General features: G+C 45.6%; 2 protein-coding genes across 3 annotated transcripts; one reads left to right on the top strand and one right to left on the bottom strand.

Moving 5' to 3' along the window:
* Positions 1-10,598: 10,598 nt before the first annotated feature.
* Positions 10,599-29,174, top strand: LOC144125700 (uncharacterized). 2 transcript variants are annotated; one of them, XM_077659324.1, is made up of 7 exons: positions 10,599-10,821; positions 23,207-23,335; positions 24,325-24,495; positions 25,642-25,750; positions 27,977-28,056; positions 28,140-28,168; positions 28,955-29,174. In XM_077659324.1, exons 1-7 carry the CDS (start codon positions 10,734-10,736, stop codon positions 29,060-29,062), a joined length of 714 nt encoding a protein of 237 aa, XP_077515450.1. In that variant the 5' UTR covers positions 10,599-10,733; the 3' UTR covers positions 29,063-29,174. The 2 variants fall into 2 exon arrangements, with proteins under 2 accessions (XP_077515450.1, XP_077515449.1); XM_077659323.1 differs by having other exon boundaries at positions 24,325-24,534.
* A 2,947-nt stretch (positions 29,175-32,121) lies between these two features.
* On the bottom strand, positions 32,122-113,500 carry MED14 (mediator complex subunit 14). The gene is made up of 36 exons (XM_077659322.1): positions 113,282-113,500; positions 110,727-110,868; positions 108,155-108,287; positions 105,212-105,306; positions 101,617-101,695; positions 97,428-97,557; positions 94,183-94,223; positions 93,058-93,145; positions 92,505-92,612; positions 91,979-92,022; positions 88,479-88,567; positions 87,044-87,182; positions 85,426-85,540; positions 83,563-83,688; positions 79,109-79,187; positions 77,969-78,128; positions 77,093-77,465; positions 75,116-75,147; positions 73,583-73,708; positions 70,822-70,898; positions 65,203-65,314; positions 64,570-64,768; positions 62,364-62,455; positions 62,086-62,238; positions 60,182-60,259; positions 55,887-55,963; positions 53,693-53,810; positions 51,631-51,915; positions 49,094-49,244; positions 47,852-48,079; positions 47,221-47,471; positions 46,261-46,443; positions 41,328-41,435; positions 39,972-40,094; positions 34,734-34,920; positions 32,122-32,298 (listed from the first exon to the last, which is right to left on the bottom strand). Exons 2-36 carry the CDS (start codon positions 110,837-110,839, stop codon positions 32,237-32,239), a joined length of 4,554 nt encoding a protein of 1,517 aa, XP_077515448.1. The 5' UTR covers positions 110,840-110,868; positions 113,282-113,500; the 3' UTR covers positions 32,122-32,236.
* Positions 113,501-115,826: the final 2,326 nt, after the last annotated feature.

Genomic DNA, 115,826 nt, shown 5'->3' with positions numbered 1-115,826 from the left:
TTCTGCCACCTCTTCAGCAGCACCAGTGGTGCTGTAACAAATTCTGGTGTTAGCGCCAGAATTTGTTCACTAGCTGCACGTCTGAGACCAATGCTATACCCCGCTGCGAAAAGCCAGTTTTTTTTCCTCATTTCACGGTCTTTGCGTTGTGAAATGTGAAGATTACAGCCAAACTGCTTCCACAAATTATTTATTCGCACCCGTCCCTGATCGAAAAGTCAATGTCGACCAAGTAATAAATACGAGTATACTCTTTCGGCCGTTTAAGCTTATTAACTGCTAGCTCCGACAGGAATACGAATTAGTACCCGGCCCACAAGTGTGCACTGCTCTGTGTGTTGCTGGTGTTTCTGCGAAGCGAGACACTGCTCCCAGGAATTCAAGGTATATGGGAGAATTGATGGAATAGTTGCATGTCGTACGTGTGGAGTAGTGCTGGGAGCAGAGCAGGGTGGAATCACCGACCAATTCAGCTATAGACTACCCTTTATAGATGCAAACGACGATTCACTTTGTGGGCTCAACGTATAGCGTTATCAAGTGCTTCCCAGGGAATGCTGTTATATTAGGCGGATGCTCTATCTTTCACAAAACTCAGCGCGGGGAAGTTGGTGAGCAGGCGTTTCTATTCACACAGAGTACAAAGAAAAATGTACGATTAGCGTAGCGTGCACCCAATAAAGGACGAATGCATGGTCTATGTGCAAAATTAGGCGATATCAGTGCGGTGCGTTGCAACTCCTAGAGAATGCGTATAGTTAGGCAATTCCCCGATAGGGTATCGGCACTTAAACCATTATATTAACGTTGGCAACTGGCGGCGAACAACGCCAGCCTGTTATCGCCGGTCAGAATTTTTATCATCTCGCACCGTCGTTGCGCATATACGTTCATTATAACGTATAGTGGTAACGGGATTTCGAGCCTTGGGTGCGTTTTTTACTTCTTGGTTTTGGGTTTGCGTGTGAAGCCTTCTTTTCATTTTGCATGAGCGACTGAAAGCGGTTCACGTGACTTCGCTCTCTCTCTCTCTCTCTTTCTTGTTGTGCATAACCGTGTCTGTTCACTTACCTAAAATAGATTAAGGCACCATTGTGTCGTTAACTGCTGCTATCTGGCCCGCCACAGGAAGTACTGCATGAAAAAAACGACGAAACCATCAGATACGACACAATACACTGTTTAAAGACTCTTCACGGTTGGTGCAACTGATTCACCTGCAGACACGGCGAATGCTCGAGGATGTGCACAGAATGAGCATCCTCCCTCGCTGAAAAATAAGAAGAGTCGCCACACGTTCATGTGCAAAGACAACGGAAAGAATTAGCCAAGTGAAAAAACGTAAGGAACTTTAAAGAAAAAAGGTACGAAGATTCTTCGCCCTTGCTACGTACGGAACAATGCGAGACTGACCCGTGATCACCGATCATCTTGTGTTTGGCGCTCTTTGGCCAAAGATGCCCTTGCCTCATAAAAATCCACTATCATCATCATCATCCCGGAGCAGTGTGACAGACGTGGATGAAAGGGAGAGAAACACAGAACAAGCGCTGACTCACAACTGAAGTTAATCCACACAGAACATGCCCAATACATGGCAAGTGCGGGCAAACAAGCAGACAAAAAAACAAGCGCACGTGTTGCTACGCCGAATCTATAGGTGCACAACTTCACTATCTCTTAGCTTGCTGACGCACAATCTTATTTTTCTCTTTATGTGGTGCACTCAGAAATATCTCTTGTTAGCCGGTCCGTGTGCTTGAACAATATATCATTATGATCTCCCGACGGTAAACATGTTCGAAACTCTTACAGCGCTGTGACAGGGGGCAGGAAGAAGAAACGGAAGATAAATTGAATAGAGAATTGAGTAAAGCATGTTGTATTCACAAAAACAGCGACACGTGCGTAAGCACACCGTAAGTAATCATCCATGATTGTGAATTGTCATATTTGGATTGATAGCAGTATATTTTGTTTTTCGCCGGAAGGGTGGCGCATGCGCTTCTGGTTGTCATGAGAAAGTATATATTATCCATGACGGTAAACATGAATTGCACTTTCGACAATCGTCAGCTTGATTCGTGGACCGAGTTTAATACAAGGAAGTTGCAAGGTCTTTCACGCGTGTGTTCATACACCGCCCGTCTCTCCTATGATACTCATCGGCAGGAAAGAATAATTTTGTAAACAACACACTCAGACCATGGTGAAAACTTTTTTCGTGCTTGATCCCTCAGGTCACTCAAGAGTACTCGCCCTTCTTGCGAAAAATTGTACCGGCGTCCGCACGGTCAATACGTGTAAATGTGTTTTTCAATGACGCGTTTTTCAATGTGTGTTTGCTATATGTTTGTATACGTTGGATAGTAGCACTTAGTGAGAAATCATTACGCAAGATCAACAAAACTGTTCCAGTGCCATGTACAATGCGTACCATGGGGTGTGGCTTTATCAAGAGCTTCACTGATGATCGGTTAAGTGCAATGCAAAGTCAACCCAGCGTACGTCACTGTGCATGTCTTTTTCGAGGGCCATCTCTACAGAAGACCGTCTCCCAGTCATGTCCATTCTGAATGCCCAAGCTGCTGTCCTGGCCATTCGGAGAGTTTTCCTTTCTTCGGGAAATTTGGGAAGTAAAATTTGGCGAAAAGAGAATGTTTACGGAAATTCAGGGAAAAATTTAGCGCCAAAAATTTTTCATTTTTTTCAAATTCAAAGAGTTTTCGAGCACTGCTGTAAAAAAAAAGGGCCTAAAATAGGGATTTTTGGTCGGTTCACACTGTTCTCACTTCGAGTTATTCGAGTTATTACTTCAGATCCAATCCACCTTGGGGGATTCTCCTAAACTTCTAACTAGGGAATATTTCTTTACGACGTGGAACGTCACTTCTGGTTCGTTGTCGTCGCTCGAGTACAGTCAGCAGGCGAAGTTCAAGCTCTCCGGGCACAAATTCTATGAACCAAGATTAAAGTCACCGGTAATGGCAAGATTTTGGACGATGCAAGCAAGTTGTCCCGTTACACCGAGTGGTACGGGCAGGGATACTTTATATATTCTTCATTCTTTTTTGAGTCCCACAATAATTTTTGTCCATATGTCCGATCCGCATTGCGCTGCGGCTAGGCCTCGGAACATTTGTGCGCTGGGGAGCACGTAACTTACACAAACTGGACGATTCAAACTTCACGCGCGAGCTTATCTCTGCAGGCTCGTTGCAAAACTTCAGGTACAGGCTCCCGACAACACTCGATAACGGAACTGCACTGTCGCCGGTGCGTCACTGTCTAATGCTAGACAGGCTTTCTGCGTGGTCATTGTCTTCTTTTCTGCTGCTTATCGCGCAAAAGAGCTACAGCTTTGCACAACATTGGTGTTCAGGTGCGGCGACCTATCTTTGCACACGGACAACAGTATGAGAACCTCTCCCATCCCTTTGCCCCTCTTTCTTCCTCGAACATGCAGTTCAGTGATACGCATGCGACGATCACAGCCTGATCATTTGTTCACTTATAGCAAACGCCTCTGCGGCTATTTTGGTCAACCTAATGACGTATTTAACTGGATTAATGTCAGTACCGGTTTTGGTGGAAGACGCTGTGTGTGCTGGGTAGATGTCAAGGTATCGTACATCATCTTCACAGCACGAAATGTTGGGTAAGTTGATTATGCATAACGTTAAAACAACGCAACGGCACACACAGAAGAGAATAAATAACGCAGCACAGCTGTGTTGCGTCCTTTATTCTCGCGCGCGCGCGCGTGTGCGTGTGTGTGTGTGTGTGTGTGTGTGTGTGTGTGTGTGTGTGTGTGTGTGTGTGTGTGTGTGTGTGTGTGTGTGTGTGTGTGTGTGTGTGTGTGTGTGTGTGTGTGTGTGTGTGTGTGTGTGTGTGTGTGTGCGTGTGTGTGTGTGTGTGTGTGCGTGTGTGTGTGTGTGTGTGTGTGTGTAAATCGTTCACCATCACCGCACGCATAGATGGCGTCGACGAGCCATACGCAAGCACCTGGCGCCACCTGTGCGTGCGCATTGGCAGCTACGATAGCGGTGACGGCAAACGGTATGCGCTTGCTAAAACTCTCTACGGCACGAACGCAAACCTTCGCCTGCAGCCACTAAGAGCAGACGTCATCAACATCCACGTTAGGTCCTCTCCCCACACGCTCCCCCCCCCCTCCCCACAAAGCCACCGTATCCCAGAAAAATTTCATTGAAGGGGTCATGACACTATTTTTTCAGACTCAAGTTGTTTATTGCATATTGTTCGCTATGCATCTCGGGAACGACTGGGCAAAATATGAGCGCAGGGAGTAATTTGTAACTGAATTTTTAAATGTTCTCCTGAACCGTACAGAAAGTCAGGCTACACTAGCGCGCTCGCGACTCTTGACGGCATAGTCCGAAGGTCGCGTGGTTGCTCGCAACTGAACGACTGAACTGCGCACTGCGCGTAGGTGAGTGAGTGGCTTGCTCGTTTTTCGGGCTAGAGGTGCGGAGGGGTGAAGTCACGGCAGGGGGACAAAGGCAACAAGGCGGTCATTCATTCCATGCCAAACGTACCAGAGTTTGTGCTCGGCCCCCTCCGATCTTGTCCATAAAATTTGTGGCTCTTTACTGAAAGGTCTAAAGTAATTACCCTTAATAACTTTGGGGAAAAAAATTTCCTGGTCATGAGACAGCCCTTTGAATTTCTCAGGAGCACAAATGTTAGTCTCACTAAGGAATTTAAAAATCAAATATTTCACTTTAAAACACGAAAAGTATTTAGAGATTATGCATGCGCATTCTGGTTTTCACCGCGCAGCAAAGAAATTTGTAGCATGAAATTTATGCACAAAATGTTAGCACAAAGTCTGTTTTTAATTCGTTATTTTTCGCCAAGAAATGTCGTTTTTGCTTTTTTTATGCTCTTTCGCGACACTGGTGAGCAAAATCATATATTTCGGCGCTTCTCAATAATATGCACTATCTCGTTAGATGGTTTAAACTATATTACAACACAATATATTCGAGAAAAAAAATGCCGAACATAGAAAAAGTGTGCTGTGCCGCGTTTTCGGCTATAAATTTCGTAAAGAGGCGTTTCTAGTAAAAATATGAAATGTAGCCCAATTGATAGCTGGTTTACTTGGAACTTCTCTCAGCAAGTTTCGTCGAAGCTTCTTTTTTGTTGTTTTAAGCGAGAGAAAAAATTCTTCTCGAGCCATGGTTGCCCCGCAGTGCCACTGCACTGCAGAACACGCACGTGGCGACACGCCGCACTGTGTCCACGCGGTGGGCTGGTAGCCGCCTAAGCACTGTGGTTAATCGCTTCGCTGTTCCTTTAATTTAATTTCGCCCATTGTTAATTTGGCCCATTGCTCGGAAGCAGCTTGCGAGACCAGCGAATAGCGGAAAGCTTGGCGGCCGCCTAATTTCCTATCTAGTTATTTTGCGAACTAAGTGTGTTATTTCTATCGCAATTTTAGCTAAGGAGCTGCCGACCAGGTCCATGTTGTCAACGCTCGCTTCGTCTGCGAAAGACTACATTAGAAGTGCTGTCATGAGCCATGCACAGAAACAGTGGAGTAAATGCCTGGTAGGAGTACTAGAAAAGGATATTGCTTGGTTTGGTTTATGGGGTTTACCGTCTCAAAGCAACTCGGGCTATGATAGACGCCATAGTCTAGGGCTCCGGATTAATTTCGACGACCTGGGTTTCTTTACCGTGCACTGACATCGCACCGTACACGGGCCTCTAGAAGTTTGCCTCCATCGAAATGCGTCTGTCGCGGCTAGGATCTAACCCGCCTCTGCAGCTGAGCACCATAGCCACTGAGCCACCGCGGCGGCTGGTAGAAAAGGAAAGAATGTTGTGGCCTAGTTCTTACTAGTATCAGCACTAAAAAAATATAGTTCAGCGCCACTGCGCTTGAGTATTATCAGAGAGGAATTTTCATCACCGTTTTTACCAATCCTTATTACGTTGTTTAGTCTTAAAACTGGGGCACTAGCGGAGTCATACATTGTTTATAACGTGAGGAGACAGTGTCGAAGCGACAGCAGACGATGCTATCATGAAAATGTGCTGTTCTGAAGCCACAACTTCTCGCTTGGTGCGGGTGTGCGCATTGTACGACGCGTCGCGAGGAGCATAGCCTCATGTGGTTACCGTTTCATCTATGGCCTAAATCAATCTTCTAGCCGCGGATAAGTGAAATATGGAGGCTCACCTCCATGACAATTCTCAAGGGCCGCAGATTGACTTGCCTGCATAGGTTCTTGCGCTGTCTCCATGACCACCGCCGATACACGAAGTAGCTGTCTTACGTACAGTGCGTAGCCTACTAAAGAAACCTTGCTGCCGCTATCAGAACACCGCTTTTGAGTTGCCTAGCGATCGGCGCATGTAGCTGTGGTGACGTCATAGTACCGTTTCCCTACGTAATGCGTACTCAGCCACTGCGATTAAGCTGTCGCGACGGTAGTCATGGCACTGTGGACCGACTTTTATTTTTCAGCCGGCCCATACACAGAGCCCCGTGGAGCACTCTTATCTCTTTAATGTTTGCTGCAGCGCTCTTCCCAGGCAGCGTGCGAAAACATGCCGTGCAGTGCAATGGCGGTACGGAGCAACCACATCTGGAGGTGCACGCAGAACTTCAATTTTTTTTCTCGCTTAAGACAAAACAGGCTCCGGCAAAATTTGCTGACAGAAGTTTCGATTAAACTAGCTATCAATTGGGCTACATTTCGTATATTTACTAGGAACGCCTCTGCACGAAATTTATGGCCGAAAACGCGGCACATGCAACGCACTTATTCTCAAAACCTGTTACTGGGCGAGTTCGTATTTCATGCTTACATTCACACAGCACGACGACGAACACGGACAAGGGGAGGACAACACAAAGCACTGATTTCAGCGAAGGTGTATTGCAGCGCGCAGTATGCATATTCAGTACAGCGCGCATGCGCAGCAACGAAAGGCAATGCGCACAGACATGCAAAGTCTGGCAAAGGGCATCGAACTGCAAGAGGACACACCCTTCATCGGTAAAAGGAAGAAAACAGAAAGCTAAAAACTAAAAATCAAGATATCAGGAGGCAGAGAACAACAAAGCCGCCCCCGTATGTCAAAAAATCTGCCAGAGAGATAGCTGAGGCTGGGAAAGGCAGACGATTTTGAAGTGTAGAAGATGTTTCTTTCACAAGAGCTGCATGCAAACTGTTTTATCTATGATGATGATGATGATTGCGCACTCAGTCACAGCGATTAAGCGCGGCGCTAACGCGCAAACGAAAAGCAGTCAGTGCTTTGTGGTGTCTCCCCCTTGTTCGTTTTCGTCGTCACGGTGTGTGAATGTAAACACTTTTTCTAAGTTCAACATTTTTTCTCTGAAATATATTGTGCTCAGCATAGTTTAAACCATTTATTGAGACAGTACATAATATATACAAGCGCCGAAACATATTACGTTGCTCACCAGTGTCGCGAAAGAGTATAAAAAATAGCAAAAACGATGTTTCCTGGAGATAAACCATGCATTAAAACAATACAAAAACAAGGTAAAAGCTTTCTCACAGCTTTTGTGAGAAACCTCTGTTCTCTTGGTAACTTTTGTGTTGCGGAATAAACTTGACTTTTTATTTTATTTTTTTGTGAGACCAACTTTTGGACTCCTCTAAGAAATTCAAAGGGCTGTCACATCACCATGAATTTTTTCCCCAAAAGTTATTAAGGGTAATTTCTCTAGACCGTTCAATAAAGAGCCACAAATTTTATGCTCATCGGAGGGGGTCGAGCGCAAATTCTGGTACGTCTGCATGGAGTGACCCAAAGGCCAGTTTCCTTCCCTTTTCTGCCTATCTTCTGCCCGATCTCGGCGGCTTCGCCACAATGTGTCACGGGCGCGCGCTCTGCTCCGTACCCACCATGCGCGCGGACGTTTTGCAGCAGACGACGGCGCTGTCGGTTTTATGACATCACTCAGGCTGCTTAATTTGGCCGTCGTTGCCAAAGGGAATGGCTTAGAGCCTATAACTTCTAACTGCAATTTCTAGCTCTAATGCGCGCGTAGAGCCCTACTTCTTTTTTAAGCATGCATAACAACGTCGCGGCTGGTATCTGCAACGTAAAACCTCGATTTGTTGGTAGACTATGTCATAACCACTTTAACTCATCTCTTCACACCTCTTCGGCTGCGTTTTCCTCTCCACGTATTACACCCATTGCCAAAGACCGGTTCTTCGTCATTACTGATTCAATTTAGCTAGGACATCGTAAACTAAATTAGAATTTGTTCATAAAGGAAGCTTACAGTGGACTAAATTAGGCCCGTGATATATTCAAGGTCTTCAGAGGCAAATCTGTGCGATACCGTGAAAAAAAAAAGCAATATGTGGCGCTGTCATCACGGCGCTTGAGTGCAAGAAAACAAACCACACGGGCTGTCCACTGATCTTCATCCCCCTCCCGACCCCCACCACTCCAGAATCAGCAGAGGAGGCTGCAATAGCTGCTGCCATTGCTCAGCTCGGTACGTTATTTCCTATATACTCAAAAACTGTAATACTGAATTTATCTAGAGGCAGGATCCATGAGAGCGCCTACCGCATGTTACAGCCAATTTCTTATCAGCCATCCCGTCAAGCAGAGCTGACTTGGGTGCCGGCGAACTCAGGGAATCATGGAACAAGGCCGCCACTGTCATAAACCGGGCAGAGGCGGACTCGGGCCAGGGCGACTCTAGAGAGCGCAAGCATACATTCAGCGAACTAACGCAGGCCTATCGTGCCGAGCAGCAGCTCTACCCTCCACCCCACTCATCCCTTATACCATCCACCAGAAAAATCATGTGGCGCCGTCTGCAGACCAGAACCCTCCCCACCCCCTACCTACTACCCCGCATGCGCGCAGGCGCCTTCACGCCATCTTGTTCCTTGTACTTCCAACCCCTGCTACCGTAATTTTCAAAAATAGGTTTTTTTTAGGTAAAAATATGGCTTCTGCGGCATGGTATTGCCAGCTTTGGCGGGCACCAGGAAACCAGTGAATCATTTTAACCAGTAAGGTGGTTAACTAATTTTCAATAATTACCTTTTTGAACTATTAGAGTTAGGCGCCTGGTTGCAATTAGAGATTTGTAGCTGGTCGTTAGTAAAAGCCATATCAATTTTTAGAATTTCGAAAACGTGATTACCCTCGGCGCTGTGGCCCAACTAATTTTGGCTACATCGTACCAAAATACACGCCCATTTGAAGAGCATGCAGGCAAGGCGACCCCTCCGGTGCACGTAACTAGTCGAAATAGCCAAATTTTGTCGAGCCACAGTGGCAAGGGTATTGAATTGAATTTAACTGAATTGACTGTTGGGGAAAGGAAATAGCGCAGTATGTGTATCACATATCGGCGGCGGACACCTGAACAGGGACTGAGAGAAGAAAGGAAGAAAGGTGCCGTAGTGGAGGGCTCCGGAATAATTTCGAGCACCGATCTTTAACGTGCACTGACATCGCACATCACACGGGCGCCTTTGCGTTTCGCCTCCACCGAAAGAGATCCGCCGCGGTCGGGTTCGAACCAGAGTACTCCGGATCAGTAGCCAAGCGCCTAACCACTGAGGCACCGCGGCGGGTAGCAATGGTAATCGCGTTTTCGAAATTATAGAAACTGGTATGGCGGTTACTAACGATCGGTTACAGATTTCTAGTTGCAACCAGGCGCCTAACTCAAACAGCTAAAAGATTAATTATTAGAAATTAGTTAACCAGCTTACTAGTTTAAATGATTCACCGGTTTTCTGGTGTCCGCCAAAGCTGGCAGTACCATGCCGCGAAAACCATATTTTTGCCGATTACTTAGCCCCGCCGCGGTGGCTCAGTGGTTAGGGCGCTCGACTACTGATCCGGAGTTCCCGGGTTCGAACCCGACCGCGGCGGCTGCGTTTTTATGGAGGAAAAACGCTAAGGCGCCCGTGTGCTGTGCGATGTCAGTGCACGTTAAAGATACCCAGGTGGTCGAAATTATTCCGGAGCCCTCCACTACGGCACCTATTCTTCCTTTCTTCTTTCACTCCCTCCTTTACCCTTCCCTTACGGCGCGGTTCAGGTGTCCAACGATATATGAGACAGATACTGCGCCATTTCCTTCCACCCCCCCCCCCCCAAAATAAAAAAAAATTATTATTGCCGATTACTTAAAATCTTCCATGTAACACCCGGTGTATGTGCATTTCAAAAGGAGTCAGACCCCCCCCCCCCCCCCCCCCCCCCTTCAGATCTTCCGATCGGTATTTCAGCATTACTCGAAAGACGCCCACTTTTAACCGCGTCCTTCGGCGGCCGAGAGGCCAGCGGTCGACTTTTCCTCGTTCTTTTTAGAGGGTGAATGTTACTACCGCTTAGCACACGGACTACGTGGTGTGGTTCGCCGTACCGCGCTAACAGCGGACAATAGACAGATCAGAGAGAGTGCGAGAGAGGCAAGTCCCTGATGTTGCATTCGGCTCGCCGATATGGACCCATGTCGCGATAATCGCGGACACACAGGAGTGAGAGAAAGGAGAAAGGAAAAAGTGCGGCCGATAGCGACCGAGGCCCGGCACTGACGATAGCCCGCGGCCAGTCAGCGGCGGCATCACAAAGGACGGGACTTGGGAGTGCGTCTAGTCGAGCGGTATTCGCGGCGGGCTCCGTGCCTGACGCGAGGAGCTCACGGCCGTACCACACAGCGAGGAACCACGCTTCCTGCCATGGCGACCGGAAGGCTGGTCGGGAGACTGCTCATCTTCATCATCGTGTCGCTGTTCGACGCCGTAGATGACGTGGATGCCGATGACGGTGAGGCCTGTCCGCGCGCGTAGGGCGCTGTTTCCGGTCGTTTAGCTGACGCGCATTAGCTGCAACCGAGGCTAGCGCGAACGACGCTCAGGCCCCTGAGGGAGTCGCCGTGTGATAGGAAGGAACACCTGTTGAGCCCGGAAGCATGGACGACTGCAAGCAGCCTGGAGGTTACAGCTACTAAACAACAGCTAGCTGATTAAGCATTGCCACAGAAGTAAACAACAGCAAATCTCGAGCACTCGTTCGCTGCGATGGAAACGTCTTATGACTTTTGTCCATGCATTTTGGTATAGTGTTACACCTTTTGTTCGTCCTAAAAGAAATTTCCTCCTCTTGGTTTCCGTGTATCGTTTAGTGATCTTTGATATTTCTGGTGTGTGATTAATTTGTAACACCCTCTTGCGAGGCCCTTACTAAGTAAATTAAATAAATGATTAAATAAATAGTAAGTTTACCGCGGCGGCAACCACACTTTGCTGGCGTAAAGTACGCCTATAGGCTCAGGTCAAGAAACTCGAGTCAGATTGATATCACGTATTTGATTTTTTTTTTAAAGTAAGGAAAGCCTACCGGCAAAGTGATTCACATATACTTGGTCGACATGCACCGAAATACCGTTGTACTTTACGACCAAGCATAACTGCTAGTCAGCTCGTGCCAGTCATCCCTGCGAACTTGCAGACAGTACGTGAGTAAAAAGAGCGAATCATTGGATGGTTCGACTGTGAAGAATACTAAGCTCTTGAAGAGATCCGAATGGCCCAATCAAGAATGAAGTGCTTTAACACACTGATGTCATTGATGTGACGCAATTAGGTTCTGCATGGCTGTGGCGCGACACGAAATGTTTAGAAACCGACCAGCTGCAAGAAGCCGACTAACCTACAAATCCGACTACTAAACTAACTTCATGCAGAACAAAAATTATTTCTAAATTCGTTTATAAAGAAGCAAAGAACGGATACACTGCTATAAGTAGTGAATAGTAACAGGGGGTGTCGGCACAGAAACGTTCAAAGTACCAATAAATTTAAAACAATATTAATTTCTAATCATTTAATAGGCGTTATTAGATGAAATAAGCTGGCTTAGATGATTACAGAGGAGTGCACGAGCTAAGAAATATGATGTAGCTCGGGAGTCCGTGCAATTCGTGTTTCCACATGTGAAAGTCCGACTTTCCATATGAAATATAGGGTTGTCAAGGTGCACGCTACCAGAGCACCAGCGAAGTTGTAAAGTCACCCGACCGTACCGACCGGGCACCGCAAAGCACTCATTGTACAATATCACTTTCCACTGAATATAGACATCCTGCTTCAGAGGGCAATATTGCATTTGAAATAGTTCGCGTATAATTCATTTACTGAAGCATTAACGCCTGCGGAAAAGAAATAATAATAATTAATAATTGGTTTATTGGGGGAAAGCAAATGGCGCAGTATCTGTCTCATATATCGTTGGACACCTGAACCACGCCGTAAGGGAAGGGATAAAGGAGGGAGTGAAAGGAAAAGAAATGGAAATTACTTTTGAGGAAAGGAGCACAACGGCGCCGTAAGAGAAGAGAGGAAGAGGGGAGGGAAGGAGAGAAAGAGGCGCCATAGCGGAGGGCTCCGGAATTATTTGCGGCACCCTGGAAACCTTTAAAGGGCAATGCTAAACTATTCAAGACGTATAGAAAACCCCTCGGGAACACCACCGACGTTTTTTTTCTGCGTGGAAAGGTGGCTGCGTTGCTGAGAAAACCGCAAATGAAAGTCCCGAAAGCCTTCCACAATCAAACCACCAGCGAAAAATGAGCACAGTAACGTGATTCCTACGATGCATTTTCAATAAAGCTCTGCGACCAATCAGGCGTGCCGCTTCCAAAGAGCAGAAACGCGGCCGGAAAACTGGAAAAGTGCAGGCCGCCTCAGTCTCCGTTTCAAATTATTCAATACAGATTTTTCTTTAAAAAGCCGTGAAAGATGCTTGCGTGCGGTGTCTATAGTTTGATTTTACGCGAAGGCGGACATTGTTTACGTAGTAGGGTGCAATGAAAAAACTAATAAACTAAAATGAACTGATTAAGTTTTTTTTATTTCTTGTTTTAGGGCATAAGGTTATATTGCGAAATTGAAGGAAGTCAAAATCCCGGGTTCGAACCCGACCGCGGCGGCTGCGTTTTTATGGAGGAAAAACGCTAAGGCGCCTGTGTGCTGTGCGATGTCAGTGCACGTTAAAGATCCCCAGGTGGTCGAAATTATTCCGGAGCCCTCCACTACGGCATCTATTTCTTCCTTTCTTCTTTCACTCCCTCTCTTATCCTTTCCCTTAGGGCGCGGTTCAGGTGTCCAACGATATATGAGACAGATACTTCACCATTTCCTTTCCCCAAAAACCAATTATTACTATTATCATCATCACTCCACACCCCTCCCCCTCCCCCCCCCGCCCCCACTCGGTTTCGCCGCCGCGCCGCGGCGCCGGCAGCTGCTCCGCAACACGTGACCAACCACGTGACCCGCCAGGCGCCGCCACGGAACGCAAGGGCGGCCACGCCGCTCAAGGGGTGCCACGCTGAAGGCTCGAAATGCTGGCGTAATGTAGCTATCGCTACAAAAGGCGCCCGTGTGCTGTGCATAACTTTGCATAACTTCCGCAGCCTGCACAAACCGCTTCACCGGCCGCCTAGCAAGCACATCAGAGCGTGAATGCTGCGGCTGTGAACTTGCTGCGTACAATGTACACACGCAGCCTGGGCGCAGCGAGGCGGAAGGTCCTGCGCTCGCTTCTGTTTTAAGCAGACGCTTCGCATACTTGGCTACGCTACTCTAGTGCACTATCGCTACGCTCGACGCGCTGCTTTCCACATATCTCGACGATAAATACCCATTGAGGGCGAAATAGCGTTCCGCAACCAATGACGCTTCAATGCAGGTGGGAATGGCTTTATTTTCTGCTTCTCTCTGCGGGAGAGAGCGCGTGAATACGTCACCAGTCGCAGTGGTACAGATGCGTGCGTGGCGGCGCCACGTGTACTTCGCTTTTAAGCAGTTTTCAGGCTTATAAGAGCTTTGTCTGCGGTAAATATGACGCATTTGCTATCACGTGCAGCTAGCCTATCAGTCTAGCTTTATTCAATATATTTCCTATAAGTGTTCCTTTGATTAACATACACTGACATCGCACAGCAGACGGGCGCCTTTTATCCATTGAAACGCGACCACGTACTCGACGGGTTTATCTGAGGGGAGGGTGAGCGAATTAGCACGAGTTTAGACCAAGCAGCGAGGTCAAAGGAGGGTATTTGGCGCCTCGGAGAGGCGGTGACGCGAGATTGGACGCAATGCGTGCAATGGTATACAAGAGTATAGCGGCCCATTCGCTCCCTTTATGCTTCTGACAGGGGAAAAGCCACAGGAAAGCCCATTTTGTTCGCTTTTTGATGAACTTTCTACATCTCGTGATTAGTCCCCGATGCGTTCGGTCTCTCTCCGATGTTTCCACAACTTCTGTAGTAGTAGTAAGTGGTTTAATTAAAATAATAATAAAAAGGAAGGAAAAGATTTTTGCTAGCCCCGGCATCTGCCATCGATTCTGAAGCACCTGAGCTGGGGCAGCGGAAATAAAGGATAGCAGGCACAATGGAGAAATGAAATGAAAGAGGTGAGGGGACAGGAAAGGAGGATAGGAGTAGAGGCCACAACTTCTGACGCAGATGGAGTTTCAGACTAAAACAGTACCATAGAGATTAACAATGGTACACAAGGACAAAGATAAGAGATGCGTCACGGACATTCCAAAACAAATTACGCTAATCTTAGAACGAGAACAGAACATAGCACGGTAAGAAAGCAGTAATTACTAATTGACACATTTTCGTTTGTATGTAGCGTCGATAAAGTGAACTTTGTCTCTTCGTTGCATTCAAGGCGCGATTACCTCGCCTTTCCCGCCGCGGCGCCAGGGAACTCGCGTCAAAATTGCGGCCATCGCCTGCCTCTTTTCGGAAGCTACGACCAAGCCACAAAACAAAATTCAAGTCTCCTAACGCAATGCCCGTCAGAAGTGCCCAATAGATTCTTTCACGTCGCGTTTCGTTCCGTATTGGGATCCACGAGCAGTAAAACGAAGCGTAAGCTTCCGAAAAAGGCTTGCCTGCTTATCGCCAGAAAACCGAACCGTGCAATCTGGGAGCTCAATTCAACACCGAGGACAACGTGACGGACGCACACAAAACGACACACGAAAGCACAACACTCAAGGCGCGTGCACCACCAGTTGCGGATTCGGGCACCCGAAAGGGGGATACGTGTCATCATATTTCGCAACCGCATAACACGTGCCCTCAAGGAAGTTCAAAATTAGAAGCCGAACTGGCAGGAAAACGACAACCGTCAAGCTGTGCTCACCCAAGAAAAATGCGGAGGTTGGATCACGCAGACATAGCTGCAAAGCAGCTGGGCGTGCGTACTTCTCCCTTGGAAAATGTGGAAGGCGACTGCGGAATTCGCGGCGCGGACCGGAGTGTGACGTCAGCAGCGCGCACCGATTCTATGTATGCGTGCGGTCATTATTGTACAGCAAACGACATTGCACAGAAGCGTCGAGCCGAGCAAGAGAACCTTTGCGTTTTTCAACAACTAAAAACTATTGAAACATATTAACAGTGCCTCACTGCATGAGCCGACATATTGCAAAGTAAGAGCGCACATAGTGTTCCTGTATGTGCTCCCGCGGGGAGCTTATAACTGCGGAAGCATATAAAGGAACACTATAGGTGCACAGGCCGCGCCCTGCGGGAGCATATACAGGAACACTTTATGCGCCTAGGGTGCCTGGATGCATCAAGGCACCCTATGTGCTCCATACATAGTGCCGACCCGTTTCAGAAGGGTCTCAAGCGTCCTCATCATCCCCAACGACGAAAGGCGGAAGAACGAATAACATTGAAACAGAACTATCACACACTATCAGGGCCTTGGTCTGTTCTAAATGTGCACCCTTCTTGTCGTCTGAAACAATATGGCCAGGCACAGTATCATGTAGCGCTCCTGCTCATTCTTTCCTTCATTTATCGTTCGTATAGCTACCGCGTTTGACGTCAGCGACGACTGCCGCTAGATACAGCATTAAAGTGTGATGTATGGCGCACGGATAGAATAAAAAAAAATGAATCGCTGAAAAATCGTTTAAAAATACTTCCCAATTCACGCTGACATGCACTCAAATGAATTGTATTCGCGACGGGCCCACACCCACTCACTGGCCAAGTCCAAAGAGACAAAGGTCCACCAAGAGCCAGTCTCACGTGCGAAGTATTTTGCGTCTATGTGGGTCGCAATTTTGAGCACCAGGCTGCTGCCAAGAGTCAGTGATGCCATCTTTGAGCATAGCTTACAGCAACCTCAACCTCACACGTGCACAACGGAAGGTAGCGCAGGGGGCGTGGCGCTCGCAAGGCGGCGTTTCACTGATAAAGTGATCCCGAGAGTGAGCCGATTAACCTTTTTGACCTCACGCCTTCGCCAGCCAGCCAACGGTAGGTGTACATCGGCCACACGCCACTAATGACGCACAGTGGGCAGAAAACACGGCCGCGCTATCAGCAGCGTGATGATATAGCTCGCTCGCGGCGAACCTCGGGCAAAGGTCGGCGCCAGCGACCCGATAGCGCAAGGGAATAACCCGGCCCGTGCGTTCCCTATTGTGCGCAACCTTTCGGCGTAAAAGTGCGTTGCATGAAATGCGGACGCAAGAGCAATCGGTTCGCAGTAGCAGTGCCCGCCCGCAGACTCCAGAAACGCAGCTGGGCATCGGCACCGCGCGTCGTACCTATAAATACGTGCGAGCGCATGCACTCCTATCGATGCAAAGGCAGATATCTTATCGCGTGAGTGTCCGATTCCGTCACCCTGAGCATTGTTTGAAAATTGCCAGTGGAGGGTAACGTCGAGCCTCGCGCACATATTTGCAGTTCCTGTTTGAACACACTGTTTTAAACATATTCTGCTGTACCTGAGTGCGAACCTGGCCGCGACGGCCGCATTTCTATGGAGGCGAAACGCAAAATGCGCCTATGTGCTGTGCGATATATCAGTGCACGTTAAAGATCTTTATTCCGGAGTCCACCAATACGGCACCACTTTCTCACGGCGCGGTTGAGTTGTCCACCGTAAAGTGGGACAATTACTGCGCTTCCATTTCCTCAAAACCAATTTCAGTCGTAGCTAGTATAGTTAAGCTTGCGCTTGCGGGCTGACGCGTCAGACGTATCTCTCCTTCAGGCGCAGTCCGGCTGTGCGGGCACGCAGGAATCCCGCGGTGAGCGGCGAACAACGCAGCGCACATCCAAAGCACATTCACCACGAAGCTTGCTGTCCGTTCGTTCATGCTGGCGTTCGTGGCATCGGGTTTGTCGAGAACGATGTGCCGACGAACAACGACTGCAACTCTTGAGTCCCGCGCGTTTCGGCAAGGCGCCTGGCAGCGTTTCTACGTGGTTTGCCACTTTGAGCGTCCATTTCACCGTACGTAGCAGAGCGATTTGTCTAACGGGCAAGGCGTCGCGCCGAACGGGCGATGGCGTTCCGTGGACTCCCTGGCAGTGCTGCAACGCGCTGTCGCGTTCCACTCAAAGGCGAATCTTAAGTGTCCTCTTTATGCATATTCTCAGATGTCTACTTCCTTGCACCGATGCACGACTGTGTAATCATCGTTAACAGAGTCCCTGTTGCACACGTATACATTGTTTAACTAATCTTCCAGAAAAGCCCGCAAGCGCAAGCTTAATTACTAGCTACGACTGAAATTGGCTTTGAGGAAATAGAAGCGCAATAATTGCCCACTTTTCGGTGGACAACTCAACCGCACCGTGAGGGAAAGTGGTGCCGTAGTGGTGGACTCCGGAATTTCGACCACATGAGGATTTTTAATGTGCACTGACATCGCACAGCACACGGCGCCTTTTGTGTTTCGCTTCCTTCGAAACGCGGCCGCCGCTGTCGGGTTCAATAAACGATTGGAAACCCCTTCCTCGAAACGCCCATCCCCAATATCATATATTCCGTCGCCGCGTAGCTCGCGCCAATGCCCTCCATAAGTATTATGGGCAATCCCGCGATGCCGTTTAGGTAGACGCCGCATGTACAGCGCATGAAGCGGTAGCAGTTGCCTACAATCAAACCCACCCCCTAACTCACCGTCTTCCCTCGGGCTCTAAGCTCGAGAAGGCAGAGGAGACCGCCATCACCCTTACACATTCGGACGCCCGGCCAATACATCTTCAGCGACTCCAAAACGGCTCTGTCCTACTTTGCCAGGGGCAAGATTCACACCCCTGCCTGGCAATTGTTAAACACCCCTACCCAAAATTTACCGCGCAGGGTAGAGCTCCAGTGGGTGCCGGCTCACTCTGGGAACCCTGGTGCCCGATAAAGCCACCCCAGCGGTTTTGTGATACTGAGCGTTTCCACGCACCGAGGTCAATATACTGTCCACCTCTGCGAATGTCGTCTCTGTTCGCTCTCCGCAGCGGAAGAAAAACCGAGGAGCATGAACTCAATAAAGGACCTGAACCTTCGACGCTAATCCTCACATGAGAGATCAAGAAAAGCGAAGCATGTCCAGGAAAAAACTGGGACACTTAAGCTCCCCCTTAAGGGTGTGACGCGATAGCATTAATGGCCGGGTTAGATTCTGATTTGATTTAGGGTGTTTAACGTCCCAAAGCGATTCAGGCTATGAAGGACGCCATAGTGAAGGGCTCCGGAAATTTCGACCATCTGAGGTTTTTTAACGTGCACTGACGGGCCTCTAGAATTTCGCCTCCGAAATTCAACCGCTGCGGCCGGGATGGAACTCAAGTCTTTCGAGTTAGCAGCCGAGTGCCATAACCACTGAGCCACCGCGGCGGATTTAATGACCGGGTTAATGCCCCTGTACGCGGAACTGGTAATTCTCGACTCTACATTCATAGATCGCTGGGAGTTCTCTAACCACTCCTAGCGCAGTGGTGCAACGGTTAAATGATGCGCCACTGCCCTACACGAAGGCTGGCGCTGCCACCGGTGGGGCTTGAGACCCACGTTGCTGTTCCTGAACAAACTCTCACGACCAATCATTAACTGCCACCTGCCACAGTGTTCACTTTTCTCACAATCCAGTGGACAAGTTGTGATGACGTCACAAGGTCACATGACCCAGGTGGCCCACCTAGGTTGCCGGAGCGGCCAGTTGCTCCGGATGCGAGGCTTCAAACGGCTGTCAACGCCAACGCTGGAATTTTTTTTTTCCCCAACATGGGGGCTCTAACGCTCTCGCGTTGAAGAGTATTAACATACTGTGGTATGTGAACGGCTTTATTTGTACTGCACCGCAGATCATGTTTGCTGCATATCAATAAAACATATCAAATGGCATCGATTTAGATCCGTCAAGCCACTGCACAGAGTTTAGAACAAACGCAAACCGTTTATATTCTGTGCTTGAGATCAGAAAAAAAGAAAGGGTATACCCTGGCAGAATATCTCACAAGCAGAACACAGAACACATAAACGCTGGCATGTTGAAACCAGTGTTGTAGGCGTTACCAAAAAAAGTAACTAAATACGTTACTCGTTACGCTAAAAAAAAGGAAATCGTTAGCGCCCCACATTACCTACTAAAAAAAGGTAACAAATTACCATTACCGAAAAAAAAGTACCACACGTTACTTTGTCGTTGCTTCATGGCAATAATTAAAAATTTAATTACTGCATCTTCACCTCCAGAATTCACGATAATTTTATCATATTTCACATAAAACCCGAACGATTTTATGTGAAATCCTGATGTAACGAGAATACTTTGCATAAATGTGCAGGAGCTTAGCATTCTTATAGTGGCCTACAGTTACCTGTAGAGTTACATGTGATGGCTTCTAACTCTGTGGCACATGGTGAAGCCATTTTCTGAATGTTACATTAAACACGAAATGACACTTCAACATCAATTCTAACTTCAAAAAGAAAACATCACTGAACTCTCAACAAATTACAGCAATTCCGAAAAATGTGATGTTCCAAAATGCTCGCAATGCTTCCACTCTTCAGAGAGTTGTGCATGTGAGTGGTTTAGGAAGGAGGGGTAGGTGAAGGCAAGTGTGTGAATTCGTGTTCGTGCACGTGTTTTATAGCTATTCTGTCTCTTCTTTTTTAGTTGGGTGCATCGTCAAGGGCATGTGTCTTGTGGCATGCATGCGAGCCTCAACAAGGGTCGTCGATAGCACCTGTACATTTTGTTTATTTGTAACATCAATTTAGGTGCTCTGTGCTTTTTTTTACTAAAAAAGGGGCAGCGTGGGCGACAACTGGAACAAAAAGTAACTAGTAATGCGGCACCTCACGTTACCGAAAAATGTTAACGTATGTATGTTACCCGTTACAGTTCCGAAATGGTAATGAGTACATTACTAAGTTACCGAAAAAAGTAATGCGTTACTGGTAAAGTGTTACCGCCAACACTGGTTGAAACAAAACTGTGGATACTAAAGGAACGAAAACATGCCCGGGGCGACAAAGGTTCAGATGGAACTTACAATTCAGGAGGGAGAGGAAGGGTGGAGGCAGGGGATTAACCAGAAGGGTGCTACAGTTGGCTACCCTGCACTGGGGAGAGGGATGAGGGGATGTAAAAGGAAAAGAGGGAGGTGCATGGAGATCGAGGAGTCCAACCACAATGTAACGAAACAGTGCTTTGTATAGGCCTTGGGGGCCGTCAAATAAGTCATTATAGACAGCCCAATGGGACAGGCTTAAGTCCATTGTTGGACTTAATTCAGCTGATGATGGTATGCAGGGAGCTGCAACTGATGACCGTAAGATGCTACATGCTGCCTAACCGAAAAGGAATGAGGAGCCATCACATGTCACTCTGACCTTATATCGCCAAGATTGCAGCCCACATCTTATCTCCAGTTTGGCCCAGAGTTTACCATTTTCAGGATGTCTCCATCAGCGAGAGCAAGCTGGCTTATCTCAGCGTTGCACTTTATCTCCGCGCCAATGACGTCATCACACATATCGAGGACAAGGTGCCTTGTCCAAGTGTCCATGGTTTTGCTGCCTAAAGCAACATGCAATGCCGACACACAGACCTGTGTGTGAGTCATAGACATGTCATATATATCTGAAAAATGCTACCTGTGCACTTTATATTATCACGCCATGCTCCACGACTTTATTTGCGTTGTCTTGTAGCATCCCTCATCCCTGCCAGCACATTAATTCCAAAATGAGATAGTTAAAACTTTATTCGAAGAGCTGGAATGAATGCGCCACATCCATGCCCAAACGCTTGAATAATGGTAGTGAACATTTACCGCAGAACGTAAAAACTGAGCTTCGCACCAGCAACAAACTCCACAGTTCTAGTTAACTGCTGATATGGCTGTCGGGCCGTACTCACGCTGTCCAGACGTGTCTACACCGCCATAAAACTAATGCTTCACAACGACAAATGCGCTTTTATTTCGAAATAGCTTCAGAGCTTTTTAGTGTGCATCAACGTGAAGATGTCATTAAATATTAAATCCTGCCATTGCAGTCCGGTCCCATTGGGTTTGCAGCATGCGGAAGAAAGAACAGCGACCAGAAAGCCAAATCGCTCACAGCGATACTGTCTTCTTTGTGTGCATTGAAGGCCATCGTCGAGGGTACATTGCGTGAATAGTACAGACTGGAAATCTTCACACATCGTATCAGCAGCTGGAAATTTGAGGACGTCTGTGAAAAGATAACAGCCTACAAGCTCACACGTGTCTGCAAGTTCAGCGCTACCAAAATTAACAATGGTAAATTACCCTGAATACAGTGAGAAAACATCTCCCCCCCATTTTCGAGATTATCGATTCAGCACGGCCTGCCCTCTGCTTGCCGTTCCGGTTAGTTTTGTTAAAGCGGCTTCCTCGGAGACAAGGCAAGGCCGGGTTCACGTTGAAGACAATGCCGGTTTTTTTCTAAGCTGAGAAAATCTTGGTAAAAGCTGCTTTAATTTCCTTCCTTTGTAGCCAGCCGCACGGCTGAGTTAGGCCGAGTGCTAATGAGCGTTACTCGTTTGAATAAAATGTACTCCTCTTTGGAGAACATTGTGCGAATGTATTGGGCATGTAGCAACCGAACAACAGCGTAACTCACCAAGCATCACTCTAAGTCATTATGAAGGTAAATTGCTCCATTGCTTCTTCATCTTAAAGAAACGAGAGCGAGCAGCACTAGCTATCTGTCTATGCTGCAGAACTGGATATCTTCTTTAATGAAACACGATTCGTACCCAATTTTTTACTGTCTGACACTTTCCTAAGAAAAGGCTTTCCTACAGTTCGACTGGCAGAACTAAAGCTGCCACGGTGGCTCAGTGGTTATTGTGCTCGGCTGCTGACTCAAAGGACGCGGGTTCGATCCTGGACCGGGCGGTCACATTTAGGTGAAGGTGAAATACTGGAGGTACGAGAAAGAGAGAGATAGAGAAAACTCTTTATCAGTAGCTTCTCTGCCAGCCGCTAAGTTGGTAGCGGGTTTGCCGCACCAGGTCTGGCTGATCTTGTAGTTGGCCCGAAGCGAGCCAGCCACTCCATGAACAAGGGGTGGGTAGGAGTAATGTGGTGATTTGTAAGGCCTGAGTGCTGCCCAATGTCAGTGCACGTTGAAGAACCCCAGGTGAACGAAATTACCCGGAGCTCCGCACTACGGCGTCCCCCATAGACTGAGCCGCTTTGGAACATTAAACCCCATAAACCAAACAAAACCTAACCGATTGGTCGAACTCCTCCTATTGATCACACATTAATATTCAATTATCCAATCAAGGCGACTCAGAATGAATCACCCTTTATAATACTCATCGTCATCACCATCATTCCAGTTGAGGCCACTGCAGGACAAAAGCGATCAACTCGAATTCCAATGAGATTACTACAAAACATTGCTTTCCCAAAACCCCTCCCCATTGCACAGCATGTAGTATGTCAGCGCTGTTTCTACGCTGGCTAAATGCCATGCCTTTCATTAAACAAAACATACTGCATATAATAGCATCAACAAACCTTCAGATCGAGATCAACGCAGACGCCCGTTTGTCTCATATCTAATCGGCACGCTTCCCTTATGCCGAACACCAAACTGCACACCCAAAAAGCTTTTACAGTCCACTTTCCAGACATAGCAGCGCGAATTTTAACAGCACCTACAAGGGACGTATACACGCAAGTGATGACAAACGGGAAAAGACGACGCGACAAAATACCAGCGCAGCGCTCATGGCTTATTGCTTCTGCCTGCACGAAAGGATTGCGCATTTAGCGATCGGCTCTCTGTGAAAGTGCTGTTGGACACTGGCGGCCGTATCTTTGTACACGCAGGCATCCAGTGGCTAGGTGACGCGTGCAACGATGACGACGACTGCCACGACGCATTCAACCTGCTCTGTGCACAGGGGCAGTGCGCCTGCAAGCCCGGCTTCGTGTCAGCCCAGTTCAACTGCCAACCAGGTAAGCGCGGGGCTACGGTCGATGTGGGGCTCTTCAACCATCACGTGGCACACTCCAGGGGGTCGACAAATGGAAATAATAATCAGACCGGATGACTCCTTGCCATTAAACACACAAACTTCTGCAACCATTTACGACGGCCGTATATGCATATTGGAGGCCTCACTACATTAATTGTATGCATTTTTTTGTTGACCCAGAATGACCACGAGGCAAAGAAAGTAAAGTCTAGTCGCACATGACCATGGGTTCCACAATGTTCAAAAGTGCGACCACTTCGATGTAAAAGCTGAGGAAAGAGACTATAGACTACAGAGGCACAAGCACTGTGCCTTATGACCCAGCAATTGCTGTAAAGTTGCGCTCAATTTGTACACAGCGCATATGAACATGTTAGCTGGAAGCACCACAGGCCACACTTTTCAAGCTTTCTTTTTTCCCCCCGAGTCATGCTTAAGCCTCTTCACTACTGGTCAGTCTTCATATCTGAAACACATCAGCTAGCTATCATCCATGACGTCCAAGCCGACCACTACTGGCAGGCATAATAATGAGGAGTCGTGAAAAGACTTGCTGCACGATAGGGCCCCAGGTTGTAAATGAGTGTGAACAGTGTTGTATGCATATTTACAGTCATGCACAACAGTTTGCGCGATACAATTCGAGAGAAACAAAATACTTCTGCGTTGCCTCACTAGCCAGTAAGCTGGTTCCAGCAGGTGGAACACACGTCTCCTCATACATGTATGCTTTTAGTTGACCTATTTTGCCTGGCCAAGCAGAAGTAAATTTTTTTCCGCAAATCCGCATGCCGCAAATTTTTATACATGACTGTATGTGCATAGACAGACTGATCTGTTTCTGAGCAAGTATACAAACGTATAAGCTTGGTGATTTAAGGATGAAAGAAACACGCATGTGGTACAGGATAAGCTACATCCATGTGATCGAGACAGTATTAGAATGACTTCCCATTTCGTTCTATGCAGCCGCATCCCTGGGCGACTCGTGTACCTACCATGCCCAGTGCCAGTACAAGGACCCACACAGCGCCTGCGACCTGTCGGGCCACTGCAGCTGCGTGGACGGCTTCACGCCCCGCCAGGACAGCGTTGCCACCAAGAAGTGCGCCGCCACCGGGGCGGACGACGACAACGGCCGTCAGTATACGGACGCTGCCTTGAGACCGCACGCGCAAGGCACGACCACCATGAGCTTACTTCTGTGGTGACACAGAGCACAAACTCCAAAAACTGTGCTTGTCTGGTGTCCGGCCATTCAGGGGTAGAGAGGGCGGATAGCGTAGAATATGCATATTATATGTAGCAAGTCCCAAGTAACATAAGCCAAGAGTCTGACAAAATGTTTTTGTTTTTGGACCTTGTGGGAACGCAACTGAAAAATCAATTTTGGTGGTAGTCTTGAGCAAACCGGGGTATTTTTTTATTCTGTATTTATTGAATTCATCAACTATAATCAACTTTTAAACCACGATAGTTAGTCGAAGGGCTTTGTTTAAAAGAGTTGCAGCATGCTAAAAAGAAAAAAGGGAAGAGAGACCTGAATGGCGCAGTGTCTTAAAAAGATGGCTTTATTTTGAACGCTTTCGCCTCAGGAAAAGAACCCCACATTCCATACCATACCAAACCACAGTATGACACGGTATGTGGAATTTAACGTCCAGATGCTGCATCCGAGCTGCAAGCCGGCGGTGAGGAGAACAAGAGATCTAAATTTGGGCACCCTACACGTATCGACCGGGAGTGTATAATGAGAGTGTATAGATCGGTGCAGGATGTGCAAAAGCATGCGCACCTGCAGCGGATATTTTAGGTTCGTACACTTTGTTCAGTGAATACACTTTCGTGATAAAGGTACTGGAAAAAAAAAAACAGGATTAAATATAGTGAATTTTAACTGAATTACTACGAATTCAATAAATACCTCTGCTTGCCCAGGGACAACCGCCAATAATGCTGCTGTGGTTTCATTCCTGCAACTTGTGCCAGCCTATTTTTAAATCCACATCCGAGGTTCACATTACATCGACACCTTACGGTGTTTTAGCAGCTAATAGCAGTCTGTTTATGCCTATATGCTGCGTGTGTAATCTCCCCGTCAATGCTTCTCGAGCGAATATTTATCAAATATGTTTTCGGTAAACATCCAAAAGGTTGTACTTGTTCGGAGCTACTTCAAAGCCGAGGCAGTCACCATATATCGACGCTTTACTTTCATTCCATCAACCGAAAGACATAATGGGAAATCTCAATTTACTCCTTTCTCACTTCGTATGTACCTTACAGATGTGGTCACTTCTTACGGAACCGGCTTCGTGACCTTCGGCATCGTCGTGCTTGCGCTGTCACTCATGCTCGCTGTTGCCTGCATCCTCAAGTTTGTCATCTGCAACTGGTGAGTAATAAGCAGCATCCATGGTGCGTCCCACCCACTAAAATTAGGGAGTGTTTAAATTTCTATGGGGGGGAGGGGGTCAAAGGTCGAAAAGTGGTAAAATTGTTAATTTTAATGAGAAAGCATTAAATGTCCCATTAGCACAAACGCCGACGTCTGTCGCCGTCCATGGCACGAAATTCAGATGATTCAGTACACCAGTGTACAATGTCACAACACATGTAAGCGAACATGTATAGTCATGGACAATGAAACATAAGCTATAACCTATGAAATTCATGACTCATATTCATAGTCGTTCTGCAACATATCATGACTCAGCACTTTACAAATAATGTAATGTAAGGTGTACAGAGTTTGTACAAACATTATGCAGTCATGACTCAGTCATTCTGCAATGTAGCATGACTCACCACTTTAATGCTTTCGCATTCTCACACGCAAGCAGCCATCTCAGCCGACGTTTTTGTGTAGTTATGTGTCATGTAAGACTAGCAACGTTTATGACTCAACCCTTATGACAAACCAAAAATATTTTGTGTGTAAAAAAAATTTGTTACGAATTAAGGGGACGCCTTTATAAAGCCGCAGGGGTGCGTACAACCCTTCCCCTCCCCCCCTAGGAGGTGTGTAGGGGAATCACTGGTCCCGGCTACGGACGTTTGATCGAAATTCACAGTCATGATCCATAACTAGGAGTCATAGACAACGAGGTGGCGGACAGCCTCGCCCATAAAGCACTGTCAGGTAATCCATCAAGAAAAGTCCCTCAAGATGCCAAGAGCCTCTTCAGAGCAACAGTGCTCAGCCATTTCAGTACCCTGTGGCGTTCACCCAACAAGCCATGCGTGACTGAGGGACTGAAAACATTCCAAACCACTTTACTACATCACATCAGCATGGGTTCTGTTCATACCCCTGCGTGGATGTATAAGGTGGGCCTGGCATCATATCCACCATACATGTGGTGTGTGCAGGGATACAGAACATTATCTTATGTACTGCCCAGTGTACAACGCGGAAAGGTGTGTGTTGTTCGCTTCCTTCAAGAAGACAGGAGCCCCTCACAGTTTACTTCAGGACATTGTCTACCCATGCGGAAAGGAGTTTTCTCGCCTTTTATAGTTCCTTTAGTACTCGGACTTGGGCTCCAAATGGCGACAGCAGGAGTTGACTATCGACTATTATGGGTGATTTTGTGTTTAGTGATGTAACTCAGCTGGGTCTCAGCTATGTGCCTGATTTAATGGAGCGTATTTAACATTTAAGTGCCGCTACGGTGCAGCATTATTAACATAGAAGTGACGCTACGGTGGAGCAATTGCCAGCAGAATAAGCAAGGCTAATCCCACCTGTAGCATTCAACACCTCAACTCAACTCAACTGCTGGCAGAATCCACAAGGCTAACAACACCTGTAGCTTGCATCAATCTCAATCTTAGGTGCTTTTTGCAAACCCCACTTTGCTCTTTACAAAATTAACATAAGAGGATGCAACCACAGCGTGACAATATGCGGCAAGGGCTGCTATTTCTACCACAGGAAATATCGATCTCGCGCTAAAAAGTTCACCTCTTCAGCAATGCAAGCACAAACTGCATGCTCTAATGTTACTCCTTTGTTTGACCATTTTCCATTTTGATCTTGTGAGCAAATTTAGAACAATCTAGAACAAGCAGGAGAAAAACGCATTGAATAATTTTCGCACCACTTGATCGAGACGGGTGACTTCTACAGCGAAAATGACTCTGTGACCACTGCTTTAAAGTGAACGGCAGTGTAGCCTAGCTTCCGAGATCCACCACAATGCCAGCGTACATGTGAGACACGATGTTGATTTTTAATCGTGCTACACTGAGCACCCGAGTGCCCCGATTTTTTTTTAAGTATGGAACTCTGGTGCGGGCTCGGCACAGATTACTCCAATTTCATCGTAATGAAGCAGCATCCAGCAGAGCTGGGGAGCAGCAATCACATCCTTTCCCCTTCCCCTCTTCATTATTTCTGCCACAGCGTGCTTCAGATGCCTACCGAGATCAAAACAGTCACTGTCCTCAGCACAGCAACGCTGGCTGTGCAGAGACCCAGCGGCCCACTAAGGACTTTTGACAGTGCTTTTCGATACACAGCCAAAAGGAAATTGTAATCACAGACACTTCCGCCCCTGCAATATGCCCGACGCATACCAGACGAGGTCATGGAGGCAATTTTCTTCTTTCTTTGCAGGAACCAGCAGTCGCCACCACCACCACCTCCTAGAAAAATTTCCAGGAAGTACAGCTACCTCACAGTTGGCTACACGAAAGGTATACGCAATGCCCTCGACCAGGAATTTACAGCTTGTGTTGCGTTCTGATGACTAACGAATGCAATAACTGATTTTTTTCAGACGGTGAAGCGCAAACCCTGCTTCCAAAGGTAAGCCACCGAAACAACTAGCCTATGATATTTCCACTAAGTTTTAATCTATCAGAAAACGCTTCATGTAAGTGTAGCTACATACAAAGCAAAATGCGGGGAATGCAAGCACAAGAACAGGACTGAAGTACCTTAAGTACGCACCTATGAAGCGAAGACCCGGTACCCATTGCCCTCATTTTGAGCCGCACTTTCTCTATGCGACAACACTGTTTGCACAACTGGTCAAAGTCTTCTAGAAAGTGAATCCCTATGTAATGCCACTATAAGCTATGAGGAATCAAACCTGGTTAGTTACACATTAATGCAGTTCAGAAATGAAGGGTAGACTTTTCAAGCAAAAGAAGGCGGCTCCACTATCGAACAGTGCTGGCACCCGGGTTACTGGAAATTGGACTTAGTGTATGTTGGTGCATAATCATGGCGCTGAAACCGTGACACACTGGCACTGGGCACACTGACGTGATTCAGGGGTCTCTTGATGCAGTATTTCTGATCTCGAGCAAGGTTGTGCATCAGCTTTTCACCATATCCCGTTCACAGATATGCTGCTGCTGATTTCAGCACCATGCAGTATGCGACTTGTCCATGATCAAGGACACGCGCAAGGAAGCTTTCTCGGTCAATAAATGATACAAACGTTTATACTCACAAAGTTGGATCGGCAAATAAAAACTGTCCGCTTGGGGCGCTTTCTTCACAAGGCCCAAGTGTGCATGAGTTAGTTATGAAAACAATGCCGAGCAGCGAAGCAGGTGTCAGCGCGATATTGTGGCTCTCTTGCAGGCAAGGCGACCACCCAGTTACTCGGAAGCCACCAACGTGCCGCAGATTACCATCTCAGATTACTCGTCCATCTCGCATCCCAAGACGGTCGTCTATACCAGTATGTGAGCTGTCAACACACATCTACGGCGAGGTGTGCCACCAACAATGCATGCGTCATTGTATGACGCCCCTTGTACACACATTGTAGATAAACTTGTTTCTCATTCTTTTCAACACGAACAGCATTTGCCCAACTCATTTCGTTGTAAAAATTTAATCCCTAGAGCAGCCATGCGAGCTTTTTTTAGTGCTCCGGTCAGCCACTTTTCTTTTAAACTCAGACATTTGATAATGCTGAATTCAGTTGTTTGTGGAGCTTTCTAGGCAATGGAACACCCAGTCACATTTTTGACATTATTACGTGCTACAAAGTGCAGTCACTAAAGCAGCCCAGGAAGGTGGGAAATGTCACTATGATGCAATGTACCATGTTGTTTTTCGTTTGCCCACTGAAAAGCTCTTCTCTCGGCCTCTGATCAATGTGTTAGTGTGTGGTGGGTTAGGTAGCTAAGCATCACTCCGCCTCTGCTGCTCTACTATAAACATAGATTTAAAGTTAAACATTACAGAATTAATAAACCAAAACTGAAAGCCACTAAGTCATGCCTGGTACACTTCGTAATTTCGGGCACTAGCCTGCGTGAAAAACCTCTCCGTCACTTTGTCAGACTGTTCATGACAAATGTGCCAACTTCTGTAAGTTACTGTAGTACTCCAGCACATACCATATTTACTTGCGTAATTTGCGGCTTCAAAAAACTCTACAAAGGTCATAAGGCGGAATGGTATATCGCTGCGTATAAGTCGATCCCGCAACTCGCATCCCTCACTGTCCCCCCCAAAAAATTGACTTTAAATAGAAGTCGACGCAGACCGACACCTGCGCCCGCCCCAGATCAATGTTATGCAGTTCTCCACGTGATGGCATAACGGCGCGTACGCAGCTCAAAGCAATAAATGCAGAACGGTACAATCGAAAAGCCAGCAGTCAAAGGCAAATGGAGACACAAGGCGATATAACGGTGCCCTCACATGCGGCCCGGCTGAGTAGCAGCAAACAGCATAACCAATGGTTTGGTAGTTTCGGATTCTGGCACGATGCACGCTTTGGAGATTACTGGAAGTTTGCTCTTGCAGCCATTTGTAAGGGAAAGCGACCGGCGGCACGAGCAAGCAGGGTAAATGGTGCGCAATTGATTTTTAGCACGAAAGCACTACTTCACTACTAATCTTGAAAAAGGTCAGTCTGTCTGGTCTCTGAGATGCCTGCAGAAATTAAATAAATAGTGCCGCGACAAGGTTTCGAACCCGTCGCGGCGTGAACAATCAGCTTCGCTGGCCACTGCACAAGAGCACTATGCTATCGCTACAACCGATCACCCCTCACGTTAAACACTCTCACGCTGTGCATTGTACATCGTCGTCTTCATCAACCTCCATCTGTGCACAAAAGTCACGAAAGGAAAGGAAACGCACCTAACTGGCTCAGTGGACACCTCAATCGTGCTTTGACCTACGTGGCGGTAATGACAGAGAGATGTGCGCTGCTTGCGTTTGCATTGACAACATTTTGGCAGAAACACAACACTGGAGCAATATAGGCCGCAGGTGTTCTATGGATTCATTGGCGATGGCGTTGACAACGTAAACTCCGTTAATTCTGAGGAAAGAAAAGGTCCACAACTGGCTCCCTAGGTCAATGAAAAGCTCAATCGCACTTTCAGGTATGTGGCAGAGGTGTCCACTTGCAAAAAACTGCTTTCGCACAAAATTTCGCCCTTAGCAATGCTAAACCAGCAACAACTTTTTTACCGGAAGCAATTTAAGAATGAATTACCGACTTTTTTTGACACCACTCACTAATCACCTTTCGCAGCCGCACGCGGCAGCATGGCCTCGCTGATCTTCACAAGCCTGCCCTGCGTGCACCCACGTGCACGCTGGTATACTTGCGCAGCAGGGAGCACAAAATATGCTAATAAAATTTTTTTTTTTTCATAAATCCGGGTAGAGAGTTTGGGGTGCGCAAATTACGAGGGTAAATATGGTACGTCGACAGATCACCGCCAATATTATTCCCACTTCTCCTTTGATGCCCTCACCTATCATTCATTTCAATTGGTGACAAGGCTACTCAAAAGTCACAAGATGTGACAGGCTTGGGGTAGGTGGGAGATTGCAGAGCTGACTCTCTATAATTTGAACTTAAACAGCACAATATTTTTATTAATTATGTGGAATTCAAATTAAGGGGAGAATTTTGATATACTTGATGCTGACAGGACCAAAGTGTTAGCCAGATGTTTGAATTAGGCAGTTTATAATTAACGAGGATCCCCTGTACCTCCTTACTCTCACTGATATCACTCAAGGTGGATTCACACAATGAATGAAGCTGCGGATGAATCCGTGACGTCATGTTAAGTCAGAGCACCCTTTACGCTCTACAAGTGTTCACACAACGAATGAAAATAGCAGAACCCAAAACGAGAAAGCGTCGTCCTTTATCCGGCCACGTCGTCCACGAACACTAATGACGTCAAGACACGTGATGCACTACTCGTCCTCGAAATATGCGATTCAGTTTGTCATATGAATCCGCCTCCACCAACATGCTTTTCGTTTTCACTGCCTTCCCATTCTGTTAGTCAGACATTTCCAAATAAATGTATGATCCATTCCTGTCTCATAAGGTGCTTAGTAACTTCCAGGAATATGAGCACCGGAGCTAACACAGGCAATGCCAAGTGGCAGTAGAATCTTGATGATACAATCCCGGTTGATACGAATTCTTAAATGGTTTATGGCTTATGGGGATTTAACGTCCCAAAGCGACTCAGGCTATGACGAACGCCGTAGTGAAGGGCTCCGGAAATTTCGACCAACACAGCGTCGATGTCATGAGTCGGCAGTCACATGTGGTAGTAGGTAAACCTAGTCAGCCAGAAACGGATCAGCTCAAATTCTGCATACAAATTGTGTTTGTTTCGGATGATATGAATATTTTTCGTGAATTCGCATGATCGAGACTCTACTGTAGCAACAAATAAAAAGAACTCCCTGCAATTCTCCAGCAAATGCACAAAAGAAGACCCATATGGTACATTCTTTTTTTGTTAAAAGTGTGAACTCAAAACATGAGATTTAATATGATGTTAGATTTCCCCCCACCCCGACTTGCATGTGCATTACACTTGCATCTCCTTTCTTCATGCGACTGAGCCCTGCAGGATGAATGCTTCACTGTGGTGGAATGGTGAGACTGGTGAGAATTTCTCGTATTGATGGGAAGATGCAGCATTCTGAAAAGAGAGAGTGGAGACACTGAATAAGGAAAGAGAAACCAAACAGAATTACGGAACACATAATAAGAATACAATGCCTAATATGTAAAACATAAAAAACATCAGAATTTTATTTTAGACATGGGTAGATTTATACTAAGATCTAGTCATAGACTGGCCCCCAATAACTGCAAAACCACTAGCATCATAATGAATTTAATTGGAGAAAACCTGGGCAATGGTCATCTGATTCTGGCATGAAACAAGGCACCGGCCATTTTTCACAGCTGCACCAAATGATCTACTGCGTGCAGACTGTCAGAAATGTCAAAGCAGAGCAAAGCACGGCCTCTTTCATGGTGCGATGCAGTAGCACTGGAGCCTCCTCACAACGTTAGTGCATTAAGGAAGCCCCACCACACAAACTGTAAACAGCACGTGACAAGCGTGCAATTACAACGTATTGCTGCACATCGTTGCTGCGGAGTGCTGCCCATTACAGTAGCTGGGTTCATTGCCCCTGCATCCTTCGCCGCCCTTTTTTCAGATATAATGACTGATTGTTACACCACAAAAAAAAAAGATTGTTTCTGGTCGGCTAGCACACGAAAGTGATCACCTTCACAAATGACTGTGCATTGTGAAGGCTCGAAGGTGGCCAGACAACATGGCTTTCTGCAGCGGTATTGTTGGCATGGCTCTATACCTTTTTTTTCTGTGTTTATAGCCGGGTTTGCACATTGACCTGATCGTGATTCAAGTATTTGTCAACCCCAGAATAAGGAGAGCACGATTCTGGAAAAACATGTCGACCAATATGCGCGAGTAATTATGGCAAGCTCTTGTATGAGCCCTAAAGATCCCTGAAATATTTCTTGCTTCAAGCCCGGAACTGAGAATTTTTTTCTTGCATGAAAAGCTTTGAAAAAGCTGCACAGCTTTTCATTACAGATTTTGCTTGCTGCATTCAGGTGGTCACCTAAGGCACAATCGTATAATGCGCCATTGATGACCATGATGCAGATCGCACTTTTGTAGGTCAGAATCAGCTCAACTGTACATTCGGCTGAGGCACACCAGGTCAGTTCTTGGATCTTGCACTGCAATGCTGCCATTCATTTAGTGCATTTTTGCCACCTGTGCAATTAATTATTCAATCTTTTGAATCATGCACCACACTGAATAACACTAAGATTTGCCCGAAAATTACTAGACTAATACCCTGTAGCTTCCTCTTCTGGATGACAAAGTAAGAAGACAGTAGGCGCACCATGTTCAAACTCAGATAAACCATACTTTCGATTAATTCAAACAAATTTAAAACTTTTGGTTGCTCAGTTATATTTTCAAATATTTTCAATGCACTTTAAAGTTGTTCAACTCGTGCCATGACTTCACTTAATTTAGACCGGTCTTGCTCTAGCGCACCTGGCGCGCGAAAAAGTGGCGGCTGGTGTTGGCTATGTCAGATTAGCGGCACCACATCATTTGAAAAGGCGCCTGTTGTACCTCGACACGGCAGGCGATCCTCCAAATATTCTTCCTCTAGCATGAACTGCATGGAGTACTGTTGCCTGCCTGCAAAAGCTCTGATGTGTGTGCAAAGGCAAGTGCGACATCAATGGGAGGGCCCCTGTCGCTGTGCAGTTTCCTTCTCTGAGCTTCGCTACTGGAACATGATGATAGCGGCTACTGGACACGAGTCTCGCCATTCTGGCCCCAATGTGCGTTCCCCTCATTTGCATCCACTCGATTCTTCCAGTTCTTCCTGTGCGCTGAAACTGCGCACATATCACCCACTGTTAACTGTTTGTGCAGCGAAGCCTCCGCACATAGACATTGCCACCTGTTAGCGGCTACAATTCTGCCGCATCACACCGCCAAAGAGGCTATGCAAGCCTTTAGTATTTTATGGTAGGCCTGTTTCGACACTCCCAAGAATGCGCAAGCAGTAAAGAATGACTGAAGTGCGAAAAAAATCATTGTTGCCACACGGTTTTCACCCAGAAGACAACCATAGCACATTTCTTGACAAATCTACTATGGTGTGAGAGGACTTTTGGCACTGTTTTGAGGGGCCATTTGAATTTAGGTGCTTTTTCCAGTGCCTTCAAGTCCCAATTAAAGTTGTTTTACACCAATGGGGCAGAGCTGTTTAATCGCACTTAATTTAGAAACTAGCCACGGTGTTTATGTTTGAAACCGTAGAAAACTGACTGATTTCGAGGTGTGCAAAATGTAGCGTGACACAAGAAACAACATTAATTAACTCAGAATTGTACAAAAGTTGCCACTGCCCATAGCTGGCGCTAAACCTTCCCTGCTGGCACCTCCGCCTGTATCCTGCGTCAGGAAATCAGTTACAGCAGACGCTCGGATTTTCAAAACTGGCATGATAAGAGAACTCTCCAAAAGAAGTGGGAGAGGGAAGCAGCATAGGTTGGTCAACTTACCATTGGGCGGTGCAAACTCGGCAAAGCGGCGCAGCATAGCATTGATGATGGTGACAGGTGCATTGGGCTGTGCCCCAGGGGCCTCCAGCCGCTTGTCGGCCACTTGCATCACATTGGCGCTCAAGTCGTACACCACGGGAACCGCTATGTGTGATGGTTCACCCGGCACCAACCGGCTCAGCTGCAACTGCAAAAGCACAGGCACCGCATAAGTGAATTAAATGTGTCACTGGGCCAGCTGGAATTCTACTACTGTGAGGAAAAGCAGCACAAACACACATCTCACAATGATCCCATGTTGCTGTTCTTCATTCTGAAATTTAAATACACTCACTGCTAAGAATATCAAATCTTTGTTCAGATTTCAAACTGGGTAAAAATATCAGTGATTGAGAAAGACAGTCCACATAATTAAAATGTTTCTTAATTTCCTTTAACTCTTTCGTCACCATGGGAAAAATGACTGTTCGTGACAGGTCTCAGACATGATATTTTCCTGCAAAATATGTGAAGTGTAAAAAAACGCTTTATGCATGAAAATGATAGCAATGGAATGTACTTTCTTAAGAGATTTATTTCAACACAGATACTTGGTGTGAATATTGCAAAAAAATCAGCAAGCACACAAAAAAAGTTGAAAGTTAAGAAAAAAAATGCAGTTACAAGATATCTTTTAAAGAAAAAATATTATAAACGTTCTGGAACATACAAAATGTTTCAAACTTTTTTTACAGACTAGCCAAATTATAACTGAAACCTTTTAGCTAGAAATTTTTTTCCGACACATCATGAAAAAAGGCTGTTTTCAGTGTCCTTGACAAATTTTTCACTCCAAGCAAAAAATTTTCAAATTAAAATGTAAATCATCAAACTATAGCCTGACAAATGTACTTTTCGATACAGTAGCTGACCGATTTTTTGGACTCAAATAATTCGGACTTGCACGATATTTCGGACTTCGCTGAGGAACCGTCATGCCCCTCGCTCGGGAACCTGTACAGGCGCGGCCAGAATAATACGGAGCACAGGAACGGTCGCAGAACTGCGGAGAACTGCTTATGCGCGCTACCTAGCATGAGCGTCGTGAACTATGCGAGTCGGCACGTGCAGAGCAGCGCCGGGGCACGGACCCACTTTTTTGCCGCAGGCCGATTGGCATCACTGCTTAATGTATAGTCTGCATGCCTGCAGCAAAGGAAAGGTAAGGCTGTGTGCTTCGTAGCGCAGCACAGCTTGGCGATCGGCACTCGGCATCGACTATAAACTCAGCCCGCTTGGAGGAAGGCATCACCTGGTGGAATTGCTCGGAACAGCTCAGCATCTTTCGAGTAAAGATAACACCAGGGTTGAAGCAAAGATTGGGGCTCGGTAGCGGGTACCCTCGCTGCGCGCGGAGAGCCAAGTGTTTCTGTCGTTGATAGGTGGCGCTTAGATGCAGTTTCTCCTAGATGCGTCGCCTGTCGTGTACTCCGTATTATTCTGGCCAGGCCTGTACATTTTCACGGCCGATATTTCGGACTCTCTGGAGTCCAAAAGTTAGATTTCACGGACTAAAGCAGACGTCAACAATATCATGGATATCAGTTTTCAACCGAATGTTCGTATTTTTGGCCTAATATAAACGTGAGTGGGTATCGCTGCCACAACCTACCCGTTCCTCACCACCGTGAAAAGTGCCATCTTGGGTTTAAACGGAGTCAACAGGCGCCATTGGCGGGTTCTGATGGGAGTGAATCACAAGGACTGACCTGGATAGGCTTAGCTATTGGTTCTTGATCGCTTCCATTTGAGATGACCTACAAATAGCGCGCGATTGCAAAAACAGGACAGCTGCAGTGTCTGCCACAGCTTGGATGACGCCACCTGCAGACTGGCGGGGCGGGGCAGCAGATGAGGGAGGAAGGATTAGGGGGGGAGGGGGGTACGCTCGGAGGAGCTCGCGTCTGCTCACTTCTTCCCGTGGGTTGCCTCTCGGTCTTCGCGAGCATCGTTGCCCATGCAAACTGACTGTTCTTGCTTCGCGTGGTGTGTGCATTCGTTCGCGGCAGACCTGCGGCCGCATCGCACTGTCTGGTATCATGACGTGAGGCGGTGCGGACATGACCGAAGCATGACTGTGGCTCAGATACAGTCTAATATATCGCTTGCAAGCAGAACAAGGGCCCAGAGAATTTTGCAAATTTTAAAGATGGTTTCTGGCAGCAAATAATAATAATAATTGGTTTTTTGGGGAAAGGAAATGGCACAGTATCTGTCTCATATATCATTGAACACCTGAACCACGCCATAAGGGAAGGGAAAAGGAGGGAGTGAAAGAAGAAAGGAAGAAGAGGTGCCGTAGTGGAGGGCTCCGGAATAATTTCGACCACCTGGGGATCTTTAATGTGCACTGACATCGCACAGCACACGGGCGCCTTAGCGTTTTTCCTCCATAAAAACGCAGCCGCCGCGGTCGGGTTCGAACCCGGGAACTCCGGATCAGTAGTCGAGCGCCCTAGCCACTGCACCACCGCAGCAAGCTTTCTGGCAGCAAAGCTTTTTTTTTTTTTATGTTCACGAATTTTTAAGGCTGTTCGATTATTCGGACCATTTTCTGGGTCCCGCCGAGCCCTAAAAATCGGTCGGCGGCAGAAAAAAATTGTAGAAACACAAAAAGTGTATTCGCTATACGAATGATGACCTACTGACATGAAAATTAAAAAAAGGCGTTACAGGGAAGCCTCATTATAGCGAATAGGTAAAAAATCGTAAAATAGTTCGATACAGCCGACATTCGTAATCTAAAACTCCATCAAGAACTCAAGCTGGAGAAGCAAAATTTGATCAACGAAAGAACAGCAACCAGGAGAGACCTTTTGCATAGCTTTAGTACTGTTTCCAAGCAGCTCGCAGTGATTACGGATGCCACACAAAACCAAGCAACAAATGTCATTCAGTTTGGCTTGCACTGCAGCACACGAAGGTGGAAGGTCAAACACCAACTTGGATGGCTTCCTCGCATCACAACGGTGACATGCAAAACATCAGATGCCAGGATGAAAGCTATTGCCGTTTTCACCACCTATGGTACATGACGTTCGACTTGAGTAAAGGACGGCTGCTGGAAACCTACAATAATCGACCATGTCGCTGGTTCCAGGGCACTCTCTATGGGCAAGAGATGCGCAAACGGGTGCCGACTGCCTGGCTACCAATTTTTCTCGCCGCTATATCTTCTGCGGCGCTGTTGGCAAATGCGAGATAAAGCGCGGACCGTGGCTGTAATGCTTGCCTTACCACCACTAATCACCCATGTAGCGAGGCAAAGCCTGGCGCCTCCCATCCAAGTGGGCATAGCTTGGCACTCAACAGTTCGATATATCCGTTTTATGACAAGCTGCGTTCGATATATAAAGTAAGAAATGCATGTGTTTGCTGAATTAGGAACAGTTCAATACAGCCAATAATTCCTAATATCCATGTTATTTACCATGAAGTTTGACTGTAAATTGCTAGAAAATGATCTACAATGGTTTGGTTTTACACGAAACTATTTCGGAAGTCTTTTTGGGCAATCTAGGACCAGTCAGACAAGATCCACAGCTTTCACAAATGGCTTTAAGCTATTACGGGCCATCAGACCGAGCCATCAGACTGGGCCTGAAGTCGATTCTTTTTTTTGGTAGATGGAAGTAAATCTTGCCGGTATGATGTAGAGACACTTCAGAAACCAGGAATATCATTCATGACATCAGCGAGATGCGCAAACCAGTTACAGGAACGAACAACAGGCAAGGAGCAGGAAATGAAATCTATAAGCAAAAAGGTGCACAATTTTCGTGCTGAGGTTGCGTGGTTTCTTCGTCGGAATCAAAATCCGACATATCATTGTCAGAATCACAGCTACTTGACGCATCAAAAAAATCTGCTGCAGCTGTAGCAGAATTGCAAAGTGGGATTTTTCCCGACAGTGCGCCATCCCTGCAGTTGACACTGTGCTGCGAGTGCACTATGCCGGAAGCTCAACTACAAGGGCTTTTCAAAAATTGCAGCCTTGTGAGAAAAACACAAATTACACATGAAACATAAGTAGAGAGTTTAAACAAGCTGAATTCCAATGGCAGATAGCGAGCACTCCACCGGATCACAAAAAGAGCAAGTAGCTCCAGCAGAGATCGCTCCCTCCCATTTTGCGAATGGAATGCATGTGCTCCTGCAGGGGCAATTTAGTGCAAGAGAAGCTCCACGTTCAGGCAACATGGCAGCACCCATCGCTTCACCACAGATTCGTCCTCTCCGCCACTCTTTGTCTCTCACATTCACGGCAAACGAAAGGCGCGCGATGCTTTCGCTTCGTCTGGAGTTGCCCGCACCGCGAAATTTTAACGGTAAAATGCTCAACATTTTCAGACTGCTTCCATATTTACAGAGCTGGTAGGCTTAACGAGTACGCGTTGTGTGACGTCAGAAAGCGCGGAAGGTTCAAACAGGTCAATGATTTTGGTCTAGAAAGTGGTCACAAAGAATTGACATTCTTTTAAGACAGTTTTTTTTATATTTATGCGGACGCAAACAAAAGGAGAAGTAATTCTATTTGGGAAATTTATCATGGTGCATTTAGGCTGAGACGGCACTGCGCGTGGCTAACAATCCAAAAAAAAAAAGGTCAATAACATTCCTTGTATGTTGCCTGGATCACCACGTACCAGTGGAGCGATGACTGCAAGGAAGTAGCCGTAGACGGTCACGACGAGAAGCAGACACAGGGGAAAGGAAAATGTCACGTGGGGTTCCGGTCAAATCTCAGCGAAGCAAATATCGCTGCTCCACGGAGCGATCCGGCATTGACATCTGATCCTGACCTGCCATTGTAACAGACAATTCGCACTCCCATTTTGCCATTGGAATACGACTGCTCCAAACAGAGCAGAAAAACTTGACCTGGATCTGCCATTGGAATTCAACATGAACAACCCACTTGATGGCACAACAAGTCCTTAGTGGCCCACGCAGCACTGAAATCGCGCTTCCAATCCGTTGATCACTGGTGATCGATGTCCGGCTGATTGACACAGCCTAGAAGACTTTCTCTACTCCTAGCAGACAGCAACACAGCTAGATGCATACAGGCCACTGTGAAAGCACTTGTAGCTCCCACCATTAACATCAATGCTTGGCCAATTAATGCACACCACATGCTTCCAGGATAAATAGCTGGAGCTACATGACACAGATGTCGAGGAGCAGCAGCACACTTACGAAGAACAACATCTTGTTCTTGATCATGACGATTGAGCTCATTCCAGAGGGCGCAATGGGTGGCGCGGCAGGCGGAATGGTCAGGCACAGCTGCATACTCCACTTCATGTTCCGGTCTGGGGCCTGCAAGGACATTAAAGACAGCATCTTTTACATTTACAAACAACTTACTACGGTTGTTCTGAGGAATACTTTTACAAGGAGCAGTAGGAACATGCAATTTCATGACAAGAAGTACAGCAGACCCTCGCTGTTACATTCCCAGGTGCTACATTGGCGTGAGCCAGTCCCGTCCAAGCTCCCATAGAAACCCTTGCAACACAGACTCAGCTGTTATGTCACCATTGTGGCAGTGCTCCCACATTCTATGTTGCAGTGTAGACCACTTATAACGTATGTTGCGGGGGCTGCGAAAATCCGCACTATAAGTGGTACCACACTACAACAAAAACATTGTTTTTTTCAGGTCAAAATACAAGTCAGATGAGTAGCTTCCTTTTGAAAAATGCTTTAATTATCGCTGTACAAAACGCAACCCATCGAGTCCAGTGCATGCTTAAATTAGTTTTAGCATGCCGCACGCAGCGCGGCTGCAGAAGAGTGCGATAGAAGCAATCTCATCTCAAAGTGGGGTGAGGGGTAGATGGACACGTGGTGCAGACACGACGATGACTGCCATTCCTTAAAGAATCAGCAGCATAACCAGCTGAGCGATTACGGAAGACAACATGCTTGAAGCAGTGCCTTTTACTGGTGAAAGAAATCCGTGTATAAAGCGCAAAATGTGAATTGAAAAAGCATAACCTAAGCAGCAGAGTGTCAGCGATCATGGAAACTAGTCATGCTGTAGCATTTCCGTTGGATCGACCATCGATTGCCGCATAACTTTTTGTTGTGTCTGCTTTGCGTAGTAAGTGGCAGTAAGCCTAAGAAACCCCCGGTGACATGCAAGGAAGCACAACTTGCTGTTCCACACGGTCACTGAGCAGACTTCAAAACCGTACTATAACCGATATTTCGCTTCAAGGAACAGCATATTAAATGATATAACTTTACATTGAGCCCTATGAGAAGCAAATCGGTGGTCAGCAAAAGCCGCATTACATCAGGTCCCGCACCATAAGCGGTTACGTTATAAGTGGTCTCCACTTATTGCTTCACGATCTTTATGTACATTTTTTCCACGTGCGCTTCTTGGCTGGTATAATTTTTGCTCAGTCACGTAAAATACTTGACAGTGGGATTCTCCATATGTACTACACTGACAGCGATGTTCTGCACAAATTTACTCATGCACAATCCGTTTCAACGGTGTGTGTAACTATGCGGAAGCTCTCCAGGGAGACGGCTACTCACCAGCTCCAACCTCATCAGCTGAACAAAGTCCTTGAGAATGTTCAGTGGTGCATTAAGCAGTCTTGTAAATGACATGAAGGCATTGGGCTTGTATGGGAAGCTCGCCACCTTTGACAAAGAAAGGAAGTACAAGACAGCATTTAGGTCTTCTGTGCACAAGTAACATGAAAAAGCTCTTTCCTTCATTAATGCAATTCAAAAAATATTCCAGTGCCCCACAAGAAGGTGCAGTGGAATGACATGTCTGAGAAGAGTAAGTCCAGAAGTGAAGAATAAGCAAATACAGTAAAACCCATCTAAGTAAAGTAACTCAGACCAGCAAAAATTTTTAAAATCAATTGCTGGTAATGACATGGCTCTGAGGCTGCTCTCTGGTTATTAATTGGCTACTACTAAGCACAAAGTGTTGTCTATACAAAAAACACTCAGAAATATTTTCCACCCTGCTCTTATCATCCCTTTATATGAAAATTATTCTTTTCACTTATCACATTTAGTGTTACAGTCAAACCTCGCCACAACGAACGAACTTTCCACCACGCCAAAGTATTTTCAATTCCCTATCAGCATACCATACAGGGCAATGCAATTATTTTCCCCCACAACGAACCAATTTGGGAGCAAGGTTCCAATTCAACGAAATTTTTCCGAGTAAGCGGCCAAAAAATTTTTTTTTTTTGCGTCCACACGAGCCACGTCTCGTTAAGTTTCACCAAAAACGGCTGCCGAAGACAGTTTGCACTTTCAATAGCCCAGCTGACATTCCCTGGAGAATTGCAATTAATGTGCAGTGCAGTCATGTGCGCATAAACGAGCACTGCGGCACGCGACTGCCTGCGATGGTCTTGCCGACAGCCCGGACTCCGTGCTTGCAAACCGCGGTCATTGGTGCCCAGTGGCTTTCGGCTTTTTCGCTCGCTTCGCTGACGAAGGCATAATGGAAATTAGTTTACAGCGGCCATTTCAATGTGAAGAAATCGTTTATGGTTTATGGTGTAAGGGGGTTTAACGCCCCAAAGCAACTCAGGCTATGAGAGACGCCGTAGTGAAGGGCTCCCCACGTGGGGTTCTTTAACGTGCACTGACATCGCACAGTACACGGCCCTCTAGAATTTCACCTCCATCAAAATTCGACCACCACGGCCGGGATCGAACCCGCATCTTTCGGGCCAGCAGCCGAGCGCCGTAACCACTCAGTCACCGCGGCAGCCTGTGAAGCAATCGTGTCAGAGGAAATCGGCGAAAATGTTGAACGTTATATGATAACCGGTGGCTACTTTCAGAGCACTTCTTTGCGGAGCACAGGCGTTAGGCCTAGCAATACCGAGCAAGCAATACGCAACGATCTGCTGTCGCCTGGCGCGCCGGAGGGAGGCACGTCGTTGCAAGAAGCCTGATGCCGGCTAGGGTGCACTCTAGCCTCGCCTTTGCGCCACAGACGAGCATCGCGATAATGTTCCCCCCCCCCCCCTCCCTGTCTGGTGCACTCTGGCACTGACTGAATACAGCCACTGCGAGTGTTGGTGGTTCTTGGCGGATGTCTCAACAGAACAACACTCCGGCGGTATGTGCATACCGCGCATCGCAAACCGTAAAACGTCTTCAAAGAATCAGAGAAACTACATTTCTAGTACGTCGTCTAAAGGACTAATTCCGAGGTGCAAGTGACCGCTACTAAACGCGCAGTGACGCGGGTGCACGCACGCGTAGTCTGCACCAAAATGCCTCCAGGCAGCACCGTTTAAGTATGGGTTCACGCACACGATGAAAGTAAGAGCACATCTGAAACGTGTTCAGGAAAAAAATATTAGTTTTGACAGCAAATATAGCGGGTGCGTTTATTACATGATTCTGAGATTTTCAGAGTGCCAAGAAAATCACGACCAAAACTGACAAATTTTTGTAAAATAAAAGTTGTTCATGAACTATCCGGTCCAAATTGTCAATGTTTTGGCCCAATCTCACGCCAACAAAGCTTCTGCTTCAAAGAAATTTTTTGCGGGTCCCATGAATTTCGCTGAAGCGGGATTTGACTGTATCACGTTTTCATTTACATCCTGTGGAAGCATAACTACAACGCTGCCACGAATATGTGGAAGTACTGTATTTGCACAAATATAACACTGCCACGAATATAATACAAGTTTGATTCCATGTGAAAACCAAAGCTTTGCATGAACACGGCGTCATCTTCCACAGCCTCAGCATCATTTAAGAGGCAATAGTCAAGAAACACGCATGACAATGTCAAGCACAACAAAACCAGCCACACAATGCCGCCACACCTCCACTGCTTGCCACCTTTTCCCCATGCTGCATGCCGTTATGATGTGAACATTCGACCTCTTCTTCCCTTCCCTGCTTCTCATAGCATTTTTACTGGCTTGCCTTTCTCAGCAACCCCCGCCGCCCATTTCCAGGTTCATAGCCAGCTTTAATTTTTTTTTTTTTCCGAGCACGTCACAAGCTTTGCCTTTAAACCCCAAGACCTTCAAAAAGTTGGCTTCTCTTTGCAGCTCTCAACCTTGGTGGTGAAGCCATTCAAAGAGCGACATTTTATCATCTTCAATACAGTAGAACCCCGCTGTTACGTTCCTCACCGCTGCGTTTTCCCGACTGTTACATCATTTTCGTCCGGTCCCGGCATAGCTCCCATAGGATCCAATGTATTGGGTACCCCGCTGTTACGTTGTAGCTGTGAAAACATTCCCGCATGATACGTCGCAACCTGGCACCCCGAACCCGGCCGGGCAACGCACGCCAACCGCCATTTTGACGAGTCTTGGCCAGGCTTGGCTACGGAATTGGCTACAAGACCATGGCCTCCGAGATCATTCCCTTGCACGCGCGTGGGTAATCTCGGAGGCCATAAAAAGCCGCACGCGAGTTGGAGAGATTGCCACTAGATGGCCACTGCCTCGTCAGCCGAAGCGAGTAAAACCCGCGGGCCCGCAGCAATCCAGTCTTTCTTGTTCGTGCGGTTCAACCCATCCAAGTCGTCCGTGTCCTTCCGTCAACAGCTACGCTGCCTACGCCTCGTCAGGCCTCACTAATCCAGTCTTTCTCGTTTGTGCGGTTCAACCCATCCGAGTCGTCCGTGTCCTCCCGTCAACACCTACGCTGCCTACGCCTCGTCGGGCCTCACTAACACCGCGAGCGACTTGTCGTCCTTTGATGGCATCGCGCAAGCGCAAGGCGCTTTCCCTCGAGGAAAAGCTGGATGTTCTCAACGCAGTCGACAGGCAGCCAGCGTGGACTGCAGTGAGCGCGTCAACTGCACAGCACTGCTTCGCGCGGTGTGGCCTTCGCATGGACGGCGGAGAGGAAACTGCCATGGAAGCTGAAGAGACGGAAGTAGCCTCTCATGATCAAGAGCTGAGTGAAGCTTTGAATGCGCTGGGTGCCACGGGAGTCACGTATGACGACTACGTCGCCGTGGATGCTGCTGTCGTGACGTCCGAGTGTCAGAGTATCGCCGAGATCGTTGCAGACTCAATCGCGAGTGAAGCCTCAGACTGTGATGACGACGAGGAGCACGAGCCGCATGATTCCGGGCAGTTGGCGGACCCGAGCTTTGGAGAAGCCGTCGCGGCTCTGGACCTCCTCCGCAGGTACGTCGCACCTCAAAGCGACGCTGAGAGCAATGCGGCTTTCCAGGCCATCGAGAAACGCGTGGTGTTTTCCAGCGAGTGGAAAAAACGGCAATCGACCATTCTCGATTTTTTTAAGACCTAAGCTCACTTGATGTCGAAATAAATTGTTTCAAGGCAAAGCTGCACTGTTTTCATTCATTTTCGGACCTTTCCTCACTGTTGCGTTTTCCCCAGCTGTTACGTTTTTTTTTCACGGTCCGGTGAAAAACGTATGAACGGGGTTCCACTGTAATCATTTGCCTCAAAATGTTGGCATCGCAATCCTAGCCTTCATGCAAGCAGCGATATCATCATTCTGCGGGAAGTATGTCGCCATGGCCAAGTGCTTTTTACTATAGCCGTTTGTTTGAAAAAAGTAAAAAAAAATGGTGGTGGTTTAGCTCTGGTTAAACCTGGAGTTACGCGATAGCTACAGCTGGCCGTGTGGAACTTGGTCACGTGACACCAACCACGTGATCAGCCACGGCGCCGCGCTGCCGGCAGCTGCTCCGCACCACGTAACCACCCACGTAGCTGAAGGCTCGAAATGCTATTGTAATGTAGCTATCGTTACAAAAAACCTTTACTATAAACGAAAAAGTGGACAGTCGTCTATGGAAGGTGAAATGGGACTGCAAGTTTCACTTTGCTATATCAGAGTTTCTACTGTATCCGAGTTTGCTATAGTGAGGTTCTACAGTTTCACCACAAACTCCAAGAAGCAATTCACAAACTCGACTGTTGCTCTGTCCTCCTACTAAACCAAAGTAGCCTAACAGCTGAGCTTCAGCTCTTTCACATATTTCTAACAACTAGCTATGGTCAGTGGCGAATGACAGAGTTGTTGACAGTATTACACACAGCATAAAACAAAGATGGTATTCCACAAGACAGCTCTGAGTAGTTAGCCTCTGCACAAGATACATCAGGTAAAGCTTGAGAAACAGCAGACAGTTTTTGTGAAAGCTGCTAAAAGTCTCCCAAATGGCCCCCCGACCCCCTCTGTTTGGAATGCAGTGGTGTAAATTCACTGAATGACTGCAGGTCCTTTATCAATAAGTAATGGGGTAGGTACAAGGCCCCTGTGGAGGTAGAGAGGGCAATGGTAGATGGCGCTTAGTTCACTTAAATACAGACGGCACCTCAGAGAAGGCCTAAGTCAGTCCATGAGTAACTTTAAAAAACCAGTCCCAACAACCCAGTGACGTCACCGGCACATAATAGGTAGATATGAAGCCAAAGGGAAAAAGAAGAAAGAAAAGAGAAACAGTTCCCATAAATGTAAAACATAGGAAGTGCACCTTGGTGTCAAAGTATCGTTCCAGCAGCTGGAGTTCCTCAGGGGCCCACTGATCGGGTGGCCCAGTCTGGGAGAGCTTGAGGTGAAGCGACTGCAACGTGGTGGGGTTCAGGCTCACACGGCACTGCAGTGTTTCTGCCCTGAACTGGATCACTCCTGGCTCTGCCGGAGCCAGCATCGTCATCTGCAACAATGTTTCAAGCGTTCCCTCAGCTGATTCCATGGCTACGAGACAAAATTCGTGCAAGTATATGATAAGAATGTGCATAAGAGGCAAGGTGCCAGATGCAAGGGGAGCACAGGAACATGCAAAGCAAGCAATCCAGACACATTTCATGAAACGCAGAGCACGCTAACACTGTACTAAGTTGTTTATCCATGCCAGAAGTTCTTGCAGCTAAAACAAAACCTGTCTCAACATTTGGCATGCCAGTGTGTTCCATGTCTGCAAGCCTGCAGAGTGCCGCGAACAGCTCACAGCTGCTCAAAAGCTGTTGAGTTGCCATGAGTACTAATGCTAGAGCTCATAAGTGACACCTTTATACACGAGTTACTGCAAACTAGCTGCAAATGCCCGGATTTTCAAGTGGAATTCCATAACTGTTGCTAGAGGCCCTTCTTTGCTCATTTTCCTCCCAATATTTATTCATTTTTTTCCCATTAGTTGACCTTTGTTTTTGTTTGTTTTTCCTCCCTTTCCCTTCATCTGACTGCCTCATTTCGAGCTGACTACTCCTGAATGACCCCCCGCTCTCTGAACGTGATCGCAGAAAACACAGATCACTGAAAGCACGATGCAACTGCTTCAACACAGCAACAACAATTGCACCATCCACACTTTCCATACCACTGCAACTCCACCCTCTTTCCACTCCCCTCCCCCAATCCTCCACCTGATCCATTCACTTGCCTAGCATGCCTAGCCACCAAGCTGGGAGTTCCGAACTACTACTACACTCACGCTGTCATCTCCCTGGACCACACGATGCAGGCTCTTGCGCATGAAGACACAGCCGAGGAAGCGTTCCAGCGGAGAGCAGTGTGGGGCCAGGGCCCCTCCTCCCATCAGTGCACCACCTCCCATGGGCCCACCATGGCCTGCCCCGCTCTGACAGGCCAGGTCGAGTGCCTTGTGCGACAGCAGGGTGGGTATGGCAGCTGCCCACGACCGCTGTGGAAGCACTCGTGCCGCGCCACCAGGAGCTCCTAGCCCTGCAAGGGCAAAGTGAACGAAAAGTATATCTGTCTTATCTTCACATACAGCACGATGCTTGCAAACTACAGTACAAACAACATCCCAGCATGTCAAATCATGCAACATTGCAGTGGCTCGATATACCGATCAAAAGCAACAGCAAATACAAAGGTACTATTTTTTTGTTGCTGGCAATACTGATGCACTTAAAGTATTGTGCACGTACAGGCAACCACATCCATGTTTGCAGTTAACGAGTGCAAAAGGAATACAGCAAACAATGAAAGACAGATGAAATCTTAAGAAAATAATTAATTAAAAGTATTTCCAAGGTGTACACATGTCCTTCTATGAGAAGAACGAGCATGGATGAGACCGTACATAGTGTCTGGCTCACCTTGAGGTGGCAAAGGTGGCTTGTGGTCGAGAGGTGCACCCGTCTGAGGGCTGTGCAAGGGAGCGCCACCGACCGATGGGGGTGCATGTGGCGATGGTGCCAAGCGTGGAGATGGGCGTGGAACTGATGGGCTTCCTGGCCACGTGCCAGGGACTGGTGACGATAATGACATGCTGCCAGTTGAGCCCCCTGGCGTTGGAAACGGAGACCCACCTTCTGGGTGGCTTCCTGCAAAACGAAGCATAGGAACAACCTTGCAGCACGGCAAGTGCTTAAAAAGCCACAAAAGGCCCAATCGGTAAATTTCATTACAGCGTGGATAATTTTAATTAAAAGGAATACCAAGTGAATGTCCTTATCTAACAGTGTGTTTATGTTTCATGTGTTTTTACAAAGGTCCCTCTGCTTTGCAAACACTCTCTTCCCTTCTGTTTTTCCCTGATGAAATGTACAGAAGGCCTCCTGCAGTTAGCGGCTTTCATTCCAGCTTCCCCATAAAGTGACAGAGCATGAGCAAGTTTAAACCTCTCAAAACTTCCAAATTTTAGCCTTCCTCATGTGCCTTTGGATAGAGTGGGCATAACATTTCATTATGTGCAAGTTTGAGCACTATTACTCATATGTCATTATGCAAATATTTGTTTGCAAGTAGTTTCCAAAAGAATGAATGCGCTCCTACGTGGGGCCAAGGCCAAATTTTAATTTCAGATTTATTTCACCTTAAGATTTCTAACTGTCATATTTTCATGTTCTCTCTAGCAATTTTCCTCTGCATCATTGCAACATCTTCCAGCAGTCAGGTCATATGGCACAGCATAGCAACTGGATACCGCATTACGTTGCATCATGTGTCAAGCTCAGTGGTACCTACAGCCCAAGTTGAAATCAAAAGAGCAAAACCTGCAGTGAAATTTCTTATAGCACTGCAAGAAGACACCGCTAGAAATACATGGGAACCATGAAAAACCTAGAAGTTTTCCCAGCAATACGATAGTGAATTCCTTTAAGCTCCTTCCTATCTGACAACATGGTTGATCAACAAGCCGGCAGAAGGTGCAGTAATGCCGACAGGCCGCGTTCACAAAATCAAATTATTTTCTGTTTTAACTATGCAATTTTGCGACAAAGGCAACACGGTATTGATCTGTGATATAAGTGATAAGACAAGCTGCTTATCAACATATCCACGCCACACTTCTTGCAATGTCTGCGAGTGCTCTATGGCAAAGAAACAGCACCCACCAGCCTGCGATTGAGAGGAGGTCATGTAGCCCTGCGTAGCAGGGCTGGGCATGGGCACTTGTGATGGTGACGGGGCCAGGAAAGAAGGCGACGGTGCATGGAGGGGGTTCACAGGGGAGCCAGCGCCAAAAAGATGCCCAGGGCTTTGTGCCTGCACAGAGATCACCAGAGGTTACCTAATTTGTCACAGCCCTCCCTCCTATAAAAAGCCTCATTAAGATCGCCAAAAAAAGATATCTGCTACTGCTGCTGCGGAGGTCATGGGTAAGCATGAATGAGATTATAAAAGGTGCGACCTACTGCAAGAACCCGCGCATAACATGGACCCATGTATATATGGGGTGTATAATCTGCAGATAGCAAAAACGACAAAGAAGTTTTCATCCTCGTATAATGCAAGTAGGAAAACTCACTGAAAGCATTTATATGCACTGCATTTCACGCTTTAAAGCGGTGACTCCATGCAGACCAACTAAGCGTACGTGCCGCAAGTCTGCATGCTCAGCGGAACCCTGCGCCAGGCGTCAATACGGGGCACGCATCTTTATTTGCCTGGTATTGGGTCACTAGCCCTCTCGTGCTAATGAGCTTGATTAGAGAATTTTGTGCCACAAAAAGAGCAAAAGAGCAAGCCGTCAGCTCGACTTGTTCACGAACACACTGAAGCCAAGCAACCTCCGACTGGTGTATGCTGGGGCGCTGCATACAACGCATGTGTGGCGCGGGTAGTGCAGGCGCTGAATATCTGGAAGGTACAGATCTGGGCACTGCATGCATGCGCAGACCAATTTCGGAATGAATGCAAACGTGCAGGCACATGGTTCGGAAGTGTCCGTAGAGTCAGGGCGTTAGCTATCAACATCATCGGGTGTACTGTCTACCGAGAGTCCTGTGTCAGGGATATTTATTCACAGGACTAGTCTTTGGTGCCGCAGAGCTCGTTTTATTTCCCACATTTCTTGAAAGCGTAACTGACGGGCTCCTCAGGAGTGCTGTAGGCAGGAATATAGGCAGGAAAGTGAAATAGTCAGGTTTGATACAGTAAATAAGTTTAAACCTTGGGTGGTCATTTTCTGTGTTGGATGGCGCACAGCTTTTCATCACCAAAAAGAAAGGCCTGTTTGAAACAGACGGGCACAGCAGCCTTCCAAGCGCCTGTTAAAGCTCAGAGTGACCGGATTTGAAGGCCCAGGCTCCTTCCCCAAGCCATCTACACCGAAAAGCCGAGCACTAGGTCGTGCAATAACCTTGTGCCCATTTGAAAAAAGACCAGTGGGTACCCAGCTGGCAATGGTAGTTGAACAAAAAAAAAGTGAGAATGAGCATATTAGTCAGTCCTACTCAAAACAATCCCCAGTGACAGACCAAAAGTGAAAAAATGTGGCTGCACAAAATGTTTTGAAATTGTCTCATTGAGATACTGGAGACAGAAAGAGTGTTAGGAAAAAAAATTCATGGTCGATTTGCATAGTTCGGCCAAATGCGAATCAGGCGCACTATAGCACTTTGGTTCTGGTGTTCAGATCCAGTGTTCACGGGTGCAGTTGTTCGGATTGCGCTATAATAGGTTAGCACCCATATATGTGGAATTGGTCATTCTCTACTTTATTCATAGATCCCTGGCAGCCGAGCACACCGCACCTGGCGTAGTGGTGCAGTTGTTAAGCAATGCGCCATGGCCGGCCTATCGCAGGTGCTGCCATCAATGGGACTTGGGTTGCTTGGGTTGGGTTCAGATCCAGGTTGCTCTTCTTGAGCAATCTCTAGCAATTAATCGAGCTGCTACCTGCCTGTTGGAGGTTGCCCAGCGTCACGCCTCATGGGCATCGATACGGGGCATGCATCTCCATGCTCATGATGCTGGCTCGCTCCACCTCTCAAGCCGACTAAAAAAATATCAAGCCGTGAACAAGAAAAGTTGGGGGAACCTGAAAGAGCTTCAAGCCATGAAAAAAAAAAGAGTCACTGAAAGCTGCGAGCTGCGCGGTCCATCGATTGTTGCGAACCAGCGCTCACTTCCGACACGCCACGGCGCGTGTAGTGCAAGCGCGAAATATCGAGCGGACAGTCAGCGCTCCGGACAGTCAGAGCTCGCGCTGCGGGCATGCACAAACTGGCTCCGACTAATACATGCAGAGTTGGCACTTATACATATATATGTGCACGCACGAGCCCTCACACACACCTGGGCAGGTTGCACACCACACAGTGGACAGGTCAGAAGCCTGCCAAAAAGTAGGTTTCAGGCTTCAGACAAACATGCACAACAGCTACATGCAGGGAATGCCCACTATAAGTGCTAACACACTAAAAATAAAGGCAGAGTATTGCATTCTTCCGGAATATAGAGGGGGTCGTGTAGCACATATTAGGAGCATAAATGCTCTGGCCAACGTCTCTGCCATAGCACATTTGATAGTGGAAATATTGTCAGAGACTGACTTGCACATCAGTCTGCTTTGAGCTGCCAAGTGAGGAGCGCTAGCCTACTGGCACACCAAACCGATCCTCCAAGACTGTTGTGACACGCATCCCACCTGAGACAGCACTGATGGATGGGGTGAAGCTGGCGTGTGAGGGTTAGAAGGAGGCGTCATGGGATGGTGGAAACGCAGTCCACCAGTGGCAGCGGCCACTGCTGCAGCCGCGGCTGAGGCGCCATCTTGCCCACGCTGAGCTGGGGAGTTGGGACGCAGACCAGGCCCCAGGAAGGAGTCCATGCCTTCTAGTGTAGGGATGGGTGACGGAGGGTTGTCATCCTCTGACTGGGAACGCCTCCGCAGCTGGCATGCGCTCTCATCTACAAACTTGCTCAGGAAGGCCTGCAAGAGATAGAGAGAAGACACAAACATCCTTCTCCCTTTATTCATTACAACACACACAAGGCCAGTCTGTTCAAGGCTGTCCCTGAGAAAGCCAAGCAAGTACCGACACATCAAAGCACACATTTGTTTCACAGTATGCCCGAACTGATCACTACTGCTTAGGGGCACCCTGGTCTGAAAAAAAATTTGATTAATGAAGTCACAATTCTGAAATCTTCGGGAAGCATGTTTTTGTGTGCCTTTTCTAAATCTGTCATTTAATTTCATGTAAAACATGTACTTGTGCACTTATGCAATATGTTATGTAAGTTTATGAAGAGAGATTTTAACAAATTTTGCTGCAAGGAACTTACTTAAATGCATGGCATTATTTTTTCGTGAAATCAAGGAAAGCGATGAAGGTAAAATGATCATCCTGCCTATCATAGAACTTGAGTTATAGGGTTTTTAAATTGCCACTTCAGAAACAGGGATATAAACTTTTCCTCACGTTTTTGAAGTGGGAACTTCAGAACTTCACAACGCCACTTCTATGATAGGCAGGATGATAATTTTACCCTTATTGCATTCCTTGATGCCAACAGAAACCAATGGCATGCATTTTCAGCAAGTTTCCTGCAGCAAACGAATCCAAACAATGCTTTCCTGCTGCGTCTCAGCTCTCCATGTATATTAAATGCATACCAGAGAGGTTTTGGGAAAAAATGCGCGATTCAGATAACTGCCAGTGGTTTGACAAAAGTGTCACTAGCATTTATGTTAAACACACACTTGAATAAAGTGTAATTTAGGTTTCAATCTAAATAAAGAAAATTGACAGGACAGTTACCACTCATTAACGAGATATTCAGTAGCAGCTGTTAAGGTATTTATACTTTACGAAATGTTATGGCAGAGCATATGACACCGACCTCACATCTGCATATAGCTCTAGGGCACTCTTTTTAGTTTTCAGCACATAGCCGCTTTTCGTCTAGGTCTCCTCTAGAAGCACAGTGCCACCGATCCTCTCCTTAGGCGGCGGGTTTTGCAGCAGCTGTTGCAGATGGACTGCGCTATATTCCTCCAGTCTCACCATACCCTTCCTCCTCCTTACAGGATAACCACGTTCTGGATGGTTACCGCGGTAAGCCTTTCTGCACTCTTGCCGTACTCTCCTTCTCCTTCTAGGGTACCTACCCTCCGGTTGGTTCCTATGGCAACCAGGTACCAGTTGCATGTTCTCACACTCTCGCCATACCCTCCTCCTTCTATGGTAATCATCCTCCGATTAGGAATTTCTCCACTTTCGCAAGACCCTCCTCCTTCCACAGTAACGATCACCTGGACGGTTACTGCTGTAGCAATTCCCTGGTTGCGCCTTCCTATGCTCTTGCCATAAAGACTCCTTCCATGGAAACCCACCTCGTCCTTCCAAGGGAACTACCTACCTTACGGGTGGCTTCCATGGCAACCACCGATCGCTTGCACCTTCTTACACTCTTGCCATACCCTCCTCCTTCCAGAGTGCCCATCCTCCGGATGGAGATTCCTCCGCTCTCCTAAAACCCTCCTCCTTCCTCGGTAACCACCCACCAACCAGTTACACATTTCTCCGCTCACGTCATATCTTCCTCCTCGCACAGTACCCACCCTCCGAGTGGTTCCCATGGCAACGCACCGGCTATTCTAATGACTACAAAATACTACACTATGCAAAACCCAGGAACAGGCACTTAACAGCTGTCACTGTAAAATAAGTCCACTCTAGAAAAATAAAGCATGATGCACTCACCCTCAGTCCCTGGATTGGGGTGAAGTCCTCGACAGCCTTGGTCTTGTCAAATTTGCTGTACGCCCCATCCCTGACTGCCACAAAGCCCTCTGGCCGACATTGGATGTCGAGGACGTAGCTGAAGGACAGAAGCTCAGGAATATACACATTTCTCAGAAAAAGGCCACTGAACTTCCATGTCACCCTGGTATTAATAAGGCTTGATCTTCATCATGCTACAGCGTACCAAATACCCTTCAATACCGCACACGGACTAACAAGATTAAACTCTAAGACATGCCTCTCAACATCAACTAATCATCTGATCATCAGTATCCTTTGCACACAACATGCGCTGCTTTTTGTTGCTAAAATATGCAGGACTCCTTGGAAGATTGCACACAGTATGGAAATGTGACAAAAATCAGCACACAGTTAATGTTATAGTAGTGAAGAGCGTCGCTGGCTATACGACCGAGCCAACTTATAATGGCCGCAGTTATAATGAACGCTCACTGATCACGAACTAGGGTGGAACGATCGTCAAAATATGTATTAGGGTTATATGGCACTGCCTGTCAGACAACGAACAACGATGGTCACACCACTCAGTCATAACGAACGAGGAGGATCCGCAAACTCGCTCCAGCAGTCGTAGAATGAGTGCTTACCCCCTAGCGCAGAGACCACAGAGCATTGCCCAGGCCTGTCATTTGCCCAAAGAAAAGTTCACCTCCCTCCCCCAAAAGAAAGCAAAAAATAAAGGAGGCACATTGAAACTGCAGTAAAAGCCAAAAGACTACACGGTCAGTCGGTGTGTGCATGTGTGCCGTCTAGGTGAACAAAGCATCTAAAATGGAAGGAGAAAAAGCAGCTCGGCTGCAGAGAAGGACTCGGCCAGGAGACACGACCATGCTGGTGAGCTTGGAAAGCAGCTTGATAGGGTATGCTCTAAGGAAACAGATGTGCATAACGGTCTTTTTCAGGAAATAAGTGCCACTTTTGTCTGACTGTATTTTTTGGCTGTAATATAGCCAGTCCACTTACTACAAACTTCGGATACAACAAACGCAATCCGCATGACCATCAGATTCGTTACAAGTGGTTTCGACTGTACGCACTACACTAACTAACCCTTTAGGACAATTTGGCAGGACAGTGAACTCGCGGTTTTTCGTAAGTGTGTGTTGTACCTGGCAGTGATTTCATAATTTCAGGTGAATTTAGGGTTCTTGTTGTCGCAAATAAGATTTTACTCCACATAGCAAACGCAATAATAACATTTTGCGAAACAGTGAGTGAGGTAGCATGTCATCCGCCATTTTTGTGTAGACAAATTTTGATACTAGTAATAACATGAGGCCTCAATTTATTATTTAAATGGACAAATATTTGTTTTGGACAGAAAGAAAAAAAATGGAGCCTGAAAGGGCTAAGCAGTATATTTACAATAGAGTTCAAACTGAATGTAACCAACCACCATATAGCGAATTCCTCGATATTGCAAAGTTTCTCGATTCCCCAATACTGCCCCCATTGAAGCGTGTGTATCTGAGACCTCCATGTAACGAATGTGCACAGCACCGGCGACGCAAGGTGAGGAGTCCGTTTCATGGGGCAACAGCGAGGGAAGATTGAGAGAGGGAAATGTGGGTAGAAGCCCATGACTCCACGGTCAGTCTACGGGTGGCGGTGCGGCCGCATGCATTCTCTAGTTCAACCACGGTGCCCCCGTCTCCCCAAACTCCCACTTGTAGTGCCGTTTCGTGAGCTGTGGCATAGGTGGTGATGGCTGCTGCCGCAGTAACGATATCAGCACAATCGCAAACCATTTGTCCGCATTTATGACATAGAGTAACACTGTTTTCTGTACACATTTTCAAGGTGATTTCTCCTATATTTATTTCTTACTTTGGTTTCTGTTCTGCAGTGTCCTTTCTACTCTTCTCGTGAAAACTGCATGCAACAAAAACCTGGCTGTAACAGAAAATCTCAGACTTTTTCAATTTAGTTATAAGGTTTAAATGTAATGAGGAATTCCCTCTTACGCCTTTACTTTGAGACCTTTTTCTGCAACAACTTCACAATGCAGAATATATGAAGTATCAGTTAACTGTGAAAAATAGAAAGGAGAAATGTACAAATATAGAAAGCTGGAACTGAACTCTGGAACTGAATTCCGGCTCTGACTACAGAAATGTACCATGAAGGATACGTATTTCTATATGCAAGGCGGAGGTGAGTTGATGACTGCGGAATGATGACAAACGTCTGGACTGGAACCTGGGGCCTCTGCACAAAACAAGGAAGGAATATGATGTCAGCATAGTCAACAAGTGATATACTAATTCACAGTGGAATCATGTTACAGTGCTAATACTTGGAACATGAGTGTTTTTTTCACATTCAAAAGGAGTTTTTCCAAAGCAGTACTAACACAATTTAAACACAGTCAACTCTAGATAGTACATATACTTCAAATTGGCGAGAGGGAAGGGGGGGTGCAGAGTTCAAACTCGGCTAGGTTTTTAATGTACTTGAAGTTGACTAAGCAAAACATCAGTTGGAATAAGCTGCAAGTTCAGAAGTGAGTTTGAATTAATGAGAGTCCAATTTTATTTCATGTCGCATTCTATGTCGCAAGTGTCACTTAGCAACAGTGTTTTACCCTGTGTGGCATTTTGACAGCCTACACTAGGCTCACGCGAAACGGCGACCGGAAACCTACCAAAGCAGGATGTGCTTGGCCGCCACCGTATTCGGCAGCTTACAACATGTCGCACAAACACTGAAGCCCACATTACACATGCTTACGGGTAGTGTGAATCTTGTTGCAGCTGTTGGTGCTGTTCCATCACTGCTGCGGCACGAATGCAAACAACCAAAGGCATGAAAACGAAACTATTCCACAGCAAACGCCGTGTGGGCAGGTACGAGATGCGACAGTGTAGGTTGGCTCTGTGGCATGTTTCTGTAATCCGGGTTTGCCTTGTCGCCTGCAGCTTGAAAATGCAATTTCTAGGTTTCAAAAGATGAGGATTGTGAAGGACTAAAGCGGCTGCCACGAAAACAGTGCAGAAGCGCGCACGCGTGCCTTAACTTTGCCCGATCCACACGCCCTCCCTCTTCGCTGCTCCCTCTCTTTCACAAACAGCTGCTCAAGCAAATGGGTAAGACATTCTGTGCATGGCAGATAAAGATGCACATTTTATTTTTACACGCTTCCTGGCTACTAAGTTTCCTGGATGGGTATCCGTGGTCTTGTGAAAAGCATTAAAGTGGGTTTTACTGTACAGTGCAGTCCACTTAAAAATGATATTCAAAAAACCACAAAAACCGGTCGTTATAACTGATTATCGTTCTATCTGAACCAGCAAAAAAAAACAAACTAATAGAGCACACCTCTGTGTTTTTCCATGTATGTAGGTATTACCCCAAGAATCTAGCCACCACCACTGGCACATGTCAAAGGCGCACAGCGTCATGGCGCTCTGCCAAGTTCGCCGAGCAAGCCATTACCACCGGAGCTGCCACAAAAGGATAAATACGGTGTGATTTTATTGGCACACAGCATCTTGGCACGCTGCCAAGGTATACACTGCGGTTAGCGTGAAATGGAGGGACGCACAAAGAAAAGCCAATGCTGCGCTTTGTCTCCACCATTTTTACCCAGTTTACGAATGCACAAATGCAGTGATTGTGACCATGATAGCACTTGGTTCCCTAGACCTTACATAACGCCCCCTCACGGATTTCGCCATGCCGGTCCGTTTGCGGAGTTTTTACAACATTAGCTTCAAAGCATTTTATTTTTTATCAAACATTCGGACAAATTTTGGCGGTAAGTACCTTCCGGGCGGCTAGAATCCAAATGTTTTATCCATTATTTCACCAATTATTTTATCAATGTATACAGTTTATTTTTGCATAGAGGCAATGAGAGAATTGAGAAATCTAACGAATTTGACTGTTATAAGCGATATACTGTTATGCCTGGTATCGTTATAAGTGGTTTACACCATATTATAGTTACTTGGGCTGGCTGGTGCACATTCGAAAAGTAACACAAAACAGAACGAAGGACAGGACAGGCCCTAGTCCCACTGCTTTTCCTCTCCACTGCACTGTCTTGTATTACTTTTTGAGTCTTGCAATACCTTAATTGTTGCACTTCCTGGACATACACTGATGCAGATACACCTGTTATGAAGACTTATAATAAACTGCACATCTCCAAACAAAAACTTTAATTTTAACCCAACGTTTCGAAGCCGACTCGGCTCCTTCATCAGGGGTGACCGAGGGCGGTAGCTAGCGTCTTTAAGTATGGAGGGGAGGAGGAGCTCAAGGAACGAAAGCTGTGATGCGAAAGGCGTGGGGGAGTGTGAGGAAGAGGGGGAAGGGGGGGGGGGGGGGGAGGTTAAGGCTGTCAGTCATGTTGTCGCACTGCAGGGAGGCAGTCAAAGGCGAAAGAGCGAAGTCCCTGGGCATATACTGAAGGCAGGTTTCTTTTGTGCAGTTAATGTTGTTCGGGGTGGTTTGGATGTGCCAGGATTCCAAGAGCCTTTTTTGGTAATTTGTTTCGATAGCGAGAATGCTGGTTTCTTCGAAGCTGATTCTATGGTCTGAGTCCTCTGAATGTTCGGCTACAGGATTGCGCTCTCTTGCAAGTTGCGGACGTCATTTTTATGTTGGCGAATGCTTTCTTTGAGATTTTTGGTTTCACCGATGTAGCTTGCGTCGCAGTCGGCACAAGGAATTTTGTAGACAATGCCTTGGGCTCTTTCTCTCCGCGGCTAGTCTTTGGGAACAGGTAGGCAAAGCGCAAGTGTTTGTGGGCTTGTGCGCAACCTGGAGACCCCCTTTTTTCAGGATTCGAGCGATGGTTTCGCTAACACCTCCATCATAAGGCAGAGACGTATTTTGGTGGTGGCATTGGTCTTTGTGCATTGATTTCTTGGCACATGTTGTCGTATTTTTGAAGTTGAATGGTTTTTTGAATAGTTTTTGGGTAGCCGTTCATGATGAGTTCTTTGAATATTGTGCGCTGTTCTTTTTTTCTGTCAAGTTCTGTGCTGCAGTGTGTCTCAACTCTTCTGAACGTCTTCACCACTGATGCTTTATGGACTGTCGGGTGGTTCGAAGAGAAGTGGAGATACAGGTATGAGTGAATTGGTTTGCGGTATACGGAGAATTGAAGGGTACTGTGGTTTAGGGATGCGAGGAAGTCCGAAAACAGCAGGGAGTTTTCTTGTTCCACCTCTAGCGCGAACTGACTACCAGGTTCTACGGAGTTGAAATGAGAAAGGAAATTTTGAATCTCAGATCTTTTGATGATGCCAAAGCAGTCGTCGACATACCTGAGGAAAATCTTTGGTTTCGGGTGGAATGAGTTGAGGGCTCGTTGTTTGATGTGTTCCATGGTAAAATTGGCCATGACGACAGAGATGGAGGCTCCCATTGGCGTTCCTTTCACTTGTCGGTAAAATTCCTCATTTGACGAGAAGTATGTGTTTGATAGGCACAGCTCCACGAGGCGGCACATATCATTTACACTCAGCGGGGTTCGTGTGCCGAGTGTGTCGTCGCGTTGTAGGGAGTCTTGAGTAGCGGCCACCACAAGCTTCACGGGGATTTTTGTGAAAAGAGACACCACGTCGAAGGAGACAAGGCATTCGTCGGCCTCAGGGTGGCTTGGGACACTAGTTCGATGAAGTGACTGGAATGACGGATATGGGTCGCTGTTTTTCCTGCGATTGGGGATATGAGCGTGTGAAGGTATTCGGACAACGAGCGAAGGGGGGAACACCGGAAGTCCACAATCGGGCACAAAGGGATTTGTGGACTTTGGGCAGGCCGTAGAATGGTGGAGCCAATCCGTTGATGCTCAATAACTGAAGGTAGAGGTTTGTGGGCTTGTGCGCAACCTGTGCGGTTTATTATAAGTCTTCAAACCCAACCAGACAGGCAAATCTGTCAAAATGTTTAGTTTTCAACCTGTTATGAAGACTACTAATATCTGACAAACCTTGGAAAATCCATTATTCTCACTAAATACGTATAAAAACTGTTCTACCATGTCAGCAATGTAATCAGAGTAATGAAAAGAGGTTCACTCTCTTCTGTGAGGTTTCACAGCATTCAACAAGCAGTGCTAATGTCAGAGATCTGGCTAGTCCTGATAAATAGATCAGTGCACTAGCGGCAAGTCAGAGGTTTGTTAGCCCAGGCAATTTCAAGCTGTGTTCATGTGAGCACTGACAGATGTCCAAATGCATTCAGTGCTGCTCATAAATGACAATGAAACTTGTCGTATCGTATGAGGATGCGTGCCTTTCATTAATCATTGCATACTGGAGCAAATGACATCCGATTCCAAGACTGCAGGGTTGTAAGAGCTACTAATTAAAGTAAAAAACTTGCACTTCAGAAACGTTCGGTCAGCGCGCATTCAGTGTGTGCACACTACAAAACAGGTGTAGAGTCCGAGCAACTTGATGTAACACTTACACTGTTGATGACTCCGAGCTGGGGCGCACATGGAAGCTTGGTGAGAGACAGGAGTGGTGCATAGGTGTCTCTCAGCACCTACATCGTGAAAAACAGCTTTAGGTGTTAAAGGCATTAAACTATGTTTAAGGCAGGAACAAGGAAGAGGATATGACAAGGCAAGCAAAAATCCAGCAAACTAGGCCATCAACTACAGAAACACAGACCAAAAAACGAGCCATAACATTTTCACATTTTCTATAAACATCACACATCTTTCTAAGTAATTACAAACTGTTGTAGGAACATGATGGAATAGTGTCTTAGATTTTTTTCTCGATAAGGCAGGTGCTACAGATTAGATTCCAGCTTAAAGCAATTCAAAGCTGTAAAATGTGAAAGTGACTAAGCAGACATACAACCACAAAAACTTTTATGACACCACAGCTATGCTTTGAAATGTTAAGGTGGAATGGAACTATTTTGTCAAAAAATTTGATTTCTTAAATTTTGCAATCATCTGGTAGAGAATTTCTTTAGCTTCCAGAAAATATATTATATTTGGGTATTTGCGAATTCAAATATGTTTTTTTTTTGGTCCCTTTTCATCGCCCTGTCAATCGGAAAAGTGGGTTTTTTCAGCCACTAGGATCCTCCTGTATTCTGTCACGGGAAGTTTTGATGAATAAAAAGTTTTCAGAGGCTTTATTAGTGTTTTTCTCAAAACAACATATTTAGAGGGTTTTCTACTATTTTGGATATTAATCAATGCCATTTACATAGCTGGTACCAGAATAAATAGCCCAAGTTCATTTGTATTTTTCTGACTGAAAAAAAAAAAAAGAAACGCTCACAGGTGGAAATTTTACTGCATCGACAAAGAAAAAAAAGCATAATAAATCTAGTTTTTGTTCAAAGCGCATAATTTTGGTACCAGCTGTGTAAAAAATTGGTTGCTACTCTCAAACAAAGTTTAAACCCTCTGCAAATGGTAGAATGGTCTTGTCAATTTATGGATTTCGTTTTGCATGACCTCATTACAACTTGGACACTGTTATGCTGTCAATTAATAGTATACATTTCTGTGCACATGTTTTTTTATACGGTACTAAGCCAGTCTAGTGTTGTTTATTTTAGTTGCAAAGACCATACACTACTCTAAAAAAAAATAAGGGTGACAACATTTGCTTGTTTATCATCTTCTGAAATTTTTTTTGCAGTGAACAGGTATTCGATATTCGAAGCCATTTTTTCTTCATACGTATTCGTATTCGATTCGTATTCGAAAATTTCAATATTCGCACACCCCTAAAAATTACTGCTACTAACATTAACTGCTATTAACATAAATATTGCGGTGACATCTAAACTGTGGCGGATTTTCAGTGCGATCACGCAATCTTTGTAGGCCACCTTGACGGCAGCGAAGAGCGTGCCATGAACTCAAGTGGCAACTATGAGGTAAAAATAGCTATGCCTGTCCAAGCCAGTCCAGCCTACTGGCTCCGTTTAAATCCAAAACAGCACCTTTCATTGAGGGGAAAAGCAGGTTGGCTATGACAGTTGTGCCCACTCGTGCCTATATTAGGTCAAAGAAATGAACTTTCGGTCAAAAAAAAAAAAAACAATATCCACAGTATTGATGCCACTTATTTTCGTATAAAAAATGTAATGTTACAACTCCTAAAGGTCACAAATATCAGTCATGAATATGTACACGTTTCTTATGAGCTTTGTGACGGTCCCTCAACAAAGTCCGAAATGTTGTGATTGGCTACTGTACAGTACAGTCTGCCTCTGCTTAATGTATTCAATTATAACATGAAACATAACTTTTCGCTTGAATTTTTCAAAACAAACTTTCAATGCATTAGCACAAACACTAATGTGATGCACTGCCAGACGCAGCACATATACATACACACCTCAACCAGGGTGGCCACAGAACGGTGCTGGTTGAACTCGTGCTGCAGCTGGGGTGCCACTACAGTGTGCGGGTTGCTTGCCGAAGCAGTGTGGCCCACCACACCAAAGGCCAGGTGGAAGCGTTTTTCTGAGGGACGCCAGTAAATGGTCACCTGCATAGAAATGCCGCCACGGGAAAGCACTTTTAAAACAGAAAAACAGAAAGAAAGAGAGCAAAGGAACTGTCAAAAAGGAAGAGAGAAATTATCTCATCCAAATCCCACATATGGTCACTTACAGTGCTAGCCTTGTTCATGCCATAACCGAGGACCAACTTCTTGTACGTGAAGGACTTGATGTCCACGATGGACATTAGGGTGTTGTGCTGGTCTGAAAAAAACAGAAGAAAATACATCTCGCTGTCACAGCTGGCCTAATGAAAGGGTAAGATCAAGAGTAAGGCAAAAGGTGCAAAACCGAAGAAAAATGTTCAATAAAAGCAACCATATTACAGAGGAATGCTTGGCTAAACAACAAACCAATTTCGGAATGTAGCATCGCAGTAGTTTTTTGCAGGGAACAGGGAAATTTGAGGTGTGTGGATACTGAAATTTTCGAATACGAATATGAAGGAAAAATTGCTTTAAATATCGATTAGAATATCAAATCAGTATCAAAAAATTATATTTCAGAAAATGATAAACAGGCAAATGCTGTTGCTCTTATTTTTTTTTTTTTTTCAAAATAGTGTATGGCCTTTGCAACTGAAATTAACAGAACTAGACACAGCACCATATAAAAAAAAAGTAAGATGGGCACAGAAATGTATGCTACTTGATAAGACAGCATAACAGTATCCAACTTGTAATGTAGTCCCACAAAATGAAGTCTACAATATGACACATGAAGCAAATGAAAACAACACGATGGCTAGTAAAGCTTCATTAATTTAGAATTCAAGGGACAGAAAGAAATGCTCGGATTATCCAAACGTCTGTTTATAAATTTCCCGTGCCGCCCCCCCCCCCCCCCCCCAAAAAAAAATATTGCCAAAGAAACTGCCAAAAATGCAAAAATGCAATGAAGCCTGACAAGGAGGCTCCATCACACAAACACTGAAAAGCGCGCAGTTTCGGTGTGTTGGAAAAACAATGCGGACATAAGCGAGGGGAACGCACAATGGCGTCGGAAGAGTGAGATTGCTTCTAAAAAGAAAAAGAAACAACCAGCGACACGGCAGTCTGTGTCCAAAGGTGGCTTGGAGCTGAGTTCAGACAACAGGCAAACGCGCGAGCCAAAACCTGCCATGTCTGCGGGTGAGTGGCGAAGCTCAGGAACCGAAAATATGCGGCCCCTAGCGACAGAGACCCTCAGATCATTGTCACGCCTGCCGTTACGCCCATTTAAGAGGTGCGCGGGTTACATAAAATGCACCATGCAACAGGCGGGATTTTTACACGATCACTTGCACTGTTGTGACATCTCGACTCATTCCCTCAAAAGCCTCATAAAAATCCGCAAGTGGGCTTTCCCACATATCACAGTTGAGCAAAACGAGACGTGCTAGAAGAGTTATGAAGGCGCCAGGACGAATGCCACAGGTGTAGCCATTAAGTATGTAATGCATTATGGAAGGATAAAAATATATTTAAAAAAAAAAAACAAGATTTCTCGTCACTGATTGAAGCGAATGGCTGGCCATCTAAGTTTCCCCAGGCTTCCTATGTGGGAAAGCCCCCTTGTGGAATTTTGCATGATGTCAAGCTTAGCAGCATCCATGCAATAAAAAATGGAGAAAACAAACAAAAGCTTTTTGTTTTCGTGGCACTTTAAACACAATTATCGGATAATCTGCCCAGATACTGTGTTTTTGCGTCGGTTGAATGTGTGAATGTCGGCTCGGTATACGATCACTGGCAAGTATTCAGAAATTCCTCAATATCAATTTCTTGAATACAAACATGAAACGAGTATCAAACATATTCAATTCGTATTCAAAATTTCAAATATCTGCACACCCCTGGCGGAAATGATATGGGTCAGCTCTTTTCATGTATAGGTGTCTGCATAGGTGTCTACAGAAACTTTAGGATTATGTGTCTACACAAGCACTTGGAACATGGAACACACAAAAAAGCTGGTTTATTTCTGCCAGGCAGCGCAGACAACATTGGTAAATGCACTGTGCAAGCGACCGAAGGAAGAGTAAGACACGCTGCAAATTTCCTGCCTGTGTGCTTGGACTGCCAAGAAATTAAACTTTCTTGCAGCTCCCATGCTCAAAAACCTCTGCAGGCACCTGTACATATTACACGATGCAATGGGCAAAACAGAAATGTTCAGCTTTCGCCTCTCTGCAGCAAATGCTGCAAAGTGCAGACATCAATGCATGCAAGCGTGTTTTTAAGGTTAATGAAGTGGACAGAGGAAGTACTCACTGCAGCCAGCTTAGAAAGCACACAAAAAAGCATCAAACAGTGTTGGCAGCCAACCCATGCACTTGCCTAGGCGAAGGGCCTGAGCAAACCGCAGCACCACGCCATAGAGGTGGCCAATGGTGTTCCAGTCCTGCAGCATCTCCTCAACCATGGAGGCTACCTGGGCAGGTGTGCCAGCTCCAAAGTCATACATGAAACACACAGGCCGCCGGGGGCCCCGCTCCTTGGCCGACTGGCTCGACAATGGGCAGCTGCAGAACACGAACTGCACAGAAAAGGAGGAGAGCACAGGTCAACTGACCATAACCACTAACCACCACCATATGACCCAAGCACTGCCTTATTCACTATACACACCCCAGCAACCAGTGGCCCTACAAGTGACACATAGAACTCCAGAGCTGTCCTTGTCACAGAATGTCACATGACACAGTATATAATTGCGTACGTGCTGAAGAGACATGTAATGACATGACAATTACATCTGTTTAAAATTGAAAGTAAAATCTGACTGCAATCTGTTTAAATTTATCCAAAACCTATTAATTTAAAACCTAGCCATATGAGCAGTTTAAAACTGACCATGCAGCTGCAGCGGCACTATCTATTATTAATTGATTAGGAAACATTTTGCAGATGACATGCAAGATGCTCTGCACAAAAAAAACTAAATAAAAGTAAGGGATCAACTGCATTCACCTCAGCTAACCAAGCCTTTATGCCCTTGACTTGAAGCCTCAGTGTACAGCTCAAAGTGGCTGCCTGCAGAGCTGCCGCCGTCTCTTTCTCCCAGTCTTCACCCACGGGCATCCTGCAATACCAGCCAAGAAATTACACAGCGTGCTGCAGTAATAATGAACCATCCATAAGTTGTAAGGCATAATACAGCATGCAACTCTACAGCAAACAGGAACATGAGCTAAAATGAGCAGCAAAATAAGCCAAGCAAATACATACTGTATATACTCATGTATAACTCGCACTTTTTTTCATCAAATTGTCTCAGGTGCGGGTTATATACGAATCAGGCCTATAGCTACACATTAACACACTGTGGCGCCACTGCGAATACTGTGTCAGATAATTAAAAGCCTGGTGATAGATACGAACATTTTATTTCACCATTCATCGCTGCTTTCAGCTAATCGCCGTCGGACGAGCACGGCTCATCGGCACTCTCACTGCTGTTGGACGAGTTCGCCTCATTGGCATGCTCCCAAAGCTGGTCGTCCTCTGTGCCGTCCATGGCGTTTGACAGCCTCGAGACTCTAAAACTCTTTGAGATAGTGTCCACCTACAATGAACGCCACGCGTGCAGGGTACAAGCGCACATTGGCTGGAGGAACTCGCTTCAGCCGCCCTTGTTTCGTGGTTGCCCACAGCCATCCATTCAGTGTAGAACCGTCGAAATTCTGTCTTGAATGGCCAGTTAATGCAAACATCGAGCGGCTGCAGCATGCTTGTCAGGCCACCAGGAATTACAGCCAAGTCCGCTCAGCAGTCTGCCAGAAAAGTCTTCACTTGGCCTGTTAGCTGCCCTCTATGGCTGTCGAGCACAAGAAGGGCTTTGCGGCGTAGCAGGCCTCCTAGTCGGTTTTGCCACACTGCTTTAGCCCAGTCTATAACCAATTCAGCGGATATCCAATATATTTCTTGCACTCTGACTACGATACCCTGGGGTAACTTATCTCTTGGCAAAGTCTTTCTCTTAAAGACAATGTAGGGTGGAAGCTTCCACTGTGCAATTTTTCAGGGGCATCGAACCAGACCTATCTGCGAGAAGTTGTACTCATGTTCCCTCCGAAGCGCGTTGACAAAGTGATGAAACTTCATTATTTGGTTCTCGTATTCGGCTGGCGGCTTCTGGCACAATGTCGTATGACGACGGATGGAGAGTTGGTGCCGTTTCATAAAACGATGAAACCGCCCTCGACTGGCTCTGAAGTCCGCAGGACGAATGTTCATGTGCCGAGTGATAGCAATTGCTTTCATGCAGATCATTTCCGTAGGCACCGCGGGGCCGTTGCTCCTAGTAGTGTAAACATACTCGACGAGGTCCTCTTCAAGTTTTGGAAACTTGCACCGCTTCCCACAGAAAGCCTTTCGGGTTTGGGTAGCCTCGGCAAGGTCTTGCATTTGCACGCACCAGCAGCGAACAAACCTTTCTTCGACGTAAAACTTGCGCCTGGCCTCCCATTTACCGTGTTCCTCAGCATATTTTGCCACTTGAAGTTTGAAGCCTGCAGTGTAGGACCATCTGAACTTGCCCACCGCTTTTTGTTCACGTTCAAAAGCATGCAGCCTGCCACATGATGGCACACACAACACAACAGATTCCACAAGCAGTCCACACACTTCCGAACGAAGCACCGAATAACAAAGACCAAATGGCACTCAGCAAGGCGCCGTGAAAACAGAAAAGAGAAAGTCGCGGAAACGTCGTTTTGCACAGCAATGATGATAATGAATACAGTGTGGGAAAAACTAACTGGCACCATCTTGTAGCACTTTGTGGGACTAGGCGCACTTTTGGCGCCTTTTAGTTAGTTTTCTTTATCAATTTTTTTGCGACCGAAACTGGGGGGTGCGGGCTATACACGATGGCGGCTTATACACGAGTATATACGGTATACAGTAAAATTTGTTACTTTGACCCCCGTTAATTTGGAAATCCAGACAGGTAATTCAGACTGCCGGAGTGGTCCTGGTCAATGCCTATGTAAGTCTGTGGCATTGGACACTTGTTAATTCAGAGGCTCGTTAAAGAGGCAATGATATGATTTTGATGGGCCTACAGTCAAGCCCACATATAACGGCACCACTTAAGACGAACTTTCGCTTATAACGAACAAGACCTCCGCGACTGTCAAAATATATATTGTTTCAGTGGCACAAAATCACACATGTAGAGAACGTCATTAAGCCCTGCCTCCAACCCCTTTGTGTGCCCGGCACGCGGCATGTTTTCTCGAGACTCATCGCAGGCCAACTGCCCGCCCCGTTTCGCGCCGCTCTTGAGCAACCCCGCCGACGCGCCTTCCAACATCGCCCTCCTGCCCCTCCTCGCAGCTCCGCTCCCCTCTCCTCACTCTCTTGCAAATCCGCGCGTGGCCTCCGCGATCAACTGCACCGATCGCGGAGGCCATGCTCCATGAAGCAGGCCTTCCGTGAGAGCCAAGAGGTGGCTGCACTGACGCTCACGGACACCCCTCATTGGTCTCTCCACTGGCGCTGTGTGTCTGTACCTTTAGCTTGATTGGCTCGACTGCCGCCTGTGCACGTTGCACGTCTACCTCATTGCGCGCTTTTGTCACTCTTGTTGCGGTGTGGACGTTTCGATGGCTTCGTTCAAATCTCGGGCCCTGGTTGTAATTCGGGATGGCGGACGGGAACACCGTGGCCATTTTCATTGTATTCAGCGGTAGAGATGATGAAAGCGGCCTAGGCGGAGGTGACGGCCACTGGCGAGCGGAACTGCTTCCGCAAGGCCGGCTTCGTCGACACAGTGTCTAATGCCTACCCTGATGCTTCGGAAGACGACCAGGCCAGCGGCGATTTGTGGCAGCGCGTCGTCGACTCCGACATGGGGGTCATGACATTGGTTGGAATGATTTTATTTCTGTCGATGACGACGCCGACACTGTGGAACCGTGCATGGACGAGGGCATCGTTTCTGGAGTGCGGGACCAGAGTGATGCAGAGGAATCAGATGAGGATGAAACTTTGGAGCCAGCACCCATAAGCGCGCCTGTAGCAATGAGCTACATAGAGAGCCTCAGACAGCTTGTCTATGCCAAGGGCCTTGGCGATGGCACGCTTCTGCTAACTGGAAACCTCCCTCATCGGATCTGTGCTGTAGAAACAGACGTCCATCACGGACTTTTTCGCAAAGAAAAAAGTTTGTGTTTTTACAAGCAACTGTGTTTAAAGCTGTGGTCCACTTACTACGAACTTCGGGATATAACGAACGGACACTGCGTGACGCTCATATTCGTTATAAGCGGGCTCGACTGTATTATAGTGCAACAGATCAGTAGAGGTGGTCTTCGCGGTTATTCGAGTCAAATTTGAATGCTCTGCTTGGACCCTAAATTTAGATTGAATTTTTAAAAATCGCTGCTCGCAGTAGCTCGCTACCGATCACAGCGATGCACCTCACCGTGTGTCCCCTTCCCTGATGACGTAAGTGGGCAGATGGGGCGAGCTTGATGGCTGGCTCTTCTGCCCACTGACGCCATCGGGGTAGGGAACGAGCAGTGAGGCGCGTCGCCCTAGTCGGTTGCAAGCTACTGTGAGCAGCGGTCTTTAAAATGATTTTTAAATTACAGCGTCCACGCAGAGCTTCAAATTTAACTTGAATACTCACAAAGACCGCCTCTACAGACCTGTTGCACTAGAATATACCTATCAAAATCATTTCAGGGTCCCTTTAATTCGGATGCAGCTGGCCTCATACTGGATAATTCGGACGGGCTCCCAAGAGAGAGCCGTATTGAGGCTTGACTGGCACGGCATGAAAGCACGATTTGCACAGTGCAGCATTGCCTGCAATCCTCTGCCGTGCGTGTAATGGCCAGCATGATGATCACACGCTGCCGTTGCTGAAAAATAGTGCAGTCACACAGTTTCAGTTTAGTGTTTCTGAGATTTGTGCCAGCCCCTGGTGACGGCGGCTTTCAGCCACGCACCACCTATCCATCTATTCAGGCACAGCTACATTCCTTTTCTGTTTAGGACATCAATTGGCACATCGCTGGTCTCTTCTGTTTCTTTGTGCTTGTAACGTGCTGTTCATATTTTGTGCAGCGGAGCCTCCTCACTTGCGACAACTTTTTTGAGATGGCTTCACTGGCCACACTGCTACCACACCACACCACGAAAGAGGCCACAAAGGCCTTTACCATTTTGGAGCAGCTCCATTTCAATAATTCCAGCAGTGTGCGCGCAGTAAAGCAATTGACAGAACTCTGGAAAACTGTCGTACCGATGCAGGTTTCATAACTTTACACTTTACTATGATGCAAGGGTTTATGGCAGCATTTTGAGGGTCATTCAATTATTCAAATGGTTTTTCCAATCTCTTGAAGTTCAAATTACCGAGTCCTCACTAAAATCGGTTATACACGTCAGCTTAGCTATTTCTCTCAAGCAGATAAAAAACAATCATCTTAAAACACTAAAGAAGCTTACCAAGTCTAAGACCACTATGAAAATGAAGCTGTCATAAAACTGTTGATTTTTGTTCGCTTTTTGCAATCTTGTAAAAAGTTTTAGCGCAAACAGATGCCAACCACAAGAAAGACGACACACACACACAAGTGCTTCTTCATGCATGTAGTCTATTTTGAGGTCTGTGTCTGTTTGCACTAAACCTTTCTACCCAAAAAGAAGCATTAACAAAGCTCTTTGCAATGGCTTATTGAAACAGTCACCTTCTTCTCATATAAAGTGTAATTTCTAGAGTTGTGCTAATATTCAAAAGTTCCGAAAATTGAAGTGAATAATGCGGTATTCGATTCGGGCCTAGAAGTAAATAGCAATATTCGAAAACCTCTAATGTTTCCTTTCGAAGTTCGAGAATTCAGGAAAATAAGCTGCTGGAAGGAGCAGTCAATGTTCTTATGCACGCTCCGACACTCTGGCGCGATCGCACCACTCCGGATGTCGGCACAAGTTGTGCATACGGCATAATGGACACTTTACACACTCGTCCTTAGATGGATATGTGGTTCGGAATGCTGCCGAGGAGGCCGCGAGATGGGACAAACTGCAGATGCGAAAGCTTCGATTTCCGGCAAATGCTTCTGAGGGCTCTCTCCTCCACATTCCACGCTGTCAGGCCACTTTCCAAATAAGGCTTCCTATAAAATAAACCAAAAAATTCCGGTGACAGAGATATGCTCCTGTTTACAGTCCATGCTAAAAGCAATTAAACTCTGAACATTTGTGCACTTGTTTTTTTCAGCACAATCTTGCTGTACCAAACCCAATCGCAAACATCTGCATTCTCCAGGACCACTCCACCACCATTAGTAGCTTGTATGGGTGTGAATAAGTCTGCACAGTGAAGAGAAGGCAGAAAAGTCATGCTGCCTATACTTGGTGCTTTGGTTTTGATTTTCACTACATTTTGCGCACTCCAGCAGCTGCAACAAATTTTTTTTTTGCAAGTTAAAAGCAAGAACATCATACTGTTTGGAATGAAGTCCTTTCCAAAGCATATGCAAAAAATTTGGCAAGAATTAATTCGCAGCCCAAAGTAATGCAGTTAGCTTTTAGCCTGGCAGAACATGGTACAGTCATCTTTGCAGCACTCACTGTACAATCTTGACCAAGAAGTTTGTCCCATTGGCTTCAATCTGCATGCCCTGGTGACAGATATTTCTCTTGTTCAGCTGCAAACAGAAACCAACAAGCAAGACCAGGTATCAGGCACAATGTGGATACTATTGCTTCATCACTAAGGACCACCTGTCATTAAAGCTAGAATTGTACATAGGGGAGCTTAAAGGAACACTGAGACAACGCTATCAAGTTTTTTTTTTTGTTAGTAACATCCGATAGATCAGCATTTTGTGGCTTTGTTGCCACTTGTCCAGCAGCAAAAGGTGCCTTTATTGCTAAGAGATTTGGATTCAAAGTTGAAAAACTTTTTACCGCTGCTACGAATCAAGCTCGGGACTCTCTGATGATGAAATAGGACAACAGTGACATAAAGCGGCGGAAACAAAAATGAGGACTCCGTGATTGCTAGCACCGAGCGCTGCGCTCCCGCCTAGAAGCAGCCAAAATGAAAACTACTGCCGGACAGGCGTTGAAGGCCTTTATCAGCCGTCGTCGCTTCATTTACGTTTGCACCACAGTTACGATGGATCCTGTTCCCGATTCCGACAACAAAGTATTCGCAAAGAACTGCGGCCTGCATTCAGCGACCTCAACCCCATACAGCGTGTGATGCTTTTGAGGGCTGAGGTGGCTGGTCTGGCAAGAAAGTCCTAATGCCGAGGAGTCGGCAGGGTCGCTGTTACCGCCGAGCCACTGTCATGACTGATGTGTAGCGACTGGTACATGCAGGCATATTTAAATTTGGTAATAATAGTCCTCAAAGAGCTGGTTATGCAGCCCAGCATCTTGGTACGTTGACAATGCGAACATGCCGAGCAGTGCATTCGCTAACGTGCAGGTGCATTGAACGTTGGCTATACATAGCTCTTTTTAGTTGTTGCAGTTGCGTGTCGTTGTACGAACAACATCCAAGGAGCACTTAGAGGCACTTGGAGGTCGTCTGCTGCTTTTGCCCTTGTAAATCGAGGCGCATAACGAAACCATGCAGACATGCATAGCCACGAAGCACACCAAAACATGCCAAAAATCAGCTGGCCGCCTGTAGCACCACCAATTGCAGGTTTTCTTTGACTTCCAACATTCAGGTTGTCTTTTTTCCATCTTCCTCGTGTGATAAAAATGCACTAGTGGTTTCAAAACCAAACTTATATCCTTCAATATCGATCAAACACTTAACCTTCATGCACGTTTGTCAGCCTCAGAGATCTTTGGGGTGTTTTCTCCTATTTCATCATCACGCTTGTACGTGAGAGATTCACCTGTTGCAGAGATGCCTGTATTTTAGTTCTTGCTCTTTTCTACCTAACGAGAGCTCTGTTTTCTGAAAGAGTGGTGTTTCTATATCTATACTCCTCAGAGTCCCCTCTCGAAGCGACACATGGGCCGTAATGAAAGGCTCCAAGCTATTTCCCCCTTGGGATTCTTAACATGCAGTGACATCACACAGCACACAGGTGTTTTTGCTTTTCACCTCCATCAAAATGTGGCCGCCACAGCCAGAACTTTATCTCGTGACCATGGGATCAGCAGCCAAACACGAAGGCCACTGAGCCACTGCGCTAATTTGTTAAGCTGCCTCCCAAAATGCTTTTTAGTTTTACCCTGAATGGACTGCAGCAATGCAAACACAGCCAGTGACTGTATATAGAGTGCACCGTCTGGCAGTTGGGCTGCATATAAGTTAAAATGGGCCTAAGCAGTGATTAATAATACACAGCAAACAGACAAGTAACCATATAAACAGGGGCTGCCTCAGTGCCAGGCGAATCCAGTAGTATGCCAGTGCTTCTTTTGTCCTTCACCACCACCCTGTTTTAGTCATGAAACACCAGCATAACTGCAAAGCATAAAAATACCTTCATGCAAAGCATCAGCATCAATAAGAGTGACCCTCAGTGCAGGCATGGTAAAGGGCAAAACCAAACAAAGATGACATTTATACAGAGTGTTTCAATGAAGCCTGCCAGTAGTAGTACTTAAAGAGAAAGGCCTGCTGACATACAGAGGACTTTACTTAGTTCAAACTCTCTAATTTAGAACTGATGGCTTATTCAATCAAACTGAAGGTTCAAGCTGACACTCAGGTCCTGTTCACATCAAGTACATTGAAAAGGCTCCTGCTAATTCAAGCTCCGCATAATTCAAACAAATTTTTCAATCCCCTTCACGCTTTAATCATCGGGAATAAACTGTATAAATTTGGTAGTGGAGATCAGAAATCACATAAATCATGTTATATCAAGTAAGCTGGTTAACTAAGTTCTAGGAGTTAACCTGTTAGGTGCTTGGTTGTAATTGGAAACTTGTAGCAGACTGTAGTATAGTACAAAAGCCATATCAGTTTTTAAAATTTGAAAAAATGCAATTTTGCTTGTTGCTGAGGCACAATCAATTTTGGTTCGCCTGGCACACCAAATCAAACTGCACCCCTACTATGCATGTGCGGCCACATCTACAAGCAAATGTCACTTGGAGCATGCATCATTTGGCCCGGGCTGTTGGGGACTGGCGCAAAAAGCAGCAGTCTGGGTGAGACAGCAAAGGTGACGTGATCATGCAGCATCGAGTGCGGTTCGAGTGCACCACTGTGACAGCTTCTACACACTGTGCTCATGGCTTCGCTATGCTCAGCCTAGGCCCCAAGCATAGCAGTAGCAGAAAAACAAGAAGCATAATTTAGATTCATTGCACCACTGTGGCAAAATAGACTAAAGACAGCGGCCGACCCACTCACCTCCACAGCAAGGGTACCAAAGGGAATGCGGTCATCACAGAAGGCCACCACGTGAGCCAGCTCACTGATGAAGTAGCCAGAGTAGCGAGGCTGCTTGGCCAGCGTCTCACTGGAAGCCGAGACAAGCTGTGCCCAAGATAAAAACAGGAAACAGCAATAACATGATTCCGGAAATCAACTACAGCTACGCTAAGGAAGAAAACAAAGGTGCTATGAACTGTTTTAATAAGAGTTCAAAGCACTTTTAAGATGCCTCGCATGCAGAAATTCTCCACTCTGTTTCCTATCAATACCGGTGTGCAACGACTACCATTCGTCATCTAGAGAGTGTGAGGTTTTATGGTTTATGGTTTACAGGGGGGTTTAACATCCCAAAGCAGCTCAGGCTATGAAAGACGCCGTAGTGAAGTGTTCCGGAAATTTTGATCACCTGGGGTTCTTTGACGTGCGCTGACATCGCACAGTACACGAGCCTCTAGAATTTCACCTCCATCAAAATTAGACCACCACGACTGGAATCGAGCCCACGTCTTTCGGGCCAGCAGCCAAGCGCCATAACCACTGAGCCACCGCGGCGGCCCACAAAAAAGTGTGAGGCACTTCCTTAAGCCAATGCAAGTATATGTGGCAGAAATCAGTGTCCAGGGCAAATTATTATTAAGATATAGGATGAGCCATAAAATGGCTTTCCTTCTGCAGCTTTCTGCTGTCTTTTCAGAGGGAAGCAATATGAGCAAAATGTTCAAGTCACAGTGGTAAAGCCCCGTACCTCGCTGGCACCAACACAGTCTAAGTTGGAGCCAGTTACTCATCTCTAAGTGGATGCTCCAACCACAACCACTGGTTGCCTTTCCAGCCATAAAAAAGCCTCCGAAATTTTTAGTGTGTGCACTCCTTTTTACAAACAAAGATCCACCTGAGGCACCTGTGAGCCAGATGATTAACACTGTACAGCATAACATTCTAAGCCAGGGGATCTTTCAAAAGGTGCTAAGGAACCCCATACGTCCTGGCTTCCATCCCTTCCAACCCAACACACAAGCAAAAAGGAGCATGCAGTCACACAGCGCTAGAAGAAATGCCCAAATTCAATTACCAATGACCGGCTGACCGATGCACCAGACTGCAGTGAGCATTTACAGAGCGATTACTCATGCAATAAAGCAGGCAAAGGAAACGTGGGTTTGCGGCATGCATGGATTTAGGTTCTCAAGGAACATCACAAAGCACTCCAAAGAACCCTGGGGTTCCAACAAACCCTGGGGTTCCATGGAACCCAGTTTGAGAATACCTGGTTTACACACTTGCTGAACTTTCAGGAACCACTGCTCTAAATTCCAATGGGCACAATTTTATGAATAAATGAAGAAAAAAAACAATTACTGACGAAATAAAAGTGTGTGAATAAAAAGTGGTGCCATGACATGTCACAGAAAGGAATGTCCTTGAATGCTCAACGGAATTAAGAAAAATAATAGAGGAGGGGAATTAGGTTATTCCACATTTCTTTCTGAAGGATAAAGCATACCTCACCTTCCTCTTTCCACCAGCAGAGAGCAAGGACACTGAAAAACAGTTAAAACAATGCCTCAACTTTTCTGCACTAAAACATCGCAAAAAACAGAAATTCACAGCTAAAAATGTTTCAGTAGCTTAAAAATTAATACATTTTTACATACCAACGCTATGAGGAATGTAACGATAAATGGCCTTAGGTTTATTTCAACCAGCTGCAGTACTTTACTCTTTCATTACCATGAAAACAGTGACTGTTTTTGATAGGACTGAGAGATTTTTTTTTCCTGCAAACTTTGTTACAGCCGTAACTTCATTATAGCCCGCATTGGCCGAGCTTGCAAGGGGAATCATCATCCCTTCGATATATCCATTAATTTGTTACAAACTATTTCGTTATAATAAGGTTCGGCTATCTTTTTGAGAAAAAATATTTTTAAAATTCTACAATGTACAAAATGCTTTAAACTTGTTTATAAATTAACCGCTAAAGGTTACAAATTATAACTCAAAAACCTTTTGAGCTAGAAAAAGTTTTTCAAGACTACGCGAAAAAGGGGTGTTTTCAGTGTATCCTTGACGTAAATTTTTTTTTGCAAGCAAAAAATTTTCAGAATATAATATGATGTACCAAAATATACCCTAATAAATGTGGTTTTCAACATTATGGCTTTAAACAAATAAGTATATCCGCTAAAACGTTTGTGATGATCAACTAACATGAAAATTAGAAAACAAGGTAAGCAAACACTTTTAAAAGCTGCGAATGTTTGTTTTTGCAAGAGCCTATTTATGCAAAAAATTGAAAAAATTGACCTATTTGGAATAGAAAAAAAAATTTTAAGCGCTTGATCAGTATGCCACAAGACAAAACAGTTCCGTGATTGATGTGAAACACAAGTAGGCATCGCATGTGAGGCTGTATACATTTGTCTTATGCTCTATTTTGTTGTCCTGGTAGTATTTTCTGCAGTTTCAATGCATTTCTTTTCTCTCAGGTTTGTGCTGGACACTTGAGAGTGGTGGAGCTGGAGAAGCATTAACTGGTGCTGCGTACCCAATTTCCAAGAGCTGTTGAACCAAATTCATTCTGAAACCTGGCTGATCAATACCACAGCGACTAGAAAGCTCTGATAATCAGAGTCACTGCTACTTGAGGGATCAAAAAAATCTGATGCAGATGCTGCAGAATCATGCACACCAGGATTTTTCTGAGCACACGACATCCCCGAGATTGACGACATGCTTTGCGCACACTATGCCAAAACATCAACTTCACAGGCGTTTAAAAAATTTCCCCATTGCAGGAAAAAATACCGACAACACAGCAAACGAAAATACAGTGCCTAAAAGTCCGTGACAAAACTGGCAGAACTGAAACTGTGGTTCGAATCCATCGAACACCGGTGATCGATACAGAGAGGTGTGGTAGCGAAAGAGTTAGAATGTGCCAATTCTGTCCCAATCAAATTGCATCTGTTGCAGCTGGGGTAAAACTCACAAACTCACACTCAACAGTACAACAGTACAGCCACTAAGGTACTATGGAGGGTAAATTAGCAATTTATGTCATTTGCTTTAACCTGCAAATTAATTCAAAGTTCATAGCCAATACAATATTTACACACTTAATTTTTTCACAAGAAAGTAGCGTTTGTAAATTTATTTTTAAAAAAAAACTAGCTCCCCGACTTAATGCTCTTTAAAGGGGCTAAGAAATGACACAAATAGATGCAAACATGTATATCCACTGTCAAAATTTTGTGGAATGAACCTTTCCAAAAAAAAACTGTGTCTTTTCTGCATCCAGAGCACTTTTTTTCAGGTATAAATAGTGTACTACGTCATTCGCACGCTCAGAATCAGGTTGCATATATCATTTCAAGGCTGCGTGCAAAGAAAGCGACAAAAAAAAAAATTTCACTTATGCTGTGTTTCACAAATTTTTGACTGTGTACCCCCAAGTTTGCACAGAAGTGATAGAACAGGCCTCACTATCAATCTTAGTGCAGGGTCCATGCACGATGGCGAAAGTGTCCAGCTGGAGAAAGTTGCCTGCCCTCAGAAATGCCTTGGGCAGTTCCGTCTCCAGTGCTGAGCCCTCTTCAGAGCCCCTGCCACCAGGGCCAGCTGTAGGTACTGTGGAGGCAGAGGTTGCAGCAGTCGTGCTGCTCCCGGATTGGCTCAGGGGTGTCGAGGCTCCCGACGGCGTTGCAGCTCCTCCCACCACGCTGCTGGCTGAAGATGGTGCTCCACCATTGACTACACTTGCATCTTCATCTGGTAAAGCCTGTGGCTGCACTGTCATCAGGTAGTAGGTCTGCACAATCTCCAGCGGGTCTCCGGGGCTCTCCTTCAAGTCCACCACCTGTTGGTGCACAAGAAGGCAGGCTGGAGTTCAAACAGTATGACATGGGCTGCCTGACGGACTTCTTCTTTTGATTCCCACTCAAAAATTATCCCTAGCAGTCTTTCCCTGCTCTTCATCAGTTTACAACAAAAAGCCACAGGACAGGCACCCAACCAAACCTAGCCTAACAAACTTGCCACCTGCGGCCTTGACGCAACTTCTGCGGGAAGATGACAGCATGCAACATAGTCAATATGCCACACATAAGATCCTACAGTACTGCGGTGGTACATATTCAAATAACCTTCTGGATCGAAGCACCACCATAAACCACAGCAATTAGAGCAAACCTAGCCAGAGCCACTGGCTGGGTTTCAATTTCAACATCACATTCAAGCACTGCATGAAGCAAGCATGAAAATTCACACGAAGTTCCGACACACGTCACAGTTCCAGCACTCAATTTTTCATCGAAGTCTAAACCAAACTGTGGATCTCAAACTTTGTGCTCGGACACCTACCACATAGTAATTTTGATGCTTGCACAGTTTGACATAGAGGGTGTGTGGACCAAGCTTGCTGGCAGGATGGCCCCGAGGGACAACCAGAGGAAGTGTAGGGCTTGTTAGAACAGGCAGGTGCTGCAGGGTCTTCTCACAACGCTTCACTGTCATCCAAAATCTGCCACGTGCAAATGGAGACACACAAAGCATAACTAAAATCAGGAACATAAAAAACAACTAATCTTGGCATACATCCTTTTACAGAATCATGACCTTATGTTTGTACTCTCTAGTTTTATAATTCATAAAACCTCATTTGCCTAAATCTATGACCGATTACACTGTAAACAGGGACACCGCTTTCAAATCATTTTTAATATCATTGTACCCTCTCGCATGCCTCGTTTTCTAAGCTGTCCTGAATTTTTGGTAACACCCCAGCTAAAAACATTGAAGTTTTTCTCCGTTCCAGTTTTCTGACTAGATTGATCACCTTGTGGAGCAGATTTCTCAAGACTGTTCCGTCTATTTTGGCCCCATTTGTTTTGTAGCACTCACAGAACTCCACTTTTTGCAATGACAATCTTGGTTTTTCATTTTGATGGATAGTAGATTTTTGGTGTGACTTCTTGTGTGCAGTTTAGACATGTATATGCCAACTGCTTTTAAAAAATGAAAACAAAAAATTTATGTTGTGGGAAAAAACTAATGTCATCACGCACAGCATGCATTCAGAAATGCAGGGTATAATGAACCAGTCTTTCCCACATTTTGTCAAGTCTGCAGGCTTTCCACAAGGTGTGGGAGAAAAAATTTGTAGAAATAAAAGATCTTGAGATAAAATGCTAAAATTTTGTGCACTTAAGTTTGAAAACATTACTAACATGCTAAAATATATTTCATCAACATCCGTCAAAAAATAAGAAAGTTGATGTTGAAAGCCATGCCCTTAAATTCATTTTGATTTCTCTTTACTAGGTCAGTGCAGTAAGTACCACCACCGTTAATGTTAAGCGCAGAAGAAAAATGCAGATGTCAAGATAAAATATAACTGGAAGCCAATAATGTCTTCCAATTACATTTTCAAGCTTTCCTTTGGCAAGGTGCACTACAGTAAACCTTGACCTTGACGCTCAAGTAAGCCATACTGCTCCTTACTTGAGATCAATGAGTAGGCTGTCCAACTTGCTGGCATCTTTGTTGAGTGCCTCTTGAATTTCCCCAATCATGGGTGGGTCTAGTTTTGCAAAGATAAAAAATCCGTGTAAAAAAGAATGCGAGTACATAGAAAGCAAGTGATCAGCTGCGGTGTAACGGTAGAACAAAACCATTGGTTTAATGTACCGTTCAGTGTACTATTAATTCGAACAGCAATGTAATCAGGGTTTAGGCTCCAAGATTGTGAGTGCCATGTACTAACAAAGAGAAAAGATACAGAAAAAGGCCAAATAGAGGCATGTTTTGGCCACCTGTCATAAAAAACTGCCACTGATGGTCCCAACATGAGATTGGTGTTTTGTTTTATGATGGTAGCCCGTCCACCAACATATGCCAAACAAATGGAAAACACAAACTTGCAAATTTTCTCATATTAAGGTCATTCTATTCCAAACACACTAGACTTCACAAACAACCCTCGCTGATTTCTTCCAGAAAACTTCTGGCTTTTTATCACAGCGTCAAAAGTAATTTCTCTCAATATTGTGCTGAAAAAAATTTCTGGTCATGTGACATCCCTAAATTTTCCAGACGAGTGAAAGCTTAGGTCTCATTAATTTATGACAAATAGTAGTTCTTCTTCTGGGCTGGAAATTTTTCCTGAACAATGTAGAAGTACTGTAGCTTAGTATCAGCTCAAAATTAACTGCCAGCAAAAGAGTGCTCAATGTATTTTAGTTCTTTAGCCCAAAAACCCAAAAAGTACCATTTTTAGAGTTTTTTCACAAAATGTACACGACATTCGTGAGCAATATAAAACGCCTTGTTGGCTGTCTGGGACTATAATATTTAGTAAAAATGTTTCAGATAATAAGCTAATAATGATAAGCTTTTCGCTGTTGTTAGATAAGCACTAACAATCCATCACAACAGGTATACCAATTCTCTCCGGGTTTAATTTTTTTTATATAATGTGGCTGAGTTACACATTACACAGAGCGTATTTACACGATTGTAAGTCGGCCCTTTTTTTGAAATTTAAAATTCCGAAGTGGAGGGGTCGACTTACAATCGAAACGAAACCTTGAACTGCCAATAAAAGCAAGAAAAACAATCTATCAGGGACGCTACTGCGATGTTAGAAGTTTTTGTTTGCTCTACGGCGCCAAGCGTAGCATTCAAGTATTCCGCGGGCTTTTTGGCCAGGATTTTTCATTTTTACTGCGCACACCATTACCCACCGCGATGGTTCAGTGCTACTGAACAGGATACCCGGGTTAGAACCCGACCGCGGCGGCAGCGTTTCGATGGAAGCGAAACGCAAAGGCGCCCGTGTGCTGTGCGATGTCAGTACAGCAGGTTAAAGATCCCCAGGTGGTCAAAATTATTCGGGAGCCCTTCACTACGGCACTTCGTTCTTCCTTTCTTCTTTCACTCCCTCCTTTATCTCTACCCTTACAACTGGGTTTCCGCCGATATTTGAGACAAATACTGCGCCACTTCCTTTCCACCAAAACCAATTTCATTTCATTTCACTCGCGGGAAGGGCCGCTGTCCCGCTGTTCCAATCGCGGAGTCTGCGCCAGTGCCCGGGAGTGTCGCTAGCTGATGGAAGAGCCGCTATTTCAGTTGGTTGCGCAATATGTAACAGCGGCGCTTCTGGGGAATGCCGATGTTTGCTGGAAGAGCCGACGCCCCGACACCGATCACTCTTTGTTTGGTGGTGCTTGGAGTTGGTGCTTTTGACTCGACTGCCGGCCGCGTGCTTCGCCATGAGCTCTCCAGGTTCGAAAAGCATTCGGCGCTCATTCACTGCAGCGTTCAAGAGGGATGCCATCATTTACGCCGAAGAAACCAGCAACTGCGCAGCGGGCCGCAAGTTCAATGTTTCTGAACGGTTGGTGCGGGAGTGGCGGAAGCAGCGAGACAGAATTTTTAACTGCGACTCCAAGCGAAGAAGTCTCCAAGCGGGCCGAAGTCGGGACGCTTTCTGGAGCTGGAGGTCAAGCTTGCGGTGTATGTCACCGAAATACGAGATTGGTCCCTTCCAGTGACAGGCAAAATGATCACGCAACAAGCCCACGTCTTCGCTGCGGAAGCTGGGATACTCCGAACAGACTTCAAAGCCAGCAGGGCTTGGGCTTCGAAATTTATGAAGAGGGCTGGCTTCTCTCTTCGTCGGCATACTAGTGTATGCCAGAAGCTGCCTAGTGCTTACGAGGAGAAATTTCTTGCCTTCCATAGGCACTACCTCAAGCTCCACGACTCGCGGCGATACCTGCTCGGCCAAATCGGCAATGCGTACCAGACTCCCGTCTACGTCGACATGACAAGCAACACAACAGTGAGCGTGAGGGGAGCTTGCGAAGTTAAGCTTCTCACGACAGGAAATGAGAAGCTTCGGTTCACTGTTATGCTATCATGCTTGGCAGATGGCACAAAGCTCCGACCGTACATCGTCTTCAAAAGAAAAACTATGCCAAAGGAAATGTTCCCGAAAAGTGTAATTGTGCGAGTGAATGAAAAAGGCTTTATGACGGAAAACTTAGTAATTGATTGGTACCGTCGGGTGTGGCTTTTGAGGCCAGGGCATCCCTCAAAGATTGCAATCCAAACCTCCTCGTGCTGGACACATTTCGCGGCCACCTTACCGCAAAGTGAAGGCAGAGCTACGAAAAGAACATACAGATATGCTGGTGATTCCCGGCGGTCCGACGGGGCACCTGCAGCCGCTAGACGTTGATATTAACAAGCCATTCAAGGACTTGCTCCGGCATGAGTATAACGAGTGGCTGGTGGCGGAAAGGCGGGAACTTACGCCAACGGGGCGCGTGAAGAGAGCCTCTCTGGCGGCTGTGTGCTGGTGGGCGATTTCCGCTTGGGCGGCCGTACCACACGATGTCGTGGTGCAGTCATTTAGAAAGTGCGGGCTTTACATGGAGGACAATGTGCTGTGAGATCGCAGCGGCGACGATGACGACAGCAGTACCACTGAAGATGACTCAAGTGAGGATGACTAGCACATCTATGCAATAAGTTTTCGTTTTTGAGCGCGTCCACCAGTGTTTTTTTTTTTTTTTCCGGACATGCAATTTTGGGGGGTCGACTAACATTCAAGTCGACTTACAATGGTGTAAATACGGTAACACACAAAAAAATACAATAATCTATTGACTCACGATATTCAGCGCATTATCTTTTTCATATTTACTCGGCCGGCTACGGCTGAACCTGTAGCATAAAGCAAATTTTATTAATAACACCTTTACTAGAACAACACACTTGAGTACGTGGCTAAGCTAGATGCTCCACTAGTACTACAAAGTCTCTTTATTTGAGATCGGGACTGCATTCCATCTGTTCTATTGAGCGAATATCTAGTGTTGCATATTTCGGGAGCCTGGTGAAATGTGTCAGCGCCGGGCAAGAGGTGCGAGGAAAAAGAGAAGGCAGAGTGAAGTGGCGGCAAGATACGCCCCATGTACGCTCTTCAAATGTCCTAGTCACTTGACACCGCACGTGCCACTGCTCATGTTAACAAACCACGTGAGAGCCAATGGTGCTGACTACGATCAGGGCATCGGAGCTTGAGCACCTGAATGTGTGAGTACACCGGAGATTATAATTTTGAGAAGTGCTGCCACCGTGGTGTGCAGTACACGGACATCACGGGACAGCAATCCCCGTTGGCGATGGTGGTCAACTTCAAACATTTTTTTCTCACCTATAACAAAAACTGTTCGGATAAAAATTGCTAATTGTGATAACAATCACATTAGTTATGTAATCAGCCGCATTTTGTATTTCTACTACTTGGACCACCTCAGCGTGGAATTTAAGGCTAAATACGCGGCAAATCGCATTTCTTGCAACTTTGGGATTTTTTTCATTAACTTCTACTGTTCTATTCAAGTTGAAACATTTCTTCCAATCAGTACATGTCCCAGATAGCGATCAAGTTTTTCATATTGCCCACAAATGCCGCTTATGTTTTTTGAAAAATTGGAAAAATGACACATTTTGGACTAAAGACTTAAAATATATAAGTATTTTCTGCTGGTAGTATATTCTTGGCTGATACCGAAGTACAATGCTTCTAAATTGTTCAGAAAAAAAGTAGAGCATAGAAAAAAGCATTAATTTTTTGTAAATTTTTTAATGAGGCCGAGTTTTGAAATTGTTTGGAAAATTCGAAGGGGTGCCATATGCCCGGAAAATTTTTTTTTTCACAGAAATATTGAGGGAAATCACTTTCAGCAGTGCGATAAAAATAAACAAACTTTCTGAAGAAATCGGGAGGGTCAAGCGTTAAGTGTGGTGCGTCTAGCGTAGAAAGACATATTAAAGAACAGTGCAACACAACTGCGTCGGAGATTTCGCAGAGAAAATATGTGCGTAAGTAAATGAATAGATTATTATAATAAAGTAATCAAGAGAGAAAAACCACAACGCACTGTACTGAGGCACAAAAGCCAGAAAGTATCCTGTGTGGGTGTCCACGGTGACAAGCAGGTGCTCCGACTGCATGCAAGGCTGCAGAAGAGGAACCTGAAGCACAGCTGGAGAGCCCTGAATTGGACCTGTGAAAAAAAAAAAAAAATAAAGTATTCATCAGCTTGTTCGGGTTGCATGTTCCTCTGTGCTTTTTACGCGTCTTGTTGTATGACACATAGCTGTTTTGTCTTTTTCCTGTATTTTCTATGGCCCTGATGTGAACGGTAATGTTTCTTTTTCTTAACTGTAATAAATTATTTCAGTTCACTTGTTACTGTTTATTTTATTTTTTCAAAGTAGTATCCCTAAATGCCCTCGAATGAGGGTATTCATGGGGGAGAGGAGGCAATACATAAAATACATAATAGATAAATATACATAACACATACAAAGTACAACCAAAACAGAAACGAATCTGGTAGCACCAACACACATTGTAAAAGAAAGTGAAAGTAAAGAAGTGGGAAAGATGCGATGAGATTACTAGTTCGCAAAAGGAAAAAAGAACAAGTATAGGTACAAACTAACAAGAAGAAAGCAAACTAAAACAGGACCAGCAGGAAATCTAGGCAGCATAAAAACGCAAAATAATAATGTAGTTTGAAACTCATGTACGTAGCTCTTATCTAAGCATTGTTGCATGTATATATCTCTACTACTCTTCTTACACAATGCCACCCTGAGGCATGAAAGGCATATACAGTAAAACCTTGTCGAAATGATCCCGGTTCATACACTCCAAATCGCGGACATTAAAAAATTCCCATAGAGTTACACTATATTTCTCCCAGTTAATACGTCCCCGAATAACACAACTTTCCAGCTACTACGCTTAAATCTTTAAAAAATTCTGGTCATACAACACATTTAGCGAACCACACATGCACAAACATACAATGACCAAACATGCGGGCACGCAACATGAAGAGCTGAAATGCAGTGGCAGACACTTGCCATGTTGGCTTCTCTGCAGTGTCTAAGTGCAAAACAGGCGAAGCACCACCACAGCCACCACCAGCAAAAAAAATGAAAACAGCACACTAGTAAATGCGAGAGCCTTTTTGTGGGGACATCACATGGAGAGAAGAAATGCTGCTGTTTTTTCGCGGTGCGTAAGGGCCAGGCATTGAAGAATTTGAGAAATACAGCGATGCGCTTACACAGCAGGCCAGGTCTGGGGAACGCAGTATGAAAAGCAGAAATGCTGCAACAGTCAGCAGCCGCGGCGGCTTCCTTGCCGTGCTTAGGTGCAAAGGGGCGAAGCATCCGAAAATGACGAAGCAATTTTGGTTGCTTTTGCCATTGCCGTCAATAAAACGGATGCATATGCAAATTTTTTCAAGCGCTTAAAACAGCGCAGGTGCAGCCTGAATTCTGCAAGCACTAGAAAAGAACCTGTTCAGATATTGTGCCAAAAAATGCTAATCGACATTTTTGTGAAGTGAAATGATCAATAAATGCCTTTGTATCTCAGTGAGCAATTACATTTTTAAAAAATTGGCGGTTTGGATCCTACGTTTTGACGGATAACACATTTTCTTCCACAAATGTTTTAAACAAGTATCAAAGAGGTTTCACTCTATAGACAAATAAACAAACAGCAGAACAACGGTATCCAAGTAAGTATACAGATACTTAGCATTGTCAATGCATAATGAATCATTTTCCAACATTTATCTTTACAAGTACAGCATTACATACAGGCATTTCGCACTTTATACACAACAGGAGCAGAGAACAAAAGAATAAAACAAGAAATGCTTGAAAGAAACCCGAAACACAGTCACAACAATAAATAGGGCATAGGACACACATGTACTCACATTCCATGGAGGATCCAAGAAAGGTCTTGAGCCGATCTCGGAGATCAGAGAGACGCTGCTTTGTTCGAATGTGGATCGTCTGAATGAGAAGCTTCTCCACTGACAAGAACTCCGACTGAAAGAATTGGCACAAAAAGAATGCCTTTCGCAACAGCACATTCACCGGGCTACTGCTACCCAATCAACAGGTAAGACAATATCCCGCCCACAGTCTGAAGAGATATAAAAGTAACTGTTTCTATGCTGACTTGGCTATAAATCTCTTTTGTATCCACAGTCTGAAAAAAGATAGAACAGTGATTCGATGCAGGTCAAACCTAGGCATAATAAATCTCTTTTGTCATGCCGACTCGCTTTCCTGTCAAAGCAATGCTGATAGATGGTTGGAAAAACTGAAGAGCAAGCCATATAAGATTTTTTTTCTTTTCCCACTTTCTTGCAAGAATTAGCTGTGGCAGAACATTTTACCTAATATGGCCAAAGTTTAAAGTGGTTACTTTCAAACTGCTTCAAAACAGCTACACCCATACACATATCAAAACCTGAAAGAGTATCCAAATAGTGGCCCAAATGCAATAATCTGAGCACCAGAAAGTCCATCAAGGAATGCTGCGATTCCTCCGTAGAGAATACGTGGAGAACTTCACTGATGATAGAGCTATTAGAACTGGTAATTAACAAGGTACGCTCAAAATAAGCTGAGAATCATAAAAAAAAATCTTTACGCCAACACTGCTATTATACAATGTAAACCTGCTTCATTTTTGCTCCTGATAGCTAACAAACTAAACCATGCAGGGAAACCATGCAGGGAAAAAATTTCAGATTATGCTTAGAAACAACACCTTCTATGAGTCCTCAACCTTATTTAGCAAGACATCAACATGCGCAATCTCTAACTCCAAGCCAAGCCAACGCCTTTAAGTATCATTAAAATGTAGGACTGCACGAAAAAGACCAGGACAGTAGACATAGGGACAAAAACGACACGAAATGAAAAACGAAATGAACCACCCAGCCCGCAATGCCAGAATGTTCTACTACACCTCTAAGTACTCTTTTTCATCCACACACAACTGAGGAATGGAACAAGCTGCTTTTTGACGTGATTATGACCATTGAGGCTACTGATAAATTGGCTTTTTACCTATAGTCACGTTTCACGTTTGTGTTAATTTTCTCACATTACTCTTGAAGGTGTTCCATTGTAATTAAGTTGTTACTGATGTTCTGTGCTGTCACTGCAATGCATTCATATTTTGCCACTTTATATTCTTCTTGCCCATCCTGCTAGGGCCCATGGTAAGGGTCTGCAGCATTTGGTAAATAAATACAAATAAATATATTTAAAAAATTCCAAGACTTTTACAATGATATGAGCTGTTCTGATATGTGATCCACTTCAGTTCTCAGTAAGGCGGACTGTTTCATGGGCCAGTGCCAATTCACACCGGTGGACATTCACAAAAGTGAATTAGTGATTTTTACTGTGACAGCATTAAATTTTTTTTACACAATGACACCAGAGCCTCAATTATACACTCCTTCTTACGAGCTGCTAAAAGAACAAGCCATTCAGCTTCTTCCTAATCTACGCAGGCAACAAGCTCAAAGGCACCTTTATAGCCTGGTCAGCCCAGACAGCATCCTTGTGTGGCAGCGTCGGGTTATGTGCCACCCGCAGAGGCTTCCCAGGGTCCACTGAATCCACATGGATGTTCAGCTGGTATGCATGCCTCTCTTTGGACATCTGGTCCCTGAAAGAGCAATTGAGAAACGGAAAAAATTCACCGGGGGTACCAATCCGGCCACGCAGCAAGGCAGGGATCTTTAAGCTATCTCAAGAGAGCCGTATATATTTGGAATGACCAAGTGGCAATGCGTACTGAGAAGCGGGGAAAAAATAGAAATACAACAATGAACACACTCCAAGATACAGAGCACTTGCATCTGATGCCTACTTTTGTTTCTTGTTTTGTGCTGCACAGGTCAAGATCAAATAGACGTGTGCCATTGCTGAGTGCTCAGCATGGCTGAAGTGTGGGCCACTGCTGCCATAAACAAACCCTGAAAGCATTTGCTTGTTGCCATTTGCTTGAATGCTTGTTCTGGCAAAGTTTGACAGATAAGGCCACAAACACGGGATTGAAAAAAAAAACTGCAATTAAAGGGAATGAAACAACAGTGTACAGCATACTAGTTGGCAATTCTCTATAGCAGGGGTTCTCTAACTGAATTGCACGGAACCCCTCTTTCCGGTACACTTCTGGCGGGCGAGCGCGAAGCAGACACAGTACCTGGTTTGTTAAAACTCATTTCTGAGCGTCAGCTCTTCCGCAGTTTTGTGCCGTCAGCATCTGTGCCATCCGCAGATCTGTGCCATCCCCTTGCTGGCCAACTTTTTTGTTGGCCAGCAAGGGGTGCGAGATGCGTGTTAAAACCTCTGTAGAGTTTTCTTTAGAGTGTGTTCAGAAAATTTTCACGTAATTTGCACACCCCCTTTTTGGAAGCCCTAATTTTAAAGAAAAAAAAGTGTGCAAGTTACGAGAGCAAACGCGGTACTTACAAAAGTAAATGAAACAGCAAGAAAAAAGCAAATACATATGGTCCATTCACAAGCAACACTGACCAACTGTGACACTTGTGACAACCGATTGTGGGGGGGCCCTTGGCACATGTTGAAGGCTGTTGGGGTTCCTTGGAGCAAAAAAGCTTGAGAACCCCTGCTCTATAGTTAAGTGCTTGAAAAAACCAAGGACAAAGAAGGAATGATATGGTTAATCATTTTATTTCGAAATAATGTTAAGCACTTCCTCACACTGGCACTGATAATGCATGTATGCTTTTAACATATACATGAGCCACATCATACGATGCCAACTACCACTGCACAATTACCACAAGTGGCAATTTTTAAACACGCAAATAAAATTTTAAACAACCATAGAGTGCAAAAATGAAATACTAATCGCAGCAAGCTATCCATTACAAAGCAGTAGCAAAATTTAAACAAGACCAAACAAGTCACTGAAGAGGGCAAGGGTGAAACTTACCTCCAGTATTGCACCACCAGATTCTGTCCTGCCTTGTACTCTTCAACCCGAACAAAATCACCCAGTCGTTCCCGACACAGCCGTAACAACTGATGGAAGAAGCAGGGGGAATCGGAAGGTGCCCAATGTCATTCATTTAAACAGATGATCCTTCCTTAAAGTCAAGACTATGCATGCTTTCGAAGAAACACGGACGTCCACAATGCGTGAAAGCAACATGTGACATCAATCCCTCAAAAACCCATGAAAGTAACACTATCAAGAATAGATCATGGAGCCTGTAAGCCAGTGTGTAGGCATAAAGCGTAGGGGTGTGAATATAGTACTTTTTCGAATCAAATACGAAATGTGTAGCTTCACTATCAAATCGAATATGAACAGTTTACCAAAAAACCAAATCAAACATGAATGAAATTGTAAAAAAACAGATTCAAATATGAATCGAATATAGTGTATTTACTGAATTCTAACGTGCACCTTTGTTCCATAAAAAAATCGCCTAAAAATGATTTGCACGTTAGAATTAAGTACAAAAATGAAACTGTGCCAGCAACACCCTATTGTCATCGGCATCACAAAAATGGCAGCTTGGTACATCTTACGCTTCAATATCGATATCGCCGACCACAGTCAGGGGGAGGGAGGAAAGCAGGAGCCACTGCCATCCCAGCTAATTCGAGAAGCCTCCAGTGACGCCTTTATTGCACCCCTGACCGCTATGAATGTAACTTAGGAGGAATTGGTGCTAGTGCCAGGAATGTTCTGAAAGGAGGAATGCAGGCAGTACAGAGCAATACTGAAGACCTTCTCCTCGTCTTTCGTCAGTTTTGCGCTGTACCGCCTGCAATCATGTAGCAACTAGTTTAAATGTATGTTTTACTGAAATGGGGAAAGATCTCTCTCTCTAACCCTTTTGAATTTTTAACCTGCACGTCCTTTGCGTATTTGGCAAATTCCATCAGTCACATTTTCTCAGGTGCTATAATCCGCTTTGCAGCATCGGTCCCTTTTGGAGCGAAGGCTCCACTTCTCACATACAAACCTTGAAGGTCTTGTTACGGCAGATATGACCTTGAGGCGGCCTCAATTAATAGAAAACAGAAGAAAATTGCGGTACAGGTGGGAATCGAACCCGGGCTTCCGGCATGCGAGACGAGGACGCTTCCACTCCGCCACAACTGTTTGACTCTTGGAAGTGAATGAAGTCTAGTGAATGCACAGATGTCTAAGGAACATATCTACAAGATATGTATTGAGGCATGCATGAACAATTTATTATGAGCATTACGAGTAGCAAAGTACGTTTCTGGTAAATTTCCTTCGTGCATGGCGTGCAGTCATACTGCCATCATGCAGCACCTACTGAAACCCAAACACGCAACGCAAGGCTGGCCTATCAGATGGCGCACATCTAGTGCATGCACAGATGTCTTAGAAACACATCTTCGAGTTATGTACTTAGGCCTTTACGAATAATTTAATTATTTGCATGTAAATCACAGATGTCCCAATCACAGATGTTCCAATTAAGCGAGTAGCGAAGTTGTAAGGAACGCGCTCAATGTTACAGACGCCAAGTCGTGTCTAGTTGCCCGGTACACCACAGCTTTCTCTTTCTAACCAGGTTCAACACTAGTTAAACCACAGCTAAATTTATGTCGTGTTCCTTCATGTGCTCGTGATGTCAGTGCAGGCACCAGCTACAGTGATGTTTAGTTTTGCGCTTGTGGCCTTTGAAATTGCGAAGAGTGCAGCGAGATACGACATGCACCGCTACCAATACACGCTTTCTTGGGAGCCGCTGCCCATTTCGGCACCGTGGATCATGAACTATGATTTAGGCACTGCTGATGATGAAGCAGTCATCATGTTTGGTCCGCAGAAGAGTCTGCACATCGTGGGAACCGATTATGCAACTGTATGTTAACTGACATGTATTGGTGTAGCATATATTAGCATGGACAGTGAAGGCACTTGCAAGATAGTGGTTTGTTTTCATGTGTTTAAATAAACACTAAAAAAATTTTTGCAATTATCCACAACTTAATGGTAAAAAGTGCATGCAATAAATCCCTTCTGTATTGTGTGAATTATGCACGAAATGATGTACTAGAAACATCAGCTGCACCTATGGTGCGTCTATACATGTTGCCATATTTGCTCACATAATTTGCGCCCGCACATAATTTGTGCACCCCAACTGTTTACCTAGATTTAAAAAAAAAAAAAACTCTTACTCGCATATTTTTATTCTCTGCTGTACCAGACCACCCGCAGGCTTGGGAAGCAGGCTTGAGAAGATTGGCGTGGCAAAGTTGCCGCATGCAGTAGCGAAAGGTGCAAGTGGTGAGGGCACGAATTATGTGCCGTTTACCCAGCTCGTTTGCGCCGGCAATAGCTTTCCCGGACAATCAGTTTTGCGAGCACCTGAATCCGGCTCTACCAAACCATTTGCTGTTCGGTTTTCCGCTAGTCAGCCGGGCCGCTCGCAAAGCAACACTTTTATCACGCCTGTTATCTCCTTTGCCTCCCCTAGAGTCACTCTAGCTTCCCGCTGCTGGCTTCGTGATTGTATCGTTCTGCTTTTATTGATGCGCAAGCGACACGATGCCATCCCACAGGGAACTACATAACACGGGGCGAGGCGGGGGAGGGCATGCATGATATATCTGTAGTTAACTTTCTTCCACTGTATATGCCTTGTAAATAGGGGGCTCGAAGCTCGTCAAGTGGAAACTTCCACTTTTTCTTCAAGCCCTCCTCATCCTCCGCTAATCTTTTTGTGAGGAAGAAATAAAATTATTGATTGATTGAGTGATTTGGGTGGGGGGCCAACGAGGGATGCGAGATAGGGGCCTGGTCTACGTATAGGTGGCAATATACAGTATACATTGTGCATAATGACCTCTATAGCGTTTTCTAGCATGTGTTCAGAAAATTTTTGCGTAATTTGCGCACCCCCTTTAGAAGCCTTAATTTTTTTTTAAAAAAGGTGCGCAAATTATGCGAGTAAATATGGTATCTATATTCTATGAAATGCTCTAACATAGATATGTAGAGTATTTTGAAAAGTAATATCTCTTTTTGACTGAAAGTAACGAGAAGGATGTGTCAATAAAAACTTGCAAAATATGTTCTCTATTCTCACTACACTGGCCCAGCGCTGCGGCTAACATTGTTGACCAGCAGTGCAACCAATTTTAACGCACCATAACAGCAAGAAAAGGGTGCATAAAAACCCAAGTAAAGTGCGGCGCACAGCCGCACCCAGAGCAGGCAAACAACAATACACCTATCCACCTCCCCTAGCAGGCCTGATTTAGGGTCAGCCCGCGCATGAAGCAGTTACCTTGTGAACACCTCCTAAACTACGTGTTTTGGTCGCTCATTGTCATGGAGATTAATACGCCATTATTGCATATTAGTGACATGCACTAAAGGTGACTGTGCTTGAAAGCAGTGGTAGAAAAAAATTTTTTAAAAATGCTGGACAGCCTCACCTGAGAGTGAATGACCTCCAATTGTAAACTAAGGCAGAAAGAGTCTGGCAGAGTAAGGTCAAGGCCAAGGGATGCCAAAATATAAAACATTTTCAAAGAACACAAACCGGTCAAGAGCTGTCGTTATTCGCAGCAACATAATAATGAAGTAAAAACAAAACTTTGTCATAGCCCTGCCAACTATGACAAAATAAATAACCACAAGTGCTCCTGTTTTCTTTTGCATCCCATGACGTTTCAAGCTGACCGCCTTTCCCAAACAAGCGCAATGAAGTAAAGGGCAAGTCATAAAGTGAGAACAGTTAGGTACGCAGCACAACTCTTAGCCATTGCACAAATACAGAATGAAAAGCACTGTGGAAAGAATGATTCATTGTCAATACAGAAAGTGCTGACTGCTTTCCTACTCTCAACCAGGAGAGAGGAGAACAGGAGATGTGGTTCAATCCATCAGGTCTAGCACAATTATATAAGCCTTTCTAATGTCACCCAAACTGCAGAGACCACGCTTGCATTACAAGGATACGTAGACAGGTGTAGAGTTCATGCAGCGGCTTCGGATTGTCCACCAGCCGAGTCTGGATCAGCTGATGGATGAACTGCACTTGCAGAGGGTGCACCAAGGAACGACAGTCTGCAGCAGGAGAATGCATGTTAGTTTTCATAAATTTCAATCTGTGGCAGCCAAAAAGGGTCAAAGAATGGTCAACAGGTTCACTGTAACAGCATCAACAAAGTAGCAATCAACAGCACCTGCAAACTATATGCAAGCCGAAAAACTGGCAGGCGGGTGCAGTTAGTTACGTTAGCGAGTACTGCTGTAGACGCAACACGTTTGTAGCCTGCAATTTTGGCTGCATTTGTCACAACAACAGATTTGGTAGGTGATATGTAAGCAATACATTTCCTATACATTACTCAATGTTGTAAAAGAAAATGTTTTATCACTATATGCCCGGACGCGACATGTTTTACAGAATACAGAATGCACAACAAAAACTGTCAGCCAGCACTGACTACCACAGCCATAGCCTAAGTAATGACGTAAGTACTTGAGTAAAAGGGTCGAGAGCTCATACCTCCCGTTTCTTTATCTTCCACCAGAATGTCGATGTCCAAAAGCCTCCAAGGAATGTGAGGCCCGTCTCCCATCAATGTGAGTGAAACCTGGCAAAACACCATGTGATACATAACAAAGAGTGCAACAACTGATGTAAAGATATGCAAAAACTACACCTTTTCCTATTCGCAAACAGGAGTGCATGTCCATAGTATTTAACATGTTCACTGCGGCAACGATTTTCGGAGCCCTAATCCTTGTGCATCTTGGACTGTCAATGGGCCACCCTTAAATTTTCTTGGGTGCAGCGTGACCCACAAGTGAGCCACCACCGACGCCACCTTCTTTGAACTGGTAACTGACGATAACAGTGACATAGCGTGCACACTTTTTGTGGGCTCTTTAAAAAATCTGAGCTGTCCTATGGCTTTATCAGGTCACTCAGTATCCGTGGCCACATAGCATGAATACAATAGATCCACAGGTTGCCCACGACACACAGTGAATGTGTTAAATGTGCACTGCCAAGGGAACCCTGATGAGCCTTTGCCCACAGCTGCCATTTGGCACAAATATTGCATGAGTCTCATCTTCTGTGCAGTGCTCATGACACTGACACCTGCAGCTGGCTTTCGTACACTTGCACTTCACACCAGCTTATAAAAAGTCAGTTGAGATTCAATGAATGCATCTCAACTATGCCCCCTAATCAGGTGGTGAATGGAACCTATCATGCCAATCACCATCACTAAACAACTTAACAAAAGGCAGAGATCACAACAAATTCTATGCTGATGGTCACCATTACAAGCCAAGCCTACAATGAGTACAACCTACCTTACAGCCAAATATAATGTCCTTCCCAAGCAGCTGCTTCAAGTGCAACCTATCCCTGTGCATGCTATAAAATTCTTGCAAGATGTTTAAATGCACACAAAAGTAAAAAGTAATCAACTAAAAAAATATTTACAATTACCATCTGCCTGAGAACAGTTAGATGGCTACAAATTACAGCTATACAGCTTCCTTAAATCTTATCTGAATGCCATCGGACCTTGGCAGTTACCTCTAAGGCCAGTTGACTAACCAGTCAGTATAGCAAAATACAATAAGCTATTCAGAGATGAACAGCAAAAAAACTCACCTCAAACTCATGCTCCACATGAAATGTTACCCTACCATTTTCTGCAAGAGCCAAAAAAAGATGACAAAATTAGCAAAGTAGGCATAGTACCAATGGTGTGCTGCTCAGTAGCTTTTGAACAATCATATTTTAATGGTTACAAGTACAGGCAGAATTAAACCATGCATTCAGTGCTCAAGAACAAAAAGCAAAGAAAAGCCCCCACATTGTTAGTTTTAAAGCGAAAGCATTACTAGTCCCATTACAACAAAAGCCGGCGGTGTATGGGTGTTAGTTCTTTTGTACTTGCAGACTGTGCACAAAATCCCAGCGATGGCAAGAAAAAGAAGGCGATGTCATCAAGCAGCTGTGTGATGCACACAGCAAGCCGAGCACTGCTACTTCAGACAATCATGTACATGCCGTTCGTCTACTCCCGACTGCCCGACCTCCATGCGGCGACAATCATGTGGTGAAATTCATACCAAAATTGTGACACAACCGTTTGTCATACAGCGTTCCGGGTGGTGTCATGATTACACGTTGCATATAGCTTGCATGTGCAAGTCAAGCTGAAGGCTAGCTTGCGACAGGGATTCAAACGGACGAGATATGCACCTTCATTTGTGTGCCTTCCAAGACATTGGTGTATCAAAATTGTGATGCAACCATTCGTCGTAAAGTGTTCCGGGTGGTGTCATACACATAAACTCGTAGAAAATAATTTTAATGCATATACAAACATTACGCATAAACAATGCACCCAGGGACAATAATGCTTTCGCATTCCCACGCGCAAGCGGTCTGTCTGTGCCGAATTTTTTTTTTTTTTTTGTCAAAAGAATCGTAAACTAGTGGCGTGCGAATATTCAAAACTTCTTTACAAACAGCACTCACCATTCGATTCACACCGCATTTTCACTATTTAAACTATTTGAACCTCCCGAACATTCAGAAATTCCAAATTTCCTGTTCATCTAAATTCACGGTGAAGCATCCTGGCATTTCCGAATGGTAGTATGGCAGCACTTGTCACCTGGATTGAAGCTTTCTTTTTTTCATATAACTGCTAAGATGAAGCAAAAAGCGTGCATGCAGTAATGCTAGGCCCAGCATAAAATGCGCTGATGGAGGCGCAGTCACTGTGCGCTCGCGGGTCGGAAAACGAAGAGCAGCAGCAGGCGGCATGTCATTGCACTGTGTTGTGCCATGATGTTGTCGAAACCAGTCTACGGACCAGACTCCCAGCGATCCTGCCATTTTGGATCACTACAATAAGAGACGCGATGTGCTTGAAAGCAGCCGGACATGTGGAGGATAGTTGCAGCCTGTGTTTGTGCTGCTGCAGTCATTTCGTGGTGGCTGCTTTGGTCATTCTCAGTTTTAGTCAGTTAGAACCTAGAAAATTTGAATCTTATGCCACGGAGGACAAGAAAGACAGTGTAGGACAGAAATCGGCCTCAAAGCCAGACCTCACAACTGCGCAGCATGCAGCACAGCCCGCGCACTAGGGCATCTAACAGCGTGGATTCATTTTCATGCCTTCGGTTCACAACAGTATTTGGGCCCATCATGGGGTTTGTGGTATGACAAAACCGATACACAAGGGCTAAGTGGGCTATGTCTCTTTGCGAATGCTGCATTTGGGATAGCATTCCACAACTGGCACTTTGTCATCAGGCATCGCAAAGGAGCACGGAAGGGTTAGTCTCGCTTGTGTTGCAGCTCAGGTTGCTTTTCTCGTGCCTGTTTTGCGAGTCGTCAAGTTATATTTTGTCAGCAGTGCTTTGCACCTTTACCCCTCCAATAACCGACTGCTGACGTCACTCTTCCAGTAAGAAGGCATTGGCATGACCACTTTAAAATGCTTCATGACAGCATTCAATAAGCTCTTTTCAGTCTTTTGTCATGTAAGCATTAAGTAAAACTGTGATACTACGAGATTTTTTCCCCGCGTGAAATGTTATCGAAGGAAATGTAAACAGGTATTAGTTTAGAAAATAAGGTTTCTTTGTTCAGAAATTTACCCAAATGAACACGTTAAAGCAGGGTGTTTACAGCATTGAAGAAAACGCTTCTTCACTGACAGAACACATTTGCATTTCAGTAAGCCGGTTCCATTCTCCAATCAATCTCACAAAGAAGGAATTTGCATAAGTGCCAGTCCTGGCGTGACCCTTTCAAATTTTAAGACCGTGATCAATGTGCCTGGAAACATAGTGAGATTGTTTAAGATGCTGTATTTACTCGCGTAATCTGTGCACTTTTTTTTCCTAAAACTAACGCTTCAAAAAGGGGGTGCACAAAATACATGCAGATTTTGCGAACATGTCCTAAAAAAAAAACTCTACAAACGTCATAACATGCAATAATGTATGCAGTATATTGCCGCACATAGGCCAATTTCCCAACTCCCGCCCCTTGCTGGCCAAAAAAAAGTTAAATCCAACTATAAGTCAACACATACCCCCCACCCCAGGCCCATGTTATACAGTTCCCCGTGTGATGGCACGTGCGCAAGTCAAAGCAATAAACGCGGAACGGTACGCTCAAAAAGCAGCAGTCAGCGGCGAACAGAGATAGACGGCAATAAAGCGCCACTCTTGCATGAAGCCCAGCTGAGTAGCAGCAAACAGAACCGCCAATGGTTCAGTAGTTTTGGATTCTGGCAGGATGCATGCTCTGGAAGCTTGCTCTCGCAGCCGTTCATACGGAAAGCGACCGCCGGAGTGAGCGAGCCATGTAAATGGCAAGCAATTGACTTGGCTTTACCAGAACCAATTTACAAACAAATTACCGACTTTTTTTTTACACCACTTGCTCATATTGCAGAAAGCAAAGTGCTTCCACAAACTTGTCTCGCTTCATTTTGTGTTGGGGGGGGGGGGGGGGGGGTGTACTACTAAATCATTAAAGTACTACTAGTGTCACCTACCCCAAAATGTGCACCAGATGTATGGCATGAGCTATGAAGAAGGCACTAAATGAGTGATATACACTATAGTGAGCAAGGGAGGGGAAAGCATCAGTGTCCTTGCCAACATCATGAAAAGAGGACTTATCGTCTTGTTGAAATGTTGGCAAGCTTTGTTCACTTTGTTCTCCTTTGTTCACTTTGTGTATACCAAGAAACTATCTGCCTGCCCTCTCTCCACTGTGGTTACATGATATAGAAAATGCACACAACAGAGGTCTGTCAACAACAAAAAAGAGAAATTTCCCCCCACAACTATAAGGTAGAGTTTCCATGGCATCGGTGAACTTGCCTATTCGATGTGATCTCATTTGAGAAGGCAAATCTGACGACACAAGGCGATACTGGATGATCTGGTCCAAACGCTGCAAGGTGCTCTTCCTCTCAGCAGGGGTGATGGGGTCAGGGGGCACGATCTTGTCCTGCACACACACACAACACATGTGACGAGGTACCAGACAAAGAAAGCATGCACAAATGACAATGTCTCTTTTGCCACAAGAAGTAGGAAAACTGGTACAAAATAAACCCACTCACAGCTGCTTGATACCACTGCAGCCGTACATGTAAAAAAAGTCATCCTAACATCTAAACAGCCTTTTCCTAAATGTGCTGACTGGCTGGTGCAGAGCAAAATGCAAAGAACAGGTAAACAAGAGCCCTCTCCTTGAGGAGAAAAAATTATTTGAAGTCATTGAATGCACCAAAATGTGGATGACTTCACTGGTGCATCTAATAATCTAGATATTGATTAAACAGAGAATTAAAAAAAATCCATTTAGCAAACAGCAGAATCACGGCAAAACATGACATATGCATGCCACAATTTCTGTGAAGGTGCAAAAGGTGGCTTCCCATATCAGAGGCAAAATTATTTTTTAGCACTTAACACACCATCTCCAAAACTCAAATAATAAAATAATGGGTGTGACTAAGTAAAAAAAATTGACAGGACAATCATGAAACGCGACGAGCTGCAGTAGTAGTTCGATTTACCCTCGATGATTATTTTATTGCTTTTACTCTAAGCAAAGGCTTCACACACACAACAGTATTTTTCTAAAGGATGAAGGTGGCCAGAGGTGGGTGGGTGGTGAAGGGTGAAACTTCTCATGGTTACAGTGGGTGGGTGGTGCTTCTGGGGGGCAGCTGGCTTTCCCACTGGTGTTTTAACTCTTTCCTTAAAACGAAAATGTGACCGATTTTGAGTGTTTTAAAATAAAAATTATTTTTCCAAGAAGTGCTAATTGCACTGCGCATTGTAATACATCAAACTGTACCTTACTGATTATGCTTCCAAACGAAAAAAAATGCCACAGTTGCATGTGCAAAATTTCTCAAAAATTCATTGGTTTAGTATGTTGGTAACATGGAAAGAATACAAGGAAAACAAAAACAAGCTGCTGCACTGAGCCAGAAATTTATTACACAAAAAATTAAAATATACAAAATGTTGCACATGCTCTTAGCTAATAATAATAATTGGTTTTTTGGGGAAAGGAAATGGCGCAGTATCTGTCTCATATATCATTGGACACCTGAACTGCGCACCGTTAGGGAAGGGATAAGGGAGGGAGTGAAAGAAGAAAGGAAGAAGGAGGTTCCGTAGTGGAGGGCTCCGGAATAATTTTGACCACCTGGGGATCTTTAACGTGCACTGACATCGCACAGCACACGGGCGCCTCATTCTTGCGATTTTCAGCTGCATACATATTATACACTGCACTTTCTGTGGCCTTTTAAGTTAGGCAATATGACTGCTGTGCTACAAGAGAAGCAGTCGCGTGAGTTCATGAAGTGGAGGTAGATGTTGGATCTGCTGCACATTATACTTGTTCCACGTTTTCTTCTTGTTTTCTTTATAGCAGAGCTTGCAGTTCATACTTTTTCCTTTTTTTTTAGGTTGGCAGTAATAAAAATATAAAGAACACTGAAAAAGCCCTAAATGGGGGTGCAGCCTTCGTTGACATCATCATAATCCAAAATCTGCTGGCGCATTTGGAAAAGTATGTCGACAGTATGTTGTAAAGACCCTAAAGCACCAAATAAAACTACTCTCATCATTTACAACTCGTTTCGTTCACTCAATCATTCGTATACTAGCAGCGTTTCAGCTCTGAAGACGAAATTCCGGTCTCGAAAGCCTCGTAGCGCACCGCCACATTGCCAGCCTCTGTTTGCTCGACAAGTTTTTCCACAGCTCTCTAAATCAGCCACCCTGCATTGCTCATCCAACCCACATATCTCACAGCACTGCCCATCCATTTCAGGATGCCTACCCCGTGTCCCGTACTGCAGCTTTTTCAGGTTCCTTATTTCTCCGAACTGTTGTGGACTGGAATGCCCTCCCCACCGATATCGCTGGCATCCCGTGCCCGTCTGTATTTTTAGATGCTGTAAACATTTATATTTCAAGGCAATGACTTGTATTTGCTATTGATGAATATATTACCCCAACCCTTATGTAATACCTTCTCAAAGAGGTCTTTGAGGTGAATAAAGTGAAATGAAGTGAAGTGAAGCGCACTGCATAAAATACTGCATTAACACCTCTTTTTGGGCTAGTTGGTGCATACTTGATTTGGTGAAAAAAAATAGCGCCAAACCATACAAACCACAAGCACGCGGTACAACAGATGCCATGATCGCGGAGCTGCACAAGTAGGAGTCACGTGATGAGAACTTTGGGAGTGTGAACGGAAATGTGAATGGCGATAGGGGCACGTAAGGGGCTGGGAAGAGGGAAACTGTGCTGGCCGCAGGCGCCCGATTTCTGCATGCTGGTTGGCTGACAACAAGCGACGTCAGCTAGCTGTCACCAAGGTTTTGGCCATTTTGGCTGTCACTGCTGTCGGTGCTGCTTGGCCATGTGACTGGTGTGGTACAGTGCAGCCAGCGGTCGTTGTTTTCGCTTTGTTCATGAGGCCAATGTGAGTTCACTTGTGACTTGTGCGATGCCGTGTGTTTTCTTTTCCCTTTGGTCGCGCGTTTGGGACTTTATGAACGCAAAAATAACGCAAGAATTTGGACTTGGCAACAAAGGCGGACATCATTCGACGGGTGGAGGCCAGCAAGAAAAAGTCGTTGGTCGCCGATACATTCGGAATTCCTCGCAACACGCTGAGTACAATCTTGAAGAGCAACGCCGACGTGAAGCTGAAGGCAGCGCAATCCAGTCGCCGAGGAGTGCGTCGCATGCCTGCTCCAACTACGCCAAGGTCGAGAAAGCTTTGTACTCCTGGTTTTTAGAGACACATGCCAGAAAAATCCCTGTCGAGGGGCCGATGCTCATGAAGAAAGCGAAATGGTTTGCTGCAGCCTTCGGAGAAGATAGCTTCACTGGTGGCACTGGTTGGCAGCAGCATTTTAAGAGTCGCTACAGCATCGTTAGAAAGACCCTCTCGGGTGAAGACGATGATGCTGGGTGCCTGGACAGAAAGTTCCATGAGCTCTCAGCGTTCGCAGGTGCCGTCCCAGACAGCGTAACAGCACAAGATTTTGTCAGTGCTGACGACAACGAGCAAGCCGTTGCGGGTCGTGCTCATGCTGAGATTGTGACTGACATCATAGATACCGAGGAAGCGGACCCGAGCAGTGGCGAAGATCCAGGCGAAGAGACCCAGCCGCCATGCACTGGGGCTGAACTTGAATCCGCATTCAAAATCATTCGTCGAGTCGTTGTGGCGCAAAGCAAGGCACTGGGCTTTTTCATTTGGATACCCTCAACAAACCTGAAGACAGCTTAATGAACTTTATGGTGCAGAAAAAAAGAGGCAAGCAAAGCTCACGGACTTTTTCTTTCGAAATAAAGTGTGGTGGTCGTGGAGCTGTGCTTTCGTTTTTTGTGCACTTTGGAGGAGCAAATCGGTAAGTTCCCACTTGTCAAAATTCCAGAAAAACTGTCCCGAGATATGCGAAATTTTTAAGTAAGCATCTAATAGGTGTATTTTATATTTTGAATTATCAATACATCGAACTTTTTCGATCCCCTTTGAGTTTGATACATCCGGGATCAACTGTATATGAACCATGACAGGAAATAGTTCATCATTAAGTTGATTTCATTGGCGCTCTTTTGTTCGACAGCTGTGTGGGCTTCTAGTGGGTGAGGGGCCTTGTGGAGGGTGGAAGTAGGTGGACTAGTAGTGGGTGGAACTTCCACAGAGTAGAGTTTGGTGGGTAGGTGGTAGATGGCACTCATGGAGGGTGAAGGTGGGCGGGGGTGGGGTGAGGAGGTTGATCCAAGGCAACAATAGGTGGGCAGGCAGTTTTTATATAGCTAGGGAGGTGCAGTGGGGAGGTGGCTGGTGGGTGCCGCTTCTAGAGGGTGGAGGCTTTATTCTCCAAGGCTTCACCCAGACAACTGCTGTCCCAATAAAACGAACGCACAAGGGCTAACAACAACCGCAGCTCAGAGGTGCCTGTTCTGGTCATCATCAAGAGAAAGCAGCAAAGAGTGACACAAATTACACCTCACTTACACGAATGCATGTGGGCAGCCTTGAGTATGTGCCCAGGGTGAGGACCTCAACAGCACAAGGTATGTGAAAGCTTGGCAGCCTGCGTGGAAACACAAAAAATAGAAAATCAAGGAAAATACCTTATAAACGCAGCCCGCCAACAAGCAGTTTCTGATATGGGTTAATCTGCACTCAGTCGAGTACTGCAGGGTAGTAAGCATTAAAGGTGGCTGTGAAGCACTAATTATAGTACATGTCTGCCCAAACTGCATAAAAATAGCAGCTCCTCTCTTCACAAAAAATTTACACAGTATGAAATTCCTCATGACCTCAATGACATCTACTAGACCACACTCCGCAAATGGCCACCTGCGAAAACCTGGAAGCCAATGTAAGTGTCATCTTAATTTGGAGAATCATGCACAACTCCCATACAGCAGTTGCAAATCCCACACGACCAATAATAGAGCACAAAGCAAGAAAGCATATTCCAGACGTAAACCTTATACCTTGAAACAGAAAGCCATTGTAATGTTAATGCTAAGGGAGTGCAAATGTCAAACATTTCTTGTGACACAAATATGAATAATAGAAATTGGTTGTGAACTGAATCAAATCCTCTTGAACAGTTTGAATATGAATACAGGTAGTAAATTAAAGAATAAATGCTTCTGCAAAAGCACAGCCATAGAAAAAAGAACAGATGTACAGTGCAGAAATTCTATTTCATTCGATATACCAGACATTGAGAGAGAGAATGTGTGTGTGCACGCATATGTTTGTCTGTGTGCATGCATGCAGGGGGGGAATTGGTAACACAGGTACAAAAGTATAGCTCCCAAGCTATTGTTCTGCCATCTACTTTTTTTCCCTTGTCCCTGTGGCTTGAAATATGCAGTTTCAACTCTATAGATGAAAACTGTGTAGGATGAATGGGGTCCCCATGAAACAAACGCAGACCTCATATAGTATACCACAGCTTCACCCGTTCCCTTATCACCTGCAAGGCCCGCATCCATGCGTGCTGTCTTTCGTATCATAGTTACTAAAAGTGTTAAAACCACTGGTGCTCACTCACTTTCTTTACCAGTGCATTCATAATGCAGACGTGGCTTTCGCCAGCTGTCAACTATTTGTTTTTTGCATCACCATGTGTGCGCATTTGCCTCATGCTGTTATCAACTGTATACAAAAGAAGACCAAGTTAACTGACAAGAGAAGTGCGACAGACTGCAACTAGCTAGTGCTGCTCAAACTTCTGATATGATGTTCAGCCAAGAGTTTAAATTAACATAAAAATTCATAACTCTGAGCATCCAAGAGATTCGAATGCTTCAAACAGTAAAAGCATGATGCATATCTAATCAAACAGCAAACACTGTTCTCAAGCTCTTCAAAATTCAGAATATTCACAGACCATCGGTTGTGTCGGATCCCGCAAGAAACAGAATTGAACAGTAAAAGTGGGTTCAGATGACAGGACCGGATTGCGGATGGTTTGGGCGCGTCAGTGCTCTCCGCATGCCACGTGACGTGAACGTTACTGGTCTCAGGGCCATTGAGCAGGCAGCGCGGTCTTTTCCTGGCCCGGACCGCGGATCGGATGGAAAAGGCGCCTTATTCAGCCCGTGAACTTGGCGGCAGACTGGGATTTTTTTTTTGCTCTTTTTTGCTTCTGGGGAGTGAACAACGCAGTGAACAAAACACGAAAAGGAGGATGCACAAAGCTGCCCTCGAGCTGCAGATACGGAGAAAAGCGCAATAAAACGTAAGGCCCCAGCATGGAACAAAGCCAAGTTCATTCCAGATAGCTAACCAGACGAGCGGACCAGATGGAAGCAGACTTGGCGGCAGACCGGGATTTTTTTTTTTGCTCTTTTTTGCTGCTACATGGCACTACATGTAGAAAAATAAGTTGTCACTAGTCGTCTGCGCATTCTACTGTGAGTGAATGTGGAGAGATGGACGTCCACCTAGAACAGCGTGTGAACATAAAATTCTGTGTGGAGCTTGGCAAGACAGCCACACAGGCGTATGAGCTCCTTCATGACGCTTAAGGCAACGAGACATTATCACGGGCACGAGTTTTCGAGTGGCACAAGAGGTTCGTATCGGGGAGAACGCCGGTGGAACACGACACAAGGCACGGAACCTTACGGAATGAAAACAACGTGGCTCGGATTAGGGAAATTGTACAGCAAGACCACACCATTACAGTCCGCATGCTATCAGATGCTCTCGACATTAGTAAGACAACAAGCCACCAAATTTTACATGAGAACTTGGGGAAACGAAAGCTGAATGCCAGACTTGTGCCACACTCCCTCACACAGGACCAGAAGGACACGCGACGGGCATCAGTAAGCACTGATTTGCTCTCCGAGGCAGAGAAGGATACTGCGTTCGTCGAGAGCATCATTGCTTTAGACGAAACATGGTGTTTTCAACACGATCCTGAAACAAAAAGGCAGAGCGCCGAATGGCGGTCCACAAGCTCTCCGGCGTCGAGAAAGGTGCGACGACAGAAAACCAAAACAAAGACGATGCTGATAGTTTTTTCGATGCCAGAGGTGTCACACACCACGAGTTCGTCCCACAAGGGCAGACGGTCAGGAGTTTTATATCCGCGTGTTCCAACACATGCGTGACGCACTGCGATGCCGTCGCCCTGACTTAAGGGCATCTGGACAATGGAGCCTTCTCCACGATAACGCAAGGCCGCACACTGCTTTCAAGCACAGCAGTACTGTACTTCCGCATCCGCCATGCTCGCCTGACCTGTCCCCATGCGATTTTTTCCTGTTTCCTCGTGTGAAGAAAGCTCTAAAAGGTCGCTGGATGGGGAGCATGAAGGCCATTCAAGATGCCACGACAAAGGAGCTGACAGCCCTGTTAAAAGAAGCGTTTTTCAACTGTTTCCAAAACATCAAGAACCGTTGGAAGCTGTGCTTAGACTGCAAGGGAGACTATTTCGAAGGGGTGCTGCACAAATGATTTCAATGTACAACGCATTTTTTTTAATGGACTCAGTCTCGGAACTTTACGGACAAACGTTGTATATGGCATATTGAACACGCTGGCCACCTCAACGTGGTGCTAAGGAATAGGTTGTGGCAAAAGATCGCCATGGAAATGAATGTGGGACATCCCAATCGGCGCCGCACAATCAGTACGTAATGTTTTTTTGTTTTGTTTTTTTTTTACTGAAACCTTGGAGCTAAGCGAGCTTTCGGACTTGCCCTTGCGATACATTTTACTTTGTTACGATTCCCTATGCAGGATCCTTGAAGGCACTGTTTGGAAAAAGCGCCGGATGTTTCGAAATGAACATAAAAAATTGAGAGCGACGAAAAGCAGCCAGGGAGCCGCGCAAACAGCACAAGCACGCCGGGGGAGAGAATATGTGTGGATTGTCCGCTGTATTCGTGTGAATGCTCGACGTCCGGACCGACTCGCGGATGCTTGGTCGCGCGCAGACCATCCGCGATCCGGTCCACTCGTATGAGCCTACCTTAAGCATCTCGGCTTACTAGCTTATTTTAGCAAGAGGTCACATTCCACATACACAACATCTCATGAGAAAAATAAGCAATGTTACTTTAAATGAAACACTCACCTTGCTTGCACAAGTGTCTCCCTCGCCATCATGGCCAAAATGTCGGCTGTCTCCACAAACAGCATATTCTGCTTGTCCAAGAACCCTACAATGGCCTTTAGAAGCAAGCATGAAGAGGAAGGTCTTTAAGAACAGAAAAAATGAACTTGCATGACTGATGCTTACTGCTATGCTGCTTACAAGTGGAAGACAGGGATGACCGACCAAAGAAGAAATATGAGGACATGATGACTGCCGAAACAATAAACAAGTATGCTGCATGGCACATCACTTTTGTAGCCAGCAACGCGATAGAACAATTCATCACATACAGTGATACGATAGCAGCACTCGCGACTCAATTTCAGGCACTATTACCCGCACTGCTGCATCTATTTGTACACATTAGTGTAATGTTTTCATGGGCATTCCCCAAGGTGAAGTAGGTTTCAATGAAGGAAGAAATTACTCGTTAGCTCCCACCAAAGCATGGCCATACAGCCACAAAGGAGAGCTACAGAGCTTTCTCAGAACTTTTTCAGCTGAAAATTACCTCCACACCAGGACAAATCCCTACACATACAGTTACGGTTTTTAAAGCACCATGGGTAGAGCACCATTTCCTTCACTGTCCAATCCCTACATACAGCAGATTTCGCACCCAAGCTGAAACAATGTAAAACTGTAGCGGCGCTGGCATCGCCAGTGGCGCTGATGAAGAAGAAGCTTTTGCTCGTGAAAAGAACAGAACAGTTTCGGGAACCGACCTAGCCAGCAACGTCGACAGCCCGCTCCGCCAGCTCACCAGCCGTGGCTACCGGGACCTCCAATCAATGTGGACCTCCCTCCACACCTGATGACACCGGACGACAGCCCCGACACACGCCACGCCACTTCCACCGGTTTTGCGCTCCTGCCCGTCCTGTCCCTCTACTTGGCCTTGCCGCTGCACGCCCATTTTTCGCACCCGGCTTTCGGCAGCTTTTCATCGCCATGCACACGCCTACCACAACATCCGGTGAGCTCGTTCAGTACTATCAGCGCTCCTTCCTTCCTCGGCTGCCCGGCCTGCCCGCTTTTTATGCCAGGAACCCCGTTTTGTGGCTGGCGCTACTGGACTCACACTTTCATGTCAACGTGTCCAGCCAGCTGCTGCGCTATCAGCATGCCAGCCGCAGACTCCCACCCGGTCTCCTGGCACAGCTGCGGTTGCCGCCTCCTGGCCCCAACATATACGCCAATTTCAAGAAGGGCCTGACGCCGTATTTTGGCTTGGAGCTCCCGCCGACTCTTGGCGTTTCTGTTCCCGACTCAGAGGCTGCGGCACCACTCGACCCACCATCCCTGGCCGCATTCCCTACCCGAGCATACCCTCCGAACGCTCCTACGCCGGCGGCCCTCCCCACACCAGTCTCTCCACTATCGCCACCACCGTATGTGCCCCCACCCCCAGTTCGGCAAGTGCAACGTGAGCACGCGTTGGTCTCTTGCCCGCCTCCACACCCAGCTGCCTCGTACTACACCCCGGTCTCTCCCAAGTTTGCTGCAACGACCCCTATGGACGGCCATCCACCTGCAAGCTCCCGTCCCTGGGCGCCTCCTGCTTAGCCCTGCTTCCCAGCTGCGGTGCCTGCCTTTGGGCGATCACCGGCAGCACCCTCTCTCAACCTGGGTCCCGGGCTCGCTTCTCGTCCCAGGTTCGCCTGCAACCTCAAGCCCAACCACAGTGGGCACAACTGTCATTCCTGTCGCGAGGCACGCATGCACACCACCCCAGGGCCTTGTCGCGCCTAAGGCGCCACCCGACACGCCTGCCATGCATCCCTGCCCACCTGGCACCTTCACCAGTGCCTGTGCCTCCGCGACAGACGAGACAGCCCTACCGTATCCTTCCCATTCCGACAACCACACCCCGTACTTGCTTCTCGTGCCCCCAGCCACCTGTCCCACTGCCACAGTGAGCTCGTTTTTGCATAAAGTCGCTGTACCTCGTCGACCACTTTGACCACTCCAGCCCAGTGCCGTGCGCCACCATTTCACCGTCGCCAGCGGCTGAGGCATCCCATCCTCTTCTATGGTGGCGGTTTCCGCACACCATACGTTCGCCGGCACCCACTGGGCCAGTGCACAGCACATATCGCCCGTAAATCCCGGCACGGGTACATTCTCGGCACTGGCATTTCCTGGCCAGTTTCATTCCCACTGCCAGCCCCACCAGTTCCCCGTACGACTGTAGCACGCCTAGCTCGCCTCCCATTCCTCAGTGACTTTTCCCACCTGTTGCTTCCGTTATCATTTTTTGACTACCCTCCCCCTTTGCGAAGCAGCCAGGCTCTACCACCCAAGCTCGTTTCGTCCGCCTGTCAGCCTTCCCGATCTCTGACCCGACCTTCACTGACATGAAACTTGTACATACCGTTTTTATTTTATCTTTTATTGCGCATTGCGCTAGGGTGGGGAGCATCTGCAGCGGCGCTGATGAAGAAGCAGCTCTCACTCGTGAAAAGAATAGAACGCTTTCGGGAACCGGCCTGGACAGCAACGTCAACAGGCCGCTCCGCCGGCTCACCAGCCGCAGCTACCGGGACCTCAAATCAATGTGGACCTCCCTCCACAGCACTACCAAGATGTTTTGCATATTCAAGCAGCAAAGAGTTAAAAAATGACTATTATATCCAGTGTAATACCCTAAAGATAGTGTATTAAGTTAACTGCAAATTTCAATGAGTAAAGATGAAGACATCTAAAGCGTTTTCAGAATTGTGAATATTATTATGTCCTGTACACAACCATAGCCTATCGTTTCAGCTACTGAGCTGAATAAGATAAAGGAGTACCCTAAATAAATCTGTGGTACATGCATAACAATTATAGGTGACAATACTGACTGCCTGTTTGAATTCACTGCACTATCAAGCAATAGAATGTTCAAGTACTTCACCAGAAAAGACTGAAAATACTTACAGCACATTTTTCCACTTTGGTTGCACTGGCTGCCCACTTCACAAGGGCAAGCAGCCGGACAAATAGCTGCCGTGTACTGCTCGCAAACTGCACGATCTCAATTTTTCGTTCCACATCTGTCTTGCGAGGAAGGCTGAAGAACAAAGCAAAAAAGTGAAGTTACAGGTTGGTCAAGCCCTCTACATGTACAATGAAAGTTGCAGTGGTCAGGCCAATAAAAAAGTTACTGCTGCTAGTAGAGGTCTAACGGAAGAAACTAACTTAGTGTTACATGGGCAAACCTAATTATGATAGACAAAGTAGGCAAGGGTTAAAACCAAGCTTCATTACCTAGTTTTCAAACAGTACTGCCATACACATCTACAGTAAAACTAGAAACCAAAGACATTAGTGAGTCCTATAAACTCAGATCTTGCATGCCTCTGAACATGTACTGTTGGCAATCAATGAAATGCCACCACTGCTGTGTGTGTCACAGAACAGTTGCATACAAATCAATGAGAGGATGTCAGCATGTGGAAAGACGGCAAACATGCTGCAGCCACCTAGCTTGACTTATGGTAATTACAACTCGAATGTGAAGCAGTTCCCAGCAGCGGATTTCTGTTTGATTTTCAGTCTACGCTGGTGGTGTGACTTGATCCACCGATGTCGTCATAGCAACACAAAAAAATAAAAATGCAGAAGGTAACATTGTATATATGCGGCCGAGGGCCGCACTCGTGCAAGGGCTGCTACCCCAACTTGGGAGCTGATAATAAGAAAAAAAATTTTTTTAGATTCAAATACGTACTGCTCTACACATGTGCACAGGTTCCCTGACAAGTTTCCAGATGACACCAGCTGTCTGTTTCAATCATTATTATCATTTTCCAAAATGCACTGATGTGCAGCTGGGTGCTACATGTGATGGAAGTTTCATTCATGCATTTCAGCATCATTTTCATTTGAGCTGCATCTTGAGCTGTCCGTTTTGCCAGTGCTGCCAACCGGACAACTGAAAAGAGCAACACATCAGCTTGCGTGCTCCGGGCGGGAATTGGAATGCGTGGCATGCTGTGTCCTCAGACATTGTGGCTAAAAGCTTTAATGTTACAGGTGTATCAAAAGCAAATCGACGGAACAGAAAATGGGTACATTTATGAGGGTGATGAAGATGACAGCCTGAGCAGCAGCGACACAGACCTTGAAGCTATCTGGAACTAGGCGCTAGATAAAGAGTAAAATTGAATGGAGAATAAAGTAGTTACTCCAGAATATCGCCTGAAAATTGAACTGAAGAATGCCGCTTTCGGGTAAGGACCACACCTTGCAAAAATTTCAAAAAAAAAGTGCAGCCCTTACCTGCATATATATGGTATGTTATCAAAAGTGAGATCCAACAAACCAGGAGAATGTCCTTTGTCTGGTGATAAATTTAGGGAACACTATATACAGAACTGATAACCAGTGGTCTGCCAAAGTGAAGAAGTGGGCACCAAGAGAAGTGTGATCAAGAAGTGCAGAGAGCCACACGAAGTTCAAGATCACTGTGGGATGCCTCTGTTCGACAGAGGACATATCAGGACACTGAGCACAATTCCACCAATTTTGCTGCTGATGTTCATTTAGAAGCAAAAGAAGTATTCATTGATGAGAAATCTGAAGCTGAAAATTTAACATTTTTTCTCACCACTGCACTCAAACTCAAAGCGCTGATAATGGCATTAAGATCATTAGGCACACTGAAATTGCTGGCTGAAAGTGGATGGAGGCACACTCTAGCCTTTCAGATTTGTGAACAATTAAATATTTGGTGTCATCACAGTCCGCTTGTGAAAACAGCCTGTGGCGGAATAATAATAATAATTGGTTTTGGGGGAAAGTAAGTGGCACAGTATCTGTCTCATATATCAGGGAACACCTGAACCACACTGTAAGGGAAAGGATAAAGGAGGGAGTGAAAGAAGAAAGGAAGAAAGAGGTGCCATAGTGGAGGGCTTCGGAATAATTTCGACCACCTGGGGATCTTTAACGTGCACTGACATCCTCGGGCCGCCTCAGCGTTTTGCCTCCATAAAAACGCAGCCGCCGCAGTTGGGTTCGAACCTGCGAACTCCGGATCAGTAGATGAGCGCCCTACCTAACCACTGAGCCACCGCAGCGGGTATGGCGGAGACGTCTGTATTTAATTTTCTGGTCTTTTCTTGTTTATAAAAGCATTGTTTTCAGTGAAAGCAAGTATTTTTTACTGTCATTAGAACGTGGCGACAAATCTATCCAGGCCAACTTCAATTTGCACTCAATGTCCCTTAACTCACAGTGACAATACTGATTCACGGAAAAATAGCGAGAACTGGGCCTAGTACGTTGTTCATAATGGTTCAATGCGCTTAACTGTTGTAAGTTCGCGCTCTGTGTTGTTGTTGTGTTTTCTCATCTGTAAAAAGTTAAGCGCATTTAACCATCATGATTCACGGAGATTCAGGATTCGGGAGTGCACAAATAACAACCCCTAGTGGCAATAAAGAAACCTATGTTGCCCAGTCATCTTCACATAATACAAAGCGCAAACCAATTTCCAACTACTTACAGCTCAGCGAGCACGGTCAGTTCATGATAAGTCCTTTGCAAGATGAAGTCAATGAGCCTCCCCAGCGGTATGCTACCAGCCCCTGGGGAGGTGTTTGCGACCTGCATAGACATCTCTGGGCAGCACCTGGGTCAGTCCATCTCTGCAAAATACCACAGCAAGCCAAAAATTTTGTCTGAGAACCCAACTAAATGCAAAACATCAAGATCTCCTCAAAAGCACACCAGGTGAGCAAGTGCATGTACAATTGGAAGGCTATATGCTGTTCTGGTTCAAAAAGAATAACTTTTTTTATGTGGCGAAGGTGTACTTTGGTTGCGAGAGACAGGCTACCGTGAAGATATCTGGATGAATCTCAGCCGTTCAGTCTTCTTCAATGCTCACTGAAATCTCTTTTCATGTGTTTTTTTCACATTTTCACTGAGATCTGCCTGCCATGGCCAGGAGCTGAACATGCTGACTGATGCACAGCAAAGTGTACTATCAGGGACAAAATTCCCCAGGACACGCGACAGGCAACCAACGCATGTACATTTGTTAACAGCCGGAGGTTGCAAGCCACACTTGTGGAGGTGAAAGTTGCTCCTGTGTTATCTCTAATGTGTACTAATGAAATCAGCGGAACATTGGCATACTTTGCACCTATGCACCAAGAGAGGCGGTTGCATGTCCTGGAGACTTTGTCCCCAGTAGTAATATGACTTCAATAATGCAGTGACTGAAACATCATGGTAAATAAGCACTATGACTTCATTAATGTGTATGCAGTTGCACACCACCAAGGCAACCCATGTCTTAAATCAAGTATAATCAAATCTCCTCGAATAAAGATAACATTTAATACTATACTGCAGCCTGAAAGGCTAGTTATACTTTGTTAAAGTTGCCATTAGACTAGAAAACACTAAGAAAAGTAATCCTCTCAATGCATCCTATAAAACTTGCACCTCTCACTCTTGAAACTTGCTGCCATAGGGCCCAGGCACATTTCATATTTCCTAAAATGCATGTTCTTCAAGTGACCAGCAATGTCATAGGCTATAACAGCTCTTCAGAATAGAAACAATGCGTCGACTACCTTTCTGTGAACGGAGGTGCAGAATTTTCACAACTATACCAACATTTAGAGGCACTCCCGTAAGGACAACCTGGTAGCGGCATCTAGTTCTTGACCAATGTTCTTAATTTCAACATTATTAGGCACAAAGATTAGCATCGCAGAAAGCATCGATTTACTCTTCTTACATATATTCTGCATGAGACTCATGCCTACACTAAAATTCTAGAGCTCATATAGTAGTGTTCTTGTGGACCTAATTTTTTTTTTTTTAGCCTTGGCAGTTTTTTCAAGTACAGCTAGCCTTCAACTAAGAGATGCTGAAACATAATAAACATGCCTCACACAGTAAACATACAAACTCTCTGCACCTACTTCAGCCTACTTGGTGGAATCTATTAGTCCAGTTGCACTATGATCTTTTCGGAGTTTTGCAGCCTCCTCTCTCGCACTTTTAAAAGCAGACTGGTTCAGTTCGAAACAGCAAATGATCCACATGCACACACACACAACACAAATGAAGCCCATGCGTCAGCAGCGTTCTAGAATTCACACGTGGCTGGTAAGCGCACCTGGATCCAAACTTCAAAGACACATAATTGATAATGTACTCTTCTGTTAATATTCAACTTCTCAAACACACAAAGGAAGAAATAGACTGTTTAACGATGAATGCAAAACTGTAACATGCACTCTGCTACAAGATATATATATGAAGGAACCCAACAGTCACTGAAACCAAGGAAAGCATAGGGGATCTGTTTTTTGTTGTTATCGATGGGATATTATTAGTGTATGTTTTCCTATGTTTTCCTTCGGGCTTAACCAGCCTTTCATTTCCATATTCATCTCTGGTCAACAGGTTCACACGAAGTGACAAAATGCGGCGAAGTACACTTGCGTTTCTCTTGATTACAAAGTGCGACAGATGAAAAACTGTGGTTTGCCAGAATGCGGTGCGGTAGAGCGTAAAGACCTACGCAGCTTGCATACCACCATGCTTTATTCCAGTCTACCCTAGTCTTCACACTTGTTTTCAGCGAACCGGAACCAGTCCACCTTAATCATTTTGGGCACAAACTCGCTGATTACACTGAAAAATAATTCCACGGATTTCACTGGCCCTCATACTCTTTCTGTAAAGCGTAATTAATGTCCCGCGTAAGATAATTGCGCGGAAAAGTCAATTTCAGTGCTGATCATAGTTACTAGCCAGTGCAACTTACTGACTTTTCCGGCGAAAAATAAAATGCGTACGGAAAGTAACAAAAGGAGACACATGTTCGACGACAACAGACCGCGATCAAGAGGCGCTACGCTACGACGTGCGCTTAGAACAGCCAGCATAGTTCATGCTTTATAACTCTTCAAAATGTCACTTTGGCAGCTTAAAAAGACAGGAGCTCGCTTCCTGCACAATATTATGTACTGTTCAGCGCGATGAAGTGAGACGATATGCAACTGCCACAGGTCGCGCCGATTTCCAGGGGAATCATACCTGTTTTAGTTGCCGTCAGACTGGAGTTCCGAAGTTTGCACAAACAAGCACTTCACACAAGCAGAAAAAAGAGCAGCTCATAAATAACGGGGAGGGTGCAAACTATTTACAAAAAACAAGCCATTGCTGAAAATAAATAACTAAAAACAGCAGTAGAAGTTGCAGGCAAAGAACCGACTGCTACAATACACCTTCCATTTTACTTCAATACTCGCGTTGTTCGCGTCCTGCTGGCGTCTTGGGGAACGAATCCGGAATGTGCAGAACATGTCCGGAAGTGATTGAACCCCTGCAGGCAAAAGATTTGCTAATAAAACATAAAAATAAGATAATTTAATCAAATTTAAGCAATTTTTATTATTCTAACTTACTGCCATGCTTCGCAAATACGACACGCTATCATCATCACCGTTTGCCCTCGAAAGTTTCGCTTTCAGTGCTTTGTAGGAAGGAAGGAAGGAAGGAAGGCCTCAGACGTTGCTGGCACATACCCACTACGGGGGAGTGGCCAAGACACAGGCGGTTAATTACTGGATACAGGAAAGTTTTGACGGGAAAAGGAGTGGTAATAGTATGTAGTCTGATAGATTGGAAGAGGGAAGGAAAGGGGTCCAGTTAACTTGGAGATCAAAGAAGGGACAATTGTTTAATGTGCATAATAGTACACAATGCCTATAACGTTGCAATGTCGTACTGACTGAGGGTGGGAAAAAGAAATTAGAATGGGAGTCGCTGCGTTTCTTGAAGAAAATTTTGCACAGCAGAGCGCACACTCCTGTCGCTTCGTCCAAGCAAAGAAGCGCCAATGGAAAGAACAACCGCGGAAGACACAGGCAAGCCCAGTTGATGAAATGGAATTTGCAAAAGACGCTTCCTCAAATGAGAAAAGCGGCGGCAGAACAGCAGGAAGTGATCTATTGTCTCAGGTTCGGCACAAAAAGGGCACAGTGGGGAAGCTGCCAGGCCAGATCTGTGAAGGTAGAAATTTAGAAGTGGAACCCGCGGCAACGCAAGCGCGTGAAAGAGAATTCTAGTCTGCGTGAGCGCCAGTCTTTGCTACTCCAAGGATGCAGAAGATGCTGATATTCGGGAGATGATGTAAGAGCCGAGGCAGCAAATTCCTGAAATATTGTGTAGCTGCGAAACCTCACCGCAGCTGTATATGCACACGATGGCAGGACAGCAACAATTTGGCCGCTGAGAGAGGCTCTTGCTAAGGAATCTGCAACCTCATTTAAGTGAAAGCCCATGTGACCGTGTACCCAAAGCAACCTTACCGAATTTAGATGGAGCGGAATCAGGAACTTAAAGAGGCGTAATGGCCGAGAGTCAGTGGGTGATTATAAGGAAGAGCAAATGGACAGAGAGTCTGTCATAACCACGACCTGGGAAACGGTAGATTCTAATTTTCGTAAGGTTAAGATTACTGCTAATAATTCAGCCAGAGAAATTGGAGTGAAGTCAGGAAGACGGTGAGAAAAAGACCAATCCAGCGAAGGCGAGAAAATTCCCACACCTGCCTTTTCGCGATCCTGCGAGACATCGGTAGCAATAAGAACGTGAGAGGGAAAGGACCTTAGGTGGTCCTGCAATAGACCCTGAAGAAGCGGGAAGGGCTGCAGCTTTGCATTCGATGGGAAAATGTCATCGAATTCAATCTGGACAGATGAGGAGTTGTTATATATTTGGCGGACATCTGTGAAATGAATATTTATGCAATCAAGGAGGGACTGCACGTAACATATCTGCGGGGTATGAAATCGAGACCAGGCAGCACTAAAAAAGGCGGAAGGTTGACTAAGAAATATTATACTGGAAGCGTGAAGAGGTGAGTCGCACAATTTTAAAAATGTTTGAACTGTTAAAAGGCGAAACCTAGCTGATAACGAAGGCATTCGCGCCTCAAGGTGCAGAACAGCATTGGCGACATATTTTGGAAGCCCCAGACAAAGGCGCAACGCCTCACGCTCCAAAAGCACAAGAGGGCGAAGTTTATAGGCAGGAGCTCCTGAGAATAAAACACACCCGAACTCCAAAATTGGGCGGACGTACATTTTATAGATCATCAGAAGCGTATGCCTTCTCATGCCTGACCTAGCACTACAAAGCCTGCGCAGGATGCCAATGGCCCGAACTCCTTTTGCAGAAACTTGCTCAATGTGTGGCCGCCAGGAGAGAGTAGAGTCGTATATTACACCGAGATACTTCACCGTCTGAACTTGAGGTATTATGTTATTTCTATAGACCAGGCAGATATTTACTGGAAAAGAAACTGGAAATACTAACAATGCGAATTTCTTCACATTAAGGGACAGATGAATTCTTCCTTGCCAGTTGTCAAGAACATTGAGGTAATTTTGTAGGGTTTGATAAAGAGTGTGAATGTCACCTGCTGATGCAAAAAATGCAATATCGTCGGCGTACACATAAGTTTTCACATTTTGAATGCAAGGAATTGAGCTTAGAAAAATGTTAAAAAGAACAGGTGAGAGAACTGATCCTTGCGGAACACCTCATGTCTGTGGAAATCTCCTTGAGGAAACAT

This window comes from Amblyomma americanum, chromosome 3 (assembly GCF_052857255.1).
Source record: "Amblyomma americanum isolate KBUSLIRL-KWMA chromosome 3, ASM5285725v1, whole genome shotgun sequence".
Taxonomy (NCBI): Eukaryota; Metazoa; Arthropoda; class Arachnida; order Ixodida; family Ixodidae; genus Amblyomma; species Amblyomma americanum.
Note: the sequence above shows the minus strand (reverse complement) of the source record. Positions and strands in the feature narration are given on the sequence as shown.

Excerpts from the sequence above, each read along its gene's own strand:
- LOC144125700 (XM_077659323.1), top strand. The coding sequence starts at position 10,734 with ATGGCGACCGGAAGGCTGGTCGGGAGACTGCTCATCTTCATCATCGTG. Across the intron at positions 10,822-23,206 it reads TGACGTGGATGCCGATGACG|GCATCCAGTGGCTAGGTGAC; the intron begins GTGAGGCCTGTC and ends TTGTACACGCAG. Across the intron at positions 24,535-25,641 it reads CTTGAGACCGCACGCGCAAG|ATGTGGTCACTTCTTACGGA; the intron begins GCACGACCACCA and ends TGTACCTTACAG.
- MED14 (XM_077659322.1), bottom strand. The coding sequence starts at position 110,839 with ATGTCTATGCAGGTCGCAAACACCTCCCCAGGGGCTGGTAGCATACCG. Across the intron at positions 65,315-70,821 it reads TTCTTGGTCAAGATTGTACA|GATGCCCGTGGGTGAAGACT; the intron begins GTGAGTGCTGCA and ends CTGGTATTGCAG. Across the intron at positions 48,080-49,093 it reads CTCCTCTCAATCGCAGGCTG|GAAGCCACCCAGAAGGTGGG; the intron begins GTGGGTGCTGTT and ends TTCGTTTTGCAG.